The sequence below is a fragment of the Macaca thibetana genome, chromosome 11 (assembly GCF_024542745.1).
Source record: "Macaca thibetana thibetana isolate TM-01 chromosome 11, ASM2454274v1, whole genome shotgun sequence".
Classification (NCBI taxonomy): domain Eukaryota; kingdom Metazoa; phylum Chordata; class Mammalia; order Primates; family Cercopithecidae; genus Macaca; species Macaca thibetana.
The window spans coordinates 68,001,588-68,123,483 of record NC_065588.1 but is presented as its reverse complement, the minus strand read 5'-3'; the positions used below and the strand labels follow the sequence as shown (position 1 = coordinate 68,123,483).

Below are 121,896 nucleotides of genomic sequence, written 5' to 3'. Positions count from 1 at the left end.
AAATAGTTTTGAAAAAGATCTCATATTGAAGCCATGTTAAATTTTGATAAACCAGGTTATATAAATCAAGTTTATTCAGTTAATGAAAATATGCCTAACCTTTCTTATATTCATAAATAAGTACTTATATATAATCTTTATATACAAGTGAAGAAAAGTTCAATGTAAAAAATACACTGCCAATCCATTTATTATGGTTGAAATAATTATTTATCTACACATTAGACTGCATTGATGAAAATGTCCAATTTAAATCACATTCGACCAGCATAAATATTTAAGCTGAGTATTGTTGTAAACAATAGAGAAAAAAATCCTTTTATTTTTATTTTTTATTTCATTACTGGGTAACAATCTACGTCTCAGCTTAGAATGCTATAGAAAGTCTCCACATTTAATTTAATCAAATCCCAAACCCAATAAACTTAGAGTAAACAAAGCGAATGTTTTTCAAAGTGCATAATTTCCAACTCATCCACTTGCAATATTTATCCAATTCCAGTTCATCAGCAAGAAAATAAAATGTACTTGGCTATAAAAATACTCAGGAATGTTATCGAAAAGGAAAGGCTATTTGGTAGAAGTAACTACAAAAATAATTAGTTTAAATCTTTGTAAAGCTTTAATGTAAGAACATCAGTACACTTTCTTTACATAAACCTTAAAGCATGATCAATACCAAGATTTTAAATTTTCAACTTTCAAGTACTTGAAAAAGAGTTGCAACAAAGTGTCTCTTCCCAAAAAAGCAAGAATAGTGATCATGCAGGTGTTAATCTGCAGACATCTGAGGACACTGGTATCTGTGTTGGACTGTCATCTCTGGCTCCACTGGCAGAGTGTGTAGGCAAGGCATTACTTTGAAACGCAGATGTAGGACGAGGAGTCATGACAACATTTTCGTCTTCACCAACGTCTGAATCTGGTGTTGGAACTTCACTATCTTGAAGCCCAAGAATCTCACAGACTGTTTGTGGCAATTCCTGGATATGAAAAATCAAACTCAAAACCATATTTCACTACAGAGGAAAAATAACCAAAAAGTAACACGTCTGTTTAAGACTACATTGATTCCAGAATCTGAGCATTTGTCCTAACAATGTGAATGTCATGTACCCTTCTCACAACTTTTTTCTCAGCTCCAAATGAAATGCTAACCACCTTTCTTTCCCTAAGTGGTTCTTGGGTATCTTCCAAATTAGTCACTCTCCATCCCACCTCCACATTCCCACAAACATAGCATGTCCTAATATTTGGCATTTATCTCTTTCTACTTTTTGTAATAATATCTTACTTAGACCATCTGTCTCTTTCAGTAAACAAACTTCTTCAAAGGCAAGCAGTATCTCATTGACATGCTTTGGAAGAGAACAGGTATCAAATAAATGTTTGTAGAACTGAACCAAGTAACAGTTTGGATCCATGAACAAATGATGCAAGGACTAAGCAAGAATTTTCATAAAAATGCAAAGTCATAATGTGTGCAGCAAACCAACGTGGCACATGTATACCTATGTAACAAACCTGCATGTTGTACACATGTACCCTAGAACTTAAAGTATTAAAAAAAAAAAAAAAATGCAAAGTCATGGTCGGGCGTGATGGCTCACGCCTGTAATCCCAGCACTTTGTGAGGTCGAAGGTGGGTGGATCACCTGAAGTCAGGAATTCGGGACCAACCTGGCCAACATGGTGAAACCTCGTCTCTACTAAAAATACAAAAATTAGCCAGGCATGGTAGTGGGCCTGTAATTCTAGCTACTCAGGAAGCTGAGGCAGGAGAATTGATTGAACTCAGGAGGAGAAGGCTGCAGTGAGCCGAGGTCACGCCACTGCATTCCAGCCTGGGCAACAGAATGAGACTCCGTCTCAAAAAAAAAAAAAAAAAAAAAAAACAAAAAAAACAAAGTCATGAGGTGGGCACAGTGGTGTGCATGCACCGGTAATCCCAGCTACTCAGGAAACTAAGGCAGGAGGATCACTTGAGCCCAGGAGTTCAAGGCCAGCTTGGGCAACTTAGCAAGGCCCTTTCTCTTAATAAAAAGAAAAAGCCAAAACACACCAAAAGTACACTGCTTTGGTTCAAATTCAGATAATATATCAAATTTGCCTTGTTTTTAAATAATTAATAACTTGACTAATATAAGTGAGTGACACAGGCTAAATAATACTGATTTAATTATTTTTGATTAGCATTCATTTTTATTTAGAGATTCTGCATATTTAATATGAGAACCTATTCTGTATTCATGAGCTCAACTGGGTAATATATCATTGCTGAAATTTTACAGCCTCTTAAATTGTTATAGAAATATTTTCATTACTTTTATCATTTTGCCTTATTATTAGCTGTTTCCTATCTGCCATAATTAGTCAACTGTTTTCAATTAAGTGCTGTAAATCTAGAACAGCAAACAATAAGCCAGTCAATACTTTGTCTGCCCTCAACTTACTAAAATTGCTATTTTATTTCCAAGAAGAAAAATCTTTCTTGATCTCAACCCACCAAAAACAAACAAATCTTGCAATTACTTGAAACACTGTATACCTTGCATTTTACCATCTGTAGAGAAATTGCTTCTGCCTTGCATAGTATATCTTCCACATCAATTTTCATGGACAATTCATTGATATGCTAAAAAGTATCAACAAAATAAAATCATAATCAAAAGTGAATACACTATTATATTCTATTATACAAACAACTGATTACCAGTTATATTTCACTGCAGACAAAATCCTTAAAACAAAAACATTCATATACTACAAATACATAGGAAATTCAATGTATCTTTCTTTAGGTTATTCCAAGTTTTAAAGCTAAAGACTAGCTAATAGTCTTATATAAGGAACATTAAATCCAGCAGCTCTCCCAAGTCTGACATCTCAAAGTTATAATCAAAAGACAATTAATTTTTGAAAAACTAAACTACATAAAAGAGCATTTGTTGAATTTTCTTTTCTTCCTAATTAGCCAGGTAAAAATAACTGGCCAATGTGTATTGGAACTGTCATTCTCAGATAGTCATTCCTAGCATTGTTACTGACACAATTTAAGTTATTCAAGAGATTTAATAATGTTTCAAGGAAATGTTCTGTATATCAGGACCACCAAATAGAAGAACCAGAACACTAAAATCTGAATTAAAGGAATAACTACCTTAAGTATTTCATTGAAGCCATAATGCTTTTCCATTATTTGCTGCTTTTCTGATTCCAGAATGGCACAACAGAGAAGAAGATGGAAATTTTTACATGGTAGTTCAGTCCACATTACCTATGGAAGGCAGAAGAACTATTTTGCAAACTGTATCAATTCTAAAACATTTTCCTCACAGATACAATTCTGAACACTGAATGACTTCTATGCAAAGTAGATGTTGCCTGTTTAGGGTAGCCCAAGGTTTTTCTAGCTAGGAAATGAGGGGAACGAGAGTCTTACCTTCACCTACAAAGTAACTATCATCAAGTTTAATATTATATGAATATGATATACTCTAAATGCGGTTAAGATAACTATATTAAGTAAATTACTGAGCTTAACCAGTATGATAAATGTTATTAATACAGGACCTACAGCCACAAGGTTAACGTGTAAGGGTTAGATGTATTTTCAATATTTTTCCAAAGTATCAGTTTCTCACTGTGATCTGAAAAAAAGACTAAAGCTAAGTCCTGGAAATAAAAAAGGTTCAGTTACATAGTACATGGAATCAGAAACACCCAAAGGTAGCTCTCCATTCTAAATACGTAAAACCCTTATATCACATTTTATCCCTGCTTGTGACAATAACTGAATTAACTGCCCCAAACTTATAACCAAACATATAAAATGCTTCATCAATAGCTCAGCTGTTCCTAAATATAGATAACATCCTTGAATTTAGGGTCTTAATTTCCCCCTGCTTCATGTACCTAATAACATCTTTTCTGGAAACATAAAAACATCCACACAAACCATACCATTAGAGCATACCTGAAATGTGTTTACTTCTTTCAAAAGGAGTAAATCAAGTTGAATAATTCTCAAACTAAACCCAATTGTTGAAAGTTTAATTATAATGCAATTAACCTCAAAGTTTCATTAAAAGTTTGAATTTATTTAGTAAACACAGATTGAGGAGTTATTCTAGCTATGTGGTAATAATATTCTTAATTCATCCTTTAAAACCCATTTATGCCTGAAGTTGCAATTTTTTCAATTTTTCAATCAGAACTTGGTGATGATCTTGAGCAGCAGGATATAAACAACTCCCACATGCTTAGCGTTCCAATAATGGAACACTAGACATAAATGAATTAACCCATTTTTAACTCCCAAATTAAGATACTAATTTAACAAAACTGATAAACATTTAAGTATGATTCCAGATACAGAGCATGTGGGTTTTACTCCTAATTTCAGAACAGAGGAAGTGAGCACAAAGCAATCCACTTTTAACTTGTAACCAGCACAATGCCTTGTCTAATGGTAGTACAGCCATCAATAGTATGGAATCCATTTCCAGCTGTAAAAACCTCAGAGACAACTAGAGTTCCACTGTATAAAGTTGTATTTACTATCAAAATGGATTATCTCCCAATTCTTTCCTTGGAAGAATTTCTGTTATCCTAAGGTATGATCAATCATTATACCAGCATTCTATTAAAAAGCACACCAGGCTGGACACAGTGGCATACACCTGTAGTCCCAGCTACTTATAAGGCTGAAGGCAAGAGGATTATTTGAGTCCAGGAATTCAAGATCAGTCATAGCAAGACCCCTTCTCTTAAAAAAAAAAAAAAAAAAAAAAAAAAAAGCACACTGATTTATTATTAACAAATACTTAAGAAAATGTGAAATGATTTGGTTTTTCATTAAAGGTTGCCCTGGAAAAATAAACAATAGTGATTACACATGGGGGGATGGTATAAGGGAAACATGGGATGTGAAATTACCTATTGGGTACTATGCTCACTACCTGGGTGATGGAATCATTCACACACCAAACCTCAGCAACATGCAATTTACCTATGTAACAAATCTGCACATCTACTCCCTGAACCTAAAAGTTGAAAAAATAAAGAGTTGCCTTGGGTAAAAAATGGAATAAAAGGAGTACACCAAAAACATAAGAAAATCCTCTATAACAGATGTGGCAAAGCCTCACATAAAGTCAAGTGTCTCAAAGGAAGAACAAAGGCAGCAAATAAATGGTCTAGAGAACTTGTTCTGGGATACCTCTTGGCCCCAAATCTCACAGAGACTGTAATTTGAAGAATGAAGTTCCAAAAGACCAAATATTCAGTATGAGACTAATTTTTAAGAAGAGGCTACCAGTTCATCAGAATTCTGGAACATACTTGCCTTAGATATTTCAGTAAGGCTATCATAATCCATTTATACTCTACAGAATAAATTGTTTCTTTTCATAATAAATATCACATTTGCATAATAATTTAAGGACTTACCTCCCATAATCGAAGAATATCTAGAAAACTAAATTCCCTTTTGAATCTGATTAAAAGCCATCTGAAGCAAAAATAAAGGTATCCGGAGTCCTGAGATTCTATGCAGAAGAAAAAAACACATACACATATACGACTTATTCTCATGCTAATTACGTCAGAATACAGTTACTTTTCTCTAATTTTCCTATGCATCTTAGGCAATTCAAGCCCTATACATTTGTCTTCTACATTAAGGAATCATTTCAAACTTGAAGGCTGACTTGTTTTTAAAAACTAACAAATAATACATTTTATGAATCAAGTTTAAGGCAGAATTATACAATGAGAGTTTGGTCCCACACTTTTATGGAACCGAAGAAAGTGCAGTAGACTATATATGTCTTTAAGTTCTTTTTTATTGAGACACGGTCTTGCTATGTCACCCAGGTTGGAGTGCATGGAGTGATCACAGTTCACTGTAGCCTCAATCTCCTGGGCTCAGGTAATTCTCCCACCTCAGCCTCCTGAGTGGCTGGGACTACAGGCATGCATCACCCCAGCCAGCATTTTTTTTTTTCCCTTATAGAGATGGGGTCTCACTGTGCTAGTCAGGCTAGTCTCAAACTCCTGGGTGCAAGTAATCCTCCCTCCTTGGCTTCCAAAGTGCTGGGATTATAGGCATGAGCCACTGCACCTGGCTTCTTTAAAGAGTTCTTTACATTTTTTTCTATGCATTACTCTACAATTTGCGGGGTATAGTTCTGATTCACTAAACTTACCTAAGTAACTGCAAAATCCACTGTCTAACAATCGAAGTAAGGTACTCAGCTGAATTAGCTGGGTCTTCATGCCTTGCATTTGTTCTTCAAAATTCTGATGCTTTAAAAGGAAATAATTGTTATTATACAAGTAATATTTCATAAATATTTTATAGTACATAATGACTGATAACTAAAACATGATGTCCAAGGACAAATGTTGAACTTATACCACACTGGTTATCTTAAAAAATGTGTAACTAACCAAAAAACTAATGCAATACTAAAAGGGAAAGAGAAAATCCTTGCTCTCAAAACTAAGGATTATTTTTTCCTCTATTCATTTGACTTAGATAAAGAAAAATGTAGACACAGCAACTGCTGACTGACTGAGATATTTATTTCTTACACAGCATAAAAGACTTGGTGAAAGAAACACACAAATTCTTTCCACTGTTAAATATTCCTTCAAATTACATGTAATAAAATTAATTTTAGGGTTAATATGTATTTCATTTTAAAGAATTACTTCTTAGGTTTGCTGACACTGGAGAATCCGTAAAGTCAAAACCAACAATATTAAAATATTATCTGGATTTTGTACTTAAATTCTTTCACAAGTGCAAAGGCTGTATGATGCACAATACAGTCTGAACACAGAAGCAAATGTGAAAATTCAGCTGTCTTCTATTAAACAGACATTTTTAAAAATGAAAAATTTAAAACAATCTCTGTGTCAGTAAATTTTTCATTAGGAAAAGTTACTTTTCATTAAAAAATGTAATCTATGTTAAGGTAGAATGTGTTGTTAATGAATGAATAAATGAATACAAGTTTCTCAGTATTAATTTTTCACATAAACATCAACAGATAGAATCCACATAAACAAAAACTCTTTCAGTTCTTCAATAATATGGGAGAGTGTGAAGGGGCCCTGAGGTCACAAAGTTTGAGAACTGCTGGGGTTCATACGCTTTAAGCAATCTTCACAGTTGAGTAGACTCCCCACCAACACCTGAGTCAAGGGGCCAGAAGGCACCAAAACAGACGCTCTTAAACGCTTCTTAAATGATTTGGATCTCTTTAACTCAATCCCAATCCCAATCCCTCTGGGGTAACCTAACCCTAACCTAGTGAAAGCCTTAGAAAAACATTTCCTCCTTCACACTTACTTTTTCACTTTCACAGTGCAATAGTGCTTTAATACAACTATCACATTAGAAACAATTCATTCTTTAGTTTAAAAAAAATTAAGTCTATTAATTCTCAAAAAGCTGTTTCTCTTTAATAATTTTGACAACCGTTTATTAACAGACTAACTCAAGGCTTTAGGATATAGTTCCTCCACATTTACCAGACAGACCTATAGAGAAGGGGCAGAATCAACTCTGATTAACAGGATCATTCTTACTGTGACACAGCCAAAGACTAGAGCTGATTTGGGAAAACTAACATGGCATAGCCATTTGCTACCCACTCTGCTGTAAAAAAGAAGCATATCCATAGTGACAGACACCATATTTGAAAAAGTGGTTACTCCTGGAGAAGGGAGAGTGGGATCAACAATGGATATACAAAGGGCTTCAAATGTGTCTGTAAATAAATGTCTCTGTATGGGGCAGGGGAGGGCGAGATGGAGAGGAGAAAGGAACTAAAACTATATGGCAAAATGGATGATGGGTATAACAAAGTTCATCAGATCACTTGTACTTTGTATTTCCATAATAACAGACAAAGTCTATGCCTAGACCTACATTAGATGTAAGTAAACGTCAATAAAAGTAAATTTATGGACATTAGGTTCAGCCACCACAAAAGTAGTACAAACTTACATGAAGTAAAGCTATAAAACAAAAACAAAGAATCAAGAAACAGCAGCACAGATTTAGGGACATCAAACAAAGGCAATGCAGTGAAAAAAAAAATCATACAGGTTATTTTGATTGCCACGTATTGCCCTCTCATTATTGAAACATTATGAAAGAAAAGATGTTAGCAGACAATATACTAAGAAGATAACTTTTTAGAATAAAGACTAGAAAAATCCACAGAACATCCTTAATGGAAAGGCAAACACGAGAGCATTTACTGTGAAAATGATTAAACTGAACCTTCATACACAAAAAATGACAGACTATAAAGTGTTTATTACACACGTTCAGAAGGCAGTCTTTACATATGAGATCTATATACACACATGTGTATGCATGTATGTATGTGGCATTATATGTCAATATATATTTACATGCCAATATTGGCTTAGTTTTATTGAAAACTTATTGCACAATCCTAACTACAGTATGTTCATCTTAGCTTTATTTTTATATTTTTTAGAATATCTACTATAGCAATTTAAACTAATCACTGGGGAAAGATTCACGTGTTTGTTTTACAAAAATCTGTTGAACAACCTCATGTCAGGCATTAGGAGAATTCTGGTATGCTACCAGTGAAACAAACATATAATCCCTTTTATCAAGGAACATACTAACTCTGGTGAAAAGAGAATAAACAACAAAAACACAAGGAAGGCACACAACAGTTTTTATGTAATTGGTATCAGCTATATAGACCTTTATAATAAATGCCTCAGGTTTCTAGAGCACTTGGGAGTAAATGGAACTAAGAAGGTAGACAAATCAATCAATCAAAAAAGGAAGGACGACAAACAATGACATTACCAAATTACTGCACTGATAATCCTTCCAAATAATCAAAAAATAATAATTTATGGCAAAAAAACAATTTGAATATTTATGAATTTAACAGTAAAAGAACATTTTAAAACTATCAAATCTTACCAAGTATACATTTAGAAAAAAACTGAAAGTGAGAACAAGTTGAATCTATGGACAAGAGACTTGAGGAAATGGGCACAAGCAGGGAAAATTTGAAGGAGAAAGAAAAATAGTCAAGCAAAAGGGAAGAATACAAGTAAAGAAAAAAAGAGAAGGGTACCACTTCCAAATTTCACATTTGTATCCCAAAAACTCTGAGTTAAACCCTGTATTACAGGAAAATATTTCAGATGGTTAGATTCAAAATGTTTATCCCCTTGCAAGCAAGCCATTTCAATGTCCAACATAAAGGCCCAGCATCCAGTATGTTAGTCTTATTTTGAAGAAACACAGCAACCTATGTAGTCAGGTCTTTGAACTTCATATGCCTTTATTTAGTCTCACCCCTTCTGCTTTTTTTTTTTCTAATAGATTGCTTGAGAGACTTTTCTATTTTATTTCCCTGTCAATATTCTCTGCACTATTATCTTAGAACTCTGTCTCAAAGATTTAACAATGATAATAGATAAAATGTTCTTTGTACTAACATGTATATATAGACAGTTCAACTCTAATAATCATATACTTCTGGGAAAATAATGAATTCCTAAGAAAGTGTCAGAGTTACAAATAGTTCAAACACATCTGGAGAAAAATCAGTTGCTATAATGATAAAATTCAAAGTCTTCACAAAAGGTAAGGATATTACTTGGCATGACTAAGATTTATCTCTGAAACAGATAATATTAAAGTTCAACTATTCCACAAAATTGAATTCATCTATTTTATCAATAGTCTATAATGACGCATGGCTCTTTAGTAGAACATAAGCATTTACTGATATTAAATCCTGATTATTCCTATACTACAGACACAAACTATTTCCTGTATTAAAAACACCACCAGTATTTCTAAGACCTTGAAAGGCTACTAAAAAGAAAAAGTAACAAAAGGCATGAGGTAATTATTTTAAGTTCCATCATAGTTGGCTAAACATAAAAATCAACCTTACACTATAAAATTATACAACTAAAATTTTCAAAATCAGTTTAATGGAAGGAATCCCTGTTCTTACCATTTGGTCCATGTAAGAGGCAAAGCACCAAAAGGCATCCACTTCATTTTCCATCACATATAAAAGAGGGGAAAGTAAGTCACTCATTCCCTGAACATATCCTAAAAAGAAAAGAAAAAAGAGTCTCTGAAAACCCAAGTTTTATGTATCCTTCTGAAAGTTGTGCATATCACCACCACTTCGCTTAAAATTGTATCTTTCTCATTTGCATTCAGAAATTGGTAGACATTGATATTCACCAAGAAAAGAATATAAATGAGGAGGAACTCTAGTCATGAGTAAGAAAGATGAGTTGTTTTAGATTGAGATGTCAAGCAATATATAGCTTCTAGTATGTGTCTCAGTGCAGATACACTATCAAGAGTGAGTAATATTTTAAAAATAATGTGCAAGAGCATCATGAGACAGAAGAGGAGTGAAGAGATAATCAAGAGGAACGTCAAATGTAAGAGTATACACTCAAAGACAGGTTTAAGAAAGACCAGTCAGAGAAGCAAAGAAAAAAATGAAGGGAGAAGAATGTTGCAAAAATCAAGCAGAAAGTTCCAAGCCCAGAGTGGTTAGCAATGCCAAACTATGATGAGCAAGCCACATAAAATAAGAACTTTGGGTTCAACTGCTTTAACAATCAGACCTTTAGATTCACACAACAGGAGTTACAAAATTAAGAGCCTCTTTTAAATAGTCATATCTATGTCCTTCTTTCTTTTTTTGTTACTCTCTACACCCAACCAATGTCAGCAACTGGGCTTAATCCAATCAATATTTTGTACCTGAAGTGACCACTTACCTACATATCTCTTGATGTTATTATAATTTCTCAACAGTGACAGTAATAGAGCCCTCAATTAAAAGAAAAACTAGGAAATTAAGGAGTCAGATCCCTCGCTTAAAAATAAGAAAAAGTATTAGTTTTACTTTTTCACCTGAACATGTCAAACTTCTTGTTTTTTTACTTCCTCTTATAAAACCCTCAATTATCCTTGTTTTACAATTTTCAAGACTTGAAAAATTTTCAGACTTAAGAGGTTCTTGAACCAATGAAGGGACATGAGCTTATACTAAGCCTTTTTACTTAAACATTATCATTCAACTTTGGTAACTTCTGTGTATTTATTAAAATCATGTAGAAATGTCTTTATTGGTAGCTTGGGAAGTCTGGAAAATAGTCTTTCATTTGCAGATCAATAGCTTACATTTATATTCAACAAAATCTATCTGCACTGAAGCCATGTAAAAGTAAATATTTAATAAAAGAGGGAGGGAATAGTTCTGCTATCATATAAATGATACATAACTAGACATTACTCTGTTTTGGAAGAAAACTTTAAAAAATGATCTCAGAAGGCAGGTAAACTAAATCTCTTGAGAAAACTCAGATCAAACATACAACAGACAGAGGCACTCAGATCACCTCAGAATCTCCTTACAAATGAAGTTTCAGCTCAATTTGCTGTGAGCCTCTGTCCAATCATCTACCGCCACATCTTTCCACAGTCCTATTAGCCTCACATTGTCTAAACTGTACCCTATGGGAAAATATAGCTCTACTCACTTTAGGATAAAAGGGCACCTGGGTTCTCATGGAGGGCATCCAATTATTACAGTACCAGACAATGAAGTTACCAAGACATTTAGAGAAAAAAACTAAACAAAAGTGACATACGACAAGATATCTACATGTAATCATGTCTACGAATTTATACAGATGGTTTCTAAAATAATGTACACTTTTTAAAAAAGAACAAGATAGATGGAAGACTAAATTGTTATCATCAGAACTTTCCTATCTGACATAGTGAAATCAATGACAAATAATAAAGGTTAAACCAATTAAAGTATGAAGGAAATCTAATCTGAATTCAACAAAGTGCAAGAGTACTGAGTCTGACTGTGTACGATCTACATCAGAAATATTTCAAAGTGTGCTATTCAAAAGATTTACAAAGCACCTTTCCCCTCTTAAAAAAGTGCTTTATTATTAAGTTATAATGAATAAAAATTCCTAAGAAGCCAATTTAATCCTTTAAGTCTTCAGTTTCCATATGGAATCACTACCATATTTCTTCTGTTAAGTCTTAGCTGAAGCAAGTTGTCAAATTAATCTTCATGTTCTGGTTGCCTTTAATCTATTTTATTTTATACATGATGTTCTTTGGGGTATCTCATGGGTTATGGGAGGTGGAATTAATGTACAAATTCCTTTTAATTAAAGAAAGATTAAAGATGTTTAAATTGGCATTTAGTGATACTCAGATTCCTCACTACTGCTGAATGATGCACATCTTAATCAGCACCAGTACAATTTCTAAAGTACTTCCCTAAAATCACTTCCATAGCAAATTTGTTTCACTGCAGGAAGGGGGTGGGAGGGAGGTGAGAAATGAACATCTTATCATCCTAGTGTACACTTGCTTACACCAAAAAGGAAAATTTAAACTACATATAGTTCAATTTTCCAGGTTACTGAAGCTTATCCTTTAGAGTATCAAATTAAAAAACAAAAATCTTGAGGATCAGAAATCATTCTTAAAAAACATTACACACTCTAACCTTTCATTGATTATTCAGTATCATCATTACATATCCAGTAATGATACCACCCACAGAAACTTTCTGTAGTATCTGCACTAACTCAAAGTCACACTTCCTTAAGTTCTTTTGTCTACTTTTGGTAATTTTTGTCTCATTCCTCCCTACTGAGACTGTATTCGATGCAAATACACCTATACCTCACCTATGGGTTAAGAAGCCAAACTCCATATAATGAAATCACCTACAAGACAGAGTAAATTTACATTCCAGGTTGCTCTGCTATGAGTAAAGAGTAAGAAATGTTGTCTATTGCTTTTATAAAAAGTATCTTGGCTTCACATAAGTTATCTTGGCTTCCTGCAGTTATCTGCAGGAAGCTTGACTATGTTTCAGGTAACTGAAATGTCTATATAGAAAGAATGCGACATGAGTATAAACAAATCGAGAGGGTAAGTTATCCAGTTAGCTGGTTTGGGACAATGCCCTGAGAAAATTAAGCATTCAGGAACTCCTGCTACAGAATACGTATGAATTCGTATCTCAAAATTACCATCTGAGAGAATGGAGCAATGCCTTCTGTTCCGAAAGAGAATGGTCCTATTCCCTACAGTGGTAACCGAAACTAAAATAAACGGCAAGGGGTTGAAGTGCTGAAGGTGTAGAGGTAAGAATCCCAGCCTGCAATAAAGACCTGGGTCTCTACTCCCAGACCAATTATTTACTTGTGTGACCGTAAGTCACACTCTAAATCAAAATAACCTTACTCATAAAGTGAGAATTATTTCCCCCCTTTTTCAAAAGGCTGCTATGAGAATGAAAAATCAAATCAAGTATGAAAGCACTCTGTAACCTGAAAAGCACTCTACTAATATTCTTGCAACAATTCAACTTGAAGCTCATTATAGGTGTCATAGACAGGACTGACTACATTTTACATTTTAAAGAAAACTGCAACTTCTGACTTACTGTCACCAAAAAGGCTGATACCTCAAGATCAAAACGGAGAGTATATCTTCCCCTAACTTACATATAGGAAACCAAGAGAAATTTACACAGAAATAACAGTGAAGAAAATGTGCCCGTAATTCAAGGTTCATTTGGTTTTAATGTGCTAAGTATCCAACCACCTTCTCTAAAGGATGTCTCAAACGTTACTAATCTAGAAAACATCTATTTCCACTATCCTTTAGCTAGAAGCCACTCACATAGCAGGTAACTCAAACATTTCTAGTATTTATACTTATTCAAAAGTTGATGGTTAGACAAGCTGTTGGTCCTTTAAATAAACATCTTAAGTTCTCTTGCCCCTTAAAATAATGGTTCCTTAAGTTTTCTACCCCTTAGCGTCCCTTCCCCAGGTAATTTCACACTTCTAATTCCACCATCAGTTCTCTTTTTTTTTTTTTTTTCATGAAACAGAGTCTCACTCTGTCACCCAGGCTGGAGTGCAATGCAGCGCGATCTCGTCTCACTGCAACCTCCACCTCCCAGGTTCAAGCAATTCTCCTGACGCAGCCTCCCGAGTAGCTGGAATTACAGGCGTGTGCCACCCAGCCCAGTTAACTTTTGTATTTTTGGTAGAGACGGGGTTTCACCATGTTGGCCAGGCTGGTCTTGAACTCCTGACCTCAGGTGATCCATCTGCCTTGACCTCCCAAAGTGCTGGGATTACAGGCATGAGCCTCCGTACCCGGCCCCGGCATCAGTTCTTACAACAAATTTCTGGTAAAGAGATTTACCAAAAAAAGAGTAAGTTCTATATGCCCTACAAAATTTTTGCACTGCTTATCTAAGATATCCAATCAGTATTTTTCTTTGCAATGGGAAAAGCATATCAAACAATGGTTTGCAAACTTTCTCAGTTCATGGTTATCATCCTTAGTATCTCGGCAATTTTTCCCAAGGCACTCCTAAGTCTCAAAGAAATAACAACTCCATTTATTAAGCTGTTAGGTCAAAACAATTGAGTAAGTATTCATGTCCTATGAGCTTACCACCTACTGAGCACTACAATACTTCTCAAACCTTGAAATTCAACTGGCTATCACCATCCTCATTTATTTTTATCATTTATTTTTACATAGTAGTTACTTATCACAGCAAGGCCAAAAACCCAGCTTTGCAAAGACATAACTTCATCAAAAAGAATGTAATGATTTAATGTTAAAACCTTTAGCTATTTCAGCTAGTAGTTAGAGTGGTGTCCTATAGATGTCTCTATAATTCCCTTAAAAATTTTAAATATCCCATGGTGCTCCAGTTAGTCTGCTGTAGCAACCCAGGGCTCCTTGGTTAAGAACCATAGCCTTGTAAGTTTCCAGTCCCCTGGAGAACAAATTCTCTTAAAACTAGGCCTATGAAGCTATTAGCCATGTCTAACTGGATTAAAAATGTAAATTCTAAAGTAAATATATTTACATCTTTTAAAATTAGGACTTTAGAGGAGAACTTACCTAAATCAAAATCATACATACAATAGGTCATCAAAATGTCATGAAGCAAAATCAACCCGGGATTATCTTGGCCTTCATAAAACTTGTTTGTTCGATCTGTTCTGTTAACATCTTTTTCTGAAGAGGAAAATCATCACATATTTGAAAAGCTTCCAAAAAACAGACTCTTATAAAGCTCACATCTTATAAGTACAGAGTCATTTTTCTTGCTATTAATTTCACTCACCAAGCTTTATTTAATGAAGAAAAAATTCATCAAATTCTATTTCAAATATGCAATAAAGTAACATTTCAGAATTTTTTCAAGAATCAGTCCTCCTCCTCATAGGCAGATTTTAAAATATTTTTCAATTTTTATCTAAACATAGAAACCTTTCAACTGCATAGTGGAAAACATTTTCAATGAATTAAAAGCAACACTAAGTAATAATCTGCATTACCAACAAAAATGCCAGTCATTAATGCATGTCACAGATACTAGTACTTGAAAACTAATTTTAAAAAGCTACCACCTAATCAAGCATAATCAAAGAGATTTGTTTCATTCACAATTACTGCATTTATTATAAGTATCATCAAATTCTTTGTCATGTCTCAATCATCTTTAGGACAAATTATTTCCTTATTTTCCTATCTACACAATTTAGATATCATTAAAGTTGGAAATGACTTCATGAGAAACAGATTTGGAAACATCATCATGAGTGTGTCCAAAGTTGTACTGACAATTCAATTCACAAACACTGATGCCTCACATCATGATGTGAGAGACTTTACAAGGAATTCTCCAAACTTGAATCTCTCAGTAAATTAGGAAGAAGTAACTTAAACAAACTGCTGTAGAATCAATTGTTTAAAAGTGATAACTGTCTCCCCCCAATTAAACTGAGTAATCTGAAAACTTTCTCAAAACTCTTTACAAAGAGATGAGGAGGTCAGGTGTGGTGGCTCACGCCTGTAATCCCAGCACTTTGGGATGCCGAGACAGGTGGATCACCTGAGGTGAGGAGTTCAAGATCAGCCTGGCCAATATGGCGAAACCCTGTCTACCAAAAATACAAAAATTAGCCGGGCATGCTGGTGTGCACCTGTAATCTCAGCTACTCAGAAGGCTGCGGCACGAGAATGGCTTGAACCCAGGAGGCGGAGGCTGCAGTGAGCCAAGATCGCACCACTGCACTCCAGCATGGGCCACAGAGTGATACTGTCTCAAAAATAGTAATAATAAAAAAAAGATAAGGAGATACAATAGAGTGGAATCTAACAACAGGATATGATGTGAGCTTAATTAGATTCTGTAACGGCATTTTAAAAATTATTCAAATATTTTAGCTTTCTGTTAAAATGTACTACATTTGATTTTTAAAAAGCAAGCAAATACCCACAGAATTGTGGATACAGTTCTCAAATAAGCAAAAGTAATACCAGAAAAATTCATGCTATTTATATAAAATTACAATTAAAAATGTCAAAATGGGCCAGGTACAGTGGCTCATGGCTATAATCCCAGCACTTTGGGAGGCCAAAACAGGAGGACTGCTTAAGCCCAGGAATTCAAGAACAGCCTGGGCAACATGGCAAAACCCTGTCTCTACAAAAAATACAAAAATTACCCAGGCATGGTGACGCTTGCCTGTGGTACCAGCTACTCAGAAGGCTGAGGTGGGAGAATCACCTGAGCCCAGGAAGTTGAGGCTGCAGGAAGCTGAGATGGCACCACTGTACTCTAGCCTGGGTGACACAGTTGCGACCCTGCCTCAAAAAAAAAAAAAAATGAAACTGCTTCTGTCTCATTTCACAGTTGATAAAGTTCATAATTTTTATTAACTCAAGCATAATTTATATTACCACAATGCCAGTACAGAGTATCTGCCTTAATATGTTTTTTAAACATAGTAAAAAAAAGTTGTTTGTATTCTCATGAACTACCAGTATTTCTTCTTGTATAAATATTTAATAGTGACAAGCCAGGTGAAAATCAGAAAAGGGATAAAAAGTAATATATATAAACGCTATTTTATAATTATTTCTAGAAATCCCATTTCTGAAAAGGAGTACTTCAGTTAAAAACAAAAAGCTCTTATTAAATCTGACTCTCCATCTAATGTGATGTAGCTAAAAAAAAGGCTGAAGAAAAACACAACCACATTAACTGACCCCATTTTATATTCACCATCACTAACATCAAGTGGATCCTGAATGCTGTCTGGCAATCCTGCTCTATTTCCCTTGTCCATTCACTCCCTATTCATAAAATTATTTTATACTTCCTTTCTCTTCAAGCCTCCATCTTCTCCCACATCCTAACTCAGATAAGGACCCTGCTTCCTATTTCTGAGAAAATGACACTATTTAGAGAATTTCCACAGGTTCCCACTATTCTAACCACACAACCGTGTTTGAACTGATACAGTCTCCCCGCTTTCCTAACACTATAAATGAGTTTCATTAATTCTGTGGCAAAGACCAACCCCTCCTCTTGTGCATGAGAACCATCCCCTATTGACTACCCAAGGACTCTAGTAATTCTTATCTAGTTACTCTAGTAATTACCTCCCTCTTCAGCTTTACCAGTTTTTCCTTTCTACTGGACCATTCCCATAGTATTCAACTTTATATTATTTCTTTCAACATCATTAAAACCTTTCTTAATCCTACTTTTCCCTCTAACTGCTAGCTCACTTTCTGAAACTACATCTGTTTTCAGCAAAACTCCTTGAAAGAGCTGTATGTATTGTCTCCAAGTTGTCTTCCATTTCTCTTCAATTCACTCTAATCAGGTTATCACATGCACCAATCCATCAAAATTCTTCTTTAATCAAAATCTCCAGTGATCTCCTTATTCCTCTATGCAATGGTCAATTTAAATAATCTTACTTGGCATCCCAATTACCCTTTCTTGAAATACTTTCTTCATTTGTCTTTTAGGACATCAAACTTACATGTTTTCTATCTATCTATGAAATAGATAGCCACAGTTTCTCTGTGGCTCTTTACTTAAGTCTCTTCTATCTTCTAATTTTTCCTACTTATAAATTGAAGTGCCCCAGGGCTCAGTTCTTGGGCTTTTATTTTTATAACTGTACTACTCCCTTGGCAATTTAATCTATTTTTTTTTCCTTCCAAGTTTTATTTTAGGTTCAAGGGGTACATGTGCAAGTTTGTTACACAGGTAACCGGTGTGTCATGGGGGTTTGGTGTACAGATAGTTTTGCCACCCAGGTAATGAGCATAACACCCAACAGGTAGTTTTTCAATCCTCACCCTCCTACCACCCTTCACTCTCAAACAGCCCTAGTGTCTACTGTTTCCTTTTTTGTGTCCACGTGTACTTAATGTTTCCCTCCTACTTGTACTGAGAACATGTGGTATTTGGTTTTCTGCATTAATTCACTTAGGATTATGGCCTCCAGTTCCACGTATATTGCTGCAAAGGCTAGGATCTCTTTATTATGGCTGCATAGCATTCTATGCTGTATATGTACATTTCTTTATCCAGTCCACCACTGATGGGCATCTAAGCTGATTTCATGTCTTCGCTATTGTCAAATAGTGTTGCTATGAACATACATGTGCATTTACCTTTGTGATATAATGATTTGTATCCCTTTGGACATATATCCAGTAATGGGATTGCTGGGTCAACGGTAGTTCTATTTTAAGTTCTTTGGGAAATGTCTAGACTGCTTTCCACAGTGGCTGAACTAATTTACATTCCCACCAGCAGTGTATTAGCGTTCCCTTTTCTCTACAACCTTGCCAGCATCTGTTATTTTTTGACTTTTTAGTAACAGCCATTATGACTACCAGGAGATGGTATCTCATTGTGGTTTTGAATTGTATGCTGCAATAACTAGTAATATTGAACATTTTTCCATATGCTGGTTGGCTGTGTGTACGTCTTCTTTTAAGACGTGTCTGCAGCCAGGCACGGTGGCTCACGCCTGTAATCCCAGCACGTTGGGAGGCCAAAGCGGGTAGATCACGAGGCCAGGAGTTCAAGATCAGCCTGGCCAAGATGGTAAAACCCTGTCTCTACTAAAAAAAAAATTCTAAAATTAGCCCACCATTGTGGCGGCCGCCTGTAATCCCAGCTACTGGGGAGGCTGAGGCAGAGAACTGCTTGAACCCGGGAGGCAGAGGTTGCAGTGAGCAGAGATTGCACTGCTGCACTCCAGCCTGGGCGACAGAGGGAGACTCTTTGTCTCAAAAAAAAAAAAAAAAGTCTGCTCATGTCCTTTGCCCATCTTTTAATGGGGTTGTTTCTGCTTGTTGATTTGAGTTCCTTACAGATTCTGGGTATTAGACCTTTGAAAGATACATACTTTGCAAATGTTTTCTCCCATTCTGTAGGCCATTTACTCTGTTGATTGATAGTTACTTTTGCTGTACAGAAGCTCTTTAGTTTAATTAGGTCCCACTTGTCAATTTCTGTTTTGGTTGTAATTGCTTTCGCAGTCTTCTTCATCAAGTCTTTGCCTGGGTCGATATCCTCAATGGTATTGCCTAGATTTTCTTCTGGGGTCTTTATAGTTTCAGGTTTTACATTTAAGTATTTAATCCATCTTAACTGATTTTTTTATATGGCGAAAGGTAGGGGTCCAGTTTAATTCCTCTGCATATAGCTAGCCAGTTAGCCCAGCAACATTTATTGAATAGGGAGTCATTTCCCTGTGGCTTTTTTTGTTAGCTTTGTCAAAGATCAGATGGCTGTAGGTACATGGCTTTATTTCTGGGTTCTCTAACATGTTTTGTTGCTTTATGTGTCTGGTTTTTGTCCCAGAACTATGCTATTTTAGTTACTATAGCCTTGCAGTATACTTTGAAGTCAGGTAGTATGGCCTCCAACTTTCTTCATTTTGCATTAAGATTGCTTTGGCTATTTGGGCTCGTTTTTGGTTGCATAAGAATTTTTTTTCTAATTCTGTGAAAAATGTCATTGGTAGTTTGATAGCACTGAATCTATAAATAGCCTTGAACAGTACGGCCATTTTAAACAGTATTCTTTCAATCCATGGTATGAAATGTTTTTCTATTTGTTTGTGTTATCTCTGATTCCTTTCAGCAGTGTTTTGTAATTCTCATTGCAGAGTTCTTTCACCTCCCTGGTTAGCTGTATTTCTAGGTATTTCATTCTTTTTGTGCCTACTGTGAATGGGATCACATCCTTCACTGGGCTCTTGGCTTGGACGTTGTTGGTGTATACCAATGCTACTGATTTTTATACATCAATTTTATAAACTGAAACTTTGCTGAAGTTGTTTATCAGATCTAGGAGCCTTTGGGCAGAGACTATGGGGTTTTCTAGGTATAGTGTCATATTGCCTGTGAAGAGAGGGTGACTTCCTCTCTTCCTATCTGGATGCCTTTTCTTTCTTTCTCTTGCCTGATTCTATACCATGCTGAATAGGAGTGTCAGAGTGGGTATCCTTGTCTTGTTCTGGTTCTCAAGGGCAATGCTTCCAGCTTTTACCTGTTCAGTATGATGTTGGCTGTGGGTCTGTGATAGATGGCTCTTAATATTTTGAGGTTTGTACCTTTGACGCCTAGTTTGTTGAAGTAATCTAGTTTCATAATTCATAGTTTTATGTAATCTCATACTATCTATGTTGATGACCCCTAAATTTATCTCCAGTCCCATGAATTCCTGCCCTATATATCCACATTCAACTCAACATATTAACTTACGGACATTCAATAGGCATCTCAAAATTAAAATCTAAAACTGAATTCTAAATATTCTCTTCCAAACTTTCTTCTCTCACAGTTTTTCCCATCTTAGACAGAAACAAAAACAAAAAAACAGCAATATTGGCTGGGCACAGTGGCTCATGTCTATAATCCCAATGCTTTGTAACACTGAGATGGGAGAACTGCTTGAGGCCAGGAGTTGGAGACCAGCCTGGGAAACATAGTGAGACCCCATGTGTACAAAAAACTTTAAAAATTAGCCAGGTGTGGTGGTGCATGCATATAGCCCCAGCTACTTGGGAGGCTGAGGCTGGAGTATCCTTTGAGCCCAAGCTGCAGTGAATTATGATTGTGCCACTGCACTCCAGGCTGGGTGACAAGCAAGAATCTGTCTCTTGAAAGACAAAAACCCTAGCAATATCCATATGTCATATCCTCTTCCCTTTACATCAAGCAGTTGCTCTTCCTCTCTTCCCATCTGGATGCCCATTATTTCTATCTCTTGCCTGATTGCTCTGGCTAGGGCTTCCAATACTATACTGAACAGGAGTCATGAGAGAACCCCCTCTATTTTTCAAGTTTCTATTCAAATATCACTTTCCCACTAAAAGCTGTCTCTGCTTGCCCAAGTTAAAATGGCCAACATGGCACACAAACATCCTAACCCTCTTCCTTGCCTTATTTTCCTATTTGGCATGTATCACTAACATACCACATATGTCACTTACTTAACTTGTTTACTGTCTGTTCTTCCACAAGAATGAAAACTCCTTTAGGGCAAGAATTTTGCCTGTTTTGTGCACTGATGAATCCCCAATGCCTAGAGGACAGCCTAGTACATAATAGGCACTAAGTAATATTTATTGAAAGAATGAATGAGTGTATGAATGCTTGAAATAATCAATTTGGTTTTCAGAAAGATCCTTTGGTGATTTTAACCCATTTATGCCAGAGGTTGCGAATTTCTGTGTGTGAAAAATCAGACCTTGGAGATGACCTTGAGCAGTAGGATAGAAATAACTCCCACAAACTCAGTGTTCCAATAATGGAAAACTAGACATAAACGAGTTAATGTGTTGCCAAGGTTAGAAACCACTGCTTTAAAAACAGGGATTCCTGAGCTTTCTTAACTGTCTCTTTTTCCACTAGGTGGCACATCTGTTTCCATGGATATTTATACTGATAATACCCAAATTTCTATCTCCTACCAGACTAGTCCAGACTATTCAACTAGTTATTTGACATTCCATTTGTATTTTTCACCTTAAGGTATATATACTTTAACACTTAATTCAATTTCACCATACCCCATTTCTCCTCATCTCCGTAAGGGGTATCACTAACTGCCTGTTTTCTACTCAGAAACTGAGTCCTACTTTTTATTTCTCTTTCCCCTTCACACCCCATATTTAATACATCAGAAAGTCTTACCAACTCTAACACCAAAATATAACTTGAATTTACCTTTTTTTTTTTTGAGAAGGGGTCTCACTCTGTCACCCAGGCTGGAGTGTAGTGGCACAATCACAACACACTGTGGCCTCAACCCCCCAGGCTCAAGTGATCCTCCCTCCTCAGCCTCCCAAATACTGGGATTACAGGTGGGAGCCACCATGGCCGGTCTCACCTACTTCTTTTTACCTTCTCTACTACTATTTTCTTGCCTGGACTTCTGCTTTCTACTAACTGGTCTCCCTATTCCTACTCTTACTTTGACTGAATTTCCACAAAGCAGTAAAAATGATTTTAAAATGTAAATAAAATACTCTTCCTTAAAATGCTCCAATAGATTCTCATCACACTTAAAGTAAAATCCAGCTTATTGGCATGTATGCAAGACCTAAAGCTTACTGCGTAGTTTTGTTTTTAATAAAAGTAAATTTATACTACCTAAAAAGCTTTTGATAATCATTCTCAAAATACTTTTGGGAAAAAGCATTATAGAAAAAGAATGCTTTAAAACTAACTTATTTATACACTTCTACTGGCAGAAAGCATGGTATAGCTGAAAGGCCACTTAAAAATTAGATCTGAGTATGAATGAGTCTGAGCTATAAAACTAACCAGATAGATGGCTTAAGACAACTGACTAACCTTTCTGGGCTTCAATTTTATCTGCTAAAAATGAACGAAGTAGGCTAAAGTATGTCTCAATTCAAATTACATTATGGGGACTTTAAATATCTAAATTTTTCTACCAGTCTCCTGGAAAGGATGAGAACAGGACATGAAAGGTTGAGAATATCAGAGACATCAACACTGATGCTTGATATAAAGGGAAGAGGATATGGCATGCAGAAAGAAGAGGCTTAAAATACAAGTTTAGTTGACCTCTAACTTCCCTTCCAGTTCAAATACTTTACGCTCAAGCAGGAGTAAAACACCAGAATCCATTATTGTTTTTCTTATTGAAACTGAAAACAGCAAGAAGCTTCAGTTAGAAACTTTAGATAACTCCAAAACTCAGGACTCCCAACCTTTTGCCTTAATCATAGAAAGGACAAAGTTTATTCTGGTATAATTTACATTTCAGAAAAATAAATTCTTTTTGGATCAAAAGTATCACTGCCAAAAAGATGTTGTTTTTATGTCCACAAACGGTACCAAATCAGCTTGTTATGTTGGGCTTTCTAAATAAAATTTTAAAAATTCTTTCTTTCATGAGAGGGCATTAACAACAGTAACAAATCCCTCTATCGTTCTTTATGAAACCACAGATATACAAATCCAGATACCATAAAGGAATTTCAAAACTAAGTTCCAGTACTATCCAATGCTATCCTAAAATTACACAGACAATGTAATAAGAACCTTAAACTGGGCTCTGCACTTATTTAAACCATGTGACCTTGGACAAGTCATTTATGTTCTCCATGCTTCAGTTTCTCATTCGTAAATGGAGATTATGAATTGCAGCTAATGTTTTTATGATAAAATTCTATCAAGCATCTCTATGTTTTAGAGAACAGTTATCCCCAGGTAAATATTCTATTTTCAAATACTAACTAAACTTTATATCTGGAGTCATTTAATTTTAAAAATGAAATATATGTATATTTAAAGAAGTTCTGAAGGGATATAAACCAATACCTATTAACCATAATTATCTCTGGGTGACAGAAACAAAAATAATTTATATTTACCTCTTTTTGCTCATCTACAGTTACTAAATTTTCTACAATAAACACTTTCATAATAAAAAAGAAAATAAAGTTTTTAAAAAATGAAATTAATTCAACAAGCAAATACAGGTAAATAATCTTTTTTAGAAATTCATACTTTGGAACTGAAAATTAAATATATCAACACTTATAAATACACTTACTGAATTAATATGCCTATTGGAAGAGGAACAACAAAGAACATTAAACACACATTGCAATGTACTTTTCTATTCTGATTTCTCTTTTGAGCCCTAGCACTGTTAGCGTGTATCTTCACTTCTTTAATCTCATCAAGATTTCAATGTAATCCCCTCTTGCATTTCCAAAGTTGTTAAGAAAAAAATTACCGATAAGACTTCTATAATCTCTTAACCTTGAATTTCTTTTCTCTTGTTCCTGGCTGACAGATTTCCACTGCAGTTTCATTCTGAAGTATTCATCACTATAGAAAACAATTTGACACCAAAGAAAGCTATTTGAAAACTTTATTTTTAACACTGTTTAACTGGGTTTTTCTATAAACAGTATATCAAAGCATTTATGATGCTAACGGAATGTAAGTTCGTAAAAACAACAGCGAAACGTTTAAAGTTAAGACAAATAAGTGAAAACAAAAGAAAAAATACCCTATACATATCACAAAGTTTATGTGATAAACTTTGTTCCACTACTAGAAAAACTTTAGGTATTCTTTACAAAAACATTTATCTAATCCTTAAAATCATCTCTAAAGTATTCTAATAATGAAATATCTTAACCACTAAAGTTTCTAAATAATTGTAAATACAAATCTAAGTGATTTTTTTTTTAAAGTGACATTATAGTTCCATTTCCAAGCAGTTTATTGCAGAAACTAGTTAATGTAAAAATGTTTTAGAAGAACTGGTAAACATGCTGAAAAGAGAAGACTGTCAGATAACTTAAATATGAACATAATGACTGAAAATAGCTTTAACTCAAAGCCTAGACTGACAACTGAGAACAAGAAGTTGCACCTGGAAAGTTGGTCTGTGTTTCAAGTCTTAGAAATAACTTAAAATAGAAATACTCTTCCAAAAAGAATGAAGGATCCATTATAAGAATATCAGAAAAGTAACTTAAAGGTAATTAATCTAAATAGCAAATATATTTCTTATGAGCCAATTTTATAATTTCATAATGAATTGTAAAAGTGAATCAAGATGAATGAGAGATGTTTTTAAGTGTATGTCTACATAGCTATCTTTCAAGTATGCAAAATGCTTGTACGAGGCTTATATAAGGGAAATAGAGTATGTTTATCTTCTTTTTACATATTCACAAAAATAAATGCAACGAGGTGCTTCTAATAAGTGTTTCTGATTTAAAATAATTAGAATGCTCATAATTTTTGAGTTAAAACAATAAAAATTAAGTTGTTTTCCCATTCCCTAGTCTATTCCAAATCCTCATCTAGAAACCCTATACTAATTTGTATGGGTGGGTTACTCGAATCTCTTTGAATGAATGTACAAAAGACCATAACTTACGTTTTTTGCTTTTGTAATTGGGTTCTTTCCTCCTTGGTACTGTCCCAGGGAAAATAACCCAGAAGAAATTTCCAAGCTTGCTTTCTCAATGCATGACTAAGTCCCTGAAGAAAGCATGCATATTAAACACATGAATGAAAAAGAATGCAATACTGTTAAGTTCACAAAACTTGCATATAAAAACGAAAACTAATCTTTAAGAGGTAGTTTTATATATGTAAATAGTTCAATTCAGTGAATACCATCTTGTTTTTTACTTCTAGATCCAAAAGATGTAAGTAGCTGCCAGAAAGTTTAAACAGTACACAGAATACAGCAGCCTACAGCAGACAGACAGTGGGACTGGTGAGTCTAAGCCCAATCTTAAAGAATAAGGCAAATGCCACTGGAATGCAGGCCTCCTTCACAAAACCTACAGAACTTCAAATACGGAAGAATATCCTCCCCCAGAGTTAAGGGTATCCCTCTACCCAACCCCCAGGAACATCATAAGCACCTCACTCTGTCCCACTCAATCCAGGAATTTTAAGGCATCATTCATCAAGAAATAACGGAGTTCATTCCTCCCCACTTCCCCTGCCAAAAAACCACCACCACCACCACCACAACAACAAAAACCACCCAAAACAATAATAATAACTAGGAGTTTATAATACTGAATACTAGGAGTTTGTAAGACAAGCCATATTAGAGTGTTTAAATTACCCCTCTAAATATCATCTGCTTCATACTATCTACATTTAAAATTCTTCCTTCAGAATCAATGTTCTTAGTCCATTCTTCCAGTGATACTGGCTCTTTCCTTTGAACAACAGGTCGTTCCCCCAAATCAATCTAAAAATAAGATAAGCAATAACAAGTACATATTTAACCAGTGAAATGAAATAAAGGCATATAGAAACTAAATTTAAAATACTATTTTTCAGACATGACTTCTAACACTTCTAAGATCATCCCTCATTTTCCCATGTTTAGTTTAACTATAATAGTTGGCATTACATATGTTTCCCTTCTACTAAACACACAACAAGCTGGGTTATAAGTTCAGAAACAGAAAACCCCACAGACTAAAAATATTTGTTATTAAAATAAAGTTCTTTACTATTTTGGGTTCAATTACATACATATAGAACATTCGACATGTAAATTCTATAAGAAACCTTCAAACCAAATGATATGCTGTATTATTTAAAAAGAAAGAATATATAATTATTCCATTAATCATATTCTAAAATTAGCTTTTCTTCTAAAGTTCGTATTTCTCAGAATTGATTCATGACCCACTAGCTTCACTTGGCATTTTCTATAGTGTTTTATTCAATTAACAGATGTTGATAATTTTAAAATACTATTTGCACGATAAACCCTTTAATTAAGCACTAAAATTTAGATATGTATAGTTTTCTAACTATGTACAAGCCTAGAATTGTAGCAAATTTAAGTCTTGCTGAGCACATATAAAGATCTGCCATAATTCAGGCCAAAACCCATCTTACTTGAAAAAGGAAGCATTACATGAGAATAAAAGCCCTAAAAGTAGTGTCCTGACTAGCTGTCTCTGATGCCTATGAGAAAACATGCAAGTAAGGAACAGAACTAAGAGGCTATAGGAAAGGTTCGCTCTTCACTCTACTATGCACTCAATGAAACAAACTTCTTTATTATCAAAATGTAATCAAAGAAGAGAGATCCAACATTAATCAAGAAAGAGTATAAGATAGAGAACAAATGAAGAATTTAGTGGCAGGACAAGCACTCATTGTCAGATATACCAGCAAAAAGTTGTAAGAACAGATTATGGAAAGAGGCAGATATCACCAAAATTAAGTTTCTATTTCTATAGTACACGTTCTCCTGTTAAAACATAAGAGCTACATTAATACTAATCTTTACTCACTCTTGTGATGACTTCAAATCCTGGTTCTTCTTGTTGATTTATCTTTAGACCTGAAATAGCATCACTAAGAAAATCTGCCATTTCTGAAGGTGGTCGTTGATGTGTAGAGGGATCGCTGCCTCTCAAACTGTCAAAAATGTAGTTTGTGACTTTGGAAAATCCTATCATAGTTGCTGTATAAGGGTCCTTTTTAATTTTCTATGCAGTAGGAAGAAAAACATTAGCATTATTAATTCAAATAAAGAAAAATGAATACTCCAACATGGGCAAAAAAAGCAAAGCTTTTTAAAAGAAAAGAAATCAGGACTAAAACAGAGTGTTCTAAGATTATCTTAAATTTGTATTTTCTTTCTTGGAAGAAAAATTTAAATTTTCTAAGCCAATCATTTCATTTGGTTAAAAGAGCATAATAAATGATAAGTTAATGCTACTGATTGAATTGCAGATAAACAAATGATTTGCAGGCTTCACTCAATCTGCATACATCAGAAAACATACGCAGTGCTTACTTTCCAGTGGTGAATGGCCCACAACAGCTTTCTTCTGTCTAGCAGTCCTGCCTTCACACAAAAAAAATATTTCTTGAAGTGTGTACTACCATGCTATTCTGACACAAAATATTTGATTGCTAAATTTAAAAGCTCATATTTAAATATTAGCTGACTTTTAATCTAATTACGTGAATAGTAAATCATGCCAACAAGAATAATTTATTCTGGGACAGTACAACCCTGGAAAACGGCAAAAGGTTTTTCTACTGTTAAGCGCTAGGGTAACTTCTGAAGCCCAAACTAATTGCTCATTCATATTTAGCAAAAATAGTTATTTATTAAATAATTATTTTCACAATAAGTAAAATTATCCTCTTATTTCCTATTTCAAATAGTGTTTAGTTCTCTCTCTCATCCTCTTTCCTAAAAAGTTCCCTCTATATCTTATTAATCTCTACATCTTCAAAACCAGGAAAAGAACAGCTGGGACACAGCAAGCTCTCACATATTTGTTAAATGAATAAGTGAATAAATAAATGAATAAATCATCTCATTACTTTACATAGTCATCTGAGTGATAATTAAATTTACTTCTGCCTATTATTAAGTGTACATTTTTAGCCTAATGCAAGAACAATACTCAAATATTCTTAGGGGAATAAGATTGTCATGACGTCAAAACAACCTACTTAAATTCAAACCAGATTTTTGCCTAAATTGATCATTAATGAATTCAAACTGGCTTGCTCTGTCACCCCTAACCTAATCAATAAAAGTTATGATACAACTCTATTGATGTCTAATTTTAGTATTATAATAATGGACAAACTGCCTTATGAGTAAGAACCAAGGAAGCCTCTGAGTCTTGCAAATAACATGAAAACATATTATTGTTTCTGTAAAATTACAGAGAATAGTTCTAAAAAGATTACACAGACACACACACATACACACATATATATATATACCTGTCTCATTCTGCATACTCTGAGAAGATGAGAAGTAGGGGGCACATAAAATAATGCAGTCAGAATAATACATGATAGATTTAAGAAACATACTTGTATTAAACCATATGCTGGCTCATCAAGAAGATTTTCAAAAGACTGTGAAAGACTCTTATTTTGACAATTCACAAGAAGTGTTCTTTTATCCTGTGGAGATCTACAATAAAAAAGAGGATTTGTAGAAAATACTAACACACTGTATCAATTACTACGTGAACAATTACTGACACAAATGCTCCCTACAAAAAAAAAAAAACCAAAACATTTTAATGTCCAGTTCTAGAACAGTTTTCCATTAATACATTAGCAAATATTTAGTAACTATTTTAAAGGAGCTTCAAAACTACATGAAACATAAAATACAAAATTAACAAATACTAAATTAATACTCTGCATATAACATAAATAAAACAAAGTATATTTTTATTCCAGGTAAAGCCAAAAGGATTAAATTGGAATGAACCTAAATTCTTCTCTAGAATTATAGTAGAAAACCATTACAAGATATCTGGCTTTGTTATCATAAAAATTAAAGAAAGCCAAAACAGACATTAGGAGTCATCAGTATGTAATATTTACATATAGAAAATATGTCTTATTTTGAAATGGTTTCCACCTTCATTCACGGCTTAGTAATACTGTAATATAAGATGTTTAAAACGTAAGATATATTAGTTATTTGATAAAGATCATTAATCATGCTAACCGTAATTACAAATGCACACACATGAACATATTTTAAAAAGATTATTACGTATGGTTTGGGTAATACTATGTTTTTAGTTCTTGCTTATTAAACTATAGAAGCAAGTCTCTTCACATTTCTTAGTAATGACAGAATTTAACAAAATCTTTTCAAAACAGACATCTAATTTCTAGTCATCTGACAAATTATCTAGTCTTTTTTCTATTTAGTGAGTTTTATGACTTCGTTCTAATAAACTGAGAACTTTTCTATGTTTAAAATAAAAATTAAATGTTATTTTGCTGCTATATACCTCCTGTTTATTATGTTTGAGATAAGATCTTTAATAACAGTTATCTCTTCTCAATTCTAACATAACAGGATGCAACAGTAATGCTAGAGGGAATATGAAATCTAAAACAGGATCCTTATATTCTTACATAGTCAGAAACAGCACTCCATCTGCATATACAACAACAGTAGCTAATAAGCCCCTTGGCTTTTTAAAAAGGGCTGAGGTTGAGTCATTTGATATAGGAGGAAAAAACCATACATTTTAAAACATTCACTTTTCTGAATATTTTGGGGGGTCACAATTAATAGGCAGACTTACAGATTCTCTCACAAGGCATTTTTTAAACGATGGACCTTGAAATGTAGCATCAGAAAAGAAAAGTAGCTAAAAAACAAAATTTTATTCATAGCACAGTGCTGCTAGCACTGTCATTTTGTTTCTAACAATAAATTAAGCCAAAGTATTTCTTTAAAACCCAAATAAAAAAATGCTCATGAAAGTCAAACCACTGTCTATACATATAAAAGAGGAACTAATACGCAACTTTCAGCTCTCTGGGCTCAGATAACTCTATGGCTCCATATCTTAAACAGTGGCCACTAAACTGGAGATCAGAAGATGAAATGACTGGCTTACCAACAAGCAAACACAAATATTTTTTAAAAATAAATTCCTTCTTTTCTTTTTCGTAACTACTACTCTGTGATGGGGGGTGGAGGAAGCTCTAAGAAGCAGGGAAGATATGAAGAAAGTAAAGACCTGACTGCCCCAAAGGTAATCAACAAAACATTTAAAAAGTACATCAGTCAATGGACAAGTAGTACACTGTTATACTGCTAGGCAATTAAAGAGCTCATCATAAGGAAGACTGGTATTCCAAAATATTATCAGAATGTCTCCACCTTCCAGGTCACCACACTGATTTAATTTATAAATACGTATTCTGGGAAGTTGATCTCTCATGCTAACATTATTCAAGACTTTCAAACTCATTGCAATAGTAAGACGAACGTTTAATGATGCTAATCCAGCAATTCTATTACAGCCTGCTAAACAATTTGAAGAAAACTGTAGTCTAATATCACAACTATAGAAGCATATCTCCTGAAAATTCTGAAGTATATCCTAGGCTTTGGAGTGAGCCTCTCCCAAAGACCTCATAATAAACTCAGAAATTATAAACTGAACAATGCTTGTACACCCAAATGTAGCAGTAATTATTTCATATTTCTATTGAGAATGACCAACATGTAAGGCTAAAGAAATAAACAGCATTGCAGAGATTATCAATCAAAACTGGGAATAAAAAATAGAAAGGTACAGTAACAAAATTTTACATCTAGAACCTACTCTTTTAAATGGTTGGTGCTGTTTGATGATACAACCAATTTGGCTTTTTAAGGGAATATTTTACTGCTTGGATATTTGCATATCAATGTAAAAATGGCCCAATATACAAAATAACTTAATGGAATCAACAGGTCTTATTCATATCTTAGCAACCAACTTGGTCCAGAAAAGTAAGAAAAACATATTCCTAGCTCATTCTTTTATCCAAGTGAACATCACATTCTAAATGATGATAAATCAAAGAATACTTACAAACACGAACAAATATGACAGTTTTCCTGGTAAAAAAGAAAAGTATCTGAAAAATATTAAGCATCAAGAAGATGGCCTATGTTGCACTGACTAGATCAGGTTGTTGAGACTAAAAGAAGGAACTACACATGACTAGCCTAGCAGGGCCTCTTCCTGGTGCTTGTGAGTCATCTAGGTTGCCCATTCCTAGATTACTGGCAATCTCTGCTGGTCCATATGGTAAGGCCCTGCTCCTGTAAGAGGAAATTTAGCTCTTTAGGAAGATAAACTTAACTCACTAGGAAGTGGATTGGGAAGACAACAAGGCCACAAAAGCAAGCCACATTCCTCAATTTATCTTAATCAAAAATAAAAAAAGTTATCTGGTCTAATTCTCTTCATTTTGAACTCAAAAGAAGACAGGAAGGGTGACCGCTGGCATCCCAATGAGGCTGAAATCAAGATTTCCTTGACTACTCTTCTGTGTGGTCTCTAAAACAATCTTTGACCATAGAAATAAGACTCTGGAAACATCGTTTTGCTTAGGATAACTGTTCCAGGGACAGGAAATGAGAACCCCCTGGCTGACACCTAGTAGAATAAAAATTGGGTATAATATTTAGATATTTTCATTTATGTGAACTTTAACTTAAAATTTTGGGAATTCCACTTATTTGAATCCTAACTAACAAGAACAAGGGCCTTTAAATTTCTCCTTAAGAATTTTGTAATTCACAATAGCAAAGGTGTGAAATAAACCTAAACGTCCATCAATGGTAGGCTGGATAAAGACAATGTGGTATATATGCACCATGGAATAGTACGTAGCCATAAAAAGAATAAGATCATGTCCTTGGCAGCAACATGGATGGAGCTGGAGGCTATTTTCCTAAAGCAAACTAATGCAGGAACAGAAAGTCAAATACTACATGTTCTCACTTACAAGTGGGAGCTAAACAACAACACATGGACACAAAGAGAGGAAAAACAGACACCAGAGACTACTTGAGGGTGGAAAGTGCGAGGAGGGAGAGGATCAGAAAAACTACCTATCAGATACTATACTTATTACGTGTGACAAAATTATTTGTACATCAAAACCCCATGACATGCAGTTTACCTACTTAACAAACCTGCACATACACCCCGAACCTAAAATAAAAGTTAAAACAAAAAAGATTCTGATAGTGAGGGATGGCTTATATAAATTTGGGACTTTTTAAATACTGGTGAATATCTACTTGGAACAGCTTTATTCTACTACTTGGACTCTATAAAATCTATGGTGAGCTACATGGCATAATACAATTGGGCATAATTTGTGACAGGAAGGAGACTAGGGAGGAAGCACTTATTTTCAGCCTAGAGCATGGAGGGGCCTTGGAGATAAAATATTTGATGCACTGTTTTTACACGTTTCAGACCATTCATGGGTCAAAAAGTAAATTGCCCTCCCAGTGTCACAGGACAATACACAAAGTAGTGGCTGATATTAGGAGAATAGCATTTGAAGTAGTTACGTGATACTATCTCCTTCCCCAAGAACAGCAGCCACATCCTGGTTCACTAAAAACTTAATGATTAAGCCTAATGAGAAAAGAAACAAAGTATACAAAGCTTTTTCTCTTTTACCAAATCATTAAAGGGTGCAATTAATCACTTAGGCTCACATCTCCTCCAACTCTATCCTCCCCTTAGTTGATTTCATTTCCTCTCAGAGTTTCAATCACTCCCACACATGGAAAACTTACATGTTATCCTAATATACTCTTACAGTGCCATATGTCTTATTCACAGCACTTATTACAGCTGCAATTTAAGGCAGGGGCCATGTCTTTTTTGATTACTGCTTTCCTTCCAGAAAATAACACTGCTGCATCTAAGACACAGTAGGCATTCAAAAAAATACTTGAATTAAATGAAAAAAAAAAAAAAAAAAAAAGAAACATGTACACGGAACACCATTCCATGGCTTCACATTTTCAAATGGAAATAAGCACTTCTCCTAAAGAAACTCTCCTTCCCAGGGACTTAAGTGCTGAGATTGGGAAAGAGTAGGGTAGCATTCTTTCCAGGCTCTCTCTCTCCCCCTCTCTCTTACATCTGCCTATCAACAAGAGAAGGTGCTTTCATTCTGCTCTCATTCACATCCTCAGTGGTCTGTCCTCATTAGGAAAGCCTGTGGGTATCAAGAAGTAACAACAACCGGTTTAGTTCAAAACTAATCTGGGATGAATTATTATAATGCCATATGTCTAAACCCCCTCTACTAACATTATTTTCATCACCATCTCTGATTTTTTTTTTTTTTTTTTTTTTTTGAGGCGAAGTCTCGCTCTGTCACTTAGGCTGGAGTGCAATGACACGATCTCTGCTGACTACAACCTCTGCTTCCCAGGTTCAAGCAATTTTCCTGCCTCAGCCTCCCGAGTAGCTGGGATTACAGGTGCTCGCCACCACACCCGGCTAATTTTTGTATTTGTAGTAGAGATGGGGTTTCACCATGTTGGCCAGGCTGGTCTCCAACTCCTGACTTCAAGTGATCCGCCCACCTCGGCCTCCCAAAGTGCTGGGATTACAGGCATGGGCCAGTGTGCCCATCCCCATCTCTGATTCTCATACTTGTCATCTGTTTACAAATTTAGAAAAGGAAACAAGCTTTCACTTGCTACTCTCAAGAAAACACGAACAACACATATTCAAGGTATATATACCCCTATAACTGCTTAAGTGGTTATCAAGACTATCCTTGAACCCATCCAGGATAGAAAACTCTACCTCCTGAGAAAAACCCTGTCTCCTAATTTCTTTTTGGAGTTATATAAAGCAAATCTCCAATCTGTTTCTCACAAAAAACTTTCAAAAAGTATTTGTCAAATTGATAATTATCATGCCATTTATTCATTCAACTAATATTTATTGCACATTTATTATGTACCAGACACTGTAGCTAGGAACTAGGAATAATATGGAAACAATATAGATACAATCCCTATCCTTCAGAAGTTTACATTCTAGAGTAAAACACAAAAGAATAGACAAAATTACTGTATACTGTTAGGTGCCATGAAGGAAGCAAACGAGAAAATTAGACAGTGAGGAGCAGAGACAGGAAAACTACATTAGATGGGGAAAGAGGGCATCGTGGAAAGCCCCTCTGAGGAAGTGACATTAAATGGAGACCTCAGGAATCAGAAAGAGGGGAATATATTCCAAGTAGAAACAGTATGCATAAAGGACCTTAAGACACAAAAGAGTTTAGGAGGTTTTAGGAACTGAAAGAAATCCGCATGAGTAGAATGGAAAAGACAATAGCATGAGATGAGTTTTAAGAGATAAACAGAGCTAAGACAGGGCAGGCCCTTGTTGATGACAGTGAAGAAGTTTGGATTTTATTTAATGTTGCATTGAAACTTCTCTTCTTCAAGTTAAACCACATCCTTCAATGAAATATTTTTCATAGGACCATTCTGATCCCTTCCTTACCCTGGGTTATCTCTTTAATACAGAATAGGTAGTCTAGCACATTTAAAATGCAGTGTTTATTACTTGCAGTTCAAGCCTACTTCTCCAAAATACAATCAGTAAAAAGTAGAGAGGGGCTACCTCCTCCCTCATCCTAGACATTAAGCTTTAATCAACAGTCTCAGACCAAATGATCTCATTTGTGAGTTATGTCACAACACTGATACTGAGCTTACTATGGTGCTAAAACTCCCTAGTCTTTAATGCCTGCTACTCAATAACCATAACCTTCTATTCCAATCATGACACTGTCTCTCCTGAAATCTACTCATCCTCTCAATGGTAACTTATTTACAGGTTCTCACTTCGAGATCCAAGATCCACATACCACCAAGCAGGTCTGACTTTCTTACACTTACTGGCACTGAACAGCTTGCCTATTGCCAGCCAGAGATGATTAACAAAGTAGGGGAGAATCTCATGCCAGAAAATACACGGTCGAGACTCCCAGTTTTTGTATCACTTCTAGCCTTATGGAATCTAAATTCAGGCAAGGTGTTAAATTCTACTATAAAGTGAGGACATTATAAATGAAGTTAGTGGCTGGGCCCAGGGGCTCACGCCTATAATCCTAGCACTTTGGGAGGCCGAGGCAGGCAGATCACCTGAGGCCAGGGGTTTGAGACCAGCCTGGCCAATACGGTGAAACCCTATCTCTACTAAAAGATACAAAAATTAGCTGAGCCTGGTGGCACATGCCTGTAATCCCAGCTGCTCAGGAGGCTGAGGTGGGAGAATTGTCTGAACCCAGGAGACGCAGGTTGCAGTGAGCCAAAATCACACCACCGCACTCCAGCCTGGGTGACAGAGTGAGACTCCATCATAAACAAACAAACAAACAAAGTTAGCAATCATTCCCTGCAGTTCTCCCAAGCCCAAAACCTCAACTTCTCCCTTCTCACCTCCATACATCCAATCCATCACAAAATCTAATCCTATAATCTAATACTGCAATACTTCCATCTTTCCTGTCACTATCCCAGTTGAGGTCACTTTAATCTCACCTGGATAACTGGAAGAACCTGCTAACATGACCCAAAAGATGCTTTGTGCTTTGGACTTCACTCAGCTCTTTGGCCCCATCTTTAACTGTATTACCCTCCCCTCCTCATACTTTGCAGACCTGTAATACTGAATTAATTTGCTGTGTGATTACATCATGTTTGTACTCTTCCCTTGTAAAACATGCTTCCCTCTAAATATCTCCTTCTCTTTCCTTATAATGGTCACTCATTTTTCAGGTCTCTACTTAGATGCTTCTTCCTCCAGGAAGTCTTCCTTGATCCCTACTCCCAGTTTCAATTAAGTGCCCCTCATTCTTTCCCAGGAACTCCCAAAGCAGCTGACACTTCTTTCATCTTAGTTCCTCAGTTTTAACTGCCAGACTATGAATTCTCTGAGACCCAGGAACACCCCTGTTTTACTAGTAAATATGAAGCATCTACCACAGTGTTGGGATGTAATAGATACCCAAAAAATATTTGCTGAGAGTAAGAGTGAGGAAGCATGTGTATGTACAGATGCACACAGGTAACTAAATGAGAGACAAGATTTCTGGAAAGTGGTAAGGCCCTGTCGTCCAACTGAGAAATAATTTTATAAAGGACTTAGGACTTGCCTGACTTAAAGTTGCAACATCACAAGTATAACTGTATATTTAGTAGAAAATACAAAATAAAGGGTAAATTAGGTAAATATATATAGGCCATAAATTACTAACGCATTATCATTCATTTAAATGTAGAAAAAATATTAAACTACTCTTTTCTTTGTAACAGTAATTAGGTGGTAAGTCTCAGATTCAAATTACTAAAATAACACAGTATGATTCAGTCGTTATTCCAAATAAATCAATATCCCAGAAAAAACAAAGCTGTTCATGTCCTCATATGCACATAGGTCACTGATGCCCAAGGTCAAGTAAAAATAGTTCGCTTTGGGATTAATACAATGATCCAGTTTCAATAAGTAGAAAATAATACGATACTTACTCACACAATACCACATATTTTTCAAGAGATTCAATCAGTAGTTTGCTATCTCCTTGATGAAAGTGTAGAGCAGGGAGAACGACGTCATCCTTTAGACAGAATACCAAATACGACCAGCCCATACCCTCTTTGTTTTGCTTGATTGATTTCAGGTCTGTCAAACTGAACAGGAATGACCATTTGCTTTTCCCATTTCTATGACTTGGAGCATCTTAAAAACAAGAGAGTGGGGCAAAATATTTTTGTTCACCTTTTTAAAAGGTACTGACAGTGCTCTCCATGACTGCATAACATAAATTAGTTGAACCCAGGGAATCAGTACAGCACTCATATTATTATGGCTTCCACCTGTATTAGATATGGCAACTTATATGTTCTTTTAAAAAATGATTTTTAAAATAATTATCCTACCACATATAAATTTTTTAAATGTTATTCCTATGTAAAATATAAGCTTTGACCAAAAAAACTGATCATGGCTTTGCAAGCAGGTGGACTGGATTCATATTGCAGTACTACCATCTTACTAACTGAATGACATGGGGCAAATAATTGAATGTCTCTGAGCCTCAGTTACTTTGTTTGTAAAATGGAGATAATTATACTTACCTCCCATTGTAATTCTATTAATAAGAATTAGGAGATAATACTTTTCAACTAACTAGTACAAGCCAAGTATACAGAAAATTCTCAGTAAATGTTCATCTTTTCTACTCCCCCCAAAATAAGAATAGCTTAATTCTCTTGAAGAGTCAAAAAAACAAAACAAAAGAAAACAAAACCTTTATTCCTTCATTTCCTTTTGTAATTATTTTTAGGACACTACACTTAGTAGTGAAGTAAGCATACTGATATAAAAAATAACACTGGAGTGAATATACAACACTCTATTTGCAGAAAAACAAAGTACAGCAAGAAATTGAGGATGAAAAGATAAAAAGTTGTGAATGCTTCAAAAATAATGAATCAATTGCTAAATTAACTTTCTACTACATCAAGACCTCAGTTCAAACCGAATTATAGTTATGTAAAATACAGCATGTTCTGAGTTTGTGGCCTCGTTATAGAAGCTAAAATTCCAGGTTTGCGAACATTATCATAATTGATAACAAGCAACTTAAACATCAACTATTTATAAAAAAAAAAAAACTGAAAGAGAAAAAAAATTTCTTCTCACTAATGATGCTAGTACTTACAATTCACTTCTAATGTAAAACACCATTTTAACAATTTAACTCCAACATAAGTAAGCTGTGTCTCTGAAATTTCTTTCCTAAAATGTTATTTCTTAAGAAGTATCATACTATCCTGCTATTCAAGATCTTTATTATTTCTGTCCCACACTACCAATCCCACAAAGATAAACTACTTAGAAGGAAGCTGCTTACTAGACTAGATCAGAAGACATATTAACCAGTGTTGACCTGCATGTATGTATCACCTTCCTATCTGCAATCATCTCCAATAAGATCTCTTGAACTCATAAAAAGAAATCTACAGCTTACAGAACCTCTATCTGCAAGGAAACCATGTGTCATCATTATTTCATGGACACTTAAACAAGTATCATTTGAAGGAAGCTAAAGTGACTTATCTATATACAATGACTAGCAGCTTTCACACCAGTCTGGACAGTGAACTCACATGTAAGATACACTAGATTAAGTGCCATGTGTCCACTTGACTACTTTACATAATGTTTCACTGGTGTTTAGATTATAGAGCTCATAAGACCACTTCAAGCTGATACCTAAGTGAGAACAGTTCTAGAATTTCAACTTACTCATGAATCATTTAAGTGTGAATGTACTTAGACTACCTAAACAGATACATACTGCTAGCTTATCTGCAAAGACCAAAAATATTTCACAGAAAAACAGCAATGGGAAAAAGAAGAAAAAAAAGAAACCCAAAAAACTACATATAGACAATTTTTAAAATTAAATTACTCAACGGCACAGAGGATTTTATCTAAATTATTGCAAGAAAATCATATGAAGTATATTAAACACTATATGTATGCTATATGAATTATTAGAAGTTTGTGCATATTCAAGAATAAAGGTTTTTTTAATAGATTTTTCCCTCATTAACAGAAGAGACATATATTACATACAAAAGAAAATGTCTCACACATTTCCACATTTAAAGCTCTGACAAAGAAATATTTAAATTTAAAACCCTAACAAACAAATATTCTAAGCCTTCTACTAGAATAAAAGCTTCATGAGAACAGGAACTTTATCTTGTTCACAGCTATATCCTCAGTGCTAGAAGAGTCAGTAAGTAGTCAAAGACAAAAGATCTGTTGAATAAGTCAATTAACAACCTAGTATCAAGTCAACATAAAAGTAATCTGCAAATTAGCTGGCCAGAAATAGAAATGGTTACAGAGGAAAACAGAAATCAAGAGTGAACTCAAACTATTTTTCTACTCAAAGCAAATGTAAAGAAAATCATTTAGTTCTAATGAATTTACTATGTCACCAAATATATGTAAAAACTATCTCCAACACACTAACATGAGAATACTAAATACCAGAAGAACTGAACAAACAGCTCTACTCTTCTTGTAAGTAGAACAGTTCAGTAAGTCTCTATATGCCTTGAATAGAATTAACATCAAGGACAAATTTTATTTGGATGGATCTCTAGAACGAACATGAGACAGTCTGATGTTCTTGGAAGGAATATTTCCAAAACATTTAATCTGTCTGGTATATAACAAAGGATGTAGCAGTAGAAACTCTTATGAAATATAAAGCAAAAATGCTCTTAAGAAGTATAAAATTAAGTAAGTCTGACAGTCAATTTTTTAAAAGTTTGTCCCAAACTGACTTTGTGCCTCACACAAAAAAGAAAAAAGTACAAAGTTAAAAATGAGAAGGGTAAAAGATAAGAAAAACAAAGGCTTTTTCTTTGGGGGAAAAAAACTTTTAGAAAATAAAAAAGCTTCATAATGACATACATTTAAAACCTCTGGAATTTCTAAGCTTGAGGGTTCAAAATAAACCCTCAAGCTTAGAAATGAACCCACGGGCTTAGAAAATGCCTCCTTTTTTTTTTGAGACGGAGTCTTGCTGTGTCGTCAGGCTGCAGTGCAGTGGCATGATCTCGGCTCACTGCAACCTCCACCTCCCAGGTTCAAGCGATTCCCTTGCCTGGTACTTATAGGCATGCACCACCACGCCCGGGTAATTTTTTGTATTTTAGTAGAGACAGGGTTTCACCATTTTGGCCAGGGTGGTCTTGATCTCCTGACCTCGTGATCCACCTGCCTTGGCCTCCCAAAGCGTTGGGATTACAGGAGTGAGCCACCGCGCCCGGCCTTTAACTTTTAATAACTACAAAATAAAGTCTGTTCATCACTTTATAAGTCTACTCTGTGGTCAAGCCATAAGCAGGATTTACCTCTGTCGTTTTTTGCTAAGCTATACAGCTACACAGAAGTTCTCAACTCTGATCACACATTAAAGTCATCTGAAGACCTTTTAAAAAGCACAGATACCCAGGCTGTATCTCTAGAGTCTGATTTTTGGTAGTATTTTTTTAAAATCTAACCTACCCAGGTGATTTCAATGTGCAGCCAAGGCTGAGAACTACTAACAAAGTGATCTTTATTGTCAGATTATGCTTTTCTCGTCCATGTAATGTTTCTTTCTTTTATGAAATTCTGGGCTACAAACCTGTATAGCAATATTACTATACTGAATACCATAGGCAACTGTAACACAATGCTAAGTATTTGTGTATCTAAACACGTCTAAACACAGAAAAGGTGATGCACTGTGCTGTGACGGTACAAAGGCTATGATGTCACTAGGTGACAGGAAATTTTCAGCTCCATTATAATCTTACAGGACCACTGACATACAGGCGATCAGTCACTGAAACTCTGTTATGTGGCACATGATTGTATATATGTAGAAAGGAGAATAGTCACTGAACACATATTAAGAGAAAACTGCAATGAGCCAGGAAGAGTCCAGCAAAATGCTGAAATTAGAATGGTATGGTTTAGTAGTATACTCCACCTCTCCCTGTTACTTTGGGATAAAATAACATGATTATTAAAATTCTACTAGATTAAGAAAAATGTGCATGAAGGACAGCCAAAGGAATTTTTTAAAGTGGTTCTATTTTCTGCCATTAATAACTATAAAATAGAGCAAGTATTTTAAAATCCTTTTTTGAAGCCACAACCAATAAAACAAAAAGAGAGATGAAAAGAGAGTATCACTAAAATATGATATGTATACATATTAACCAAAGAAATTAATCATCCTTCTCACTGAGGAGCATTCAAGAATCTTCTTTGCACTTTTATTACTATATTATATTGTAGCAAATCAGTTTAAGATTTCAAAAGATTTAATTCATACCTCCATTGGTATGTGGTTTCCTTTTAAATGAAACTGTATTAACCATGTCCCATTCTGCTTCATAACTGTTCAGATGTTCTGATCCTCGATGACCTCTTTCTTTTGGGGCCTGAGTCCATTCTACAACTGAACTGGAGTCCTAAAATAATTACAACATATAAAATATTTAAAGTCTAAAACAAATTTAATTTCAATCCATATCATCATCTCAGCTTCAATGTTTGTAGGTAGGCTGCAGACGACATCACTGGTGGGAAAACTGAACACCATTTCCTATCCTTTTCTCTCTTGATCATCTTTATCAAAAAAAAAAAAAAGCAAGAGAAGCTTGATTAGAATCCCACACAGTCAGAGTTGCCGATGAAATATAAACAGAAGTCGGCCGGGCGCGGTGGCTCAAGCCTGTAATCCCAGCACTTTGGGAGGCAGAGACAGGCGGATCATGAGGTCAGGAGATCGAGACCATCCTGGCTAATACGGTGAAACCCCGTCTCTACTAAAAAATACAAAAAACTAGCCGGGCGAAGTGGCAGGTGCCTGTAGTCCCAGCTTCGGGAGGCTGAGGCAGGAGAATGGCGTGAACCCGGGAGGCGGAGCTTGCAGTGAGCTGAGATCCGGCCACTACACTCCAGCCTGGGTGACAGAGCGAGACTCCGTCTCAAAAAAAAAAAAAAAAAAAAAGAATATAACAGAAGTCAACTCTGAAAATGGCTTTGCTTTCATAATAAAAGCCTCATCCCTTTTTTCCTTTTTCCTGCTTTGAATGTAACCATGCTGCCTAAAAATAGTCATCTTCTGACTATAGGGAAAAAGCAAGAGAACCACTGCAAAAAGCTCCCAACCTCCAAACTTTTAGTTATTTAAGGAAAAGAGCCCCAATGGTGGCTATTTAAGCCATCAATGGTTGTATAATTTCTTATAGGCAATCAAAATTAGCTAAAAGCAACATATTTACATGTATAGTTCTACAGAACCTTCCATTTTTAAAGAGAATAAAACCAAAAGTCTAAAATGCAATATAGTTTGAGTAAATCAAAAATTAATTTATATACAACAAAAGACACTATATATAAGTTAAAGATAGCACAACTAGAACATTTTTCTAAAATATATGACAAGAAAAACATCCAAATTACAAAACTCCTATCAATTTATTTAGAAATAGACAAATATCAAAACAGAAAAACAGGCAAATGGTATGAATAGGTAAGTCAAAGAAGAAATAATCTAACATAGAAAGACATCCAACTTCAGTAACAACGAAAAGCAAGCTGACAGATTTCTATTTTCTGCTCCATTCAATTAAAAAAGATAATACTGAATATGGAAGACAACGTGAGGAAATGGACCATCTCACACTGCTGATGACAGTGGCTCATTACTACTGACACAGGAGGACAAACTAGGTCTTTCTAAACACATACATACATAAAAATAAAATGTGTACAGGTAAAAATCTGGAAAGATATACATTAAACAGAGACAGGTAAGGGAGGCCAGGTGAGGTGGCTCACACCTGTAATCCCAACACTTTGGGAGACCGAAGTGGGCGGATCACCTGAGGTCAGGAGTTTCAGACCAGCCTGGCAAATGTGGTAAAACTCTATCTCTACAAAAACTACAAAAAAGTTAGCCAAGCACGTGGTACATTCCTGTAATACCAGCTACTAGAGAGGCTGAGGCAGGAGAATCGCTTGAACCCAGGAGGTGGAGGTTGCAGTGAGCTAAGACAACGTCATTGCACTCCAGCCTGGGTGACAGAAGCGAAACTGCAACTCAAAAAAAGAAAAAAAAAAGAGAGAGAGAGAGAGAGAGAAGGGAAAAGGTTCTAGTCAAGCAGGGCTTCAACTTTCTATTGAACTTTTGCAACAAGATTGTATTTGTATGTAGACAGTATAATTCTTTTTTAAAAGGGAAAAAGGAAAATTAGAATGAAAAGAAACTACAAAGGCACAAGAAAAATTAAGATACAAGAAATGGAAACAGACTGAAAAACAGTAGGGAAACTGAACAAACTAAATTATAAAATAGATTGTTTTTTCTTCCAGTTCCTTCCTCAAATGTCATTTCTCAGGGAGCCCTCCTTGTTTGACTAGTTTTTTTAAAAATCAACCCTCAGGCCCGGTGCAGTGGCTCATGCCTGTAATCCCAGAACTTTGGGAGATCAAGGCAGGTGGATCACTTGAGGTCAGGAGTTCAAGGCAAGTCTGGACAATATGGGAAAACCCTGTCTCTACCAAAAATACAAAAATTAGCTGGGAGTGGTGGCGGGTACCTGTAATCCCAGCTACTCGGGAGGCTGGGGCACGAGAATCGCTTGAACTCAGGAGGCAGAGATTGCAGTGAGCCAAGATCACACCACTGCACTCCAGCCTGGATGAAAGAAAGAGACTCCTTCTCCAAAAACAAAACAAAACAAAGAAACAAACAAGCAAAAAAACCTCACCACCATCCCTATTAACCCTATCGTCAGTAGTGAGGAAAGCTAAGAAGCATCTACAAAAGCATTCTGTTCCCCACCTCTCTCTCTGACTTCTACCTCCCTCTACCAACTCTGCATACAAAAAGGCTCAAATTGGTAGGTCACGCCAATAATCAGGGAAATAAGGATTAAAGGTCAACCTGAAGACAGGACAACTAAGTTCCAAAGACTGGAGTTTTGGAAAACATCATTTATCTCTAAATTAGGAGAAATCAAGCACAATGAGCAAAGGAATAATTTCTTTAAATCAGGAGAATTAACTGAAAGTCAACCTATACAAAGAAGTTGGCAAGACTCCCAGCCCTTTTTCTCCACTCATTTGCCAGAATACTGCCATCCAAGCTTACCCTCTCCAGCCAGGAATCGGCAGATTCTTCTCAAATCTACTAGCCCAAAAAGACATGGATTTTGACATTAGGGATTCCCCAAGGAAACGGCTTAGCCATGCACCCCAGGAAGAGTCTCACTATTACCAGGCCTATCCATACCTACAGAAAATATAATCACTTCTGTGCATCTGCTCTTAAATTTGTTAAATATGAGCACCGCACTACATAACCAACAAACATCAAAGGCAAGTTATCTATAGAAAACAGTTCAAATGAAATGAGGTGGCGGTGGGACAAAAGGTCACTAGAGGGAAATGGACTACATAGGGAGATGAAAAACATCTAAGAAGCTATCCTTAAACTCCTCAGTAATAAGAAAATATATTACAACCACAAAGAACAGAATGCTAATGTTATTCCTTTAAAAGGGGACATGAGGACACTCAGAACAAGAAAGATGTTAGTAATAAAATTATAGCAAAAATGAAGAGTGAATTTCCTAGAAAACAGTACAGACGGAAGGAAAGGAAGGGAAAGGAAAGGAAAGGAAAGGGAAAGGGAAAGGGGAAAGGGGAAAGGGGAGGGGAAAGGAAAGGAAAGGGGAAAGGAGGGGAAAGGGGGGAGGGAGGGGGAAAGGGAAAGGGAAAGGGGGGAAAGGGAAAGGGAAAGGGAAAGGGAAAGGGAAGGGAAGGGAAGGAAGGAAGGAAGGAAGGAAGGGAGGGGATTTTAAAATTACAGGACCAATCCAGAAAGTGTAAAGAGTTCCAGAAAGAAAGAAAACAGAAAATGAAGAAGAAATCATCACTAAAATAAATCAAAAATATTTCCCAGAAATAAAAAAAAAGACAGAAGTTTCCATATTAAAAGAGCTCATCAAGTACCCAGCACAATGTATTAAAAAAACAAATCCACAAAGGCACATAACCAGAACATAAAACTAGAAACAAAAAGGACAATAATTAAAAGCTTCTAGAGAGATTTCAAAACAAAAACAAAAAACACGTAACATGGAATCAGGAATTAGAATGCATTAGACTTAACATCAATGACAGAAAGTAGAAAACCTGGGGCAAAACTTCAAAATCAGCCAGGCGCAGTGGCTCACGTCTGTAATTTCAGCACTTTGGGAGGCTGAGGTGGGCAGATCACTTGAGGTCAGGGATTCGAGATCAGCCTGGCCAACATGGTAAAACCTTGCCTCTACTAAAAATACAAAACTTAGCTGGGCATGGTGGCAGGAACCTGTAATCCCAGCTACTTGGGAGGCTGAGGCATGAGAACTGCTTGAACCTGGAAGGTAGAGGTTGCAGTGAGCTGAGATCATACCACTGCACTCCAGCCTGGGCGACAGAGCGAGATTCCGTCTCAAAAAAATAATAGTAAATATAAATAAATAAATAAATAAATAAATAAATAAATAAATAAGCAAAAGATTTAGAACAGGCATTTCTCCAAAGAAGATACAGTTGACCCTCCATAACCATGGGTTCTGCATCTGTGGATTCAACAAATGGAATCTAAAATACTCAGGAAAAAAGAATTCCACAAAGTTCCAAAAGGTAACACTCAAATTTGCTGTGCACCAAGTACTATGCTACATCGAATGGAACCAATACCCCACAGATACCAGAGGACAGCTGTATACACCACGTGGCCAAAAATCCCATGAAAAGATGTTCAACATCATTAGTCATTCGGAAAATATAAATTAAAACCACAACGACATACAACTTCAGTTATGGTTTGAATTGTGCTGCCCCCTCTCAAAAAGATAAATTAACGTCCTAACTCCCATTACCTCAGAATGTGACTCTATTTATTAGGTTGGTGCAAAAGTAACTGCGGTCTTTGCCATTAAAGCAATGTCAAAGACCTCAATTACCTTTGCATCAACCTAATGGAAATAGGGTCTTAACACAAGTAATCAAGTTAAAATGAGATTATCAGGATGGGCCCTAATCCAATATGACTAATGTCCTTATAAAAAGGGGATAAACACAGAGATAGACATGAACAGATGGAAGATGATGTGAAAACACACAGAGGACACAATCTACAAACCAAGGAATGTCTGATGCTACTATAAATTAGCAGACAGACAACAAACAGATTCTCCCTAACAGCCCTCAGAAGAAACCCATCCTGCTAATACCCTGATTGCTGACTTCTAGTCTCCAGAACTGAGAGACAATAAATTAAGACTGCTGTAAGTCACCCAGTTTGTGGTGACTTGTTTACAGTAGCCCTAGGAAACAAACAGAAATTCATATCCACTAGGTTTACTAAAATTAAAAGGATAATAACAAGTGTTGATGAGGATATAGAGAAATTGAAATCCTCATATATGGCTGGATTAGAAAATCATGCAGCCACTCTGAAAAAGTCTGGCAGTTCCCCCAAATGTTAAACACAGAATTATGGAATATATCTACTCCTAGGTATATACTCAAGAGAAATAAAAACATGTTCACACAAAAACCTGCAAATGAATGCTCACAGCAGTATTATATTAGCCGCAAAGTGAAAACAACCCAAATGTTCATCAATTAATGAATAAAATTGTGATATATACACTATCACACAATACAACTGTATACACAATATTATTCATCAAAAACAAAAGGACCATATATGCTATATAACATGAATGAACCTTGAAAACCTTATGCAAATTGAAAGAAGCCAGTCAAAAAAAATTACATTATTACATGACTCCATTTATATGAAATGTCTAGAATAGGCAAATCCTTAGAGACAGAAAGTAGATTATTGATTGCCAGTGACTGAAAGTAGGTGAAATGAGGGGTAACTGCTGATAGAGTTCTGCAGGGTGATGAAGATGTTCTAAAATTAGATACTGGTGGATGGCTGCACAACTTTGTAAATATACTAAAAACCACTGAATTGTATGCTTTAAAAGGATGCATTTTATGGTATGTGAATTATATATCGATAATACTGTTATTTTCTAAATGGCATTCCCTTAGTCACACATTTTTTTCTTAAATACCTTTCTAGCATAGAGAATACTAGAGGAATCTAATGCATCATCCAACGGTCTCCAGTCCACTATTACTTCAGCATCCTAGAGAAAGAAATTATGAACTATATTTAATATTCAGCAATATGTTATTCTTAATTATTCCCTGAACCCAAAATAAAATTTCAGCCTCTTAAGTATTTACATTTCAAATATGCTAATATCATATGTAAACCAAAAATGTTACATACATTTTTCAAATTCTGCCTATTTTTCATTATGAAAAATTTATATTACTGCAACTTCTACATAAGTTTTAGAATATTCCATGTCATTTTACCTAAAGTACAGTCTCTGAGTCATGATGGTTTGACTCAGGAGTTTTTTGTAACAGGATGGTGTAAAAGCAATGCACATGCAGTAGAAATCATACTTCAAGTAACCAAAGAAACATTGTTTTTCACTTTCAGCACAATATTCAATATATTACATGAGAAAATCAACACTTGATTATAAAACAGGCTTTATGTTAGATAATTTTGCCCAAACGTAGGCTAATGTAAGTGTTCTGAGCACGTTTAAGGAAATTAAACTATGATGTCCAGTAAGTTAGGTATATTAAATGCATTTTTGATAAATAATATTTGCAATTTTGATGGGTTTATCAAGACATAACCCCATCATAACTCAAGGAGCATGTGTTTGACTACTACATCATATCCATGTTAAATTTACAATTACTGTTCAATTACATAATTGTATCTTACACATGAAATTCAAACTTTCTGATAATTCTCCAAAGATGAATCACCACTATAAACTATTATTAAATAAAATCACTTACTAGAAACTTACCTTTTCCAAAACACGTAATATTCCTGAAATCAAGCTGTCTTGGTCATTGGTCTTTCCACAAGATGAGTGAATATATACTCCTTCCTGTTCATATATAATCTAAAACAGCAAAAATAAAGTTAATCATATAATTTCTATTGAGTACTATTTTAACATTTGTTAAAAATATTAAGATATATTTTCTTATCATACTTGGCCAAGTTTCTGATTATTTCATATATAAATGTATTATTTAAAAAAATACCTCTCAGACTTAAGAGCACTTCAATCAAGCAAACATAAACTGGAATGAATTCTGCTTTGTTAATGCATGAAGTTTATCAGATTCGTGATAATCACAATCTTGATCTTCTACTTAAAGATGTCAGACTAATTGCAACAAGTCTCAATATTTAAAATCCACTTAAAATTTATATTTTTCGCCAGATGCAGTGGCACATGCCAGTAGTCCTAGCTACTTGGGGGGCTGGGCTCGAGCCCAAAAGTTCAAGGTTGTAGGGTGCTATGCACCTGTGAATGGCCACTGCACTCCACACTGGACAATACTGCAATAACTCATCTCTCTAAAAAAACAAAAAAATATTTTTTTTTCACGAGCATTAAGGAAAATACTGAGCTAGAATTGAAAATGCCCTTGAAAATATCTAAGAATAAGAACAAATGAAACACAATGAGGAATCAATCCTTTCTAACTATTCCCATAATAGCACATTTTTACTGTAAGATCATTTTGGTGTGTTTTTGAAACACCATGGCATAGAAATTCGGGAAATAATACAGGAATTTTAAAGAGTAGTAATGAGAACACAACTAAAGAGAGTAGTGATGGAGACTCCTAGAAATGACTAAACTAATTCAATTTCACAATATTAACTGAGTGCTTCTATATGTAAAAAGCACATAAAAGACAAAGTACATGAAGATGATAAAGACATAATCCTTGAATAAATTCCTATGGGAATATAGGGGAGACTTAAGTTAACTCCTAAGTTTAAACATTTAAAGTGAAGCCTCATTTTTCATAGACATAATGTTATAAATTAAGATTCCATTCTTGAGACCCATTTCAAACCATTTAAAATTTTTTTTAATTATGAAAATAAGTAAAAGAAAAACAGTCACTTCTAGACCTAAGTACTTTTGACATATGTAAGTCTGGTCAATAGAGTTTATTATTCTATATCTGTAGACCTTTTATTAATATTAGTCTTCAGAATATCATGGGCCAGCAATGCAAGACAAGCACCATCAGTCTATCACTCCTTCATTCATAACTGTAAATGGGCATGTATCCTCCTGTTTTTAGCTAACATTTACAGGACACTTATATACTAGGAACTCCATATGTTGTAACTTAATCCTTACAACCACCCTAAACCATAGATTATATAACTATATTCTACTACACCATGGGGATGAGGAGCCCATTTGTGTGAATAAGAAAACTGAAAGTGGTTAAATAACTGCCCAAGGTAAATGAGGCAAATAATAACAGGTGGTGATGAAATTGAAACCCAGGTAGTCTGACAACAGAAAACTGTGCTCTTAGCCACTACAATATAAAGGTTCCACATTACTTTTACTGCCTCTCTCTCGGGTTTGTTACGTTAATCAACTGTGATATGGACTTGTGTCAGGAAAGAGTCTTTTAAGTAATTAAGATCACCAAGAAAGTTTTGATTTCAAAAACCTAAGTAAGATGGTCTTTACTGAAATAGTTGTTAAGCATCAGACCAGCATGTAAACAGAAGCTTACATGGGGATAGGATGAGCTGAGAAAGGGTGAGAAACAATTCTGTATTGTCTGTGAAGATGAGAAATTTTAAAGCCTATAAATATATGCACAAAAATATGCATAAGAATATTCACAGCAGTATTATTTATAATTTTAGAGTAAGGAGAAGGAGGAGGAGAAGGGGAGGAGGAAAGGAAGGGTATGCATCTAAACATCCACGAATAGGAAAATTATCAAATATATCCTGGGATATCTATTCTATGGGGGATACTATTCAGGAGTTAGGATGAGGCAGATTAAATGGATGAGCAAACAGACAATGCACACAGAAAAATCATCGTGTATATATAGTATGCTGACATTTACACTTTCATAAAGTTTCTATCTGTGTGAAATATACAGAACAAATTCTGGGAGGATACTTTAAGCTGTTAACAAAGATTACTTCGGGAGAATAGGATGAGGAAAGGTTGAAGGAGGAACTGTTAACTTTCTATGTTGATGCGCCTCTGACTTATTTGAATATTTCAAAGTGAAAATATAGTCATATATTTAAAAATAATTTTAAAGAGTAACATGAAAAAAGGAAAGTCCAGAAGTATAAACTAAATTTTCTAGATTTCAGTCTATTAATTTATAAAACAGGAGGGTGAACCAGATAATCATACCTAGGAACACAAAAAAATATGAAAAGGTTATGGAAAAGAAATCCCTTAAAATCTCCAATTTTGCAATGTAATTTTATTTAGTCTGCATGCTGTACATTAGATCTCTAGACTTGTTCATTATATGCATCTATTTTCTATCCTTTGACCTATATCTCTCCATTTCCTAGCAACCCTGACTAGTGGTAACCACTGTTTAATTCTCTGTATTTGAGGTTTTTTGGTTTTTTTTTTTTTTTTTTTTTGAGACAGTTTTGCTCCGCCGCCCAGGCTGGGGTGCAGTGACACAGTATCAGCTCACTGCAACCTCTGCCTCCCAGGTTCAAGTGATTCTTCTGCCTCAGCCTCCTGAGTAGCTGGGATTACAAGCACGCACCACCATGCCTAATTTTTGTGTTTTTAGTAGAGATGGGGTTTCACCATGTTAGCCAAGCTGGTCTCGAACTCCTGACCTCAGGTAATCTGCCCGCCTTGGCCTCCCAAAGTGCTCGGATTACAGGTGTGAGCCGCTGCGCCCAGCCCTGAGTTTTTTTTTTTTTTATTAAGCATATTCCACATATAAGTGAAATCCCACAATTATTTTTCCTTCCGTATCTGCTTATTTCACGTAGCATAATGCTATCCTCCAGTTAAATAAGATTTCAGCTGCTGTTGTCACAAAAAACTATGTGAGATGACAAATATGTTAATCTAATTCACTACAGTAACCATTTTACTATCTATATGTATCCCATAATAGGTTGTAAACCTTAAATGTACATAATAAAATTTATTTTTAAAAAAGATATTGAGAAAAATATTCTTAAGCTTTTGTGACACATGGATCAGAGACTCAGAAATAACACTTTAGCATATTTTCACATAAGACTCAGCTAGTAGAATAGTTGGACACTTCCTAATTCTCATAGTGGAAAAAGAGACACTCATTTGGCAAGAAAAGCTTGCTATCATTAACAATGCAATCTAAAGTTCTATGATACCATTAACACTAAAGAAATTCTGGAACCTTAATGAGGTGAACGCTATACAACCAAATAAAACATTTTACCTTATTTAGGCACATTAAGCAACTCTTCCTATTACATTTGTTGGGTAAGTGTTGCCTACTTTTTTTCACTTAAGAAAAAGTTGAGTTTCCTAAGTAGTTCAGCTGGGAAAATAATTAAAGTGACAGACACCTTACAAAAAAGTCAAAGCTGGCCGGGCGCGGTGGCTCACACCTGTAATCCCAGCACTTTGGGAGGCCAAGGTGGGCGGATCATGAGGTCAGGAGATTGAGACCATCCTGGTTAACACGGTGAAACCCCGTCTCTACTGAAAAATAGAAAAAATTAGCCAGGTGTGGTGGCGGGCACCTGTAGTCCCAGCTATTCGGGAGGCTGAGGCAGGAGAACGGCATGAACCCGGGAGACGGAGCTTGCAGTGAGCCGAGATCGTGCCACTGCACTCCAGCCTGGGCAACAGAGCAAAACTCCGTCTCAAAAAAAAAAAAAAAAAAGTCAAAGCTGCACTCATTCTGTATTCTGTGTTCCTCAACTCTTCAGCCCCTTTTGAGGAACAGATTATACATCCCAAAACTCCAAATTTCACACCACATTTATACTGTCTTCAGAAAGCAGTCATGTTTAGCTTTCTAATTTTCAAGGGTGTGATGTTAACTGATACAAAGTAATAGTTCTGCCAGAAATGGCAGATTAATAAAATTAATAAATTTATTAATTTGTAATAGCTACTAAATCTTACAAAGTATTATATTTTATAAGACTTAAGGGCACAGGAAAAAAACAGTTGCATTGGTACATAATTTACTTCAAATATAAAATAACTTAGTAATAACTGTTTTAACTTAAACATAGTTTGAGCAACCCTAATTCAAAAATATTAAATCTGAAATGCTCCAAAATTTGTGCACCAGCTTCAACGAAGCTCAAATGAAATGGACCTTGGAACACTTCCTCGGCTGGGTACGGTGGCTCAGGCCTGTAATCCCAGCACTTTGAAAGGCCAAAATGAAAGGACTGCTTGAACCCAGGAGTTCGAGACAAGCCTGGGCAACAAAGTAAGATCCTGTCTCTAAAAAATAAATAATTTTTTTTTAAATGAACACTTTGTGGATTTCAGGTATTTACAGTGGGGATGCTCAACAAGTATACTGCAAATATTCCAAAATCCAAAACACTTTTGGGTCCCCAGTATTTTGAATAAGGGATAATCAACCTGTAGCACCTTGTTTCTAAAGTACCCTAATCTCACATAAATCCTCACAGCCACCCAGAATAAGTCAAAACCGATATTGTTATCCACATCTCTATTTTATGAAAAGAAAAAATTGAGGAAAGAGCCGTCAGGAAATCTGTAATCCAGTCTTTCCTTGGATGAATATATGGTCTTCAGTAAAGTCACCAATTACAGATTTGCTGAAACATTCATCCATTAAATCATAACTGTTACTGCCTAAAAAAACTACCAGAAAATTTCCACATGGCTTCCCTAGAGGACAACAGTTCCTGAAATGGCTTAAATGCAGAAAACAATGCTGCTTCAGAACTAAAAACCAATTTTTAAATGTCTAAATTTATAAACCAATGCAGGAGCATGTGGCCTTTAAACAAAAACCCTTACTCTCATCTGAACTCCTAAATATTCTACACAAGAAGCTTAACCCTTTTCAATGTCATCTTGGTTTAAATCATTCATTGAATATTGTAGTCCTTCAATCTATTTTTTAAGGGTGTGATCTTATTTTTTATTCATATGACATATCTGTTCATCACCCCGATCTCTAAGCACATGTGTTTATTAAAATACAAAAATCACAACTCTCAAATACCAACTATTTTAAATAGCCCCAAACACAAAAACAGAAGTCCAGAGACTGATGTCAGCAAGATGGTCGTCTAGAAGGCCCTAGTGCTCATCTCTCCCCAACCCCCAACAAGCAACCAAAACAATGAACCAACAACTACATTTTAACAAAAATAACTGAGGAGGCATGCCAGGCGCAGTAGCTCACGCCTGTAATCCCAGCACTTTGAGAGGTCGAGGCAGGAGGATTGGTTGAGCCTAGGAGTTCAAAACTAGCCTGGGCAACACAGCAAGACTCTGTCTCTAAAAATAAAAATAAGTAATAACTGAGGGAGAGCACTAGAGTACATCAGAGGAATAACAGAAACCCTTGTGAGCACACAGAAACTCAGGATGGCCACAGAGAAAGAAGGAAATATTGGGATCTCATCACTCCATCCCAGAGTTGAGATCATCTGGGAACCAGGAGGAGTTTCTTCCTAAGCAAGGATGTAAACAAGAGAATACCAGCAGCCTCCACCAACAACTTGGACACCTACAGACCTCACCAGTGGGGTCCCTGCAGTTCTCACAGGCACTAACACCAGCTGAGGGAGCTACCTGGAGTCCAAATAGCTGTGCTCCCCCAAGAAAGAAGATATTGTGTCCACCCTTGTGGCGCAAAAGACTACTGCACTATGCCACCTTGGAACTGGAACTGTGGCAGAATGTGTATTTCTCTGGGGGAAAGTAGCCACAGATTCCCTTCATCACTGAGACTAAGCCACCACCGAACCACCCCAGTCCACTGGCCCATCCCCAAGACAACTGTGAACAGTTGGTACACCCTTGCCTGTGAGGCCAAGTGGAAACAGAGTCAGTCCACCTACACTTGCCCTCACACCCTCAGGCCACAGCTAAAAGTGGCATCTTGCCCTCTGGGAAAACAGGACTTTGGCCACTCAGAGCAGTCCCATATCCCCAGTTCCCAAGTTGAAACAGTGCCTTGGCCACCCAGAGGAGTCACACACTCCAGTACCCAAGCTGAAGTGGCACCCTCCATCGCAGGGAAATGTGCCTGAGCTGCACAGAACAGTCACGCCCCACCAGGCCAAAGCCGGAAGCGCATATCACTCCCTGGGAAATTGGTGCCCTGCCTGAGCTGAGCAGCTACACATCCTCAGGCTGAGGTACCCCATATCCGAGACAAACACCTATGGCTGACCTAGATAGCCCACCCTACAGGGCAAACAACTCTAGTACCTTGCTTCTCTGGAACTGGATTAGCCCTCCAGCGTCTAAGCTGTTGAGATACTCCTCTCCCTGGGGAATAAAGTCATCACTGTGCTATTCCCTACCTCCTCTCCTGGGGCCCAAATCACAGCTGTGTTCTGCCATTCTGGGGTATTTGCTGCTACTGCACCCGGATTCACAGAGTCTGAATACTGCCAAGCCCCACCATCCCAAGGTCTAGAGTCACTACTACCCAGGACCTCATCCCCTGAGATCCAAGTGAGATTTCAAGTGAGCTCCAAATGAGAACCCTACTGGCTCAAATTCCTGAATTGTAGCCACACCCTGCTTCCCAGGCTGAAACCTTCAAAGTACCTCCTCTTCCCAGGAGTCAGGCCAGTGTTGTGCCCTGCCCTCCAGGAAGAGAATCACAGCTACAACCCATAATCCCCCTGGCCCGGGCTGCTAGAGGGTGCCTCAGTGTCATAGATCCTGACTCTGTGGGCAACCTATATCCAACACAGCCAGAGCAAGCAAACCTGCACCCCAAGACCCAGATGACAAAACAGGTTTATGAGATGCGGAGCCTAGACATTGAAACTCACAGCTGCTCCAAGCACCTACACATAGAATACAGTGCCACTGCAGCTGCTTATGGGCCATGACAAATCTGACACCAAAAAGGTCTTAGACACCCTCAGCTAAGTCTCCTGTTGTGAGGAAAATGAGACGAGGAGGACCCCAAAAGCCCTCGACAGCAAGAACATTACCACAGCTGCCACAAACTTCTACAACCTATGCCACTGAGGTGCCACAATTATTGCTGATACTGAAAGCAGCTAAAGAAGTTACATGGATACTACACCACTGCACCTATTTGGAAAAAATCACTACACCCTTCTCAACCAATAAAATAAAACTCAACTGCAGGTGGGCCAGGCACGGTGGCTCATGCCTGTAATCCCAGCAGTTTGGGAGGCCAAGGCAGGTGGAGCATAAGGTCAGGAGTTAAAGACCAGCCTGGCCAAGATGGTGAAACCCCGTCTCTACTAAAAATACAAAACTTAGGCAGGCATGGTGGTGAGCGCCTGTAATCCCAGCCACTCGGGAGGCTGAGGCAGAGGACTGCTTGAACCCAGGAGGCAGAGATTGCAGTCGGCCGAGATCACGCCATTGCACTCCAGCCTGGGCAACAGAGTGAGACTCCGTCTCAAACAAAACAAAACAAAACAGAAAAACAAGAAAACACTCAACTGCAGGTGAAAGTTATTTTCTATAAAAGCCACTCTACAGAGTTTAGAAAAGGGAATCGTTTCACTAGATGCGAGGACATCAACAGAGGCACGCATGAAACAAAAACAAAAAGCAGCCAGGTGCAGTAGCTCACACCTGTAACCCCAGCACTTTGGGAGGCTGAGGCGGGCAGATCATGAGGTCAAGAGATCAAGACCATCCTGGTCAACATGGTGAAACCCCATCTCTACTAAAAATACAAAAATTAGCTGGGCATGGTGGCGCACGCCTGTAGTCCCAGCTACTCGGGAGGCTGAGGCAGGAAGATAGCTTGAACCCGGGAGGTAAAGGTTGCAGTGAGCTGAGATGGTGTTATTGCACTTCAGCCTGGGCAACAGAGTGAAATTCCGTCTCAAAAAAAAAAAAAAAAAAGGCAGGGAAATAGGAAACCACCAAAGGAACATACAATTCTCTAGTAGCAGACCCCAGTGAAAAAGAAATCAACAAAAGGAATTCAAAATAATAACCTTAAGGAAACACAATGAAATACAAAAAAAATACAGATAATTCAATAAAACCAGAAAAATAATTCATTATATGAATGACAAATTCCATAAAGAAATAGAATAAAAAAGAGCCAAAGAGAAATTCTGCAGCTGAGGAATTCAATGATAAAATTAAAAAATACAATGGAGAGCTTCAATAGCAGACCTGATCAAGCAAAAGAAATCTCTGAATTTAAAAATAAGTAGTCAAACATTACCCATTCAGTGGGGAAAAAAAAAAAAGGACTGACAAAAGCCTATAAGCCTTATGGGACACCATTAAGCAAGCAAATATTCCTATTATGGCACTTTCAAAGGGATAAGAGACAAGAAAAGGTGTAGAAAACCTATTTAATAAAATAACCGAAAACTTCCCAAGTGTGGAGAGAGAGATAAAAATCATCCAGATTCAAAAACCTCACAAGTCCTCAAATAGATTCAACCTAAAAAGGTCTTCCCTAAGGTACATTATAGTCCAGCTGTCAAAAGAGAAGTCTAAAAACAGCAGAAAAAAAAGTCAAGAAGTCACATATAAGGAAGTCCCTGTTAGATTAAAAGCAGATTTCTTCCTTTTTTTTTTTTTTTTTTTTTTTTTTTTTGAGATGGAGTCTCACTCTCTTACCCAGGCTGGAGTACAGTGGCACGATCTTGGCTCACTGCAAGCTCAGCCTCTCAATTTCACAGCATTCTCCTGCCTCAGCCTCCCGAGTAGCTGGGACTACAGGCGCCTGCCACTACGCCTGGCTAATTTTTTGTATTTTTAGTAGAAACAGTGTTTCACCATGTTAGCCAGGATGGTCTTGATCTCCTGACCTCATGATCCACCCGCCTTGGCCTCCCAAAGTGCTGGGATTATAGGCATAAGCCACCGCACCCGGCCTAAAAGTAGATTTTTCCTTAGAAACCTTACAGGCCAGGACAGTATGGGATGACATATTCAATGTGATGAAAGAAAAATACTTCTAGCCAAGAATACTGTATCCAGCAAAGCTGTCTTTCAGAAATCAGGGAGAAATAAAAGTCTTCTCCAGACAAGTGAAAACTGAGGGAATTTATCACTACTAGACTGGCCTTACAAGAACTGCTCAAAGGAGTCCTATATCTGGAAGGAAAAAAAGATGAAAATTACTATAATGAAACCATACAAAAGTATAAAATTCATTGCTAGAGCAGATACACAAAGGATAAAGCAAACAGAATCAAACCTTACCATTACAGAAAACCACCAAACTTCAATGATAAACTATGAGAGCAAAAAAGGAAGACAGGATATACAAAACAACCAGAAACAATTAACAAAATGAGAGGAAAAAATCCTCACCTATCAATAACAACCTTGAATGTAAACAAATTGCCCACATAAAAGATATAGACTTGATAAATGGAATTTTTTTAATGACTCAACTATATGCTGCCAACGGGAAACTCACTTCATCTGTAAAGACACATACAGACTGAAACCAAAAGCGAGCAGGAGTAGCTTTATGTGTATCAGATGAAACAGACTTAAAAATCAAAAACTGTAAAAAGAGACAAGGTTATTATATAATGAAAAAGGGATCAATTCAGCAAGAGGATATAACAACTGCAAATATATATGCACTCAACACCAAAGCACCCAGATACATAAAGCAAAATACTAGCTCTAAAGGGAGAGCTATACTCCAATACATAACAGCTGGGGACTTCAACATCCCACTCTCAGCAATGGACAGATCATCTAGACAGAAAATCAACAAGAAAAAAAAAATGGATTTAAGCTGCACTTTAGACCAAATGAACCTAACAGACATTTTAAAACATTTTATCCAACAGCTGCATAATAAACATTCTTTTCATCAATACATGACCAATACCCTAGGACAGAACATGTTAGGCAGTAAACAAACAAATCTAAACAAGGTAAAAAGAACGGAAATCATATGAAGTATCTTTTCTGACCCTAATGGAATAAAACTAGAAATGAGAAACAAGAACTTGCAAATTTGTACAAATACATGAAAATTAAACATGTTTCTGAATGACCAATGGGTCAAAGAAGAAATTAGTAAATTTCTTAAACTTCTTGAAACAAACAAAAATAGAAACACAACAGTAACAAACCAAACACAAATGAATAGAAGAAAAGAAACAATAAAGATCAGAATAGAAATAAAATTGAGACCAAAAAAGAAAAAATTAACAAAGTTAATTTATTTGTAAAGGCAGACAAAACTGACAAACCATTAGTTAGACAAAGCAAGAAAAAAGTGAGAAGACCCAAATAAAATCAGAAATTTAAAAACTATACATTAAAACATACCACAGAAATACAAAGGATCACTAGAGAGACTAGTACAACCAACCATACTCCAACAAACTGAAGTATGGATAAAGTCCTGGACACACTTATCAAGATTGAATCAAGAAGAAACCAAAAACCTGAACAAAACAATTACAGTAAGTGTGAATCAGTAATGAAAAGTCTCCCATTAAAGAAAAGCCCAAAGCCCAATGGCTTCACTGTGGAATTCTACCAAACATTTGGAGAAGAACAAATGTCAATTCTTCCTAAACTGTTCCAGAAAACTCAAGAGGAAATAATTTTTCCAAACTCATTGTATAAGGCCAGCATTACTCTGATGCCAAAACCAGACAAAGACACAACAAAAAAAGAACACCATAGGCCAACATCCCTGATGAACACAGTTGCAAAAATTCTCAACAAAATACTAATAAGCAGAATCCAGTAGCACATTAAAAAGATCACTGACCATGATCAAATGCAATTTATCCCAGGATGCACGGATGGTTCAACATATGCAAATCAATAAATTTGATATATCACATCATTAGAATGAAGGATAAAAATCATATGATCGAGGGGGCGGAGCAAGATGGCCGAATAGGAACAGCTCCAGTCTCCAACTCCCAGCGCGAGCGACACAGAAGACCAGTGATTTCTGCATTTTCAACTGAGGTACTGGGTTCATCTCACTGGGGAGTGCCGGACGATAGGTGGTCAGCTGCTGCAGCCTGACCAGCGAGAGCTGAAGCAGGGCGAGGCATCGCCTCACCTGGGAAGCGCAAGGGGGAAGGGAATCCCTTTTCCTAGCCAGGGGAACTGAGACACACAACACCTGGAAAATCGGGTAACTCCCACCCCAATACTGCGCTTTAAGCAAACAGGCACACCAGGAGATCATATCCCACACCTGGCCGGGAGGGTCCCATACCCACGAAGCCTCCCTCATTACTAGCACAGCAGTCTGCATATCGCCAAGGCAGTAGCGAGGCTGGGGGAGGGGCGCCCGCCATTGCTGAGGCTTAAGTAGGTAAACAAAGCTGCTGGGAAGCTCGAACTGGGTGGAGCTCACGGCAGCTCAAGGAAACCTGCCTGTCTCTGTAGACTCCACCTCTGGGGACAGGGCACAGTAAACAATAACAAAAACAGCAGAAACCTCTGCAGACGCAAACGACTCTGTCTGACAGCTTTGAAGAGAGCAGTGGATCTCCCAACATGGAGGTTGAGATCTGAGAAGGGACAGACTCCCTGCTCAAGTGGGTCCCTGACCCCTGAGTAGCCTAACTGGGAGACATCCCCCACTAGGGGCAGTCTGACACCCCACACCTCACAGGGTGGAGTACACCCGAGAGGAAGCTTCCAAAGCAAGAATCAGACAGGTACACTCGCTGTTCAGCAATATTCTATCTTCTGCAGCCTCTGCTGCTGATACCCAGGCAAACAGGGTCTGGAGTGGACCTCAAGCAATCTCCAACAGACCTACAGCTGAGGGTCCTGACTGTTAGAAGGAAAACTATCAAACAGGAAGGACACCTACACCAAAACCCCATCAGTACATCACCATCATCAAAGACCAGAGGCAGATAAAACCACAAAGATGGGGGAAAAGCAGGGCAGAAAAGCTGGAAATTCAAAAAATAAGAGCGCATCTCCCCCGGCAAAGGAGCGCAGCTCATCGCCAGCAACGGATCAAAGCTGGACGGAGAATGACTTTGACGAGATGAGAGAAGAAGGCTTCAGTCCATCAAACTTCTCAGAGCTAAAGGAGGAATTACGTACCCAGCGCAAAGAAACTAAAAATTTTGAAAAAAAAGTGGAAGAATTGATGGCTAGAGTAATTAATGCAGAGAAGGTCATAAACGAAATGAAAGAGATGAAAACCATGACACGAGAAATACGTGACAAATGCACAAGCTTCAGTAGCCGACTCGATCAACTGGAAGAAAGAGTATCAGCGATTGAGGATCAAATGAATGAAATGAAGCGAGAAGAGAAACCAAAAGAACAAAGAAGAAAAAGAAATGAACAAAGCCTGCAAGAAGTATGGGATTATGTAAAAAGACCAAATCTACGTCTGATTGGGGTGCCTGAAAGTGAGGGGGAAGATGGAACCAAGTTGGAAAACACTCTTCAGGATATCATCCAGGAGAACTTCCCCAACCTAGTAGGGCAGGCCAACATTCAAATCCAGGAAATACAAAGAACGCCACAAAGATACTCCTCGAGAAGAGCAACTCCAAGACACATAATTGCCAGATTCACCAAAGTTGAAATGAAGGAAAAAATCTTAAGGGCAGCCAGAGAGAAAGGTCGGGTTACCCACAAAGGGAAGCCCATCAGACTAACAGCAGATCTCTCGGCAGAAACTCTCCAAGCCAGAAGAGAGTGGGGGCCAATATTCAACATTCTTAAAGAAAAGAATTTTCAACCCAGAATTTCATATCCAGCCAAACTAAGTTTCATAAGTGAAGGAGAAATAAAATCCTTTACAGATAAGCAAATGCTTAGAGATTTTGTCACCACTAGGCCTGCCTTACAAGAGACCCTGAAGGAAGCACTCAACATGGAAAGGAACAACCGGTACCAGCCATTGCAAAAACATGCCAAAATGTAAAGACCATCGAGGCTAGGAAGAAACTGCATCAACTAACGAGCAAAATAACCAGTTAATATCATAATGGCAGGATCAAGTTCACACATAACAATATTAACCTTAAATGTAAATGGACTAAACGCTCCAATTAAAAGACACAGACTGGCAAACTGGATAAAGAGTCACGACCCATCAGTCTGCTGTATTCAGGAGACCCATCTCACACGCAGAGACATACATAGGCTCAAAATAAAGGGATGAAGGAAGATTTACCAAGCAAATGGAGAACAAAAAAAAAGCAGGGGTTGCAATACTAGTCTCTGATAAAACAGACTTTAAACCATCAAAGATCAAAAGAGACAAAGAAGGCCATTACATAATGGTAAAGGGATCAATTCAACAGGAAGCGCTAACTATCCTAAATATATATGCACCAATACAGGAGCACCCAGATTCATAAAGCAAGTCCTTAGAGACTTACAAAGAGACTTAGACTCCCATACAATAATAATGGGAGACTTCAACACTCCACTGTCAACATTAGACAGATCAACGAGACAGAAAGTTAACAAGGATATCCAGGAATTGAACTCATCTCTGCAGCAAGCAGACCTAATAGACATCTATAGAACTCTCCACCCCAAATCAACAGAATATACATTCTTCTCAGCACCACATCGTACTTACTCCAAAACTGACCACGTAATTGGAAGTAAAGCACTCCTCAGCAAATGTACAAGAACAGAAATTATAACAAACTGTCTCTCAGACCACAGTGCAATCAAACTACAACTCAGGACTAAGAAACTCAATCAAAACCGCTCAACTACATGGAAACTGAACAACCTGCTCCTGAATGACTACTGGGTACATAACGAAATGAAGGCAGAAATAAAGATGTTCTTTGAAACCAATGAGAACAAAGATACAACATACCAGAATCTCTGGGACACATTTAAAGCAGTGTGTAGAGGGAAATTTATAGCACTAAATGCCCACGAGAGAAAGCAGGAAAGATCTAAAATTGACACTCTAACATCGCAATTAAAAGAACTAGAGAAGCAAGAGCAAACACATTCGAAAGCTAGCAGAAGGCAAGAAATAACTAAGATCAGAGCAGAACTGAAGGAGATAGAGACACAAAAAACCCTCCAAAAAATCAACGAATCCAGGAGTTGGTTTTTTGAAAAGATCAACAAAATTGACAGACCACTAGCAAGACTAATAAAGAAGAAAAGAGAGAAGAATCAAATCGACACAATTAAAAATGATAAAGGGGATATCACCACCGACCCCACAGAAATACAAACTACCATCATAGAATACTATAAACACCTCTACGCAAATAAACTGGAAAATCTAGAAGAAATGGATAATTTCCTGGACACTTACACTCTTCCAAGACTAAACCAGGAAGAAGTTGAATCCCTGAATAGACCAATAGCAGGCTCTGAAATTGAGGCAATAATTAATAGCCTACCAACCAAAAAAAGTCCAGGACCAGATGGATTCACAGCTGAATTCTACCAGAGGTACAAGGAGGAGTTGGTACCATTCCTTCTGAAACTATTCCAATCAACAGAAAAAGAGGGAATCCTCCCTAACTCATTTTATGAGGCCAACATCATCCTGATACCAAAGCCTGGCAGAGACACAACAAAAAAAGAGAATTTTAGACCAATATCCCTGATAAACATTGATGCAAAAATCCTCAATAAAATACTGGCAAACCGGATTCAGCAACACATCAAAAAGCTTATCCACCATGATCAAGTGGGCTTCATCCCTGGGATGCAAGGCTGGTTCAACATTCGTAAATCAATAAACATAATCCAGCATATAAACAGAACCAAAACAAGAACCACATGATTATCTCAATTGATGCAGAAAAAGGCTTTTGACAAAATTCAACAGCCCTTCATGCTAAAAACGCTCAATAAATTCGGTATTGATGGAACGTACCTCAAAATAATAAGAGCTATTTATGACAAACCCACAGCCAATATCATACTGAATGGGCAAAAACTGGAAAAATTCCCTTTGAAAACTGGCACAAGACAGGGATGCCCTCTCTCACCACTCCTATTCAACATAGTGTTGGAAGTTCTGGCTAGGGCAATTAGGCAAGAGAAAGAAATCAAGGGTATTCAGTTAGGAAAAGAAGTAGTCAAATTGTCCCTCTTTGCAGATGACATGATTGTATATTTAGAAAACCCCATTGTCTCAGCCCAAAATCTCCTTAAGGTGATAAGCAACTTCAGCAAAGTCTCAGGATACAAAATTAATGTGCAAAAATCACAAGCATTCTTATACACCAGTAACAGACAAACACAGAACCAAATCAGGAATGAACTTCCATTCACAATTGCTTCAAAGAGAATAAAATACCTAGGAATCCAACTTACAAGGGATGTAAAGGACCTCTTCAAGGAGAACTACAAACCACTGCTCAGTGAAATAAAAGAGGACACAAACAAATGGAAGAACATACCATGCTCATGGATAGGAAGAATCAATATCGTGAAAATGGCCATACTGCCCAAGGTTATTTATAGATTCAATGCCATCCCCATCAAGCTACCAATGAGTTTCTTCACAGAATTGGAAAAAACTGCTTTAAAGTTCATATGGAACCAAAAAAGAGCCCGCATCTCCAAGACAATCCTAAGTCAAAAGAACAAAGCTGGAGGCATCACGCTACCTGACTTCAAACTATACTACAAGGCTACAGTAACCAAAACAGCATGGTACTGGTACCAAAACAGAGATATAGACCAATGGAACAGAACAGAGTCCTCAGAAATAATACCACACATCTACAGCCATCTGATCTTTGACAAACCTGAGAGAAACAAGAAATGGGGAAAGGATTCCCTATTTAATAAATGGTGCTGGGAAAATTGGCTAGCCATAAGTAGAAAGCTGAAACTGGATCCTTTCCCTTACTCCTTATATGAAAATTAATTCAAGATGGATTAGAGACTTAAATGTTAGACCTAATACCATAAAAATCCTAGAGGAAAACCTAGGTAGTACCATTCAGGACATAGGCATGGGCAAAGTCTTCATGTCTAAAACACCAAAAGCAACGGCAGCAAAAGCCAAAATTGACAAATGGGATCTCATTAAACTAAAGAGCTTCTGCACAGCAAAAGAAACTACCATCAGAGTGAACAGGCAACCTACAGAATGGGAGAAAATTTTTGCAATCTACTCATCTGACAAAGGGCTAATATCCAGAACCTGCAAAGAACTCAAACAAATTTACAAGAAAAAAACAAACAACCCCATCAAAAAGTGGGCAAAGGATATGAACAGACATTTCTCAAAAGAAGACATTCATGCAGCCAACAGACACATGAAAAAATGGTCATCATCACTGGCCATCAGAGAAATGCAAATCAAAACCACAATGAGATAACATCTCACACCAGTTAGAATGGCGATCATTAAAAAGTCAGGAAACAACAGGTGCTGAAGAGCATGTGGAGAAATAGGAACACTTTTACACTGTTGGTGGGATTGTAAACTAGTTCAACCATTATGGAAAACAGTATGGCGATTCCTCAAGGATCTAGAACTAGATGTACCATATGACCCAGCCATCCCATTACTGGGTATATACCCAAAGGATTATAAATTATGCTGCTATAAAGACACATGCACACGTATGTTTATTGCAGCACTATTCACAATAGCAAAGACTTGGAATCAACCCAAATGTCCATCAGTGACAGATTGGATTAAGAAAATGTGGCACATATACACCATGGAATACTATGCAGCCATAAAAAAGGATGAGTTTTTGTCCTTTGTAGGGACATGGATGCAGCTGGAAACCATCATTCTTAGCAAACTATCACAAGAACAGAAAACCAAACACCGCATGTTCTCACTCATAGGTGGGAACTGAACAATGAGATCACTTGGACTCAGGAAGGGGAACATCACACACCGGGGCCTATCCTGGGGAGGGGGTAGTGGGGGAGGGATTGCATTGGGAGTTATACCTGATGTAAATGACGAGTTGATGGGTGCTGACGAGTTGATGGGTGCAGCACACCAACATGGCACAAGTATACATGTGTAACAAACCTGCACGTTATGCACATGTACCCTAGAACTTAAAGTATTATAATAATAAATAAGTTTAAAAAAATCATATGATCATCTCAATAGACAGGAAAAAAAAGCATTTTATAATATTAAACATCCCTCATGATAAAAACTCTAAGCAAGTTGGTAGAAGAAACATACTTGAACACAATGAACTTTACGGCCAACAATATACTTAACAGGGAAAAGTTCAAAGTTTTTCTCTAAGATCTGGTACAAGACAAGGATGGCCACTTTCACCACTTTTAGTCAACACACAGTACTGGAAGTCCTAGCCAGAGCAATTAGACAAGAGAAAAAAAGAAAGGACATCCAAACTGTAAGGAATCCTTGTTTGCAGACATAATCTTACAGAAAACCCTAAAAGCTCTACTGAAAAACTCCTAACACTGATAAACTGATCAATTACATAAAGTTGCAGGACGCGAAATCAATGTACAAAAATCAGTAGCATTTCTATACACCAATAAAGAACTAACAGAAAAAGAAACCAAGAAAGCAATTCCATTTACAATAGCTACAAACAAACAAAAAGGAAATAATGTAGGAATAAATTTAACCAAGATGAAAGAGCTCTACAAGAATAACTACAAACACTGATGAAAACTTAAGGAGGACATAAAATAATGGAAAGGCATCCATGTTCATAGACTAGAAGAATATTGTGAAAATGACCACAATACCAAAAGCAATCTACACATTCAATGCAATCTCTATCAAAATACCAATGACGATCTTCCCAGAAATTGAAAAACAATCCTAAAATTCATATGGAACCACAAAAGATCCCAAATAGCCAAAGCAATCCTAAGCAAAAAGAACAAAGCTGGATGCCTCACACTACCAGACTTCAAAATATACTACAAACCTATAGTAACCAAAACAGCATGGTGCTGACATAAAAAACATACACAGACCAATTAAAGAGAATAAGGAACCCAGAAATAAATTTAGAGCCAACTGATTTTTGACAAAGTCACCAAGAACATTCACTGAGGAAGAAACAGCCTCTTCTATAAATGGTGCTGGGAAAACTAAATATGTATACGCAGAAAAAATGAAACCAGAACCCTATCTCTCACCATATACAAAAATCAACTCAAAATGGATTGAAGGGCTACGCATGGTGGCTCATGCTTGTAATCCCAGCACTTTGGGAGGCCGAGTCAGGCACATCACCTGAGGTTGGGAGTTCAAGACCATCCTGCCAATATGGTGAAACCCCATCTCTACTAAAAATACAAAAAAAAAAAAAAAAAAAAAATCAGCAGGGCATGGTGGCAGGTGCCTGTAATCCCAGCTACTTGGGAGGCTGAGGCAGAAGAATCGCTTGAACCTGGGAAATAGAGGGTGCAGTGAGTTGAGATCGCACCACTGCATTCCAGCCTGGGCAACATAGCGAGACTTCATTTCAAAAAAAAAAAAAAAAGATTGAAGGCTTAAATGTAAGATCCAAAACTATGAAACTACTGTAAGAAAATGCTTCAAAAACTACTAGAGGAAATTATTCAGGGCACTGGTCAGGACAAAGATTTTATAGAGAAGATTGCAAAAGCACTGGAAACAAGAGCAAAAACAGACAAACAGGATTACATCAAAATAACAACTTCTGCATAGCATAGGAAACAAGAGAATGAAGATACAACCTGTAGAATGGGAAAAAATACCTGCAAACTATACATCCAACAAGGGTTCAATATCCAGAAGATACAAGAAAGTAAAAAACCTCAACAGAAAAAAAAAAAAACTCCAATTTAAAAAAGGGTAAATAAGTTAAATAGGTATCTCTCAAAAGATGACATACAGGAAGTTTATATTCAGGGCAACTTGAATCTGTGCTTCCGGACTGCAATCCTCCATCTTGGCACAAATAAACTCTGTTGAGGGAAGACAGGGAACCTGAATGGAGGGACCAGCTGAAGCCATGGCAGAAGAACATAAATTGTGAATATTTCATGGACATTTGTTAGTTCCCCAAATTAATACTTTTTATAATTTCTTACACCTGTCTTTAATGCAGTCTCTGAACATAAATTGGGAAGATTTCATGGACATCTATTACTTCCCCAATCAATACTCTTATAATAAATTTCCTATGCCTGTCTTTAACCTCTTAATCCCATCATCTTTGTAAGCTAAGGATGTATGTCACCTCAGGACCCTGTGATGCTTGCGTTATCTGCACAAATTGTTTGTAAAGCATGTGTGTTTGAACAATATGAAATCTGGGCACCTTGAAAAGAACAGGATAACAGTGATTTTCAGGGAACAAGGGAGATAACTATAAAGTCTGACTGCCTGCAGGGCCAGGCAGAACAGAGTCATATTTCTCTTCTTTCAGAAAGCAAATAGGAGAAATACCACTGAATTCTTTTCTCTTCAAGGAATAACCCTGGGAAAACGAAAGCATTCCCAGGGGGAGGTCTCCAAAATGGCCACTCTGGGAGTGTCTGTCTTATGCAGTTGTAGATAAAGGATGAAATATGCCCTGGTCTCCTGCAGTGCCCTCAGGCTTGCTAGGATTAGGAAATTCCAGCCTGGCGAATTCTAGTCAGACCGGTTGTCTGCTCTCGAACCCTGTTCCTGTTAAGATGTTTATCAATGACAATGTGTGCCCAATGGACATGGACCTTCACCAGTAATTCTTGTTTTGCCCTGAACTTGTGATCTCACTCTGCCCCTCTGCCCTTGTGATATTTTATTGCCTTTGAAGCATGTGATCTCTGTGACTCATTCCCTGTTTGTACACCCCTCCCCTTTTGAAACCCCTAATAAAAACTTGCTGGTTTTGCAGCTCAAGGTGCATCACGGAACCTGCCGACATGCAATGTCACCCCCAGACACCCAGCTGTAAAATTTATTTCTTTTGTACTCTTTCTCTTTATTTCTCAAACCAGCCAACACTTAGGGAAAATAGAAAAGAACCTACGTTGAAATACTGGGGGCTGGTTCCCTCGATAAAACTCTATATCTACATTTAAAAATGACAATGACAAAAAAAACCACACAAATGGCTAACAGGTATATGAAAAAAATGTTCAACATCACTAATTAGCAAGAAAATGCAAATCAAAACCTCAATGAGATACCATCTCATCCCAGAAAGGCTAATTAACTGATGACTAATTATTTGTCATCAAAACAACAACAACAACAAAAATGCTGGTGAGGATATGGAGAAAAGATAACTCTTATACACTGCTGGTGGGAATGTAAATTGGTTCAACCACTACAGAAAACAGTATGAAGGTTCCTCAAAAAACTAAAAACAGTGGCCAGGCGTGATGGCTCACGCTTGTAATCCCAACACTTTGGGAGGCCAAAGAGGGCAGATGGTTTGAACTCAGGAGTTCAAGACCAGCCTGGGCAACATGGTGAAACGTTATCTCTACAAAAATACAAAAATAATTAGCCAGACATGGTGGCACATGCTTGTAGTCCCAGCTGTTCAGGAGGCTGAGGTGAGAGGATTGCCTGAACCCAGAAATTGGGAGGTTGCAGTAAGGCAAGATTACATCACTGCATTCCAGCTTGAGCAACAAAGTGAGACTCTATCTCAAAAAAAAGAAAAAAAAAATTACCATATGATCCAGTAATCCCACTTTTGACTATATATCCAAAAAAAAAGAAAATCAGTACGTCAAAGAAGCACTCCCAAGTTTACTGCTGCACTATTCACAATAGCCAAGATACAGAGTCAATCTAAGAGTCCATCAACAGATGACTGGATAAAGAAAATGTGGTGGCCAGGCACGGTGGCTCACACCTGTAATCCCACCACTTTGGGAGGCCAAAGTGGGCACATCACCTGAGGTAGGGAGTTCGAGACCAGTCTGACCAACAGGGAGAAACCCTGTCTCTACTAAAAATACAAAATTAGCCAGGCGTGGTGGCACATGCCTGTAATTCCAGCTACTCAGGGGGCTGAGACAGGAGAATCACTTGAACCCGGGAAGCAGAGGCTGTGGTGAGTCAAGGTCACGCCATTGCACTCCAGCCTGGGCAAGAAGAATGAAACTCTGTCTCAAAAAACAAAAAAAGAAAGAAAATATGGTATATATACACAATGGTATACAATTAAGCCACAAAAATGAAAAAAATCCTGTCATTTGCAGTAACATGGATGAGCATCAAGGAATATGTTAAGTAAAATAAGCCAGCCACAGGAAGATAAATACCACATGTTCTAACTCATATGTAGAAGCTAAAACAGTTCGCTTCATCGAAGTAGAAAGGAGAATAGCAGTTACTACAGGCAGGGAAGGGTTGGGGGAAGGGAAGTAGACAAAGGTTGGTTAATCAATACTAAAGTACAGCTAGACAGGAAGAATAAATTCTAATGTTCTACAGCACTATTACATGATATAATTAACAATTTATTGTATATTTTCAAATAGAAGAGATTGTGAATGCTTCTAACACAAAGAAATAATAAATGTTCTAAGCAATAGATAGGCTAAGATTTGATTACACATTATATACATATATCAAATTATCACACTGTACTCCATAAATATGTACAATTATGTGCCAATTAAAAAATAAAAGCAAAATCTAGATTTTTTAAAGTCCAATTAAAACTTCAATAATATATAATAACGAAGATATTTCTTAGACTCTATCATGAATTGATTCTTTAGTATCCTGCCATAGAACATTCTGCTTCTTATGTTTATCAACTGTAATAACTGACATTTGAAAAGCTATCTCCAGGCATATTTGTTACAAAAAAATTATTTTGCTACAGGGAGCAATTATGATGTGAATAATTTCACCTCAGATAACATTTGTTAGTAGAATAAGCTTTCAATTGCTTCACTCTGGTTTTATTCATGATCTCTAACGCAAAATTAAAAAGTTCTGGGCAGACGCAGTGTAATTCAGGACACTGGGAAGCCAACACAGGAGGATCACTTGAGGCCAGCAGTTCAAGACCATCCTGGGCAGTAAAGCAAGATAGATGCCCCCCGACCCCCATCTTTTAAGAAAAAAAAAATTAAATTTTAAAAGAAAGCTTCAAATGCTTTTATCTGCTATGTAATATTTTTATTACCCATTACTTTACAAAAACATTTCTACATTATCAAATCTGACCCTCAAAATTCAGTTAGATAGATATTATCATTCCCATCTTGTAACTGAAAAAACTGCAAGAAAATCAAGTGATTTGCTCAAGCTTCTTCTACTACTCTAGGGCTGAGAGTGAAAGGTCTACTCTACAAGTTTTATTTGTCCAAAGAGTACATAATGAAAAAGGCTATCAACTTAAGGCTCAGCATATATGGACACTGACAAAACTGTTCCAATATCCTACATGCTGTTTGCATCCCAATCTGTAGTATTCACCAACTACCAGTGCTGTGAACATGAGTAGGTCCTCTGTACTACAGGAAGCAAAGAAAGAGCATCAGCAGTCCCTTTCTTCCTTTCTACTACCTAAGATTTGAGAGAAAATGAAGAGGTCATAGGAACAGTAGAAAAAAACAAGTCAGGAAAAAAAAGAAAAAATATATATCCCAAGAAGGTAAAGGTCAATGGAAACTACAATCAGGAATCTGGCAAACTGAAGCCTAAAAGAAGAAAAAGATCGAAACAAAAGTCTACACTACCAGAGATGTGCAACATGTTTGAGACTCCTTCCATAAGAAGCCAAATTCTACAAAGAATCAGCACCATGCATCTCAAATAGTAAAAGAATGTATAGGCAACACATTCTCATGACTGTTACCTTAGGGATACAGAGGCATCAATATGTAAAAACAGAACAGCCTAATCAGTTTCCCAGACCATATCTGAGATATTACTCCCCAAACCTAACAACTTACTAATTTGAGATATTTTACAAGGGACCAAATTATATGGCAAAAACTTACCTAAAATACATCTCGAATGGGGATAAAAATGATGTTTTCATTTCATCTTCCAGTTCATCTAGCAGAGAACACTGAATATGAAAACTGCTCGAAGGATACATAGTGTCAAAATCAAGATTTGGTTGGTTTGGCAGTATGGGGGCGGGGTGAACCATAATTCCTATATGGTCCAATCTTTTAAAATCAAGAAATAATGTATTTCGGTAAATGAATTTAAATTGAAATTTGAAGAGAATAACAAGATAACCCCCCAAAAAATCACATACAATAAAAAGGCAAAAGGTGCAACTGATTAAGAAAACCAAAACTTTTTTTTTTTTTGAGACGGGTCTCGCTCTGTCGCCCAGGCTGGAGTGCAGTGGCGCAATCTCGGCTCACTGCAAGCTCTGCCTCCTGGGTTCACGCCATTCTCCTGCCTCAGCCTCCCAAGCAGCTGGGACCACAGGCACCTGCCACCACGCCTGGCTAATTTTTTTGTATTTTTAGTAGAGACGGGGTTTCACCATGTTAGCCAGGATGGTCTCGAACTCCTGACCTCGTGATCCACCCGCCTCGGCCTCCCAAAGTGATGGGATTACAGGCATGAGCTACCGCACCTGGCCAAGGAAAACAACACTCTTAAGTACCCAGTAACACGAAGTAAAAGATATGGAAGATCTTTTTTTTTAAAAAAGACACAATAGCTATGTTTTAATACTACTACTAATAAAGAAATGCAAGAAAGTGATTATGATAAATGTTAGGGTAACAGTTTCTTAGGAGACAAGGGGTGGTACATGGAAGGTCATCTGGAGTTATTGGCAAAGGTCTATTTTTTTTTTGAGACAGAGTCTTGCTGTGTCGCCCACACTGGAGTGTAGTGTCGTGATCTTGGCTCACTGCAAGCTCCGCCTCCAGGGTTCACGCCATTCTCCTGCCTCAGCCTCCTGAGTAGCTGGGATTACAGGCTCCCGCCACCACGCCCAGCTAATTTTTTTGTATTTTTAGTAGAGACGGAGTTTCACCATGTTAGCCAGGATGGTCTCAATCTCCTGGCAAAGGTCTATTTTTTAATCTAAGCGGTGATTACAAGAAGGTTTGCCTTATGACTCGTTGAGCTATATGGTAAATGTGATTTTCAGTATCTGAATTTTGTTTTACAATAAAAATGCTAAAAATTACTGATGATAAACACAAAATGATATAGTTTAACTGTATCCCTACCCAAATCTCATCTCAAATTGTAATCCCCACATGTCGAGGGAGGAACCCAATGGGAGGTGATTGGATCATAAGGACAGTTTCCCCCATGCTGTTCTCATGATAGTGAGGGAGTTCTCACAAGATCTTATGGTTTAAAAGTGGCAGTTTCCCCTGAGCACTCTCTCTCTCCTGCTGCCATGTAAGACATGCCTTGCTTCCCCTTCGCCTTCTGCCGTGAAGTTTCCTGAGGCCTCCCTAGCCATTCGAAACTGTGAGTTAATTAAAACCTCTTTCCTTTATAAATTACCTAGTCTCAGGTATTTCTTTATAGCAGTGTGAAAACAAAGTAATACACAAAATGTAAAGTCTTAAATAGGATCTAAATCAATCTCAAGGGTACTGAAGGAATTTTGTCTGATGGAAAACATGACACAAATTCAACAATGAAAAAATATACCTCGAGAAAAAGAAAGGGAAGAACAGATCAAGCAGAGATTTGAGGAAGTAGCACCACCTGTCACCAAGTTAATGTGCAAAAGAAAAGGTTGGAGGGAGAGGAATGCTATTGTTTTGGAAGATTATACAGACTATCAATGAGATGGGAGAAAAAAAGACACTTAAATACAAATTACAAACTAGTATAAAACCACTCTATGTATATGATGATGACCTTCAGCTACTCAAACATCTACTGGCACATTCTCTAAACACATACCATCTGTTAAAATTCTTGAATTATCTTGCTGATAATGTTGCCTGTCAGAAGGTACAGAACAGAAAAGAGAATTAATGCAGACCAACAAGAAGGAAATAGTAAAATCTTGGGAGAAAAAAGCCATCTTAAGAGTTCATAACAACAAAAAGAACAAATTTGGAAAACATTCAGCCTACGATTGAAGGGGAAAAAAGATGTACAGAAGAGATAGGTATTAATTCCACCAAAAACAGAAAGGAAAAAGAAACCCTATATAAAAACTTCCACTTCTGGCCAAGATGGAATGACAGGCTGGATTTAACCTCCCACCAGGAAAATAATAATAATAATAATAAACTAAAAATACTGACCAACCTATGAAACAATGGTTTTCACAATACTCCCCCCATCAAACAATGAATGATAGTGACTACTGAGAGAAAGGAACCAAATGAAGTTAGCAATACAATTGTCTAGCTTACCGTTGTGAGTTCCCAGCTATGGGAAAGGGAGAGAAAACTCAGAAGGCGTCCAGTGAGGAGAGGGATGTGGGAAATAGGGGATGCCAATACAGCTAGAGTTCACAGGAGAAAGTACCAGAGAAAAGAGAAGAACACACAGGGAACTCAAGAAAGTCTTCCTCGAGTATTCAGCAGAGTATGGAACAGTGCATGTTTGTCAGTAAACTCCTCAAGGCAAGAGGGAAACTATTAGAAGAAACTATCTGCAGACTCACATAGCTGTTTGCACCAGAGTGGAAAATTTCATAATTCACAAAGCACTGCCTTGCCTCATCAGTGAGGCAAAATTAGTTCTATACTAAACACTGTGCTGATACCATTTAGCAAAGTTTAAAGGCAAGACCCAAAAGCACCAAACTGACTCCAAGCAACTTAAGTGCCTTCTAACACAAAGCTCAATAATATTTTACAGAACACAAAAATAACTAGCATCCAAAAAAAGAGAATTCAACATATCTGACATTTTCCAGTAAAAAATTTACCACTAAGGCATGCTAAGAGCCATGCTAAGAGCCAGGAAAATATGATCTATAACAAGAAAAAGTAATCAATTACCACTGACCACAAAGCAACACAAATAATCAGTAATAAAGGATATTAAAGTATTATTTTAAGTCTATCCCATATGTTCAAGACACTAAAGTCACAACTCGGCCAGGTGCAGTGGCTCATGCCTGTAATCCCAGCACTGTGGGAGGGGGGTATGGTTTGGATCTGTGTCCCTGCCCAAATTTCATGTTAAATTGTAATCCCCAATGTTGGAGGCAGGGCCTGGTGGGAGGTAATGGGATTATGCGGGCAGTTTCTCATGGTTTAGCACCATTCCCCTTGGTGCTGTCTTGGCAGTAGTGAGTTCTCATGAGATGGTTGTTTAAAAGTATGTGGCACGTATCCTCTCTCTATTCCTCCTGCTCTATGTGAAGTGTTGGCTCACTCTTTGCCTCCCGCCATGATTTTAAGTTTCCTGAGGCCTCCCTAGAAGCTGAGCAGAAGCCAGCATCACCCTTCCTGTACAGCCTGAAGAACCGTGAGCCAATTAATTAAACCTCTTTTCTTTATAACTTGCCCAGTCTCAGGTATTTCTTTATAGCAGTGAGTGAGAATTGACTGATACAGAAAATTGGTACCAGGAATGGGCACTGCTATAAAGACACCTTAAAATGTGGGCGCAGCTTTGGATCTGGGTAACAGACAGAGGTTAGAAGAGTGTGGAGGGCTCAAAGATAGGAAGATGAGGGAAAGTTTGGAATTTCCTAGAGACTGGTTGAATGGTTGTGACCAAAATACTGGTAGTGATATGACAGTGAAGGCCACGCTGACGAGGTCTCAGATGGAAATGAGGAACTATTGGGAACTGGAGTAAAAGTCACTTTTGCTATGTCTTAGCAAACAACCTGGCTGTACTGTGCCCCTGCTTTAGGGATCTGTGGAACTTTGAACTTGAGAGGGATGATTTAGGGTATCTAATGGAAGAAATTTCTAAGCAGCAAAGCATTCAAGATGTGGCCTGGTTGCTTCTAACAACCTATGCTCATATGCATATGCAAATAAATGACCTGAAAGTGGAACTTATATTTAAAAGGTAAGCAGGACATAAAAGTTTAGAAAATTTGCAGCCTCGCCATGTGGCAATAAAGAAAAGTACATTTTCAGGAGAGCAATTCAAGCCCACAGCAGAAATCTGCATAACTACCAGAAAGGCAAGTGCTGATAGCCAAGACAATGGGAAAAAGGCCTTGAAGGCATTTCAGAGACCTTTGCAGCAGCCATTCCCATCACAGGACCAAGGCATAGGAGAGAAAAATGGTTTCCCTGGCCAGGCCGAGGATCCTGCTGCCCTGCACCACCTCAGGACACTGCTCCCTGCATCCCAGACACTCCAGCTCCAGCTGTGACTCAAAAGGCTCCAGGTAAAGCTCAGGCTGCTGCTTCACAAGGCGCAAGCTATAAGCCCTAGCAGTTTCCACACGATGTTAATTTAAGCCTGCAGGTGCACAGAACGCAACAGCTGAAGCTTGAGAGTCTCTGCCTAGAATTCAGAGGATGTATGGAGAAGCCAAGCAGAACCCTGATGTAGGGGCAGAGTCCTCATGAAGAACCTCTACTAGGGCAGTGAGGAGGAGGAATGTAGGATTGGTGCCTCCACAAAGGCACTGCCTAGTGGAGCTGTGAGAAGAGGGCCATTGTCCTTCAGATCCCAGAATGATAAATCCACCAAGAGCTTGCACTCTTAGCCTGGAAAAGCCACAGGCACACAATGCCAGCCCTTGAGAGCAGCCATGTGGGGCTGAGCCCTGCAACGCCACAGGGCAGAGCTGTCCAAGGCCTTGGGTGCCCACCCCTTGTATCAGTGTGCCCTAAGTGTGGGACATGAAGTCAAAAGCCTTGGGTGCCCACCCCTTGTATCAGTGTGCCCTAAGTGTGAGACATGAAGTCAAAAGAGATTATTTTGGAGCTTTAAGATTTAATGACTGCCCTGCTGGGTTTCAGGCTTGCATTGGCCTATAGCCCCTTTCTTTTGGCAGATTTTTCCCTTTTGGAATGGGAGTATTTACCCAATGCCTATAACTAGGATCTTGGGAGTAACTAACTTGTGTTTCATTTTACAGCCTCATAGGTGGAAAGGACTAACCTTGTCTCAGATGAGACTTTGGACTTCTGAGTTAATGCTAGAAATGAGTTAAGACTTTGAGGGACTACTGGGAAAGTATGATTATATTTTGAAATGTGATAAGGACATGGAGATTTGGGAGGGGCCGGAAGAGGAATGATATGGTTTGGATCTGTGTCCCCGCCCAAATCTCATGTTGAACTGCAATACCCATTGTTGAGGGTGGGGCCTGGGGGGAGGTAATGGTGGGGGTGGTTTCTCATGGTTTAACACCATCCACTCTTTATGCTGTCATCACAACAGTGAGTTCTCATGAGATCTGGTTTAAAAGTGTGTGGCATCTCGCTCTCTCCCTTCCTCCTGCTCTATGTGACCTGTTAGCTTGTTCTTTGTCTTCCACCATGACTGTAAGTTTCCTGAGGCCTCCCAGAAGCTGAGCAGATGCCAGCATCATGCTTCCTGTACAGCCTGTAGAACCATGAGCCAATTAAACCTATTTTCTCTATAAATTACTGAGTCTCAGGTATTTCTTTTTTTTTTTTTTTTGAGATGGATCGTTGCTCTGTCGCCAGGCTGGAGTGCAGCAGCACAATCTCGGCTCACTGCAAGCTCTGCCTCCCAGGTTCAAGCAATTCTCCTGCCTTAGCTTCCCAAGTAGCTGGGACTACAGGCACGTGCCACAACACCTGGCTAATTTTTGTATTTTTAGTAGAGACAGGATTTCACCATGCTGGCCAGGATGGTCCTGATCTCCTGACCTCATGATCCACCCACCTTGGTCTCCCAAAGTGCTAGGATTACAGGCGTGAGCCACTGCACCCAGCCTCAGGTATTTCTTTATAGCAGTGTGAAAACTGATTAATACAGAGGCCCAAGTAGGAGGATCACCTTGAGGGCAGGAGTTCAAGACTAGTCTGGGCAACACAGCTAGACCCCATGTCTACAAAACAAAAAAATTAGCCAGGCATGGTGGCACATGCCTGTAGTCCTAGCTACTCGGAAGGCTGAGGCGAAAAGATCACTTGAGCCCAGGAATTAAAGGTTGTAATGAGTCATGATCATATCACTGCACTTCAGCCCGGGCACAGAACAAAAACTCTGTGGCTTCTCCCGTTGCTGCCTGTGGCTGTGCAGCCAACCTGCTCAGAAGGAGCTGGGTCGCAACACTGTGTGAAACCCGCCAGCTCCACATGCCAAGTGAAATGCACTGGTTTAGAACTTCTGATGTCTTTCAAACCACTCTAGCCAGTGTAGCCCCAGTATTTACCACGACAAAATTTGACAGAGAAATGTTACTTCTTTTGAAGGGAAGAACACTGAGTTATACCAAGAGTTAGGTCTTCAAGCCAGAGATGTGAGATTTCACCATGTAATGAGTATCACAGCCAGAAATAATAGGATTATCATGAGAATGGAGTATTTGAAAGCTGGGATAACTCGAGAGTGTCTTCTGATTTTAGATTTATCATAATTTAAACTCACAGCAATGGCTGTTCCGAGAACTCTCTTCACAATTGTCTGGAGAGGGTCAACTTGTTATAAACCCTTTAACTTTTTGAGTTTAGAGCTATAGAAGCGCTCCCGCAATACTTGATCAACACCCTTCAGGTGAAACTTAGCATTTTCCAGCCACTGATCCTCGAGACGTTGGAAGCTTTGGTGGACCCCAAACATTCTTCTGTAGACAGAAGCAAACTCCACATTTTACTACAGAACAGCAAAAGTCTACTAGAGTTAGAAACAGATATTAAAATTTTCAAAGAGTCAATCTTGGAGATTTTGGATGAGGAAGAGTTGCTAGAAGAGTTCTATCAAAATGGAGTGACCCACAAGTCTTTGAAAAGAGCAGTACTGGGACTGACCATGCAGAGGAGATGGAGTTGCTGATGGAAAACTACCACCAACTGGCTGACGATCACTCCAATGCAGCTTAGGAGCTTAGGGTACTGATTGATGATTCACAAAGTATTATTTTCATCAATCCTGCCAGCCACCGTAACGTGATAATGAAGTTGAATCTACAGCTGACCGTAAGAACCTTCTCTCTTTTGCTCTTTGGAGTAATGGGAGTTGCTTTTGGAATGAGTTTGGAATCTCCCCTTGAAGAGGCCCAACGAGTGTTTTGGCTGATTACAGGAATTACGTTCATGGGAAGTGGCCTTATCTGGAGGCGCCCGCTTTCATTCCTGGGACAACAGCTAGAAGTTCCACTGCCTCGCATGACGGCCTCCTTACCTAAAAAGACTCTTCTAGCAGATACAAGCGTGGAACAAAAAACAGCCTCAGACCCGATGGACTTGGATCAGGCAGGAGTATCCTAACAAACAATGAGGAACAACCCTGTGGACACTGAAGTTTTTTTTTTTTTTTTTAATCACAAGTAACTTCTGATACTTTTATTATTTTCTTGTATGGAGTCAGACACTTGAAAAAAAATAATATCTGATGACAAAATATTTTGGAAGTCACAATACTAGAACTTGATTGCATTTCCAGAATTCTGAGTTAAAGAAACAAAGTGTTCGCTTTGTAACAGGCTAAAATTCTATTTCCTGCAAACTTTAAATGCTGTTTTTAGACATGATGTGAGGCAACACAAGAACAGAGAGTTGTATAAATTTTATTTAATTTATACATAACAAGAAAAGTACAATTTCAGGCTGAATGAAGCATAGGAGCTTGACAAACCCATAGGAAGCCATAGTTCTTTGTCACTACAAGGAATTACCTTCATGTGAATTTCCTGATTCTCAGGTGACTAAAAGCTACCATTCTATGCATGAACCTTAAAACTAATTCTGGAAGTTTGTGCCAAACTTTGACATAACATTATTTTCTTATATTTGCCCCCCCTTTTATATAAGATGAATAAAAAGAAATAACTTTTTTAAAAAGACCCAACTGAACTTGTATTAAAAGGATTTGTATCCAGAACATAAAATCCAGGACATAAAAAGAACACTAAAAACTCAGTAACAAAAAAAAAAAAAAAAGTTTGAAAAAAATAAGCAGAAGATTTAAACAGACACTTCATCAAAGAAGATACAAGGACAGCAAATAAGCACATGGAAAATACTCAACACCATTAGTCATTACAGAAATGTAAACTGAAACCATAATGAAACACTATTACACACCTATTAGAATGGCTATAATTAAAACGACTGACATTAAATATGGGCAAAAATATGAAGCAACTGGAACTTTCATACACTGCCAGTGGAAACGTAAAACACTACACCTACTTTGGAAAACAATTTCCCACTGTGTTAGAATGCTACACACACAACTAATATATATGATCCAGCCACTCTATTCTCAGGTATCCAATCAAGAAAAATGAAAGTATATTTTCATAAAAGACGTACACCAATGCTCAGAGCAGCTTTATTTTATTTATTTATTTATTTATTTATTGAGACGGAGTTTCTTTCTTGTTGCTCAGGCTGGCGTGCAGTGGCAAGATATCGGCTCACCACAACCTCCACCTCCCAGATTCAAGCAATTCTCCTGCCTCAGCCTCCCAAGTAGCTGGGATTACAGGCATGCACCACCACACTCAGCTACTTTTGTATTTTAGTAGAGACAGGGTTTCTCCATGTTGGTCAGGCTGGTCTTGAACTCCTGGCCTCAGGTGATCCACCCACCTCGGCCTTCCAAAGTGCTGGGATTACAGGTGTGAGCCACTGCACCCGGCCTAAGAGCAGCTTAATTTGTAACACTCAAAGTGGAAATAACCCAAATATCTATCAAACACAAGACCAGATAAACAAAATGTGATATACCCATACAATGAATATTATTTGTGGGTTTTTTTCGAGACAGTCTTGCTCTGTCACCCAGGCTGGAGTGCAGTGGCACGATCTCTGCTTACTGCAACCTCTGCTTCCTATATTCAAGCAATGCTCCTGCCTCAGCCTCCCGAGCAGCTGGGATTACAGGCACATACCACCACGTCCAGCTAATGTTTGCATTTTTAGTAGAGACAAGGTTTCACCATGTTGGTCAGGCTGGTCTCGAACTCCTTACCTTGTGATCTACCCGCCTTAGCCTCTTAAAGTGCTGGGACTACAGGCGTGAGCCACCATGCCCAGCCCAATGGATATTGTTTGGGGAAAAAAAAAAAAAAAACTAATGATACATACAACAACATGAATGAATTTCAAAATAATTATCCTAAATAAAGAAAGCCACACAAAAACAAAGTATATACTATATAACTGAATTTATATAAAGTTCTAGAAAATTAAAACTAATTTATAGTGACAAAAAAAATGCTCAGTGGTTGCCTGAGGACACATGGAGTGATGGAGTACGGTGAGTCATGAGAAAACTAACAGAGATGGTGAAAACATCATTATCTTAATTGTGTTCATGGGTTCATGGTATACACAAAAGTCAAAAGTTGTGTACTCTAAATACATGTGGCCTATCACATCAATTGTATCTCAAAAATAGCTGTATAGGCCAGGTACGGTGGTTCACCTATCATCCCAGCACTTTAGGAGGCCTAGGTGAGCAGATCACTTAAGGCCAAGAGTCCAAACGAGATGGAGCAACATGGCAACACCCCATCTCTACAAAAAATACAAAAAGTAGCTGGGTGTGACGGTGCATGCCTTTAGTCCCAGCTACTCAGGAGGCTGGAGTGGGAGGATCGCTGGAGCCCAGGAGGTGGAGGCTGCAGTAAGCCAAGATCACACACTGCACTCCAGCCTGGGCCACACACCAAGGCCATGTCGGGGCGGGGGGCAGGGAAACAAGCTGTATAAAAAATAATTTACATGGAAAGTCTCTTGTTGTAAACAGTAAAAACCTAACTAAAAATAAGTACATACATATATGAGGACATTCTCACTAAAAAGAAAATAAAGAACTAAAATAAAAAAAGAAATTAGTTCTGCCTCAAAAAAAATTAACAATCACACTCCCACTCAATTGGGAATCAGATGTCCATAGGAAGCAAAATATATCAAGAGCATTCAAAGACTTGCCACTTGGTGGTGCTAAACTGAATGTATAAAACTCAATTCAACAAACTTTTATGAAGCAATTATGTGCCAGACATCATAAAGAACAGAGAGATTAAAAGGTATTAGAGTTCCTTGCTTGTCTGTACCTGGCAAAATTATTAAAAAGGTAAAATATTTACACAAGAAGGAATATTCTAAGTGTAAAAGTACTACAAAAAAGGAGGAAAGTTTTCCTTTTGGGATAAAAATGTCTCATGCCCTCCAGGCTCTTATCTATTCTTAAATATTTGCTAAGATGCCCAAGCAGGTAAGTACATTTATAAAACTTCCAATGATGGCCTGCTAAAAGCAACAGAAACTGCATTTTGTTTTTCTCCTCTAGCAAAGGAGCTATATCAGATATAACTTATTAAAAGAGTTCTGGTGACCACAGCAAACATTTTAGAATAAATTTTCTCACCCCTAATTTAGCAATTTAATTTAAAAGCAAAAATAAGGCAGAAAAACAGATAAATTCAACTGTTAGACAGAATGAACTTTTGCACAATCCAACTCAAGAACATCCTTCCTGACACAAAGAGCTAGAAAAACTAAGGAAGTTTCACAATAGTAACTTTTATACTGTGCCTTCACTTAAGACTGAATTTTTACTTACATTATGATTATTATAATCTTTATTTCCAAAAATGGAAGATAAAGGAAAAATTCAACCCAAATATTTTACATGTACCGTAATTTTAGGGTAAAATTATTGCCCTAAATCATTCTCCAAACTTGGAAACCTTTCACCTACCATACACAACATACATTCTTAACTTTAGCAATTATGTGAACTTACAGGCTAATAAAACAACCAAAGTTTCAAAACTTCAGTTTGTTTAAAAACTATTTGGCATACAGATGATAATTTGAGCGTATGGTTTCAGAAAGCATCCCCAGGAAATGCAAGACTGAGCATCCTAACAGGTTCCACATTCAAATATCTATGCACCTACTTGATATCTCTATTTCAATAAGGCATCTTGAACTCAATGTGTTCTATCTAAACCGGCTCTTCTTCGATATTCCCAATTCTGTCAAAGATATCTCATCCACCCAGTTATCCTAAATGCTTCTTTCACCATCCAGACCCTATATCCTAAGTCCCTCAAACCTTTTCCTCTGGCACTGGCCCCTCATCGCTTCTAGCCTAAGTCACTAAAATAACATTCTGATCTCTCTTCTCCTGATCTAGTTACCTTCCAATAATCTAAGGTGCATAATGTATAACCACGGCCCAAACTAACCTTTACAAAATGTCCGTCTGGTTACACCACATAGGGGCTTAAAAATCTTCTGTCTTCACCCTTTACCTCTATAGTGAGGCTATACTTCCTGATACTCCCAACACATAAAACATTTCTGCCTTGGGCCATTGTGAACTCTTGCTACCCAAAAGCTTGGTGCTTTTTTTCAGGAGTATTCTGTTCCATCTACCTGGAATACTCTTTTGTCCTTTCTCTCTGCAAATAACTTCTACCAAACCCTTCAAAAAAGAACATAAGCAATAGCCTGCCCAAACTCTTTGAACTACTCCCCATTCCACTTAATCTGATTTAGAAGTTTCTTTACTCATACACTCAGCACATGTATGAGCACCAACCAGATGCTGGAAATAAAAAGGTGTCAGTGGAAAAAACACACACAATGAAAAGTGTCTGACTAAACTAGCAGTATCATGTAAACCAGTAAATCAATGTATAGAGTAGAGTGTGACAGAGGAATGCAGAGACTCCTGAATGAGATACCATTTTCAGTTACTTCTTCAATAAATACACAGTAAATGCCTACCATGTGCCAGGTACAGAGCAAGTTACTAGGTGTAAATAAGTAAGATTCAGTCACTGCCTCCACAGTAGTTACAATCTAACTGGGGATGACAAGAAAACTGACAATTACAACATGTAAGTACTAACAGACTGCCACAGCAAGCCCTAATAAAGGCTATCTTACCTAGATTTAGGAGCCTCAGGTAGAGTGAGAATGAGGAAAACTTACTTGGAGCGACATATAAACTCAGATCTGAATAATGGCAATTTTAAATAGCAGAGAACGTAGGGAAGCAGAGGATGTATGTTCTTAACAGAGGGTATGTTTTATACAGAGCAGTAGTTCAGTGCACGATTGAAACCCAAATACCAGAGAGTAGAGTCTACATAGTTTAGAAGCAAAAACAGAGACCAGATCAGATCATAAAGGGCTGCATAAGCCATGCTAAAGAATTTAGGAGTTTGAAATTTATCCTGAAGACCGACAAAAGCAACTAGAAACTTGCCTTTTCTAAGCCAATAAAGTGGCTGCAGGACCAAGAACGAACAGCTGCAGTAATCCAGGGAGGGAGAGACTCATGGTTGCTTGAACTAAGGCAATGGTAGTGGGGATGAGGAAAGGCAGGTGGCTTAGAAAGATATTTAGAAGATCAAAATGACAAGCCTTCGTGACTGATTAGATGTGAAAGGTGAAGGGAAGAACAGTAAGGACAAAACTGTGTAGATGAGATAGGGAGAACAGAAAGAAGAAAGCAAACTGAGTTTTATTTGGGATGTGTTAATGAGTAATGACTGTGGAACTAAAAAAAAAATGCAGAATACAGGTGGTTGTAAGGGCAATACATCATGGATAGTCTGAAGTGAAGAGTGAGCCTTTGAGATCTAGAGAATGGTACAACTCTCAAGGAAGGGCAACTGGCAGAACTATTATTGCGTCTCAACGATATTAGTGTGCCAAGCAAAGTCAAATAGGAGACAGGAATAATTCAGGTGCTGGAGGAGATACACAGTCAGAGCTGCAATGAACCATGACCACACCACTGCACTCCAGCCTGGGTGACAGAGCAAGGCTGTCTCCAAAATAAATTAACACTAATAATAACAATACAAGTCTCTGTTTAATCACCCTTGTGTCCAAAGAACTCAGCACATAGCAGGTACTAAAACGTTTGTTGAACTAAAGAATGGCAGAAAAATTTAAAAATAAGACATACTCCTATTATACCATGGGTAACTACCATGTTAAAAGATCTAGTCTAGGAAAACAAGTCTCCAGGAAGATCTAGATACTAAGAATACTCATCTTTCCAAAGCACAAAAATTTCACAGGACTATGAGCATATTTAAAAAGAATTGGTTAGGGCCAATTTTAATTCTTATTAAAAATGACATCACAAATTCTAATTAAGAAAAAAACAGCTGATTTCCCTATTGTTTCAAGTAATTTTCGTTTTTATTTTTTGAGACAGAGTCTGCCTGTGGCCCAGTCTGAACAAGTGACACAATCTCAGCTCGCTGCATTGGGTTCAAGCAATTCTCCTGTCTTAGCCTCCTGAATAGCTGCGACTACAGGCATGTACCACCATGCCTGGCTTTTGTGTTTTTAGTAAAGATAGGGTTTCACCACGCTGGCCAGGATGGTCTCAAACTCCTGACCTCAAGTAATCCACCCACCTCAGCCTCCCAAAGTGATAGGATTACAGGTGTGAGCCACCGTGCCCGGCCAGTAATTTTCAATAGAAAAAAAATTCTAATACATTAATAGAAAAACCTAGAGTGAATGGAAGTGTACTATAATAGGATTTTACAACTCTGAAACAAAAGAGCTATTAATGGACCCATTTCTCCCACTCTAATCCCTCCTCATTTTCTTTTTCTTTTCTTTCTTTTTTTTTTTTTTTTTTGAGACAGGGTCTTGGTCTGTCACCCAAGCTGGAATGCAGTAGCACCATCATAGCTCACTGCATTCTCCAAGTCCCAGGCTCAAGCAATCCTCCCACCTCAGCCTCCCAAGTAGCTGGGACAACAGGCACGTGTCACCACAACCAGCTAATTTTTTTGTTTTTCATAGAGACGGGGTCTAGTTATGTTGCCCAAGCTGGTCTTGAACTCCTGAGCTCAAGTGATCCTCCCGGCTCAGTCTCCCAAAGTGCTGGGATTACAGGCGTGAGCCACTGCACCTGGTTCCTCATTTTCTCGTACCTTCTTGCTTCTTCCTCTTCACTGAATAGCTATTATGTGCCAGAATCTATGTTAGGTGCAGATGAAACATTTCAGGATCCGACCTTATGATGATTAGTTCAGTCTACAGTTTCCAATATATTTACTCATTAATCCTCATACCAAGCATAAAGTAGGTACTGTTATATCACAGATGACTGAAGCACAGGGAGGTTAAGTAATTTTACTGAAGTTGCTTGTAAATGTGTGAAAATAATTTCTGAAACTAGTTTGGCTTCAAAGACCAAGCTCTTAACCATTACCTTTTGCTGCTTCCCTACAAGACAGAGATTAACTTCCTCCATCACTTTCTGAAACTCCAAGTTCAAAGCAAGTAGAGTTGTAAGAAAAGTTACATCCTAGGTGGAGACACTGAGAGATTCTAATTCAACAGAGCTGGTAGCCCAGCATCTGTACTTCTATTAAACAGTATCACAAGTGATTTTTGTGCGCCTTGGTTAACATTCACTCCCCTGTATTTCTAAACTAGAACTCTTAGCTAAAACTTGGTGAAGGGAGGGGGAGATGAATAAACATACGCACACATTTTCTCCCCATCCCCTTTCCTAAAGAAAAAAGATTAGGAAGTAGGGAAGCATAAAGGTAACATGTCTTTTAATGTTACATTAACCAGCTTTCATTAGTATTATTATTATAATGCTGATGGTAAAAAAGTATAGCGTTTTCATTTGCTTTTTAAATCAAGAGATTATCAGGTTTGCGCATTAGAAAAATAACTCCAGTGGTGGTGTAGAGAAGATTAAGGGGCAGAGACTGTAGAAAAGGAGTAAAATCAGCCAAAAAATCAAGAATAGAAGCAGACTAAAGGCCTGAACTATGCACTGATAGTAAAGATGCAGCAAATTTAAGAAACCTCTTAAGGTAAAACTGGTAGGACATGGTTATTGATTAGAGAGTATTATAGGAATGAATGTCTCCAAGTATGTTTAACATGCAACAGGTGAAAGATGACGCCATTAAACCAGATCTGAACATACTGAGAGAAGAACCGTGGGTTTTGTTGGTCATGATAGTATTACTTCGGAGAGGAGTAGCTTTTCACATGGAAAACTAGTTTCAGTGGAGTGATGGCAATAGGTGTGAATTTGCAGTGAATGAGAATAAATGAGGTTATGAAGTAGAATTATTAAATGTAAGTCTCGTTTTAAGAAGTCAGACTATGAAAGGTAGTGGCTGCAAAGAGTGAAAAATGTTTTTCATTTCACAACTCTGCTTCATTGCCTCAAGGATTCTTTCAAAATCAATCCAAACCTGAAAGAGGGAGATGTTTAAATGGAAGGGATCCCCTCTTGAAAAGTCCTAGCCTGGATCAGTTTATGTGGAAAATCAAACAGGATAACCTTCAAATATGCAGTAAATCAAGCAGAATATCAGCATCCACCCTGAACATAAAAAGTAAAAAACTGACAAGAAAACCAAGAGCACAAATAATCCAAAAAAGGATGCCCACCTATCCTTTAAAAGAGCCAGCACGTACAAGTATGTAATTTTATGTTTAAAAAAAAAATTCATATAACCCTAACAACTCCAATACAAGAAATACAAGAAATAATGATTGCCATCTCCTCAATTCTGCAGATCAAGAACGTGAAAGACACAGAAGTCACAACTGCCCAATTTTCCAAGGTCATACTTCAGATTAACAGCAAAACCAATCCCATATTTGTTATTCGGCCCCCTAGTCTAATACTCCAAACACCAAATCACAAACGCTGTTAAACAACTCAAAATAGAGTAGGGAAGGCAACAGGGAGACATGAGTGAAACTCAAGGAACAGAGGACGCTATCTGCAATGAGTAAACAACACTTAGTGTTCGATGAGTCACTTCAGTTGATTCCAGCTGTTGATGAAATACTCCTTCACTGGGAAATACTACCCGTGGCGTATCATAAAGCTGATAGCCCTAACTATACATAAGATGTGCCCTCGGAACGCGAATAGGCACTATTCGACGAAATCTCCGCACATAATCCTAGTTTCCAACGAAATTAGGAGTGTCACTGACCACCTCCGTAAACCAGCATGACCAATACTCCCACTGAAATGCCTAGAAAATAAATATTTGAATAGAAGCCTTCCTAGACAAGCAGAGGACGGTGTAAATCTCCATTTCTCTCAGGAAACAGTCCCGCTGCTCACACCACCAACCAACTCAGCACCTTGGTAAAAACAGACCCAGTACACTCGTTTCTTCTAAAAGCACGGCTAGCTGCCTAGCACCTATTCAGGTCCTCCCGAAGGAAGCATAAACATCTTCAACAGAGTGTAGCAAAGAAGACAAGAGGCAAGTCGGGTTAACGCTTCAAAGACTGAAAAGACGCTGGAGTCAGAAGAGTAGACACAAAGAACTAGAGTCAAGAAAAAGTGAATCGGGGGGGGGAAAAAAAGGAACTAGAGAGCCACCTGTCCGTTAGTAAAGGTAATACGAATAAAAGCCTCTCTGCTCTGGGGCAGAAGAGCGCCGAGGCCTAGCTGGCCTTGGAGCAGGAGCCGGCTCTGTAACTCCGCGGCTGAACTGGCATTCACGGGAAACCAGCTGGTACCACCCAATCTTCTCCTACAGACACCACGGGTTGTCCGGACATAGAAATTCCCTCGTGTCCCTCCCCCAGCCAACTGCCAAAGAGCAAAAGCATCCCCGTCCCAGAGAAAAGCCGAGGATTTCCTGGAGGCCGTTACCTACCTTCCCGCTCACAACACCCGCCGCCGCCATGTTTCCTGCGCGTGCCTGGTAATGACGTAGCAGAACCTCACGTGTCTTTCGGACTTACAACAACATCCGGCAAAACTAGAATAACATCCGGGCGGGAAAGGGGCGGGGTGTGGCGGGAAGGGCGTGGAGGAACGTGGCCCGGCGGAAAAAGCCGCCAGACGCAGGCGTGCTGAGCTGGGCTCAGAGGCGGGTAGGGCTGAGTCTCAGCCGCAACGCTACGCTTGTGCTTACCCCACGTCCTCCCGGGGGAAGATTCCTAAAATAATGTGTACCTTATTTGTATTGGAGTTTGTCGAGACTCTGAAGCTAGCGCAGGCCACGTCGCTTTGGTGAGATGAAAAGAATACCATACTGGAAGCGCGCAAGCATTGTCCTGGTTGTTTTGTTGTTGTTGTAGAAACGGAGTCTCGCTCTGGCTGGAGTGCAGTGGCGCGATCTCGCCTTACTGCAAACTCCGCCTCCCTATTCAAACGATTCTCGATCCTCAGCCTCCCGAGTAGCTGGGATTACAGGCGCGCGTCACCACGCCCAGCTAATTTTTAAATTTTTATTAGGGGGTTTCGCCAATGTTGCCCAGGCTGGCCTCGAACTCCTGACTTCAGGTTATCCGCCCGCCTCAGCCTCCCAAAGTGCTGGGATTACAGGCTTGAGCCACCGCGCCCGACCCATTCGCCTGATTTTGTGGCAGTAGGCAAATGACCAACACGCTCGAAACCTCAGTTTCTTATAGTAAAATAAAGATAGTAGCGTTGCCGTGAAGATCCAAGAAAGCCCAGCACTAATAAGGAGATATTCCAGGAACTAACATGGAGACTTTTCCCCTCTATATATGAGGTTTCTCTATTTGTCTGGTCACTGCCACTCACACATGACCTCCAGCAAAGTATTTCAATGGGAACTGTGATAATACCATGCCCTCATAGCTGCAGAGTCCAAGGCACATAGTTTATAGCACCTACACATTACTTAATAGCTCTGTGACTTAAAGCAGGTTTGTAAATTTATCAAAGCTTCAGGATGTAAACTGGGAATTACTCCTGCGTGGAGTGGTTGTAGAGATTTCATAGGACAATACATGTGTGGTAAAATGATTTGTAAAGATAATAAGATAAGAATTGTATTTGTTCTCAGTGCTGTAAAAGAATGCAGAGAATGATTGTGTACTACCCCTTTGATAACTCTGGCACAGATCTGGGATTTCCCTGGCTCCAGGGCAGAATAAAAAGTCCCTTTCACCAAAAACACTTGTGCGCATTGAGGTACTTTACGTTTTCACACAGTGAGGAGAGGTTAGAGGCTTTTGAGTTTGGTTGAGGTAGGTGGCAACAAGCTGAACGACAGAAAAGGAGAGTTGCTAGTTACGTGAATATCAGGAACCTAGTAGGTGAGGAAAGTGGTGGAACCTTAGGTGGGAATGAATGTGTGGCATATTAGGGAGATTGCATCCTAGGTATCTGAGATTCCAACCATGACTGAGATCCTTATGCCCAAGCTTGGCATTGAATCAAGAAAGCAGCTTACCTACAAGGGATGAATGAGGTGAGAAAATGAGAATATTAGCAGTAATCAGCACTGAGTGAAGACTAGAGGGTCTTTTCCACATGTACTGGACTGAGACTAAAACCCCTAGAATCTTCGTATAATCTTGGGTGTGGAGGGGAAAATCCTACTAATGACCCAAATCACATTTTCCACCAGATCAGAGCATTGGGATGTGGTTAGAGAAAAATTTAAATGTGACGTCACATTTCTTACACCCTGTGTTTTAGAGAAACGTTGAAGCCCTTAGCACAATGCCAGGAATAAAAGGCTCAGTGAGTGGTAGTTATTACTTATATTTTAATATATTAAGTTTGAGAACTACAAACTTCTCATTGAAAAGCCTCATTCCCCTCTCAGGTTCATCTGCTACTTCTTTACCTTCTTACGCTTCATTCTCCAAGTGCGCCATAAATAATCGCGCTACCCGTGGGCTAGCCTTGGGCCTCTCTTCCTTTTTCTCCAAACACTATTCCTGGGCCATTATCCTCATATTCTGGCATCAAAATCTCCTATGTGCTGATGACTCCCAAGTATTCCCAGCCCAAGTCTCTCTTTCCTAAACTCTAGTCCCAGTGTCCACTGCCACTGGACTCCTGACTTGAATGACCTAATCATGCGTCAAAAAAGTATAAGCCTTTACTACTCAAAGTGTACGTGTACTGACCGGCAGCACCAGCATCAGTTGGAAGCTTGTTAGAAATGCAGAATCTGGCTGGGCGCAGTGGCTCATGTCTGTAATCCCAGCACTTTGGGAGGCCAAGGCAGGCAGATTACTTGAGGCCAGGAGTTCAAGACCAGCCTGGCCAACATCGTAAAACCCTGTCTCTTCTAAAAATACAAAAATTAGCCTGGAGTGTTGGTGCATGCCTGTAGTCCCAGCTACTCAGGAGGCTGAGCCAGGAGAATCGCTTGAACCTGGGAGACAGAGGTGGAGGTTGCAGTGAGCCAAGATCATGACGCTGCACTCCAGCCTGGGCAACAGAGCTAGACTCTGTCTAAAAAAAAAAGAAAAAGAAATTCAGAATCTCAGATCCCACCCCAGAACTACAGAAAAATCTGCATTTTAACAAGATCCCTGATTTGTCTGTATATTAAACTTTGAGATGCAGAGTCTTAAGTGAAATTTTATTTTGCTTTTGTTCTCTGAAAATTAGTACACTTTGCTGTACAAGAGATGTAGCTAGAACTCAATTTGTCAAGGAAGTGTTGCTATCATGTGTTACAAATTAATTTGAATCAATTATCCCATTTAGGAATGGAACAGTTATACATTAATAGAGCAAAGAGACCTATTTTCCTTCTTCAATGATATCCTCTGTCTACATGCAAAGGGAAGAAACAAGGTCAGGATTTCAGAAGGGTTAGTTTCAGGTTTTAATTTTTTACTTTATTAGAGGGAATAATCAGAGTACACTTACATATAGCAAGTGGACAGATTGTTTTAAAGCAGTATGAGATATGAGATTTAAAGCATAAGAGATTCAATGTAAATAAAGTCCTTAAGTTCCCTATAAATTAATATTATCATGACAGTAATTTCAAAGCTCCTAGATTCACTCCCATAAACTATATAGTCACTAATTATAATTTATTACTGGAAAAGTCATATAATGCAAAAGAATCTTAATAGTAAATGCCATAAAGAAACCTTAGGCCTAGGAAGGACTCTGAAGATAATCTCCCCAACTTTTTCAAGTGAAGAAATTGAGTGTCTTAGAGTAATACCTTGCAGAAGTCACAAGCTGCTTGATGGCTGAATAGAGACTTCATTCCATATACATGTCTTATTTAGCTGTGCTACATTATCAGCTAAATGTGATCATTCCTATTTCTGAACTACAGCATTTAATTACTGTTCTCTTTGATTCTCTCTCACCTCAGTTTCTGGCTGGCCTATTTGTCTTTTGAGCTTATCCCATGTCCCACTTGATCTATTAAGTTTTCCCCAGCATTTCCACTAATTGATCTCTACCTCTCTTGAATTCTTAAAGCAGTTAGACTACAGACTTTTAGTGCTTAATTTATCAAGATAGTACCATGGAGAGAGCATGGATTTCGATGAAAGCCAAGAGATTACAAGATTCGTTTCTGGAGAAGTTGATTAGCTGAGGAAATTGTTGCCGGAGGTCAGGGACCCCAAACAGAGGGACCGGCTGGAGCCGAGGCAGAAGAACATAAATTGTGAAGATTTCATAGACATTTATCACTTCCCCAATTAATACTCTTATAATTTCTTATGCTTGTCTTTAATCTTTTAATCCTGTTATCTTCATAAGCTGAGAATGTACGTCACCTCAGGACCACTATTGTACAAATTGATTATAAAATATGTGTGTTTGAACAATATGAAATCAATGCACCCTGAAAAAGAACGGAATAACAGCGATTTGCAGGGAACAAGGGAAGATAACCATAAGGTCTGACTCCCTGTGGGATCAGGCAGAATAGAGCCATATTTTTCTTCTTACAAGGAGCCTATAAACAGACGTACAAGCAGGAGAAACATTGCTGCATTCTTTTCCCAGCAAGGAATATTAATAATTGAGACCCTGGGGAAGGAATGCATTCCTGGGGTAGGTCTATAGATGGCTGCTCTGGGAGTGTCTGTCTTATGCAGTTGAGATAAGGACTGAAATACGCCCTGGTCTCCTGCAGTACCCTCAGGCTTATTAGGATTGGGAAATTCCTGCCTGGTAAATTCTAGTCAGACCAGTTGTCTGCTCTCAAACCCTGTTTCCTGTTAAGATTGTTAAGATGTTAATCAAGACAGTGCGTGCATAGCGGGACATAGACCCTCATCGGTAATTCTAATTTTGCCTTGCCTTGTGATCTTTATTGCCCTTTGAAGCATGTGATTTTTGTGACTTACTCCCTGTTCGTACACCCCTCCCCTTCTAAAATCCCTAATAAAAACTTGCTGGTTTTGCGGCTCGGTGTCACCATCACGTTCATGTTCCTACCAATATGTGATGACACCCCCGAAGGCCCAGCTGTAAAATTTCTCTCTTTGTACTCTTTCTCTTTATTTCTAGACCGGCTGACACTTAGGGAAAATAGAAAGGACCTATGTTGAAATATTGGGGGCTGGTTCCCCCAATAGGAAATCAGACCTTTAGTTACAGTTGGGGGTCCTCATTCAAATGACACAACCAGCCAGCCATGGTGGCACACACCTCTAATCCCAACACTTTGGGAGGCTGAGGCGGGCGAATCATGAGGTCAGGAGTTCAAGACCCACCTGACCAACCTGATGAAACCCCATCTCTACTAAAAGTAAAAAAATTATCCAGGCATGGTGGCATGTGCTTGTAATCCCAGCTACTCAGGAGGCAGAGGCAGGAGAATTGCTTGAACCCAGGAGGCAGAGGTTGCAGTGAGCCGAGATCACACCACTGCACTCCAGCCCAGGCGATAGAGTAAGACTCTGTCTCAAAAAAAAAAAAAAAAAAAAAAAGAGAGAGAAATGACACAACCACATCATGCTACAGTGAAGATCAAAGTTCCCACCTTTATATCCAAAACTTCCAATCAGCCTCTAGTACCCAACTTTTTTTTTTCAGAACAGAAGAAGTTGAGGTGCCCAACTATTAAACATGAACATCTAACCATAGATCATTCCACATTTAAGAAAATCTTTAATTTGAAAATCAGGGAGCAAAACAAACAAAAAAGGTGATTCAAAGCAAACTAACAACACAGAGAACAGAAGAAGAAAGCTTTTTAATTAGAATAAATGTCTTTAGAGACGTAAGAGGAGATTTTACTTCCATGAAAGAAGAATATTCAGAGAACAAAAGTAAGTTGTTAGAAACTAAAAATATGATGCTAAGTCTTGTGAAGATTAAAGAAGTCCAGGCCACCATGCAGGAGCTGTCCAAAGAAATGGTGAAGGCTGGGATCATAGAGGAGATGTTAGAAGGCACTTTTGAAAGCATGGACAATCAGGAAGAAATAGAGGAAGAAGCAGAAATAGAAATTGACAAAATGCTGTTTGAAATTACAGGGGTCTACGGCCATACCACCCTGAATGCACCTGATTTCATCTGAAATTACAGCAGGGGCCTTGGGCAAAGTAAAGTGACTGATGTCCTTCTGGAGCCAGAATCTTCAAGAGCGATGGCCGCCTCAGAGGACAAGGAGGAAGAAGAGGCTCTGGAGGCCTTGCAGTCCTGGCTGGCCACACCCTGCAGCTAAGGGTTGCCCAGTGGCCTACCTGCTGGGTGCCCACACACTCCCCTGAAGAGCTGCCATTTTATAAATCTCTTGCATTACACCTCTGTCATAAGGACTTGCATTTTAGAAAAGGTTCTGTTTGTCTGTTTTCACTCTCTGCAAAGATTTTGGGATCACAAAGGGATTTTTCTTATGCAGGTGGTGTAATTAAATGTATCATTTTTAGAAATATAAACAGAAATCTCTTACTGTGGGGAAGGCAGAGAAATTTATCTTCTCATGAAGTGCTTCTGAAAATAGAGGTCATTGTCTGAATGTTGACGACTACTTTTTTCTGTAAAACACTATATAAATGAATTTTAATAAACTTCTGCTTTGACTCTTGAAAAAAAAAATGATAATAGGCCAGGTGCAATGGTTCATGCCTGTAATTCTAGCACTTTCAGAGGCCAAGGTGGGCGGATCACTTGAGGTCAGGAATTCGAGACCAGCCTGGCCAACATGGCGAAACCCCAACTCCACTAAAATTACAAAAACTAGCCGGGTATGGTGGCACGCACATGTAATCCCAGGTCCTCTGGTGACTGAGGCAGGAGAATCACTTGAACTCGGGAGACAGAGGTTGCAGTGAGCCATGATTGCTCCACTGCACTCCAGCCTGAGCAACAGAGCAAGACTCTGCTTCAAAAAACAAACAAAAAAGATAATATATGTGAAAAATTCCTAAATGGATTGGAAGGTAAACAGAAATTTTTCCATAAATTAGAGCAAGAAGACAAAGTTATAGAAATAAGGGGGAAAAGTTAAGAAAATTGGTGAATTAAATTTTAACTTTTCTTTGCACCAAAGACAATAGCAGAGAGAAATCCCTGGGTGACAGCTGTGTGGCAGGAATAGAGAGAAGCTAGTTCAGATTGGAACAGAAACGTGGGGTTCCAAGAAGGATGTCACCAAGGGGGAAAATAGAGATAGATTACTTAATTAATTTGAGTATACTGATGTATTTACACTTTTGGTGGAGTCTATAGATGAATTGGTGATATGTACACCAAAAACTGAGCAAAACAAAACCAAGACAACTTTAACTACAGGGAAAACAAAAGAGAAAAGAATGTTTTTGTAATATGTAACAAGTCTCAGCTGTGAACAATATTACCATAGTCATAATGACATAAACACCAAATATTGGTCTAATAAAAATGTATAGTAAATACACTGAAAGGGGAGAATGCATCTATATAGTAGGGCTGTGAAAATAAATGACCTAACTAATCTTCCGCTGTCAATGGATAATTGAGAGATCAAGAAATAACAGTATGATGATGTCATTTGGAAGTCTAGAGATAAGTAGAATTAGCAGCAAAACAACTTCTAAGTGGTTGCCCCTGATAAGCAGAAACCAGAGTGGAAAGGGAAAAGCTTGTGACTGATGTTTTTCATGATAAGCTTCATATAGCTGTTGTATTTATCAAATCTAAGATGCCACAGTTGAAAGGTATATTATTATTTTGTTATATTATTTTAATGATATTCTAAGAAATAAAATTCTGCCAATTAAATGAAGACATATTTTCTTTCACTTCAATTGTAAAATACATCCAGACTTCAAAGATTATAACATGAAAAAGTGTCTTAGAATCTGTGAAATACACACACCAAAACATACACAACCCTTGATAAAAATCAACATCAATTTAAAGATAAGCGATTTCAACAACTTAATTTTACACCTTAAGGAACTAGAAAAAGAAGAGCAAACTAAACCCAAAGCTAGCAGAAGAAAAGAAATAATAAAGATCAGAGGAGAGGTAGAAAATAGAAAAACAATAGAGAAAATCAATGAAACAAAGGGTTGGTTCTTTAAAAATAATAACATTGACAAAATTGACTAAGAAAAAAATAGAGAATAAAATCAGACATAAAAATATGGACATTACTACTGATTTTACAGAAATGAAAAGGATAAGAGAGCACTTTAAACAATTCTATGCCAACAAATTGGATAACCTGGATGAAATGCACAAATTCCTAGAAACATACAAGCTACTAATACTGAATCATGAAGAACTAGAAAATCTGAATAGACCTGTAATTAGTAAGGAGATTGAATCAGTGATCAAAGCCCTCCCAACAAATAGAAGCCCAGGACCAGATGAAGAATGCTACCAAACATTTAAAGAAGCACTAATATCAATTCTTTTCAAACACTTCCAAAAATAAAAAAGGAAGGAACACCTCCAAACTCATTCTATGAAGCCAGCATTACCCTAATACACATAGCCAAAAACACTATAAGAAAACTGTGAATCAATATCACTTATGAATATTGATGCAAAAATCCTAGTATTTGCAAAAAATGCTAGCAAACCGAATTCAGCAGCATATTAAAAGGATTATACACCATGACCAAGTGGGATTTATTCTTGGAAAAATGCAAAAACGTTTCAACCTACAAAAATCAATCAATGTAAGACACCACTTTAACAGAATGAATGAATAAACCACATTATCATTTTAATTGATTAAGAAAAAGCAATTGACAAATTTAAACATCCTTTTATGATTTAAAGAAACACTGAACAAAGTAGAACTAGATGAAAACTACCTCAATATGATAAGGACCACATATGAAAAAACCCATAGCTAATATCACACTCGATAGTAAAAGTCTGAAAGCTTTTCCCCAATATCAAGAACAAAACAAGGATGCCCGCTTTTGTCACTTCTATTCAACATAGTATTGCGAGTTCTAGTCAGATGAATTAGGCAAGAAAATGAAATAAAGTATATCCAAATTTAAAAGGAAGAAGTAAAATTATCTCTGTTTTAACATTACGTGATTTTATATTTAGAAAATCCTAACTGCACACACATACACACACACACAAAAATTGTTAGAAAGAATAAACAAATTTGGCAAGGTTGAGGATATAAAACATTAAAAAATCAATTGCATTTCTATACACTACCAATGAACAATCTAATTCAATTTACAATAGCATCAAAAAATAAAATACTTAAAAATAGACTTAAAAGTGTTGTACACTGGAAATTATAAAATGTTGCTGAAAGAAATTAAAGATGTAAATAAATGGAAAGATATCCTGTGTTCATGGGTTGGAAGACTTAATATTTGTTAAGGTGTCAATACCACCCAAAACAAGCTACAGATTTAATGCAATGCAACTCCATATCAAAATCTCAATGATGTTTTTGGCAGAAATAGAAAAACCCATTCTACAATTCATATGGCATCTCAAGGGACCCCAGATAACCAATACAATCTTGAAAAAGAAGAACAAAGTTGGAAGATTCACATTTTCTGATTTCAAAACACAGTGCAAATCTACAGTAATCAAATCAGTGTAGTATTGGAATAAAGACAGACATATAGATCAATGGAATACAGTAGATAGCCTAGAAATAAACCTCTGCATATATGATCAAGTGATTTTTGACAAGGGTGCCAATACCATTCAGTGGGAAAAGAACAATCTTTTCAACAAATGATGCTGGAAAAACTGGCTATCCACATGCGAAGAATGAAATTGGGCCCTTAACTTATATAATATAAAAATTAACTCAAAATGGGGCAGGCGCAGTGGCTCACACCTGGAATCGCAGCACTTTGGGAGGCCGAGGCGGGCGGATCACGAGGTCATAAGTTTGAGACCAGCCTGGCCAACACAGTGAAACCCCATCTCTACTAAAAATACAAAAATTAGCCAGGCATGGTGGCGCGTGCCTGTAGTCCCAGCTGCTCAGGACGCTGAGGCAGGAGAATCGCTTGAACCCGGGAGGCGGGGATTGTGGTGAGCCAAGGTCGCGCCACTGCACTCCAGCCTGGCGACAGAGTGAGATTCCGTTTCAAAAAAAAAAAAAATTAACTCAAAATGGATCAAAGATCTAAACATAGGAGCTAAAAGTATAAAGTTCTTAGAAGAAAACATAGGGCAAAATTTCACAACATTGAATTTTGCAATGATTTCTTAGATATAACACCAACGGCACAGACAACAAAAGCAAAAATACACAAATTGGATATCATAAAAATTTTAAACTTTTGTGCATCAAAAGACACTATCACCAGAGTTAAAAGGCACCCTAAAGAATGAGATAGAATATTTGCAATCGTATATTTGATAAGGAATTAATATCTATAAATATCTATAAAGAACTCCTAAAACACAACAACAAGAAGCAAACATTCAAAAACAGGCAAAGGATCTGAATATATGTTTCTCCAAAGAAAATATAAAATGGCCAAAAGCATGTAAAAGATGGTCAGCATTACTAATCGTTAAGGAAATATAAATCAAAACCTCAACAAAATATTATCTCATTAGAGATATTGTCACCCATTAGAATGGCTACTACCAAAAAAAAAAAAAAGAAAATATCAAGTGTTGGTGAGGATGTGAAGAAATGGGAACCCTTGGGCAGTGTTGCTGGGAATGTAGAATAGTGGTATGGCCACTGTGGAAAGCAGTATGGTGATTCCTCAAAAATTAAAACTAGAATTACCATAAAATTCAGCAATTCCACTTCTGAAATATATACCTAAAATAACTGAAAGCAGGATATTCGTATACCCAGGTTCATAGCAGCACTATTCCCAATAGCTAAAATGTGCAAGTAAGCTAAGTGACCATTGACAGATGGATAAGCAAAATGTAGTATGCACATACAACAGAATATTATTTAGCTTTTAAAAGGAATGAAATTTTTATACAATGTACAAGATGGATGAACCTTAAAAACATTATGCTGGCCAGGCGCGGTGGCTCACGCCTGTAATCCCAACACTTTGGGAGGCTGAGGTGGGCGTGTCACGAGGTCAGGAGTTGGAGACCAGCCTGGCCAACATGGTGAAACCCTGTCTCTACTAAAGATACAAAAAATTTTAGCCGGGCGTGGTGGCATGTGCCTGTAATCCCAGCTACTCGGGAGGCTGAGGCAGGAGAATTGCTTGAACCCAGGAGGTGGAGGTTGGAGTGAGCCAAAATTGTGCCACTGCCCTCTAGCCTGGGCGACAGGGTGAGGCTCTGTCTCAAAAAAAAGAAAAAAAAATTATGCTAAGTGAAGCCAACACGAAAGTAAAAATATTCTATGATTCCTTATCTGAGGTGCATAGAAAAGTCAAATTCATAGAGACAGAAAGAATAGTGGTTACCAGGGCCTGAGTGCATGGAGAGTTGTTGTTTAACTCTACCATTTCAGTTTGAGATAATGAAAAAATTCTAGAAATTGATAACAGTTCTAGAGATAATTTAAAAGTTCTGGAGATGAATAGGGGTCTATGGTTACACAACAATGTGACCGCACTTAATGACACTGAATTGTACACTATCAGAATGTCTAAAATCAAAAATAGTAATAATAACCCCAAAAGCTGGCAAGGACATAAGAAACTGAATCAATAATACATTGTGGTGAGAATGAAACATGATACAGCCTCTCTGGAAAATAGTTTGGCAGTGTCTTGCCGAACTAAACATGAACATGAACCAGCAATTGTACCCTTGGGCGTTTATTCAGAGAAGTGAAAACTATGTTCACACAAAAACTAATCATGAATACTCACGGAAACCTTACTTATTGTAGCCAAAACTTGAAACAACCCAAACATCCTCTAACAGAGGTATGTGCTTAATATAAACTGTGGTATATCCATACCACAGAATATCACATAGCAATAAAAAGTAATGAACTGTTGATACATGCAACAACTTGGACAGATCTCAAGGGAAAGATCCTGAGTGAAAAAAAAAAAATCCCAAAGGTTACATGCTATATAATTCTATTTGTATAATATTCTCAAAATAGCAAAATTATAGACATAGCGAACAGATTTGTGGTTCCAGGAGTTAGGGATTGGGGATCAAGGAAAAGAGGATGGGTGTGGCCATAAAGGGAGAGCACAAAGGAGCCTTGTGGTGACATGAATCTACATATGTGACAAAATTGGATACTCTACACACTACACACACACACACACACACACACAAGTAAGTGCGTATAAAACTTTTAAAATCTGATTAAATTCTGTGGATTGTACCAATGTTAATTTCTTGGTTTTGATATTGTACTATCATTATCTAACATGCTATCACTGGGAAAAACTGGCTGAAGTTACATGGGATCTCCCTGTACTTTTTTTTTTTTTTTTTTTTTTTTTTTTTTTTTTTTTGCAGCTTTCCAATGTTTACTTATGTTGGATATGTTTGAAATTCAGCTACATCTTTTCACATTTGTATCATTTAGAATGCCTTTGGCTAAAGGTTGCAGACAATCCAAATAAAATGAATTAAATAATAAGTAGATGTTTTTGTGTCACATAACAATTCAAGAGAGGGCAGTTTTAGGGTTGACTAATTCACCACTTCAACATAGTAATCAAAGACCCAGCTTCACACTATATTTCCACTCTTTCATTTGCAGAATGCCGGCTTTTATCCTAAAATTGTCCACTCTTGTTGTCAAAATAGTTGCAGCATCCCCATTCATCACATCTACAAAACTGTTCAAAATCCAGAAGAGACAGTTCCTTTTTGAGACTAATGAAAAGACCTCAGGAGTCTTTTCCTCAAATCTTTATTGGCCAGAATTGCATCTCATTCTCATACTCGAATTTAGTACACTTCTGGGAATGGAAATATCATTATTTGCTTCAACTAATCAAGATTTACCCCTGCCCCCATGTGGCTGGCAAGAATGTCCAGTCTCTCCTGAAGCAGATGGTCACTTAATACCAGGGAATACTTAGAAGAAAAAAAAAAAAGGGAGTGGAGAGTGATTATTGGGTAAACAATCTATACCTCTTCAACACAATATAAACAGCTGGGATTCAAAGTTTGTTTAACCCTTAATGCAACTGAAAAATAATAGCTCTACAGTTATCCATCATATCTAAGGTCACTATCATCTCTCCCATGAATGACAGCAGCAGCTTCCTTGTAATTCCTGGCTAAAATATTGTTCCTTTCTAATTCTTTCTCCACAATGAAGCACAGTGGACTTTTTATGCTTTTTTTTTTTTTTTTTTTTTTTTGAGACGGAGTCTTGCTCTGTCACCCAGGCTGGAGTGCAGTGGCCGGATCTCAGCTCACTGCAAGCTCCGCCTCCCGGGTTTACGCCTTTCTCCTGCCTCAGCCTCCCGAGTAGCTGGGACTACAGGCGCCCGCCACCTCGCCCGGCTAGTTTTTTTGTATTTTTTAGTAGAGACGGGGTTTCACCGTGTTAGCCGGGATCGTCTCTCGATCTCCTGGCCTCGTGATCCGCCCGTCTCGGCCTCCCAAAGTGCTGGGATTACAGGCTTGAGCCACCGCGCCCGGCCTTTATGCTTTTTAACAAAATTATCTAAATCACAAATATGACCGTTAACCCCTTAAGATCATTTCCTACTTCTCTGTCAACACTGACTGATGAAGTCCAGGCTCCTTTAGCCTAACTCTTCAGTCTATTTTCCACCATCCTCTGCAGGACTTTATACTCTAATGACCCTAAACTGTTTGTGGTTCTTGGATTTCTGTGCTCTTTGTTTCTTTGCTTATGAGGTTCCTTCAGCCTAGCATGCCCTTGCTTTCCACTCCCAAACCTACCCTTTCAACTAGGAAATGGTTCCTCATTCTTTATGAATCAGCCTGGACATTAATCTTTCTCCTGCAAGGTTTCTGGTGACATAGTCCCCAGAAAGTATCAGGTGCTCCTCCTCACAACCACCACCGTGCCTGTACCTATTTCTTTTAGGGTTGTCAGGTGTCCAATAAGGAAGTGAATACACCCAATATTTGTGGTCTCTCCAGTAAACGAACATCGTAGAGTGCAAATATTCAAGTTTCTCAACATTCAAAAAAAACTCTGAAATAAGATCACTGTCCCTTAAAAGTTAAGTTATAAAACTTTCAAATTGAAAAATAAATACCAATTATTGAAGAATTAAATATATAAATGCGAATGTCCACATTTCTAACTAGGGCTGGATATTTTCAATTAATCTGAAAATCTGTCTCTATACCTCTGCTATATAGACATTGATGTCCTTGAGGGTGGTGATTTCTGATCCTAATATCAACCACACAGTAAGTATTCAATAGCTATTTAAACAATAAATGGAAGACTGGAATAAGATGTAAAAACTGGAAATGTGATTTTTATTTATTTATTTTTATTTATTATTATTATTATTTTGAGATGGAGTCTCACTCTGTCACCCAGGCTGGAGTGCAGTGTCGTGATCTTGGCTCACTGCAACCTCTGCCGCCCGGGGTCCAAGCGATTCTCCTGCCTCAGCCTCTTGAGTAGCTGGGATTACAGGCGCCTGCCACTGCCCCCGGCTAATTTTTGTATTTTTGGTAGAGACGGAGTTTCACCATCTTGGCCAGGATGGTCTTGAACTCCTGACCTCGTGATCCACCCGCCTCGGCCTCCCAAAGTGCTGAGATTACAGGCGTGAGCCACTGCACCCAGCCTGGAAATGTGATTTTAAGGGAGGAAAAAAATCCCTCCATTATCTTCACTCTCCTTTTCAAAAGAAGAAAGAAATTCCATCCTACACAATTATTTCATCACAGTAGTAACTAGCAAAAGAATCTCCACTGATAGAATGGTAGGAGTTAGCTACAGAAGCAATAAAGACTTATTAAAAAAGTAACAAAAACTTCAAACCCACATAAGTAGTGAATTTTTGAATGTCAATTGTATCTCAGTGACGGCCTATACATACCATGTTTTTTTGTCTGATGCTATGATGTTTTGGAAATGAAAGACCTATTAGACAAATAGTTTTAAAAAAATAGCTTCCAAAACTGCTGATTATATATGAACTGTTTCGCTTCACTCTCTCTGAATCATACCATAGCTAACTATTGAGAAATGGAGTTATTCTTCAAGCCTGTGAAGGTATTCTTGTTTTCTTTATCAAGCACATATTCTCCAGTATCAAATTTGTCCTTTTCAACTTTATTGCTTACCCACTCACATCTTTCTCTCCTTTAGTATGTCATGAAGCCTTACGTTAAAAGCTTTTTTTAAAATTTTGTATACAATGAAGAAAGAAAAAAAGGAAAAGGGAAATTTAAAAGCTATTTTAGGATAAAACGGAATATCAATGTAATCATTTAAATTTATATTGGCATGAATCTACAGCATTTTGTCCTCTAATAATGCTAAGAGAAGACAAAACTAACGAATTCAAATTCAGCGTAAGCTGAACCCTTGAAAATAATAGCTGTTACAGTCCAATTACTCCATACAAAGTTTAAGGGGTTATATTTCCTGAAAAAGGCTGTTTAAGCATGGTATGAATGTTCCCTACATAACAGCATACGCATGCATAATTTGTGTAGTTTCCCCTATTCCACATCCCCAATGTTGAGTTAATATTAAACATTAAGAGAAGACATACAGTAAACAAGGAACCTGATTCAATTAGTTGATAAGATTTGAGAATTCTGCCATCTAAGCCTGTTATTGGAATTTAAGAATGCATGGGAGCAATGACTTAAGTAAACTATTTTATTTCCTTACAAGTTAGGGGCATAATATGATAAAAGAGAAAAAATAAAAAGCCATAAGGATTTGCAGTGTAGTAGATTCTATACCAAACACCAAGCTCCTAGAACTGAGGAATTCCACTCTGTCGGCAGTTTATATTGTGTGAAACTTTAACTATCAGTCTACATTGCTTTTCTATCATGAGACAATTTTTCATTGTATTATACTGAAGTCAGATTCCTTCTTGGCAGTGGAGGGGGGTATCTGGAGACAATATTGTGTGAATCCTTACCAGCAGTATTGAAACCACCTTTGCAGAATGTTAAGTAATGAGAAAAATCTAACATAACAGACACCATCTTGCTTCTGAACTTATAGGCTAAATTTCTTTTTTTTTTCTTAGTCTAGGGCAGAGGCCAAGGTAACTATGAGAATAATTTAGTTTATAATTAAACTTTGAGACAAGTAAAACTTAACCCTCTCCTTGTTCAGAGACTGAAGTTGCATTCATAAGACAAGGTTAGAATTATGGCAGGGGCTGGAACTTTGCTAAAGAATAGGCATAGCTAAACGATGACCTGCCATTGCTTAATTTATTTTTCTCTAAGTCGCTTACTGCCCCAGAGTCACGTAATCGGGGGTCTCAAGATTTATAACTTCCCCAACTACTCATATACATAACATTACTAATGTGAAACCTAAGAAACCAGTCTTTGCGATATTTTTCAGACTTAGCATTTCAGCAGACCAAGAGACACCACCTGGTTCTGAGATCCCCTCCCAGAAACTGACTCAGCTACACAAAGACAGTTTTAGACAACCCTGTGATTTCATACCCAGCCAATCAATTGTTTCAGTTCCCCAGGCCCCTGCCCACCAAAGTAGTTAAAAAAAAAAAAAAAAAAAACCCTAGCCTCTGAATTCTTGGAGATACCAGTTGCAGAAGTTTCTCTTGTTTTCTTCGCTTGGCTGGCCCTGCGATTATCAAACTCTTTCTTTGCTGCAACACCTGCTGTTCTTACTGGTTTTTTTCAGGGCAGCAGGCAGTAAGAACCCATTGGGCTGTGATAATATGATGCTGGGCAAGAAACTTGATCTTCTGACATTTGTTTCCTCAGTCTATCAGAAGCTTCGCCTTCAAATGTGATGGTTTATATGCTCCTGAACTTACATTCTTAGGAGTCAGGAGGCCAGCATCTTAACAGGGGCACAGCCACCAGGAAGTTCAAACCAGAAATCTTGATGAGTTCCTGCAGGCCAACCAGAGGCCAGTTCCAGAGTGTGAAGCTGCTGGAGGGTCCGATAAAGGGAGGTCTCGCCCTACCGGCTCCACCCTGGGCTTTTCCTCTAGGAAACCCACGAGGCTCCCATAGGGTCAGAGGTTAAGAAGAATCTGGAGAGGCAGGCGCAGTGGCTCGTGCCTGTGATCCCAGCACTTTGGGAGGCCGAGGCGGGCGGATCACAAGGTCAGGAGATTGAGACCTTCCTGGCTGACACGGTGAAACCCCATCCTTACTAAAAATACAAAAAATTAGCTGGGCATGGTGGCGGGCCCCTGTAGTTCCAGCTACTCAGGAGGCTGAGGCAGGAGAATGGCGTGAACCCGGGAGGCGGAGCTTGCAGTGAGCCGAGATGGCGCCACTGCACTCCAGCCTGGGTGACAGAGCGAGACTCCGTCTCAAAAAAATAACCAAAAAACAAAGAAGAATCTGGAGAAAGCCTCCTATGGCAGTGCCTCTGTATTACTTTCAAATAATAAAATAATCAGAATATTTTGAAGACATTATACTTGGTGATTCTTTCTGTATCTTCTTTTATGAGGAGAATCAAGGGATTCAAGCCCCCAAACCCTCACACCATTTGTTCTATATAAATAAATCTGAATATTTCACTTGAGGAGTGGAATACCAGAGTAAAATATTCTAAATAATTGGTTTAGCTCTTCCCTTTAAATCGTAGATATCCATTAATGCTGTATTTGCTAAATATCTACTGTATCAATATACTGCACTACACACTGTGAGAATCAGTAACACCTGAGAGAGGCCCTGAAGAGGAACATCTAGAAACAGATTCAAGGGAAGTGCTACCACTTAACTGTTGTGTAACCTTTGGCAAATCAACTTATCTCTAAGCTAGGTACGTTGGTTTCCTCACCACTGAAAGCCAGGGATTGAGTTAGATGATTTTCTCATCCCTGTAGTAGATTGCAAAAATACCACACGTCTTCATGCCTTCCTACATGCATGACTCTTTGCAAACTGACTTTACAGCTTCCTGAATCAAGAGGTGACATTTACTAATATTTCCTTATTCCTTGAACCAGGCAGTCCTTGTGACTTGCTTTGCCGTATAGAATGCATCAGAAAGAATGAAGAGCACTAGAAAAGATAAATATGTGGGGAAATTTGAAAGCCTTTAAGGTCTTTATTTTTTATACCAAGAGTTTCACAAAAAGAGGAAATATATCCTTTTGAACTCCCCAAACATCACCAAACCTGTCACTAAAGAGCAAAGCTGGGCCGGGCATGGTGGCTCACGCCTGTAATCCCAGCACTTTGGGAGGTCGAGGCGGGTGGATCACTTGAGGTCAGGAGTTCAAAACCAGTCTGGTCAACATGGCGAAACCCAATCTCTACTAAAAATACAAAAATTAACTGGGCGTGGTGGTGGGCACCTGTAGTCCCAGCTACTTGGGAGGCTGAAGCAGGAGAATCACTTGAACCTGGGAGGCAGAGGTTGCAGTGAGCTGAGATTGAGCCATTGCGCTGCAGCCTGTGCAAAAAGAGCAAAACTCCATTTTATATATATATATAATATATATGTAATATATATTATATAAAATATATATAATATATATTATATAAAATATATATTCTGCATAATTTTCTGCAATAAAAGAACACTACCTTGACAGAATTTCAGCACTGTCTCAGAAGGGGAAGTCAGAAGTGGAATATTGATACAGTTTTTGAGTCAAAGTGTTTCAAGGCAGGGAACTGATTAGGATTGTGCAAATTTGAGATGTAATCATTTAGGATTGGTGCACACAGAGAAGAGAGGGTCTTGGAGTGACTCTTGATAAGTAAACTGTTGATGATACCTGCAAACCAGTTGCCAAAGTGAGCAGTCTGTTGTCTCAGAAAAATTGATCTGTGGGAATTTTCTGAAGCAGTGAAGTAATTTATTGTTTACAGCATAATGCTTTCCAGGTAAAATTTTCTTGAACAAACAGCTAAGTCAAGTTGATGTAGGTAATCTACAGCCTTATTGAAGTTATTCTCAGTTCTTAATCTTTTTCAACTGTATGGGCATAATAGTTGTTGAAAAGTTGTTTTAATTATCTTTTTCATTTTTCATTTCTAAGGTAACTGTAGTTATGTTTTCTTTCTCATATGTTATTTGTGCTTTTTTTCCCTTGGAAATTTTTTTTTAATTTATTTTGCTAATATTTTTATAGGACCAATCTCTGAACTTACCTTTCTCTATTGTTTCTTGAGATTTTCTCTTTCATTGATTTCTGCTTTTATTTTCACTATCTGCTTCCTTGTACTTTGTTGGGGGTTTATTCTGGTGTTCTTTTTCTAATTTTTTTAAGTTAAACTCATTAATATTCTTCCTTTCTTCTTTTCTAATACAAACTTTAAATCTATAAATTCCCAAAAAGTCCACTTTTGCTGCATCTCACAAGTTTTAGTATCATAGTGTTTTCATTTACTATCCAGTTCTAAGTATTTTTTAGTTTATTATGATTTCTTTTTTGACGCATGAGTTATTTTGTGTGTTTTTAAATTTTTCATATTTTGAAACATTTTTAAATATTACCTTTTGCTAATAACATCTAATTTAATTGAATTGTGTTATAGTAAAAAATATGGTGTCTTTGAAACATATTCGTTGAAATTGGTTGACTAGTATATAATCAATTTTTGTAAATGTTCTTTGTATGTTTGAGGTAAATGTATATTATCTAATTATGCAGAATTCTATATCATTTCATTAGATCTAATATATTAATTGTGTAATCTTTGTTTATATTTTTATGTCTGCTTGACATATGAATAATTTAAGTATCACCTTGTGGTGTAAATTTGTCAATTTAACTTTATAGTTCTAAAAATGTTTTTATTTATATATCTTGAGATTATCTTAATAGGTATGAACCCAGGTTTAAAAGTGTTAACTTTATTATTATTATTATTATTATTTGAGACAGAGTCTCATTTTGTTGCACAGGCTGGAGTGCAGTGGCGCAACCATGGCTCACTGTGGCCTCAACCTCCCGGGTTCAAGCGGTTCTCCCACTTCAGCCTTTCGAGTTGTAGGGACTACAAGCACTACCACACCCAGCTAATTTTTAAATTTTTTGTAGAGATGGGTTTCCCTGTGTTGCACAGGCTGGTCTCGAACTCCTGAGCTCCAGTGATCCTCCTGCCTCAGCCTCCCAAAGTGCTGGGATTACAGGCATGAGCCACCAGCCCAGCCTATATATTCTTGATTAATTAACTATTTTACCAATATGTAATGATCTTCTGTATAAAGTGCTTCATGTTAAAATGTGTTTGTTATAATAATAGCATACTGATGGCCGGGCGCGGTGGCTCAAGCCTGTAATCCCAGCACTTTGGGAGGCCGAGATGGGTGGATCACGAGGTCAGGAGATCAAGACCATCCTGGCTAACACGGTGAAACCCCGTCTCTACTAAAAAATACAAAAAAAAAAAAAAAAACTAGCCGGGCGAGGTGGCGGGCGCCTGTAGTCCCAGCTACTCGGGAGGCTGAGGCAGGAGAATGGTGGGAACCCAGAAGGCGGAGCTGCAGTGAGCTGAGATCCGGCCACTGCACTCCAGCTTGGGCGACAGAGCAAGACTCTGTCTCAAAAAAAAAAAAAAAAAAATAGCATACTGATAACAGTTTTATTTTGGTCAGTGTTTGCTAGATATATATTTTCCCATTCTTTTACTTTTGACTTTTTTTGTGTTATGCTTTAGATGTGTATCTTGTCATTGAAATACGGCTTTTTAAGAAAAAATTAATTTGGCAGTCTTTGTCTTTTAACTGGCAAGGTTTGTCTGTTTTTCTACTGCTTTACTTTCTTAATTCTATTTGTTCTGCATTTCTTTTTCTCTCTTTTTTTTTGCCTTTCTTTCTTGCTTTTCTGTCTCTACTGGTTTGAGATTTATGTTTCACTTTTTTATTGATTATCCTTAAAATGGTACCCTGCATACATAATTTAACAGAACAATTAAACATTACAGTAATTTCAGAAAAATTTCACTTCAGCTTCCCCACACCCAGTTTACATATTTCTCACCAATATTGCAGTTCTGTTTCTTTTTTTAATCCATAAAACATTGTTTTAACCCTAAGAAAACATCGTTATCATCATTTTATAATTTATATTGTAGTTACCATTATTTGTCATTATTTATTCAGCCAGTCTTCTATTGATGTATATTTGAGTTGATTTCAGTCTTTTGCTATTGTATATAGCTTTGCAATAAATAGGCTTGTGCTCACATCTTTTTACATTTTCTTCAGCATGTTTTGATATATAACCTTAGAAATGGGAATATTAGATTGAAGGATAAATGTTGTGTAATTTTGCTAGATATAGCCAAATTTCCCTTCATAAGGATATTAGCATTTTGTGTTTCTACCAATAATATATGAGTGTCTATTTTCTCATAACTTTGCCAACAGAGTGTATTGTGATGGCTTGTTTTTTGTGTCAATTTGGCGAGGCTTCAGTACTCAGTTATGCAATCAAACATCAATCTAGATGTTGCTTCCAAGGTATTTTGTAGATATGATTAATATCTACAATCACTTGACTTTATGTAAATAACATCATCCTGGATAATCTGGGTGGGTCTGATCTAACCACTTGAAAGATCTTAAGACCAGAATTGATGTTTTCTCTAGAAGAAATTCTACCTGTGAACTGCAGTGTCAGCTCCTGCCCCAAAGTTTCCAGCTTGCTTTTCCTGATGACCTGCCAAAATAGATTTTGAATTTGCCCAGCTAGTCCCCACAACCACATAAACCTATTCCTTGCAATAAATCTACCTATCTATGTATGTCTATGGAATGTGTGTATTGTTTCTATTTCTGTTTATGTTTATACCCTACTTGTCAGTTTTTCTGGTGGAACCTTATCTAATATACTTGTCAACCTTGGGTTTTTGTCAATCTGGTATATAAGAAGATATATAAGAACTAGTACTTCAGTTTATTACAATTTGTACTTCCTCTGTTATGAATGAGATTTAACATCTTTTAATATGTTTAAGAGCCATTTGTATTTCTTTTTCTGTGATCTTCCTATTCAACCTTTCTGTCCACTTTTTAAAGTAGGGCTCGCCTTTGTTGTTAGAATTTTTACAACAGCATATACATATTAAATCTTAGTATGTGATAACAGTTGCAAGCTTTTTTCTAATCTGTTCTTTTATTTTGCTTGTAATTCCTTTGTTGTTATTTGGGGGTTTTATGGCTTGATTTGGCATTTTGGTTTCATTCTTGCATAGTATTTTTGTAGAGTACATAGTCTCAATTAAAAGTTTGTTTTATTTCAATACTTAAAAAACTCTAATTTTTTAAAAATCTACATACTAACACCATTGAATTGTACATTTTAAATAGATGAATTGTATGGTATGTAAATTATGCTTCAATAAAGCTGTTATTTTAAAAAAGAGAAGAGGAAAATAAAACAACAACATTCAAAAATATTTGTCCAGAAATAAATGTCTTATTTATCCTATTAGGGATATGTTGTGCCTCAGGGACTTGTGAATTCGTATTGTCATTCAGTTCTGGAAAATTTATGACCATTGTCTATGTTACACCTCATTTTAATCTTCATGTCTCCCAGTCACTTATCCGTATTTTTCATTTCTCTCTTTCTTTTGGCTTCTATGTGGCTCTACTAATGGCTCACTAAGCTTGTCTTCAATGTGTCTCACCTACTTTTAAAAAAAGTCATACATTGTGATTTTTATTTCAACAATTATGTATTTTTCATGTACATTTCATTTGTTTGTAATGGTATATATATATTAATTTAAAATTTTTTATATTTTTATAAGATAATTTCTTATGGACATTCATCATTGTCACTGCATTCTATATTTTTTAAACATTTGTTAACTAATTATCAACAATCTGTATCTGACAATTCCAACATCAAAAATCTGTGAGTCTAAATCTGTTATTCTCTATCTCAAGATGGATTGACTTTTAGTGTATTCTGTATTTTCTGTCTGTGAACTTATTGTTTGTTTAAATGTTGTCTTAGTCTATTCTGGCCGCTATAACAAAAATATCATAACCTGGGAGATTATAAACAGAAAACATTTATTTCTCACAACTCTGGGACCCGAAAAACCCAATATCAAGGTGGCGGGGAGAGTCAGTGTCCACTGAGGGACTGTTTCTCATAAATGGTGCCTTTTCACTGCATCTCACATGGCAAAAGGTGCAAACAAGTTCCCTCACACCTCTTTTATAAGAACATTATTCCCGAATTCATGAGGGCTCCACCTTCATGATATGATCACCTCCCAAAGGCCCCACTTCCTAACACCATCACCTTGGGGGTTAGTATTCCAACATGTTGGAACGGGCACAGTGGCTCACGCCTATAATCTCAACACTTTGTGAGGCCAAGGCAGGCAGATCATGAAGTCAAGTTTGAGACCAGCCTGACCAACAGGGTGAAACCCCTTCTCCACTAAAAATACAAAAAAATTAGCCAGGCATGGTGGTGCGCACCTGTAATCCCAGCTACTCAGGAGGTTGAGGCAGGAGAATTGTTTGAACCTGGGAGGCAGAGGTTGCAGTCAGCCGAGATCATGCCTATGCACTCCAGCCTGGGCAACAGAGCGAGACTCTGTCTCAGAAAAAAAAAGTGTGCATATATATATATATATATATATTCCAATATATTAATTTTGGAGGGCACAGTTAGATCATAGTAAATACCTTGTAATCTCACAAGAAACTTTAGAAAGCTTCCTTCCAGGAAGTTAATTTTTCCTATAGTTAGAGTACACCAGTCAGGACCCCTACAGGCTGTTCTTGACATTTTGGGCTGGTGCTAAAGTCTGTGGTTCAGCATTCCCAAATTCAGTATTCCACAGCAGTGTTGGTATATGGACACAGCAACCATGGCCCTTAACTTCTTGGTCTTTTAGGTAGATTACCTGCTGGTCAGACTTGCTGCTGCTGCATCTTGATTTCCTTTTCTGCAGTCCTGATTCCCCAGACCCAGCCTATCTTGGCTATTGTAAACACAACTCAGGTGTGTTTGTTAGTCTGTGAGGGTGGATGCTCCTGGAGAACTCAAGTACCTTCTATGTGATTGGCAATGCCTCAAATTGTATGGTTTAGTCAGTGTCCAGTTGTGAAGTGCAAGGATCCCTAATCTTTCTTGATATGATGAGTGAAATTTCCCAGTTATTTCTAAAGAATAACCAATGAAGTACAAATAAATCTGGAAGTTAATCCATTTTAAGAGCTTGAGAGAAATAGGATTAAGTCCAAAGAAATAATACATAATTTTTGTAAAACGTTTATAAAAATATTTCACATTTTATTTTAAAGTGTAAGTATAACAAAATTTCTAGTATTTCTTTGTGTCCTAAAAGTATCTTGCTATTCGTTGCTTGAGCATAACTGTGCTGTCTAGGAGAACTGTGTGTCTAGGAAAACCTGATGATAAGTAAAACTATTGATAGCCTTAGTTTATTTTTTAGAATAAATCTGGATGAACATTTATTGCACCTGGTAATTCCAGGCCTAATTCTAGCCCTTCTGAATCCTTAATTTTTCCCTTCAATATTCATACTTGTAATGATGGCCAAGATTGAATTAGCTCAAGTGACAGAAACAGTTATTGTATGAACAGGATTATGTTGAGCATTAAGTGTCAGGTACAAAGCACTTTATCTAAAAATTGAGCCTTTATCTGGAGAAAACACATATTCCCATAATGTATTTCACTAACACTAGTGTTTGGTAGTCAAATACATTTGGGAAATTCTTATTATACTATTACTCTCCCAGAGATTTACTATGAAAATTAGCACATTATTGTCCTGAGAAATCCTACTATAAAACCTTTCCTTCATGGACTAGCCTTTAGATCTCTCAGTGCCCCATAGGATAGGAGTCCCATAAATGCATTTTGGCAAATGCTATTGTAAAAGAATAATGAAAAAACTATGTTGCTGATAAAATGTGTTACTCCCAGTCTGATGTGTAAGGAAGTTGATATTTCTTGACAACTCTTCTACATGGGGTAAATACTACTAATAAGACAAATGAGGATGCTGCCTTTAAAGGATCCTAAATATCTTTTAACCATCTGGTCCTTTTTTTTCTTTTAGACAGAGTCTCACTCTGTCACCCAGGCTGGAGTGCAATAGCCCAATCTTGGCTCACTACAACCTCCACCTCCACCTCCTGGGTTCAAGCAATTCTCCTGCCTAAGCCTCCTGAATAGCTGGGATTACAGGGCTTCCCCCACCACACCCGGCTAATTTTTGTATTTTTAGTAGAAATGGGGTTTCACCATGTTGGCCGGGCTGGTCTCGAACTCTTGACCTCAAGTGATCCATCTGCCTTGGCCTTCCAAAGTGCTGGCATGAGCCACTGCACCCGGCCCAAGAACACTTAAAAATCTCACAAGGTATGTTACCTTCCATTTGTAGAATACAGATAAAAACTAAACACTTAAAAATATTGCACATGGGGCCGGGCGCGGTGGCTCAAACCTGTAATCCCCGCACTTTGGGAGGCCGAGACGGGCGGATCACGAGGTCAGGAGATCGAGACCATCCTGGCTAACACGGTGAAACCCCGTGTCTACTAAAAATAATACAAAAAACTAGCCGGGCGAGGTGGCGGCGCCTGTAGTCCCAGCTACTCGGGAGGCTGAGGCAGGAGAATGGCGTAAACCCAGGAAGCGGAGCTTGCAGTGAGCTGAGATCCGGCCACTGCACTCCAGCCTGGGCGACAGAGCGAGACTCCGTCTCAAAAAAAAAAAAAAAAAAAAAATTGCACATGCCGGGCACAGTGGCTCATGCCTGTAATCCCAGCACTTCAGGAGGCTGAGGCAGGTGGATCATCCTGAGGTCAGAAGTTTGAGACCAGCCTGGCCAACATGGTGAAACCCGGTCTCTACTAAAAATGCAAAAAATTAGCCAGGTGTGGTGGCAGGTGCCTGTAATCCCAGCTACTTGGGAAGCTGAAGTAGGAGAATCACTTGAACCTGGGAGGTGGAGATTGCCATGAGCCGAGATCATGCCACTGCACTGCAGCCTGGGTGACAGCGAGATTCCGTCTCAAATAAATAAATAAATAAATAAAATACGAATTTTGTGATGTAGGATAGAAATATGGAAGTTATGTGGCAAGAACTCAGGTGAAAACTGATGTATAGGTGAGTGGACACATGGGTGGAGATAGTTAGATGTGGAAACAGATCCTACAGAATTGCCCAAGACAAAGGGCTTACATTGCCTAAAAAGTGCCAGGTAAAGTGTGCTATTTTGTTGAACTCCTGGCCTGTGGATGAGTAGAAGTCTCTCATTGCTGCGTCCAGAGCCTAGGGGAGTTAGTCTTCAGTCTAAGCCTTGTAGAGAATTACGCTCCACATAGAGAAGCACTGGCTGATTGCCGAGTCAGATGATTCAATTTTGTCCTGCTCTTAGTCCATCCCATATGAGGACCTCCCTTATGACCCAGATACCTAACAAGGTCATGAGGAGTATAGCGGGCCTTGAACTGAGCAAATTCAAGACCCCGGGCTAGGCAGTGGCTCATGAACATGTCTATTACACACACATATAAGAAAAAAACCTCCTTGACCTACTCACCAAAATTCAAGAATCTTTCTGACATGTATGGGGTCTGGAGGATTGAACACGGGAGCCTGGAAGAAAGACTAAGACAACAAAGAAAAGTGAAAAGACGTCTATTTTATGGCCAAGTGCCTAGGGCAGTGACTTGAAGGAGGTGAGATACAGTCACATGGATATTTAGAAGAAGAGTATACCCTGAAACCTATTAGGATGGCTATGACAAAAAAGACCCCAGAGATAACAAGTGTTGGCAAGGGTATGAAAGAATGGAAAAGAACCTTTGTAAACTGTTGGTGGAAAAGTAAATTGGCACAGCCATTATGGAAAACAGTATGGGTTCCTCAAAAAATTAAAAATAAAGCTGCCATATAATTTGCAGTCCTTCTTCTGGGAATATAATCAAAGAAAATGAAATCGGTATCTCAAAGAGATGTCTGCTCTCCCGTGTTCACTGCAGCACAATGTTATTCACAATAACCAGAGATGAAAGTAACCTAAGAGTTCTGTCAACAGATGAATGAATAATGAAAATGTTATATCTATCCATCTATACAGATGATAGATAGCTAGATAGATAGATAGATAGATAGATAGACGCACATACACACACACAATGAAATGTTATTCAGCCGTAAAAGAAGGAGGAAATCCTGCCATTTGCAACAACATGAATGAACCTGCAGGACATTATGCTAAGTGAAATAAGACAAACACAGAGAGACAAATGCTATATGGTTTGCATACATGTGGAATCTAAAAAAGTTAAACTCATAGAAGCCAAGAGTAGAATGGTGACTTCTAGGGGCTAGGGGTGGGGGGTGGGGTTGGAGAGATATTGGCCAAAGGGTACAAACTTTCAGTTATAAGAGGAGTAAGTTCTAGGGATCTAATGTACAGCATGGTGACTATAGGCAATAGTACTCCATTGTATACTTGAACTTTGCTGAGTAGATATGAAGTGTCCTCACCACACACACACACACACACACACACACACACACACACACACACACACAGATAGTAACTATGTCAGGTGAAGGATATGTTAATTCACTTGATTGTGGTAATCATTTCTCAATGTATACATGTATCAAATCATTACCTTGCACACCTTGATTATATACTGTTTTTATTTGTCAAATACACCTTAATAAAGCTTTGGTGTGGGCAGGGGGGTGCAAAATTAAAAGCCTTACCAGAACACCTGGTAAGAATGCATTAGATCTACCTTGTCCTAGTGAATGTTTTCTGTTTCTGTTCTTTTATGCATGTAGAAATTCTTTATTTCCAGAATAAAATGTTTCCTTGGACTTAAAAAAAAAAAAGAATATGCCACACAGAGGGAAGTCAATGCAAAGGCCTAAAGTGGGGTTATGTGTGGTGTGTCCAAGTGATAGCAAGGGGTCAAATGTGACTGAATAGAATGAGCAAAGGGTGGACAGAAGGAGGTTTGTTCAGAGAATATTGGGCACCAGACTGTGTAGGACCTTTTGGCTTTCATTCTCAGGAAGATAAGGAGCTATTATTGGAGGATTTTGAATAGAGGAATGACATGTCATAACCAGTTTTGCCCAATCAGAGGCAAAATTGGGACTTGATGTAACAGAAACCGGGAAAACCCGTCACCTTCTCGCTGGATTTGAGTCTGTTGGAATATTGGGTCAGAATCGCTAACCACTACCTCATTACTGAGTTCAAGAAGAAAGTCAAATGGTGGGTAGACTTGGCAGATACAGCAAGGTCCTGGGGACACTGGACTTCTCAGTTATATAAACCTGTAAAAAAAAAAATTTATATATATATATATATGTTTTTTTGTTTTTTTTTTTTTTTTTTTGAGATGGAGTCTGGCTCTGTCGCCCAGGCTGGAGTGCAGTGGCGCGATCTCGGCTCACTGCAAGCTCCGCCTCCCGGGTTCACGCCATTCTCCTGCCTCAGCTTTCTGAGTAGCTGGGATTACAGGTGCCCACCACTGTGCCCGGCTAATTTTTTTCTATTTTTAGTAGAGACAGGGTTTCGCCGTGTTAGCCAGGATGGTCTTGATCTCCTGACCTTGTGATCCGCCCACCTCGGCCTCCCAAAGTGCTGGGATTACAGGCGTGAGCCACCGCGCCCCGCCAAATTATATACATTTTAAGTGAGTTTGAGATTGTTTTCCAACTGAAACCAAGGAATCCTATGTAATACAGCAAGGAAATTATAAAAAACAACTCAAATTACATTTGCTTCAGCCGTGTTATTTCTTGGCCATGGAATTTGTCTACTCATTTATTGGTGTAATACAGCAGGAGAGTCTACAGAAGATTTCATTATTGATGTGTAGTTCTTTACCTTTAGGGCATGGGAGCTTTAACAGCCACAGTGGTTTTCTATGAAGTTATACGAAGAGTCTTATTCTTGAAACAAGGAAACCTGAATCCTTGTTTCAGTTCCAGGTTCTGTTCTGCCACCTCCTAGCAGAGTGGCTATTAACAGGTTTTTATGTGTTACTTCAAAAAAGGTTTGAATGGAGAATCAAAGCCAAGAAGGCTTGATCAAAGAGCTTAATTTCTCTAGGTCTTTGTTTTTTATTTTGTAAAATAAGACCAAACTACATTGTTCTGTGATTTTCTTCATAAATTCTTTTTTTGTTGTGTTTTTTGTTTGTTTGTTTGTTTTTAGATGGAGTCCCACTCTGTCTTCAGGCTGGAGTGCAGTGGCATGATCTCAGCTCACTGAAGCCTCTGACTCCCTGGTTCAAGTGATTCTCCTGCCTCAGCTTCCCGAGTAGCTGGGATTACAGACACCTGCCAACATGCCTGGCTAATTTTTTGTGTTTTTAGTAGAGACCGGGTTTCACCATGTTGGCCAGGAAGGTCTCGATCTCCTGACCTCATGATCCACCCGCCTCCGCTTCCTGAAGTGCTGGGATTACAGGCGTGAGCTACTGCGCCCAGCCCATGGATTTCTTTTCGTGATCATCTTTTGTGATGTCCAGAGTTTGGTGACAACTGAACAGAAATAAAGGGACAGTTATTCACTTGCCAAGTGCTCTAAAAGTTTTGCTACTTAGAACACTTAGTATCTTTAAGCTTTTCTCATAAAATTCATAGCAAAATCTCACTTTATAGAATGGCATTTGAACTAAAATGCCAGTTTTATAGAACAGAAATGATTGTGGCAATCTTAGATTTGGATCTGTCAGATGCCCAGAGTGACAGTAATGTATACCTTAGCCACTTTATGGCAGTTTGCGCATCCTTTACACACCAGTGTACCTTGTAAACTTTCAAGTCCCCGTTTAACAGCCTTGCTGGTTTAATAGAGCTCTACTAGCTTTCCCTGATGTGAAAAGTTGCTGAGAAATGTAGTCAATCTTTTTCCTTCTATCAGTTTTCTTGTCCTCCTTAAGCTTGCAGGCAATTAGAACGCTCTCTCTCTCTGATCTCTGAAAGTCAAGATGATATGAAGGAAAGTAAGACAGGACATGGGTGAACTAAGGGAGTAAGAAAAGTTTTTTAAAAAATTCTTTAGAAAATTAGTTTATTTTTAATTGAGAAACAAATAGTTGCATATATTCATGGTGTACAACATGATGTTTTGAAATATGTGTACATTGTGGAATGGTTCAATTGAGTTAATTAACATACATATTATCTCACATACTTATCTTTTTTGTGATAAAAACACTTAAAATCTACTCTCAGGGATTTTCAAAATACCTTACATTATTAATTATAGTCAAGATGTTGTGCAATAGATCACATGAACTCATTCCTCCTATCTAACTGGAATTTTGTACCCTTTGACCAATATCTCCACAGTACCCTTTCCCCCAACCCTAGTAACTACCGTTCTTCTCTCTACTTGTATGAGTTCAACTTTTTTAGATTCTACACGTGAGTGAGATTACACAGTATTTTGTTTTTCCCTTTTTTTTTTTTTGTTTTTTGTCTTTTGAGACAGAGTCTTGCTCTTGTTGCCCAGGCTGGAGTGCAGTGGAACGATCTCAGCTCACTGCAACCTCCACCTCCTGGGTTCAGGCAATTCTGCCTCGGCCTTCCAAGTAGCTGGGATTACAGGCACCCACCACCACGCCTGGCTAATTTTTGTATTTTTAGTAGAGACGGGGGGTCAACATATTGGTCAGGCAGGTCTCGAACTCCTGACCTCATGATCCGCCTACCTCAGCCTCCCAAAGTGCTGGAATTACAGGTGTGAGCCACCGCGCTGGGCCTTTTCTTTTTCTTTTTCTTTTTCTTTCTTTCTTTCTTTTTTTTTTTTTTTTTTTTTTTGAGACAGGGTCACTCTCATTCAGGCTGGAATGCTGGGACACAATCTCAGCTCACTGCAACCTGTGCCTCCCGAGCTCAGGTGATCTGCCTCAGCCTCCTCAATAGGAGGGATGACAGGCGCCTATGACCATACCCAGAAAATTTTTGTATTTTTAGTAGAGACGAAGTTTTGCCATGCTGGCCAGGCTGGTCTTGAACTCCTGACTTCAGGTAATGCACCCACCTCGGCCTCCCAAAGTGCTGGGATTACAGGCGTGAGCCACCGTGCCCAGCCTGTTTTTCTGTGCCTTGCTTATTACACTTAACATAATTCCACCATGTTCATCCATATAGAATACAAGGTTTTTTTAAAAAAAATAAAAAATTAAAAAGATTTTTCCTCACAAGACTGCAAATCTTTCCCTTCTAAGGAGTGTGTTCTGGGTTTCTTGAAGGAATACTGCAGGTTTTGTCAACAGCTTTGAGAGTGATTTTTGTGAAACATCTGTGGTGAATGTCAAACACGAAGAGGTAAGAGGAAAAGGGCAGATGAGGAGCCGGGATAGGTCCTTTCCTTCTTCTCTTCATAATTCATTTTGCCTTTATTGGAAGGAGTTTCAGTGTCCTGGAACTTCTTTGTAGCACTTGCTATATGTTGGTAGGGCAAATCAACTTTAGGATAAGTCAAATTTATCATTAAAATAAAATTTCCTTTTTATGAAATAACCTTTACAACAACATATTCTGTAAACACAAACCTAAAGTACCATGAAGGTCTAAGTTACAAAATTCCATCTACAGGGATATTTCCATGCGTCAACTTAATAAAGCCTAGAAGTTCTCTAGGAAATAGAGGACCCATTTCCCTCCCCTTCCTCGATCAAATCCATTATCAAGTCACATATATCCCTAATATATGTCTTGTTTCTATTTGCTTCTCCCCATCTCCATCCCAGTTGAAGTTACCATCCCAGTTGAAGCCATTCACATCTATTGTCTGAAAGCCTGTAATTGTCTCCTGTCTCCAAAATGTATTTTTGCTCCCATCCAATCCACTCTGTACACAACTGCAAAGCTGGTCTTTTAAAAATATAAACAAGATTATTATCTTCCCTTACTTAAAACCCTCCAGTGGCTATGTATTGCATTTAGAATAAATTAAAATTTCCTACCATTGCTCTGTTATTCTTCCAGTTATTTGTTCTCACCTTGAAGTCTTTGTACTTGATGTTTGTACTACCTGGAGTTTTCCTTCTTTGGCTCATCTCATGACAGGCTCTCTCTCATTATTAAAGCTTCAGCTTAAATGCTAATGCCCTCAGAGAAGTCTTTCTTGACCACTCTACTTAAAAAACAACTGCCCCCCACCACAAATTTTGCACTTGCTAACACTTTCTTCCTATACTTCCTAGCACTTATCATGCTCTCAGATTACCTTGTTTGTTGATTTGTTAATTTCTGCCTTTCCACATTAGAATTGTATGCTTTCAAAGGGCAAAAACTTTGTCTTTCTCACTACTGAATCTGCAATGTCTAAACCAATAAAGGCACTCAGTAAATATTTACAGAATGATTGAATGAATAAAAGTAGCTAAATTTACCTAGAAATATCACACACAAAAAATGATGAATCAGTCAGGCGTGGTGTCTCACACCTATAATGCCAGTACTTTGAGGGGCTGAGGCAGGAGGATCACTTGAGGCCAGGAGATGAAGACCAGTCTGGGCTCTTCACACACAAATATCCCAGCGTGGAGGCTTGTTCCTGTACTCCCAGCTACTGGGGAGGCTGAGTTGGGAGGATCAGTTGGGCCCAGGAGGTCAAGGCTGCAGTGAGCTATGATTATGCCACTGCACTTCAGCCTGGGTGATAGAAACAAAACAAAACAAAAAATGATGAGTGGAAACAAATATGAGGAGCAGAGAGAGAATCCAAAAGACAATTGCATTTTGAAAACTAGAATTGCCACTGCAGCATGAGAGTGGAAGAATGGTACCAGAAATATCACAGCAAATCAGTGATCAAGGATCATGTACCAGAGTAACATACATCATGGAAAAGAGGAGAGTTTGAGATGGACAGGCATTACATAAAATTCATGTTATTCTATTCCGAGGTGATGCTTCAGTCTGAGGTTCTTCTTGTTTGTAAAAGTTGAACCATAAAAATTGTCTCTGCCAGGGGCCAGGCACAGTGGCTCATGTCTGTAATTCCAGCACTTTGGGAGGCAAGGTGAGTGGATCACCTGAGGTCAGGAGATCGAGACCAGCTTGGCCAACACGGTGAAACCCCATCTCTACTGCAAATACAAAAATTGGCCGAGTGTGGTAGCAGGTGCCTGTAATCCCAGCTACTTGGGAGGCTGAGGCACGAGAATTGCTTGAATCTGGGAGGCAGAGGTTGCAGTGAGCGGAGATCGTGCCGCTGCACTCCAGCCTTGGGCAACAGCAAGACTCCGTCTCAAAAAAAAAATTGTCTCTGCCATAACTATACAGTGAGCAAATGTAGCCAACACATTAGTGAAACTTATTATTTTGGACTTTGAATACTAATGGCGGATTTTACATTATTGTGAAATTTGCACAGGTACTGCCTGCTGCATGTTGCAGAGCTTTAATTTATAACTACTACTTTGATCAGACTCAAAAATAGGATGCCGTTTCTTCTATGGTCCATTAATTACCAGATTTTTATTGTTGTTGTTGTTCTTTGAGCAACGCAAAACATTTAAGAATTATTGTTGTTAACGTAACTAAAACATTATCATACCTAAACAATAATAAATCCTTCATAATAATATCCAGTCAACTTTCAAATTCCCCATGTTCATCATTTGGTCCATATTTTGCATTTGTTTGTCCCTTAAATCTCTTTTAATCTGTAGGCTTCTGCTCCCTCTTTATTTTTTTTCGTACTGTTTATTTGTTGGAAAAAACCAAGACATTAACCTAGTAGAGTCTTCAACATCTGGATTTTAGTATTTGCCTACTTATAATGTGTTATCTATCCCCTAAACTTTGTGTAACTGGTGAATACATAGAGAGGCTTGTTCAGATTTAGGTTTGAATTTTTGGCGAGGATACGCCATACCTATTTTTTCTATACATCTATCAAAATGCATATATGTCTATTTGTCTCTTTTTGTGTGAAATTAAGATTGACTGCTGGGTTCAGTTGTTGTTGCCCTTATCTATTTATTATAACGTTCTCCATCACCTTTCATCTAACAGTTCTGGCAGCCATTGATAATAACTGTCTAAAGCTATTATTTCATGAACGGTTACAAATTGGTGCTACTCTGTCATTTCTTCATAATTTAATAGCTGAAATTCTTCAATAAAAACACTTTCCCTCATGTGCCTGTAGTCCCAGCTACTCAGGAGGCTAAGGCAGGAGAATCACTTGAACCTGGGAGGCAGAGGTTGCAGTGAGCCAAAAAATTTCCCTCATCAACTATTTAGATCCTTTGAAGTATAGCTTGTTGAAGAAAAGCTTGACTCTTTTACTCTATTAACCAATTTTCAGAATAATGAGTTATTTCCCTACTTCCCCCCCCTCCATTTTCTGTTATTGTTAACTCAGTAACTTTAACACATTAGGTGCGTTCAAATCCATTGCAGTTATTTTTTCAAAGCTCGGATTGCCCCATCTTGGCTAATGAGTCCCTTCAAGTTGACCTTCTGACACAACTTAACTAGTTATTGGTAGCTTCCTTCCTTTCTGGATGTCAAGATGTTCAAGGCTCACCCCTAACCTAAACCTGGAATCAGCTTTTTTTCCCCAAGGACCCTGGGTTCATTTCAGAGTAGAATAATATTTAAAGACCATAGCTGGGTGCTGTAAGTATGCACTGCTCTTTAGTTGGTC

At 37.9% G+C, this 121,896-nt stretch overlaps 1 protein-coding gene and 1 pseudogene across 5 annotated transcripts; one reads left to right on the top strand and one right to left on the bottom strand.

Moving 5' to 3' along the window:
- Window positions 1-599: 599 nt before the first annotated feature.
- Window positions 600-87,761, bottom strand: TBC1D15 (TBC1 domain family member 15). 5 transcript variants are annotated; one of them, XM_050749275.1, is made up of 18 exons: window positions 87,668-87,761; window positions 47,892-47,990; window positions 47,067-47,141; window positions 41,246-41,384; window positions 36,864-37,074; window positions 28,841-28,943; window positions 27,798-27,848; window positions 27,289-27,486; window positions 26,097-26,225; window positions 25,392-25,495; window positions 24,231-24,325; window positions 15,029-15,145; window positions 10,041-10,141; window positions 6,210-6,309; window positions 5,452-5,549; window positions 3,161-3,277; window positions 2,549-2,635; window positions 600-983 (listed from the first exon to the last, which is right to left on the bottom strand). In XM_050749275.1, the coding sequence occupies exons 1-18, from the start codon at window positions 87,695-87,697 to the stop codon at window positions 762-764; spliced, it is 2,076 nt and encodes a 691-aa protein (XP_050605232.1). In that variant the 5' UTR covers window positions 87,698-87,761; the 3' UTR covers window positions 600-761. The 5 variants fall into 5 exon arrangements, with proteins under 5 accessions (XP_050605232.1, XP_050605230.1, XP_050605235.1 ...); XM_050749273.1 differs by lacking the exon at window positions 87,668-87,761 and adding an exon at window positions 71,456-71,475; XM_050749278.1 differs by lacking the exon at window positions 87,668-87,761 and adding an exon at window positions 70,953-71,298.
- LOC126930339 (magnesium transporter MRS2 homolog, mitochondrial-like) lies at window positions 73,391-79,149 on the top strand (annotated as a pseudogene).
- Window positions 87,762-121,896: the final 34,135 nt, after the last annotated feature.

Excerpts from the sequence above, each read along its gene's own strand:
- TBC1D15 (XM_050749275.1), bottom strand. The coding sequence starts at position 87,697 with ATGGCGGCGGCGGGTGTTGTGAGCGGGAAG. Across the intron at positions 25,496-26,096 it reads AGCAGATGATATTTAGAGGG|GGACTTAGTCATGCATTGAG; the intron begins GTAATTTAAACA and ends TGCTTTCTTCAG. Across the intron at positions 6,310-10,040 it reads CCTCTTACATGGACCAAATG|CATCAGAATTTTGAAGAACA; the intron begins GTAAGAACAGGG and ends TTCCTTTTAAAG.